Source organism: Ochlerotatus camptorhynchus, unplaced genomic scaffold (assembly GCF_037179485.1).
Source record: "Ochlerotatus camptorhynchus isolate MF236.1 unplaced genomic scaffold, CSIRO-AGI_Acam_v1.1 ptg000361l, whole genome shotgun sequence".
In the NCBI taxonomy this organism is placed as follows: Eukaryota; Metazoa; Arthropoda; class Insecta; order Diptera; family Culicidae; genus Ochlerotatus; species Ochlerotatus camptorhynchus.
This window is the reverse complement of record NW_027040849.1, coordinates 14,744,102-14,888,280: the sequence shown is the minus strand read 5'-3', so window position 1 is coordinate 14,888,280 and position 144,179 is coordinate 14,744,102. Positions and strand designations below refer to the sequence as shown.

Here is a 144,179-nt window from a genome sequence, read left to right as displayed (position 1 = left end):
GTTCTCCAGTACATAATGAAAGCCTGTCGGCATGCAGCTAGCTGCATGTTCTCGATTCAGCCTTCGATTCTAGGAAGAAAGAGGACGAAGCCGCACCGCTACTGATCGGATTCAGTTGCGCGTCGTGCGCCACAGTGGGCCATCTATTTCAAGTGCATCGCCCTCGTTCCAAACAACATACAGCTCGCCAGCTTTATCTGTGTTGAACACCCTAATAGTAGCTCAGCATTACTCAACCATTACGACAAAACTTTCCTTTTCAGGACCACCATACATTTGTTAAATAGCTTTTTCTGGACATTTCTCAAGGTAAAAAGCGGATATCAGTTCCCATAAGTTTCAATCCAACATACCATGTATTTTGGAAATTTTTCAACAAATGAGAATAAGACTATCCATTTACAAAAGGTCACTATAGAAAATTGCACGAATGTGCAACTGTTGCGATGGCGATCGAAATTATCACCGATTGCCTGCAAAAAGCGCATTCCTTAACAAAGATTTAAAAATCGAATTCCCTTCTGCCTCGCCGAACGGTGTTTACTCAATCACCGTGCGTGGTGAATGGTGGTGTCCGATCGTCATTAGCAGCAGCAGTGCTTTCGGTGCGTGGCGTTTTCCAGTACATAATGAAAGGCTGCCCGCAAGCAGCTAGCTATCAAGGCTGCCCACAAGAGCCCTGGATTCACCGAAGAAAGAGGAAGAAGCCGCACCGCTACTGATCGGATTCAGTTGCGCGTCGTGAGCCGCTGTGGGCCATCTATGCCAAGTGCGTCAACCTCGTTCCAAACAACATACAGCTCGTCAGCTTCATCAGTGTTGAACACCCTAATAGTAGCTCAGCATTACTCAATCATCACGACAAAAATGATCCTTTTCTGGACCACCATAAATTTGTTAAAAATCTCCTTCTGCAGTTAACAAATAACATTTTTCATATAAGACCACAGAATTTTGTGGCAATAACGACATGGTGATCGGGGGCTCGCTCTTCCCCCATCGGCCAGTGCACAAAGTCACGTGGGTTTCCCGTGACAGACATGCCGAAAATCAGATCGACCACATCTGCATCAGCCGAAAATGGAGACGGAGCCTTCTTGATGTCCGGAATAAACGCAGCGCCGACATCGCGTCTGACCATCACTTTCTAATCGGCGAAATCTGCCTACGCATGGCGCGGATCCAGCGACGGGAGGAGAGACTCGGGCGGCGGTTCAACACACGCCGACTTGAAGATCGAACGGGAAAAAGGTCTTTTGTTGAAGAACTTGAGACTCGAGCTGCGGACGTTCCAGAAGGTGGCAGCGTAGAAGAACAATGGACGGCCATCAAAAATACCTTTATAGAAACAAGCGAGAACAACTTGGGTGAGCTGCGCACCCAGAGGAAAGAGTGGATCACAGATGAAACCTGGCGGAAGATTAAGGAGCGTAGAGAAGCAAAAGCCACGATAGTACGGGCGAGAACCAGAGGAGCCAAGAACGAAGCCCGTCAACGGTACTCGGCTCTAGAGAAGCGCTCTTGCAGACGGGACAAGCGAGCGTGGGTGAACTCCCTGGCAGACGAAGGGGAGAAAGCCGCAAACACTGGCGATATACGCCTCCTCTACGATATCTCACGACGCCTGAGTGGGGAAAGGATGAACCCGAGAATGCCAGTGAAGGACACGACTGGACAATTTCTTACCGACCCCACTGACCAGCTGAAAAGCTGGTTTGAGCACTTCGAACAACTTCTTCAATTTTCGACGGCCAACCAGCCATCAACATCTCGCCATGATCCGCCTAGGGTGCGGCGCATCACTCGCGTCACCCATCACTGCAGGAGATTGAAGCAGCTATCCGAAGCATGAAATCCAACAAGGCTCCAGGGTTCGATCGCATATCAGAAGAGATGCTCAAAACTGACCCCATGCTATCCGCAAAAATGTTGCATCAACTATTCTGTAATATCTGGGACACCGTGACTTTTCCGGCCGACTGGATGTAGGGCATTTTAGTGAAGGTCCCAAAGAAGGGGGATCTGACTGTGTGCGACAATCGGCGAGGCATCATGTTACTGTGTATTGTTCTCAAAGTTCTTTGCAAAGTTATCCTGAATCGGATACAGGAGAAGATCGACGCGACTCTCCGACGGCAGCAGGCAAAATGAATCTATATTCTCTCGCAAGGACATCACAAACTAATACTTCTTCCTTGTGTGGCACATTTCATTAAGTTCCTAGATTACCAATGCATGAATTTGTATATTGTGTGGCAAGCACAATGATACTCTATTCCCAGGGAAGTCGAGAAAATTTTCAACCCGAAAGATTCCCTCGACCGGACCGGGAATTGAACCAACCGCCTCTGGCTTGGTAACACCGTGCCTTTACTGACTAGGCTATGAGATCCCTGTAGAAAACTCATCGGTAATATTAAAACAATGCAGCGGTTGTACTTAAAAGTTGATTTACTTTTTTTTCCTTCATTTTCCGTCGATCTTGTTTTCCGTACTGAATACCAGTGCTACCGACGCCAGGGAACCAGCTCCCACACAACGGCTTTACTTCTCTTCCGAAGGAAGGCATGATCAGAGATTTTATGCCCCATAAATACCCCACAGGCACCGACTAGGATTGAAGCCCAGGCCTTTTGGGATGAGAGGCAATCACGTTTACCACTAAACCACCGGTGCCGCAGTTCATTCACTGTTGGTATCGATTCCATGTTCACACAAACGGCACCATTTGAAATATTTATAGAGTTTTAAGGATATAGATTTTAAACAACGAAAAGAACTAAGCACAAAAACAAGTGTACCGACCAATCGCGGTCCTACATCTACTTTCCGTTCGTGCCCCTAGGCACAGACTCTAGTACTTTTTTTTTCATTTTCATATATTTCATGTAAGCTTTGGGAACTTATCCAATAAAATTGGGGAAAATTATATTAGAAAGGTTTTGTAAACCTGCTAGATGACTAGAAAAAAAAATTGGGTCATCTTTGGGTTACGATAAACAATTTTTGATGTAAAAAAAACATATTTTTTTTGCTTCGATATAACGTAACTCGATATAACGTAACTTTGCTTTATATTGAGGTACGACTGTAATAAAAATAATAAAAATAATAAAAATAATAATAATAATAATAATAATAAAAATAATAATAATCATACTAATAATAATAATAATAATAATATTAAAAATAATAATAATAATAATAATAATAATAATAATAATAATAATAATAATAATAATAATAATAATAATAATAATAATAATAATAATAATAATAATAATAATAATAATAATAGTAATAATACTAATAATAATAATAATGATAATAATCATAGTGATAATAATAATAATAATGATAATAATAATAAAAATAAAAATAATAATAATAAAAATAATTATAATAATAAAATTAATAATAATAATAATAATTTTTTTTTTGTATTTATTTAAGACATTTTAGATCCATAGATGCATTCATGTCTGTTTCAGTTTAGTGTAATGATGTGTGGATGTGAGTGTTAGTGTTTATGGTTAATTGCACTTAGCTTTGTTTCGTCTCCTTCTGGTTCATCGTTGATCATAACATTGCATCTCTTTTACTTCTTCTTCTCAATGAATTTCACTTTTACTTCTTCTACCTTTTCTTCATCTTCTTTCTGCATCATCTTCGTGTTTGTTCGTAGCCTTCGTCCGTTTCTTGTTATTTTGTTGACGGGTCTCCTTCATCTTGCTGAATTGGCTGCGTCATCTTCTTATATCTTCTTCACTTCTGATCATTTGTTGCTTAATGGTATTCTTCTTCATTCACTTTTGATCTATCTTCTTCTTTCTTCTCACCATACTTCAAATTATTTTCTTTACTTCTTCATCCTTCTTTAATTCCATTGCTTTGATTTCCTCTTCCACGTCTTCACGATTTCTCCAGATTTCCATCGGTGTCGTCTTCTTCATTTTGCTATTCTCCGCTTTATCTTCTTGATCTTCTTCGTATATTTCCACTTAATCTTGCGTTCCGTCTTTACTTCATCATAATTTTTCTTGTGATCTTCTTCTTCTTCTTTTTCTTCTATTCGCTATCCGCTTTGTATTCATGATGACCTTCACTTTCTTTACTTGATCTTCATCCAGTTACATGTTTGCCTTCATCATATTCTTCCTTCCTTCCTTGCTCAGTTAACTGTTTCACCTTCTTGCCTCTACACCGGGTTTCGGCTCCTCCATCTTCTTCACATTCTTCCTTCCTTCCTTGCTTCATTAACTGCTTCACCTTCTTGCCGCTACACTGGGCTTCGACTGCTCCATCTTCTTCACATTTTTCCTTCCTTACTTGCTCCGTTATCTGCTTAACCTTCATTGCCACTACACCGGGTTTCGGCTGTTCCTTCTTCTTTTCTCTACATCCTTCAAATTTTTCGGTACAGTCCAGTTTGCCGTAGAAGGTTCAGCAAATTGGTGGTTTGCTCCTCAGAGTTTCCTAGCGCATCTCGCAAGCTTGTTGTGTCAATGTCGTTCTCTTGTCGTTGTCTCTCGTAGTTTTTACACTGCAGAATCACGTGTCGCACATCTAAAGCCGTTCCACAACAACTGGGCGGGACTTCTTTTTTCAATAAGAACGTATGGGTTAGCCACGTGTGGCCAATTCTTGACTTCTCTAAGTTTGGAATCTCTGGTCGCGAACCATTGGTCGTTCCAACGTTGGCGAATGTTTTGCATCACCATTCTCAGCGCATCATCACCTGGGATTGGTACATCAATGGGAGGTTGTGTTCTCGCCATGTTTGCCAATCGATCAGCTTCGTTGTTTCCGTGGATGCCGGCGTGTCCAGGTATCCAGCAGAAACGGACGGATTTGTTTCGTGATATTTGCTCCACTTCCTGAATCCACGGGTGCTTAGATGTTCCAGCTTCTAAGGCCTGGAGACAACTTGCAGAGTCCGTAAGAATGATTAATTGATTCGAAATATTCGGAATGGAAACAGTCATCTTAATGGCGTACGCCTCTGCAGAAAAAAACGCTGCATTCCTTTGGGAGGCTGTACTTTCCCGCTAAACCATTGTTATGGAATGCGGCACCTACAGTGTTGTCGTGTTTGGATCCATCGGTGTAGACGACGGTTGATCGATGGAAGCGGGTTGACAGTAGTTGTTGCACTACTGGGCGGACTTTCTCTGGAGGATCGTCGGCTCGTACACATTTTTTAACGTCCCACAGGATCGAAGGTTTTCGTGTGTGCCACGGACGATCGGTCTGCCGTACAAGTTGACCGACAGCGGGGAGCGCTGAGTTTGTCAGCTCATTGAGACGATCCGATGCTCGTCGAATGAGAGGGAGGCTGTTGTTGTTTTGATTCTTTGCTAGTATCCAAATTGCAATTCGCGCGATGGATTGTGCTGCTAGCAGTTCGAACGGTAAGGTGCCCGCTTCAGCCATGATCGATTGTATCGGGCTAGTGACGAAGGCTCCGGAAGCAAACCGTACCATTTTATTGTATGCTGGGGCAAGGTTTTGCAGGGTTACCGGTCCTCCTCGGCTAACTACTCCAATTCCATACATCAGTTTCGCGGTCACTAGAGCCGAGGCCACCTGCAGTAGCGATTTTCGTTCGCCACGTGGAAGTTTGGTACCGATCATCCGAAGGATTCGTAACCGAGGTTCACACGCTTTCTTCACCATTTGACAATGAGGTTTGAAGCTCAGAGTTCGGTCAAGGGTTACACCCAGGACTCTCAAACGGTTTGTCTTCGGGATGGATACTCGATCTATTACGATTTTACTCTCAGGATCTCGACGTGCATACCGACTGCAATAAAAGGTGTACGACTTTGTAGCTGATATGCTGAATCCAACGCTTTTCGTCCACTTGTCGACAGCTTTGACGGCGGCCTGCAGTTTACGATGTAAGCCTTCATGTTTAGCCCCTCGTACTATGAGAAGAATGTCATCTGCGTACAAGAGAGTGTCGACTCCTCTTGGTATCACCCGGGAGATCGGCTGCATTGCGACGAGAAACAGCGTCACTGATAGAACGGAACCCTGTGGTACTCCATTTTCCAGCTGGTGTTTACGAGACATATGTCCTCCTACGGACACCTGGAATGTCCTTTCCGAAAGGAAGCTTTGCAGCATGTTCATCATTCGCCCACGTAATCGCCATGATTTTAGTGTCCGCAGAACACCGTGTCGCCAGGTGGTATCGTATGCTTTCGACAGGTCCAAGGAGGCTATCAGGCAGTGTTCATCTTGGGTTGGCAGCGATCTTTCCAACTTGGCAAAATAGGTATCAGTGCCGCGGCCTGTACGAAAGGCGTGCTGACGTTTGTCAAGACGTCCACTCAATTCTATTTCGGTCGTCAATCGCCGATTGAGAATCCGTTCGAACAGCTTCGCCATGCAACTGGTGAGCGATATTGGACGGAAAGCATCAGGTCCGGAGTCGTTGCAGTGTGGTTTTGGAATGGGTACGACGACAGCATTCCGCCAGCTAACGGGAAACACACCCTCGTCTCAGATTCTGTTAAGAAGCTCAAGAAGCGTCATTTTCACGGACAGTGGCAAACGTTGGAGTAACGGATACCCAATTAAATCGGGACCTGTCGAAGCACCTCGCCCTTTGTCGAGGGCCCACAGGAGTTCGTTGAGGGTGATATCGATGCTGTAGATATCATCGGTCGGTGTCGGTGTTTGATCCATGGATTCTCGTTCGGCTTCTGTCTTAATCATCTGGAAAGATGAAGAGTAGCTAGAGGTTGCTGATCTTCCACTATACACAGCAAAAAAAGTTGTTGAATATTACATCGAAACTGCTGCAACCAGGTCAATCCATCGGTTGTGTAATATCACATTGTACGATGTACATCGATTTTGCGAACAAAATTACATCCATTGATGTAATATTGCATCTGCTTTTTGCTATTACATCATTATTTCATACATCAGCTTGAATTACGTTGATCGATATTACATTTTTTTTTGCTGTGTAGCATTTCGCTAATTCCTCCGCTATTTCTTCGGGCTTATCCGTGAGTCCATCTGCTCGCTTGAGCACTACGGTCCGTTGTTGTCGATTGCCTCGCAGAATGTGAGATTTTCGCTACGAATTTATCCCACGAATTCGTTTTGGCTTGGTTGATAGCCTGTCGTGCCGCTGCTCTGGCTTCCTGGAATCTAGCCAATGCTTCGTGTTGGTTTGGATCGGAATGTTGTAGACGTCGCAGGGATCGTAAACATTCACAGCAAAAAAATAATTTTGATATCACATCAAAGTGGATGCACTACAATCATGTCGAAAATTTCATGTAATTTTTATGACCACATAAATAAACAAATGCAGTAAAAGCAGCGTAATGTCAGTTCATGCATTGTATTAATGATAATTTTGTCCTTTTTAGCAAGTAATATTACACCATATTTTCGACATGATTGTAGTGCATCCACTTTGACGTGATATCAAAATAATTTTTTTGCTGTGTTTTCTTCGCCGTCGAATAGCCGCCTTTACTTCGGGGCACCACCATGGTACCGCTTTAGGTCCAACACGACCACTGGTTCGTGGTATGGACTTAGTTGATGCGTCGATGATCATTTCGGTGAAACTGTTGACGTCCCACTCGATACCTGATCGAATACTTTCGGCTGTGATGCTTTCGTATAACGACCAGTCGGCTTGTTCGTAAAGCCATTTTTGTCGCGTCGTTCACGAATACGACCACCCGGGAATGGATACCGTTATCGGAAAGTGGTCGCTGTTGAAAGTGTCCGAAAGGGTTTGCCAAGTAAACCTACGTGCCAGATACTCGGAGCAGAATGTTAGGTCGATTGCCGAAGTGTTAATAATAATAATAATAATAATTATAATAATAATAATAATAATAATAATAATAATAATAATAATAATAATCATAATAATAATAATAATAATAATAATAATAATAATAATAATAATAATAATAATAATAATAATAATAATAATAATAATAATAATAATAATAATAATAATAATAATAATAATAATAATAATAATAATAATAATAATAATAATAATAATAATAATAATAATAATAATAATAATAATAATAATAATAATAATAATAATAATAATTTTTTTTTTTTTTTTTTTGTTTATTAAGGACATTTTACATCTCCGTGATGCATTCATGTCCGTAATAATAATAATAATAATAATAATAATAATAATAATAATAATAATAATAATAATAATAATAATAATAATAATAATAATAATAATAATAATAATAATAATAATAATAATAATAATAATAATAATAATAATAATAATAATAATAATAATAATAATAATAATAATAATAATAATAATAATAATAATAATAATAATAATAATAATAATAATAATAATAATAATAATAATAATAATAATAATAATAATAATAATAATAATAATAATAATAATAATAATAATAATAATAATAATAATAATAATAATAATAATAATAATAATAATAATAATTATAATAATAATAATAATAATAATAATAATAATAATGATAAAACATGAATATAAATAAAACAGCAATATAAAAATAATTTGTAGCAGCTCTACACTGTTGTACAAATTTCAGCAGGTTACATGGCTCTTATGAATTTAAAATGTGGGAGGTCAATGAACAAATCAAGCTTTATCGGTAGTCCACCAAGTTATGAACATCAAAAAACAAATTCTATTCCGAAAACCAGTTCCTAAACGTAATTTTCAATGGTCTTCCATTGGATAAAATTTGTTAACCCTTTCTTTCACATAGTTACTCAATAGATTCAACAAGTTAGTGAATCTGATACACTCATATCATTTTTTTTACAAACTTATGCTACAATATACACCTCCATACCGAATTTTAACATTTCAAAACAGTGAAAAATCTTGTGGAATTGTATCTTCAAATATTATCAATTGCTGCACGTGCACGGCTACAGAACTCAAATAATATTTGCATTCTGCTCACTCAAATTTGCTAAAATACAGAATACTCAAAGACGGAGTAACATTTCGTTATAATTTCCTCAACATTCTGCTCGAATATGATAAAAGTTGAGGAAACATTTACTCAGTCTAAGAGTATACCAGAAGACTGTTTTCATTATTATTATAGTTATTCCTCAGTATTTGATTAACCTGCTTTCTAGCGAATATGAACGGAACTTAAATTTTATATAAATTCTGCAGCCGTGTGTATCACACTTCTTTATATGAAAATAAAGAACACACATTTTAGAAGAAATCTAAGCATGCAGTTTAGTTTTTTTTTGTCCATCATAACATCCCGCATACATGTCTTCGCGGTAGGTCATACCTTTTTTTTCCTTGATTTGTTTTCCGTCGATCTTGTTTTCCGTGCTGAACACCAATGCAACCGACACCAGGGAGCAGCTCCCACACACCTGAATCTTACCTAGCGATCTATCAAACTCATGAACCGGGGACCAACGGCTTTACTTCCCTTCCGAAGGAAGGTGTGATGAGAGATGTTATGCCTTATGTGGGATGTTATGCCTTACTGGGATCGAACCCAGGTCTACTGTGATGAGAGGTACCCGAATAGCACACTTTCATCACAATAAGTTACAGCAACTTGTTTATGACCGAAATAAGTCGTATATAAGTTTCTAAAATTGATTTGTGACAAGTGTGCCACCACTACACCACTGGCGCCGCTAGGTCATACCTGTTTTTAATTAAAATGCATCCTCAAAAGCGATGATCTCTCTGATGTAAGCTCCCTGAACTGTTGAAGGGCTTAACACAATGATAGAGGCATAGTGGCATGGCATCACAGCAGCAAACGTGCAATGTACTTAAACCGCCGTTACCGCTGTGCCACTGCCGCTTTGTCGAATTCCAATGCATACGCAAATAAACCTTTCGATTTTTATGCCACTTGTCATCGTTCGTAAACGAATAGTTTCTCGGCCTGTGAAAAGCGTTTTGGTTTTTAGTTTTACTGAGGACATCGCACCGGAAGCCACACTTGGAGAATATCCGCACTCTAACCAGTCTGACCAGCGCTGAAGAAGCAAATCGGCAAAGTGTTTTTTTTTATACAGGGGGAATCTGCTCCCAGACACCTGAGAAGATAACTCAGGGTGTGGGGATGGGAGAAGTAGCACTCCCGACCCACTAAACCTTACCCTGTGCTCTAGACCCTTGCCCTCCCCGGAACCGCCCGAAAGCATGACGCATCACTGTTGTGTCAGACGTGACACTCGCTACTGCACAGTGAGCAGCTGTGCAGGGCCTTCCTCTTGTTGTTTTGCTGTTAGTTGTTCGCTTGAGTTCTAGAGCAGACGTGATAGCCAGCCAACTGTCCAGGGCCCACACAGGACAGATGTGACCGCTTACCAGCTGCGTGTGCTAAGCACTCTAAGAACCCGGTGTCACTCCTGCCTTTGCACAACGAGGGTTTGTGCAGGGCTTCTCAACCTCCTGAGACGAGCTGGATGGGATTCCAGTGTCCTTACTCTGCGGTAGTTCGTTTAGCCGCAATATCTCCCCTTGGGTTCGATAATTAATGTTTCCAGGGCACACCACGAGGAGGCGAACTACTTCATGCCCCTAGCAGCAACGTGTATCTCAATCTACTGGAACAGGCTCGGTTAAAGAATGATCAGGAATGGCCAGACTAACCTCTGGCCTGCACTGAAGAAGCAAATCAGCAACGTGTATTTCAATCTGCTGGAACAGGGTCGGGGAAGGAACGATCCGGAATGGCACCGCAAGTGGTCTGTATTGGACAATGAGATATGCCGTGTTCCTAGCGTTCGAGGTCGTCGTTGGAAGTGAGTTCCGCTCGGCGGAACTGTTGGTACTGTTGTCCTTTGACTGCTGGTGGAAATTTCGTCAAGTGTAACCACATTCACATCCCGATGCGGATTAAGTTGAAGAGCTCCAAGTCCAAAACGGAGGTCATTGGCAATAATTTGTTCAAAATTTGATGGTTCTTGATAAAAAAAAAAGACTGTAAAGCCTGCCGAAAGCGTTTGCAAATTAACTGCTGGTCTAGCTGCTGGTCTAGCTGCTGGTAATTATCGAGCAAGAGAAGATTTCCCGGTCGGAGAAGCTCAGTTCAGCATTAAACTGAATGATAAAGTGAGTTCCCGGATCACTATACGACACTGTTCCAATGGTCGCCCAAACGAACCTTCTGGCGGTTTCTATCAAGCAAAACAGTTCCGAGCAACCCACATCCTTATGTCGATGCTATTCATTCTGGACTTGGACTACTTTGCAGTGTAAAAGTTTAGTATATTTTGACAAATATAAACCTTTTTATTCCGCTTGCAGCACCCCATTCGTGATCCTGTCGTACCCGTTCGATCTGTGGCGCTACTGGGATATGCTGTAAAAGAAAATGCAATAACTGATGAATCTGGTCCCGAGTCTGCTGCATAAACCAAGTTGACCTCCTATTGCCGGAGGTTGACGCAAATCTACCACTTGATGGCACTGCACCTTAATGAAAAGATCGACTCTCACCGGTATCAGGTCGAGCAGTCGCTATTCATCGTGGCTCCTTCTATTCCCATTGGAGTATGATCGTTTCCTGGAGGTGGACGGCGTCCGGGATGTCTGGCAGCTGGTTGGTTGGTTACCATCGCATCAACCAACCAAAAGTCGACGCTTGTGGGTTGGCAAAGTCATCAAGGCGATGACCGTCGGCAGGTACAACTGTAATCTTTCGAGTGATACTTTAATTCATCCGAGTGATACTACACTAATAAAATTCCACACATTTTTATTAACGAATTTCCATGTGAAATTCCACATGATTTTCATGTGACCACACATAAACAGAATCCACCTAGAAACTTATGAGTCAAATGAATAGTATGCGTGGTTACACATGGCTTTTATGTGTATAAAAGCCGACATGTGTCCGACACACAGATATAATTTGTCGATCACATTGCAAAAATTCATGTGTGGGACACATAAAAACAATCTTTGAAATTTTATCACTGTAGAATTCATCCGGATCGGTTCCGGGAGATTTTGAGATCGGTCAACCGTCGCGCAAGACGTTTTTGTGGTTTCTCTCCACCGTTCCGATCATCGTTTGTTGCAACTTGAAATTATTGGGACATTCTTTTCGATTCCCATATATCTTTTATGATATTTAGCACATGGACTATTGTTTTTACTTAAATAGTTCATGTTATTAAATGCTTAGTAAAAGTTTGTCTTTAATTGATGGGTTGATGATAACATGTTCTTTTTCACTTATTATTAGTTTCTACTACAATTTTTGATATTGGAGAAATGGCTCTAATGTTGGCCTATGGATCTAAGAATGGGCCCATTGCTAAAAATCTGATATTTATCAATTTTATCTAGATGAACGCGTCATTGAGACGGTACTAATCGATATTTTTGGTCGCTATTGAAAATTTAGTCGATTGCTGAATTTATGTGTGAGCCCAAATTAGGGGCATTTAGGCCGACATTACATCCATTTTCCCTACATGTTATGTTTAATGTTAGTCCATATCCATATATTCACTATTTATAAGTACCTTGTAAAATTATTTAACAGATGTTTCTATTTGGCATACATTCCTGATAAATGGAAAAATGCATAAGTTGTTCCAATTTTGAAGCCGGATAAAAATCCAGCTGCCGCTGGGATGTTCTGAGGCATAACATCTCTGAACACGCCTTCATTCGGAAGGGAAGTAAAGCCGTTGGTCCCCGGTTCATGAGTTGATGCACACTTAGAAATTATCGCCGACTTCGGTAATTTTTACCGAAATCTGAACAGCTGAACTTTTCGGTAAAATTTATGCAATTCAATTCAATTGCATTTCCGCATCGAACGTTCGACTGTTTCGGTCTAGTGTTGCTTGCACTCCGTTATCAGTACTAGTTTTTTTCCCTATTGAGGTTTTTTTTTTCAATCCGCTTTCACACTGAGTGGTGTTATAGTATACAAAAGTGTAGTGAGCATCGCGGAATTGCATTTGCCGCACAACCGTTCTAGAAAGGAAGCAGTCATTTCCGGCCGAGTCCGGCAGATGAGCTGTTCATCTTTAGCCAACAAATTTCATCGCATCACGCCACTGCAACATCAAGGTCATCGAGTTCACCAGCCGGCGAGCCAGCCGGTGCTTTGTTGAAAACACTCGAGGGCAACAATAGAACGATCATCATCATCATCCTCACATCAGTAGATCATCGTCATCAGCCACACTCCGTGCGCTTGTGTGGAGAGTTAAGTAACAAACGGTTATCTTCCGTTCTCTGCAACCTGATTAATCTCCATACAGCGTTGATTAACTTTTTTGACACCTTTTTGTTTTTTTCCTGAAAAAGTTTTCATTTTTTTTTCTTTTTTTTTTTCACTTCGGTTTTTTTTTTTGCAATCTGATCAATCTCCTTATAGTGTTGATTAACTTTTCTGACACCTTTTTGTTTTTTCCTGAAAAAGTTTTAATTTTTTTTTTTTACTTTTTTTTTTCACTTACTGTTTTTTGCAGTCTGATTAATCTCCCTATAGCGTTGATTAACTTTCCTGGCATATTTTTTTTTGCTTTGTTGGATTAAGTATTATTTTTACCGTTATATTTTCTGGATAAGTTTATTTTTTCTTATTAATTTTTTTTTATTATTATTATTTTATTTTTTATTTTTTTTTTGTTTTCCTTACGCATATTTTTTTTTTTCTTGTTTATGTCGAAATCTGTTGCGGAGGTACTTAAGACCCCGCAATGGATGAAACAAATGACGGCGGGGGTATTTCGCTAGCAGATATCTCCGATGATAAGTCTGTTGAATCTCCATCATTCGAAAATCTGCTTCTCACTGAAGAGAAAATGGATACCTCAGGGGATTCTACTTCGGACCACAAAACGAGCACTGGAGCTTACCCAAAGGTGATGTCTAAACAACAACCTCCTTCACCCCCTGCCCCCCCTTGTCCACCATCGCCCCCTTGTCCACCATCGCCCCCTCGTCCACCTGTTCCCCCTACTCCAACCGTTCCCTTAAAAATTTCTGCGACCCCCCGCCATAAAGCTTACCCAAGCGGCTCAAAAGGTCCGTGGGTTGTTTTTTTCCGGCCCAAACAAAAACCTTTGAATATTTCTCGGATTTCGAAGGATCTGACAAAACATTTTTCGGCCGTAGCCGATATATTTAAGGTGACGCCAAACAAACTGCGCGTTACCGTTGATGACCTGAAACAGGCAAACCGAATTGTTGCCTATGAGCTTTTTACGATGGAATATCGAGTCTACATCCCCAGTTGCGACGTAGAAATCGAAGGAGTGGTCACCGAAGCGAGTCTAACTTGCGAAGATTTCCTTCATGCCGAATCCTTCGGTATTTTTAAAAACCGTGCCCTTCCGAAAGTGAAGATTCTGGATTGCATCCAAATGCAATCAGTGTCTCTCATTGGCACGAAAAAAACGTACTCTCTGTCAGACTCGTTCCGTGTGACCTTTTCAGGATCGGCGCTACCTGACTACGTCGTAATTGGGAAGGTTCGACTGCCTGTACGCTTGTTTGTACCGCGGGTAATGAACTGCTCAAAATGCAAGCAACTTGGTCACACCGCTGACTTCTGCTCCAACAAACCGATCAATGCGGCGAGCTGCATGCAGATGGTCCTTGCCGGGCTACCCCAAAATGTGTTTACTGCAAGGATACTCTGCATGCTTTGGTTGATTGCCCGAAGTACAAACAGCAGGGAGAAAAACTTAAGCGGTCTTTGCAAGCTCGCTCCAAGAGGTCACTTGCAGAACTCTTAAAAAACACCGCTTCATCTTCCCAAACCACCCCAAAAACCAAAAATACATACTCCATTTTGCCAGATGATGATCAGGGCTCTGAGGTTGGTGAAGGTAGTCCCTTTGTCTTTAAAGGCAACACGAGAAAGCGGTCCAAAACAAACGTCACTCAAAATCCGCGTAAGACCTCTCGTATGGACTCCCAACCTACCTTGACAAATTTAAGAGGTAGCGGAAATGTACCGAAACCCCCACCACCGGGATTTAAATCTTGTAATTTTAACAAGGACTTTCCGCCACTTCCGGGATCATCTAAAACCCCAGATATCCCAGTTTTTCAGCCAGAAAAACAGCTGAATAATCAGCAAGAACATGATGCCATGTTCACGTTTTCTGGAATTGTGGAGAGCATCTTCAATATATTCAACGTCTCTGACTCAACTCGGAACATTATTAATTTAGTGCTTCCATTCGTGAAAACTCTTTTGAAGCAACTAGCTTCTAGGTGGTCCTTCCTTGCATCGATCATATCCTTTGATGGATAATTTTCCGAATGAGGTCGGGGATATGATCTCTGTTCTTCAGTGGAACTGTAGAAGTCTTATACCGAAACTTGACACATTCAAATTTTTAGTTCACAACTCACTTTGTGATGCATTTGCTCTTTGTGAAACATGGCTTTCTTCAGACACCGATCTCCCTTTCCACGATTTTAACATTATTCGCCTTGATCGAGCAGATTCGTATGGAGGGGTGCTTCTCGGGATTAATAAGCTCCATTCCTTTCATATAATCGATCTGCCTTCCGTGACAGGCATTGAAGTTGTCGCATGTCAGGTAAATATTCGAGGTAAAAGCCTCAAAGCCTCTTCCTCCAAGAACTGCGATTTCTCGCCAAGGTCTCTCAGATATCTGCTCAGCTTTATCTGAGCCTCGGTTGATCTTAGGAGATTTTAACTCCCACGGTACAGGCTGGGGGGAACTGTACGATGACAACCGCTCAACCCTGATATACGACCTTTGCGATAACTTCAATATGACAATTCTAAACACTGGGGAAGTAACACGAGTGGCCAAACCTCCAGCAAGAGAAAGTAAATTAGACCTCTCCCTCAGTTCGAGTTCACTATCGTTGGATTGCTCGTGGAAAGTAATTCAAGATCCCTACGGTAGTGACCACTTGCCAATCAAAATTTCTATTACCAATGGTTCATCTTCCACTCGCTCGGTTGACATCGCGTACGACCTCACGAAAAACATCGACTGGCAAAAATTTGCGTCCGCGGTTCTCGGTGGTACTGATTCGGTTGAGATACTCCCTCCGCTGGATGAGTACTCCTTTTTATCGCGACTTATCGTTGACAGCGCTCTTCAAGCACAGACGAAACGCGTTCCGGGTGGTTCCGTTCGCAAACGACCTCTCACTCCGTGGTGGGATAAGGATTGCACCGACGCAAACAGCGAGAAGTCCGCCGCGTTTAAACGCTTCCGCAAACACGGTAAGGTCGGGGACTTCGAGCGGTACACCGACCTCGAGAAAACTTTTAAGAGCTTGATTAAAGCCAAAAAACGCGGTTACTGGCGTCGGTTCGTCGATTGTTTGTCGCGAGAGACTTCCATGAGAACACTCTGGAATGTCGGCAGGAGAATGCGAAACGCGTCATCACCGGTCAACGAAGACAAGGAGTACTCAGACAGTTGGATATTCAGCTTCGCGCGGAAAGTTTGCCCGGATTCGGTGTCGGTTCAAACCAACGTTCGTGATAGTCCGTCGGGTAGTAACGAAATAGATTCTCCGTTTTCGATGGTGGAATTCTCACTTGCTCTCCTCTCATGTAACAACTCAGCTCCAGGAATGGATAGAATCAAGTTCAACTTGCTCAAAAATCTCCCAGACGTCGCGAAGAGACGCTTGTTGAACTTATTCAATCAATTTCTGGAGCACAACATTGTTCCGGATGATTGGAGGCAAGTAAGAGTTATCGCCATTCGAAAACCCGGTAAACCCGCGTCGGATTTTAACTCGTACCGTCCCATCGCGATGCTGTCCTGTATACGGAAATTGTTGGAGAAAATGATTCTTTTTCGTCTAGACAAATGGGTCGAGTCGAATGGTTTACTTTCAGATACGCAATTTGGATTTCGGAGAGGCAAAGGAACGAGCGACTGTCTTGCGTTGCTTTCAACTGAAATTCAACTGGCCTATGCGCAAAAACAGCAAATGGGTTCAGTTTTCTTGGACATTAAGGGGGCTTTTGATTCTGTTTGTATCGATGTCCTTTCGGATAAACTCCACGATAGTGGGCTTTCACCAATTATGAACAACTATTTGAGCAACTTGTTGTCTGAGAAATATATGAGTTTTTCTCATGGAAACTCGACAACTTCACGAATTAGTTACATGGGTCTCCCCCAGGGCTCATGTTTAAGCCCCCTTCTTTATAATTTTTATGTAAAAGACATTGATGGTTGTCTTGATGAAAATTGCTCGCTAAGGCAGCTTGCAGATGACGGCGTTGTGTCCGTTATAGGGCCAAGTGCACCGGACCTGCAAGGACCATTGCAAGATACCTTAGACAATTTGTCTACTTGGGCTATGAAGCTGGGTATCGAATTCTCTCCGGAGAAAACTGAGTTGGTTGTTTTTTCTAGGAAGTATCATCCTGCACAGTTACAGCTTCAACTAAAGGGTAGAACAATCACTCAAAGTATATCTTTCAAGTATTTAGGTGTCTGGTTCGATTCCAAAAGCACATGGGGAAAACATATTGCGTATGTGAAACAAAAATGCCAACAAAGAATCAATTTTCTTCGTACAATTACTGGAACTTGGTCGGGAGCACACCCGGAAGATCTGATCAGGTTGTACCGAACAACCATCCTTTCGGTTTTAGAGTACGGCAGCTTTTGCTTCCAATCCGCAACAAAAACACACATTCTTAAGCTGCAACGGATTCAATACCGTTGCCTTCGTATTGCGCTAGGCTGTATGCACTCGACTCATACGATGAGCCTCGAAGTACTCGCGGGTGTTCTCCCACTAACAGATCGTTTCGCTGAGCTGTCTTTCCGGTTTCTCATCCGTTGTGAAGTATTGAATCCTTTGGTAATAGAACACTTTGAGAAGCTGCTCGACCAAAATCCTCAAACAAGATTCATGAGTTTGTACTATGAGTACATGACGCTGGAGGTTGGTCCTTCTTCATTAATCTCCAATCGTGATTGCTTTCAAGCCTTCCATAGTTCCTCTGTAAATTTTGATCTGACCATGATGCAAGAAATCCATGGAATACCAGATCACCATCGGTCGATGGTTGTTCCCTCAATTTTTGCAATCAAGTACCACCATGTAAGTAACGATAAAAGATTTTTCACAGATGGGTCAACCATAAATGCTTCCACTGGATTTGGTGTATTTAATCAATTTCATAGCGCCTCCTATAAACTGCAGAAACCATGCCCCGTATACGTTGCGGAACTCACAGCTATATTTTACGCAGTAGAGCGAATTGCCTCACTACCTTCTGACCATTATTTCATTTTTACGGATAGTCTTAGCTCATTGGAGGCTATTCGTTCAATGAGGCCGATGAAGCACTCCTCGTATTTCCTGCCTGAAATACGAACTAAACTGAGTGCTTTATCTAACTGCTCCTATACTATCACCCTAGCTTGGGTCCCATCTCATTGCTCAATTCCGGGTAATGAGAAAGCGGACTCATTGGCTAAGGTGGGCGCTATGGAAGGCGATATTTTTGAGCGACAAATCGCCTTCAACGAATTTTTCCCCATTGCTCGCCAGCAAGTCCTCATCAGTTGGCAACAAAAATGGAATGATGGTGAATTGGGAAGATGGTTACATTCTATTCTCCCACAGGTGTCGAACAAACCATGGTTCAAAGGGTTGGACATGAGCCGCGACTTTATACGCGTTATATCAAGGCTTATGTCCAATCACTGCTCGTTAGACTCGCACTTCTATCGAATTGGGCTCTCAGGCAGCAATTTATGTGCGTGTGGCAGTGGTTATCACGATTTCGAGCATGTTGTTTGGTCGTGTACCTTACACCGTGTTGCCAGATCTGAGTTATCCACATCCCTCAGGGCCCGAGGAAAACAACCCGCGATACCCGTTAGAGATGTCTTGGCGAGCCGAGACCTTGACTATTTGAATTTAATTTATGTGTTTTTAAAGCGGATAGATTTGAGGATTTAGAAGTTAGTGTCATCTTGTGTTCTCCCAAGTCGTTAGCTACCCATCGGTGTACCCCCATGTTTGTCTTTTTCATCAGAGTGTCGCCTAGTTCGAGAGCAAGAGCACATTGCTCTCCAAACCTTGTGTTCACAATCCCTACCCTGCCATCCATTTGTTACAATTTGTTACCCTTAACCTCGAGATAGCCGCGAGTAATCGGCCCCCGCTTTACTAACGTTAGTTTTAAGTAATTTTGTTATCTAAACAATGAATATCGGCTCCGCAAAGCAACAGCAAATGAGCCTGGAAAAATAAACGAATTATTAAAAAAAAAAATTCAATTGCTTTTCAGCTACTTTGAAACTAAATTTTTACTAAAATGACAAGATATGATCATTTACGCAAGGTTGGACATGTTTTGATATTATTTTCAAATTCAATAGCCTTTAAAATGAAGGTCAAAGTTTTACCGAACGTTCAGCTGTTCTGATTTCGGTAAAATTTACCGAACACGGAAACAAAATCTTAGTGTGTGGGGCGATAGGCAGGGTCCAGGTGTGGGAGCTGCCTCCCTGGCGTCGGTAGCATTGGTGCTCAGCACGGAAAACAAGATGGACAGAATACAAATCAAGGAAAACAAATCCAGCTGAAGCTTCTAGCTAACCGTCCAAAAAGTTTGCTTTCTTCAATAAGTAAACTTTTTGAAAAGATTACTTTAAATATAATGATGCTTCACATCAATATGAACTCAATTTTTCCAGATGAACAGTTTGAATTTCGCTATGGGCATTCAACTACTCATGAACTCTTAAGATTTACACCAATTTAATTCGTTCAGACAAATCAGAAGGCTGCTCAACTGGAGTTGCTCTTCTAGACATAGACAAAGCATTCGACAGTGTTTGGCATGAAGGTTTGATTGCTAAATTGAAAAAAGTTTAATTTTCCACTCTATATTATGAAGTTAGTTCAAAATTATTTAACTGACAGAACCCTGCAGGTAAATTATCAAAATTCCAAATCTAAACAACTACCTGTTAGAGCTGGAGTTCCTCAGGGTAGCATTCTTGGATCTTTCATGTATAACATTTTCACTTCGGATCTCCTTGATTTGCCTGATTTGTGTTCGCTGATGACACAGGCATTTCCGCTAAAGGAAGAAATCTTCGTGTTATTTGCAACAGACTGCAGAAAAGTTTAGATATGTTCTCTTATTATTTACAAAAATGGAAGATTTCTCCCAACGCTTTAAAAACTCAGCTTATAATATTTCCACATAAGCCTAGAGCTTCCTTTTTGAAACCTAGTAGTAGGCACATAGACACTCTGAACGGAGTTCCACTTTCCTATTCAAACCAAATGAAATATCCTGGATTATTACTAGACCAAAAATTAACTTTTAAATATCACATTGCGGGCATTCAAGCCAAATTAACAAATATATAAAGTGTTTGTATCCTCTTATAAACAGAAAATCCAAACTTTGCCTGGCGAATAAACTTTTAATATTTAAACAAGTTTTAAGACCGGCCATGCTTTAAGCTGGTCTAGTATATGGTCTAGCAAAAAACAGCAAACAGCAAAAAAAAAAAACACTTCAAAGGATTCAGAACGAAGCCCGAATAAAAAATAACCATAAAATTACAATAAAATATCAATAAAATACACTATATTCTATTGTTGACAACTAATCTTATTGTAATTCTATTGTATTGGTCAAATAATCAAATAGTCACCACAATAGGTTTACAACAAATTCTTTGAAATCAAAATTTTGCACAATAAAAAATCAATAAAATTTATTGCAATAAGATCAAAATTGTTTCTATTCAATTTTCTATTGTAAATGTCTCATTAAGGGGAAGCAGACCGCTCCGAAAAAAAAACTACGTTTTGATTTTTCTAAAAATATTGAAAAAAAAAGTATCAAAAATCTAAAAAAATCACATTTTTTCTAATTTTTTAAGGAAAATTCACGTGCAAAAACATGTTTTATAAGTCATTATGGCATAAGGTTGGACTCAAAAAACCACAAAACATCAACTTTTCGGTTTTTCTGAGAGTCCAATTTTTTTTCATGATGGGATAGAAAATTTTTTTTTGCATGTAAAAATCTAAGGAAGAAACTGATTTTCTTGGATTTTTGATGATTTTTCCCAATATTTAAAAAAAAATAAAAACGTACTGAATTTTTTTTTTTATTTTTGGGCCGGTGAGCTTCCCCTGAACAATAGATTATTTTGTACATAACAATAAGCTCTATTGTATTTTTTTATTGTTTTTGACAATAACATTTATTGTTTCTACAATAGGTTTTATTGTATTGTAACAATAGGTTCTATATGGTAAATTTTTATTAGGGAGTCCTGAAGATGATTTTGAAGTTTCCTTCCTGGTACAGCACTACCGAGGTACATAGAATTTCTAATTTTGAGACTTTAGAACAAATTTCCTACAAAATAACTAATAATTTCAAACAAAAATCAATAAATAAAAATTAAAACAATAAAATAATTTTAAGATGTCAATTGTTATACTGACATGCGGGTTTAAAAAATCTGTTTAAAATACTGAATTGCCAAGGCAGGAACAATGTAAAAAGACTTAGATAAATAACAATTAAGGCTGGTAAGTTACTGTTGTAACTGGAGCACCTAGTTTAAAATGAAATGCAATTTATTTTGAATTTGAAACAAATAAAGATTTTAAAAAAATCGCTGCGAAGATGTTTTGCGGTATTCAATATCTTTCAGTAAGTATAACACACAACACCGAATCGGCAAATCGCCAAGAGAAGTAGGAAGTGGTAACAAGTCGAAGACATACTGTGAACATCCAGAGAAAATGTGCAAACTTAAAAAAAAATCTGCGGATTTAATAGAACTTTTAAGAACTTCAAAAGACGATCTTAGAAATTTAGGAAATAAAAGCAAACTTCAGCATAGTCCTGCAAATTTTGAAGAATTTCCGTGAACTTCAGAATTTTTCATAACATTTAGAAAAGTTCACAATGCCACAATCTGACAATCATTGAATGTTTCTGATGTTTGCTGACTTTTTGAAAAAAAGTTTTCAAAACTCATGTGATAAACACAGAGTTTAAGTGAAGCATATTGAACTTTTCTGAAGCTAACAGGTATGTTTTGAAGTCCACATATGTTATTATTCCAAAGACCTCCAATTGATCAAATACCTGCATCATGTTCTCTTGATTATTTGGCAACTCTTCTTTATTTATTTATTTATTTGTCAATCAGTGTAGACCGTTTTAAATAGTGCTGTTGCCTTACATGCTATTTTAAAACATACGTTTTATTTGAAATTGTCAGTAAATGTTGACTGCATATACAAATATCTAAAAAATAAAAATTGTTTTAAACTTTTTGCTTTTAATTGCTTTAAACTTTTAAAACGGATCCTCAAAACGAAAATGCTCCTCCCCGAAAGTGCGCCGCAAGAATAATAAAGTCACTCCCAGAGGATTGCAAAATTCCCAGGGTAATGGGGATGAAAAAATTAAATCGAAGGCTCCTACTGCTCCACTTCCTGGCTGCTATTACCCAACAAAGATAAGAAAAACCAAAACAGCTGCTCCTCAAACTTCTCAAAAGAAATCCAAGTCCGAACGAAGTTTGCTAGCTTTTTCGGACATTGTGGAATTAAATATGTTCAGCATACAAAACCCGCTTTGAAGCTTAGTTTCTGTCTTGCTTTCAACATTAGAATCATATATTAAGCAATTGACTGTTTCATAGCCCCTCCTTGCATCAATCATATCTTTCGATGGATAATTCATGGGACGAAGTCGAAGATATGATCACTGTGCTACAGTGGAACTGCCGTAGTCTAGTGCCTAAACTAGACTCGTTCAAATTTTTACTCCACAATTCTGATTGTGATATATTTGCTCTCTGTGAAACATGGCTTTCTTCCAATAAGAACTCAACTTCCACGATTTTAACATTATTCGCCTGGATAGAGACGATTCTTATGGAGAAGTACTTTTGGGATCAAAAAGTGCTACCCTTTCTACAAAATTTCCCTTCCTGCTCTATCAGGCATCGAAATCATCGCTTGCCAAATAAATGTGAGGAATAAAAATCTTTGCCTAGCTTCAGTATATGTTCCACCAAGAACCTCCATTAGTCGTAGTCACCTCTGGAATCTAGTTTCGATTCTTCCATCCCCAGTATTAATTCTGGGTGATATGAACTCCCATGGTACTGGGTGGGTCAATCTATACGATGACAATAGAGTGGCTATTTGTTTACGATTTATGTGACGATTTCAACTTGACTATTTTGAACACTGGTGAAGTGACACGTGTAGCTAAACCTCCGGCTCGAGAAAGCCGACTCGACCTATCTTTGTGTTCAAGATCACTATCATTGGATTGTCTGTGGAAGGTTAGCAATGGTCCCCATGGTAGGGATCATTTGCCAATCATCATTTCAATTAAGTGTGGCCCTCAATCTGCATAACCATCTCGAGTTCCATTTGATCTTACAAGGCACATCGACTGGCAGAAATATGCAACGAAAGCAGAAATATGCAAATCGGTGTCGAATCAATAGATAAGCTTCCACCATTGGAAGAATATCTGGAAGCACAAAAAATAAAAGTTCCAAGTGCGCCCTTCAAAAGGAGACCAGCCACACCTGGATGGGACAAAGAATGCACAAAATTGTATGTAAAAAAAATGTGATGCTTTCAAAGCTTTTCGTAGACACAAAACCTCCACATACTTCGAAGAATATTCAAAGCTTGAGACAAAGCTGAAACAATTAGTCAAAGCAAAAAAACGCGGATATTGGCGCAATTTCGACGAGGGACTCTCACGAGAAACCTCAATGAATACCTTGTGGAGGGTGGCTCGCAACATGCGTAACCGCTCATCTTCTAATGAGAGTGAAGAATACTCCTACCGATGGATATTCGATTTCGCTAAAATGGTCTGTCCGGACTTAGTTCCAGCACAATACATTCTTCGAGAAGCGAGAGTAAAACTGGTAAAGCGGTACCCAGCCCAAATGCAGCTTAATTTTTTGGGCAGAAACATTACTGAATCATTGTCTTTCAAGTACCTTGGGGTTTGATTTGATTTTCTCTCTATCTCTCAATGTACGGATAATGACGCCGCCAGAGTGCGATTTTTTTTCCTTGATTTGTTTTCCGTCGATCTTGTTTTCCTTGCTGAGCACCAATGCTACCGACGACAGGGAGGCAGCTCCCACACCTGGACCCTACCTATCGACCCATCAACTCATGAACCGGGGACCAACGGCTTTACTTCCCGGCGTGATCAGAGATGTTATGCCTCAGAACATCCCGGCGGCGCCGACTGGGATTGAACCCAGGCCTGCTGGGGTGAGAGATAATCACGCTTACCACTACACCACCGGCACCGCTAGAGCGACTTTTTAATACCCTCAAGGTCTAAGGAAGATAACCCTATATCCTTATCAGATACGTGTTGGATACCCGCGATCTCTTCTATATGCAGTCGATTTATGTTTCTGCAAATGTCTAGTAATTAATAAGAATTTAATTCGTTTGTATTTCTTTATTAGTTTTTGTTTGTCTTGTCCCCCGTCTCGATGAGTCTCATTGTTGCCCACTGGTCACCATAGCCGGTCGAACTCCAGACGAATCTAGAACCACACTACCGTTCATACTTGACTTTATTTTTTTTTTTTTTTTACTTTGAAAGATCTTTATTTCTTGTGTTTGTGTGGTTTACATGTATGAATTTTCAAGTGACACAGATGCGTCTTTTCAACTTTAGTACATTTGAGATTTTTATTATTAATTTCAGTTCCTAGTCCTATCAGGCCTGTTTTAGAGAACGGCCACCTTGGTGGGATTGGTTTGTTTTAAATTGGAAAAAGGAAGCTACTTATAACTACTATTTACAACTACAACTAACCTACAACTACTATTTACACCTAATCTACTAAATAAAATTGCTTATCAAAGCATGTTCTGATATATTACATTTTTGTGCAAATTTAGTCCTAATTTCGTAAATTTTGGAATCTATTTTGGGAATGCCTGCCTCTTCGTGTCAATTTGTTATTCTAGTGTCGAAAGGACGATCAAGAACCATCCTCAGCACTCTATTCTGAGCGACCTGAATTTTGCACATGATTCCCACGCTCTGATGAGATAACAAAACCCTACCCCGAAGCTCCTCCCCTTTTCCTATCCTTTGACAATGTACCCCTCTAATTAAGTGAATTTTGCTACAAACAAAGAAAAATGAATTATCGGCTCTGTAAAGCCAACGCGATTGAGCCTTACAAATAAAAGAACTAGATTAAAAAAATCAGCAATCAACTAAATTTTCAATAACGACCAAGAGACCATTCCTTTAATACCGTCCCTAGATAAAATTGAAAAATATCAGCTTTTTAGCGATCGGCCCAATCTTAGATCAATAGACAACATTTCCCCTATATTTTGATCGAGTTCTGTTAATGTATTAACTGAACGTACTCAATTCCGTATCGAGCCCTGAGCCAAGGTCTCATCACAGGACACTGTGTTTTTTCTCCTCGCGTGTGGGTTTTTCTCACAGTACCTACAGTGTTAAAGTGATTCGCGTTCGACAGTGGAAGCACCGAAACTTAGGCGAGACCAATTTTCGAGTATCTATCATCACCAACGGTTAACCAACATCATCGTCAAAGCCGTAACCAAGCAGCAGCGGATTTTTTTTAAAGTTATCGGACTATCGGGTCTTCGATTTCTATGAAACTTCGTTGGCTGCAAAAATAAATTCTCAATCTTTTTTGAACTGGTGTTTCTTTTCTTTGAACGTTGCCCACTCAAAAAATTGTTTAGCGTTGTTATTTTAAGCACGCTTTCTTATACTAGCACCCCTAGCCATCCTCTTGATGTTACCGCCAATACTATCACAAGGACTATTCCCATGTAAAGTTGGAAAAAGTGCCATTCTGCTTTAATGTTAAAATCCTTGTAATGGCTACACAAATTTTAAAATTAAATTTGTTTTTATACTGGATAAATACGGATAAATATTTTTCTTCAAAATCTGTAAATTTAGCTTTGAAAGTAATTTATAATGAAACGTGTAAACCGATATTGTGTTATGTTTTTTTCATATCTGCTATTACAATGAAATTTAAAACTTTTAAAGAGCAACCTTCATTGTAATAAATAACAAAAGGGTGACTTGCGGCTTGGATCAAACAAGAATAGTTCTCAGCGAAATCCATTTTACACATTATTTCTTTCCCTGCAACCAAAGTTTCTTTTGTCATCCTTATAAACTTAATTTGCTTTTCAACTTTAAATTGGTGAATAATGAACTTTTCAATTTGGTTTTCTAAGAACTCTAAAAGTTCGTTCACATCATCTTCCTTGCTTATAATTTCGCATCTAGGAGAGGTTGTCCAGAAATTATATTTAATTTTATCAATTTTCTGTTGGTCCAAATATTGTCCAACAAAATCAATCATGTTGCTTGAGTTGCACTGATCGCAAAAAGCAATCTCTGTACTGTTTATACATACTAATTTGTTCACCAAATAGTTTTTCAAATCTTCAAATCAAATCAAAGAATTTTTAAAACAAGATGTTTTGTGTAAAGCATCAAACAAAAATTTGCTGTTTTCATGAATCATGCAAACATTCAATGCCGATGATTTTTAGTAAACACACATTGTTTTGTTCGAAGTTTCCAAGACAAGGTAAACGAAGCTTGCTGTTCACTATCACATGAATCTAAAAACTGTTTATATAGTTCACTTAACGGAGCCAGCAACAAGTGTTTTTGATAATTCTGTTGAGCTCCGTTTACAATTTTATAGAAATTGAGTTTCAATCCAGCAAATGATCGACTGATGTCATCTCTAAGATAAAAATTTACTATCTTACCATGCTCATCTGCACTATATGAAGGTCATCCTGCTTTTGATAAAGGCTGCAGTCCTATTAAATTTGACTTTGAATCAGTTTTCATGTGACGAGTGGGTTTTTCAAAATGTGATTGTATTTCGGTAAATGACACCGCCAGAGAGCGAATTTTGAAAACCCTCGAGGCCGAAGAAAGGCAACTCTATATCCCTTTCAGAGACGTATTGGGAACCCGCGATCTCTGCTATATGAGGTGTTTCTGCAAATGTCTAGTATAAGAAATTAATTCCATTGTCTTTTGTCTCTCTTTATAAGCTTTTTTTTTTCATTTATTTATTTATTGTACACCGTCTTCGACTACGTCGTACAGACTGCTCTAATAAACGGGTACCATACACTAACGATATCATAGATGGTACGACCATACCACATAAAGTTGGGATGATATCCCAAATTGGTGGTTACGTGCTTCTTATGGTTAGTGTTTACGGGTGATTACTTAAAACTAAAACTTGTTTAATCTAACCTCTTATTTTACTACTAAACACATATTTGGACAAAGTAAAATCAGAGGTAACTCTAAGACCAGAAGGTCACGAAGAAACGTGCTCAACTTTTTGGCTCTGCTCTGGTACTATCTTCGGTCCCAAGCTAATCGATGCACCCCTCGAAACGCTCGAAACATAGGAAAATCCACGAAACCCTCATTTTATCTGTCGAACTTTCATAGCGAATCAAAACAAACATAGTGTAGTACTAGAATTTCGACTAGAATGGGATACGCTTGGGACCAAAAGGTACCCTAATAAAAAATTACCATAATCGAACATGTTCGGGATGATACCCCGAACACGTCGTTAAGCAATTTAACCATACCATTTTTATTAGGGTAGTCAAGTAGTGAGCCAATTTAAAGTTGTTAGTTTCCACCGGGTGGTAAAAACAAATTCGTTACAAACATCATTAAAGGAACGCAAACAGGAATTAAAACAGTTATTGAATTTAAAGCTAGTTCTGTGGAATGTTCCATGGAATCCGTTCCAGGATTTTAGGACAGTCCACATCGCCTGTAATTAGGTCAAAGATGAACAATCGTTGCAATTTGATACGCCTTGCTGAGAGATATTCCATGGGAGCTGACATAAAGCAAACCTCGTGAAACTTTTCTATCCGTTCAATCGTAAGAATATGCGTGGTGTAAAATGGAGACCACACTGGGGAAGCATATTCTAAGATACAACGAACCAGCGAGCAGAATAGTGTATTGAGGAAATAAACATCAGTGAACCAAGAAGCATGACAAAGAAAGAAACCAAGCACAGTGTAAACTTTGGCATTTACGATGCTTATGTGTTCGCAACGTTAAGCTGGAATCGATCGTAACGCCTAGATCGCAGATTGAGTTTACACGTTCTAGGGAATCTGGTCCCATGCAGAATGGATGAAAAGAAACGCTATTTCTGTGGGTGAAGGATATCACTTTGCATTTTTTTGCTCGTAGACTCGCATGCCGTTGTTGCCGCACCAGACTAGCAATCGATTTATATCTTCTTGTACTGCAACAATTACACGAACAAATTTTTAAGTCATCGGCATAAGACAGTTTAAACAATGAGAGCAGCTCACGCAAGTCATTTACATAGATCATAAAAATAAGAGGACCGAGAACCAGAATTGTCAAAACACCGCACGGTACCGCGTACCGTGCCTCTTCCCGGTGGAGAACCGATACGAAGAAGAACCGTATCGAAGAGCCGTTCTGTTTTGCTTGATGCCGTGCTAATGTTGTTTAGTGCCAAGGTACCGTGCTTTTATCAATTCTCGATGATTTTTCACGAGGTCCCATCTGCATTGATCGACTCTCTCTTTTGATAAGCACGCTTATCCAAACACATTTCGTGCTATTTTTGCAACACAGTTTGATATCCGATTACGCTTAGAACTTTGAACACAGCAGGGAATGTTTTTGAAGTTGAGTTATTACTGAAAGAGAAAGTCGATGAAGGGAATCGATCAATGCAGATAGGACCTTTTGAAATGTTTATATAGAATTAGCGTTGATGAGTGTAATGATTTTGATTGCGGTTTTACGTGAGAATGTGAATTTTTGCTTTTTTTTTTCACACACACGTAAATAAGATACACCGTTGGAGTAAATCCATCAACGCCATGTCACGGATGTCTCCCTCCAACTTATGATCACCAGGCATTGGTGAGAAAGGGGTTATCCACAAGTTATTAAATATACGTCTCACTCTCTCGGAGAGCAGGGGTTTTATACATGTGATAAGCAATGAATTTGATAAAGGAACAATTTTTTTTTTAAACGTTTGTTTGTTGTTTTCATGCTTATTTTAAATTATGTACATAATTGTATTAAGCACTGACTTCAAGGTTGAAATTCAGTTCATCTACATTGATCCTACCATTAAAACTATCAATGAAGGAAATGTAAATGAATAATAGTTTCAAAATCGCCACATTTGTTGTCGTCGATATCCACTCAAACGAGGGTCGCAGAAGTTCGCCACTATGCAGTGAACGTAGCCCAGTGGCAGGCGTAGGCAACATGTTATACAGTGACAGCGGGCCCATCACAGCAAAATAAATGATTTGAGCCCGAGGCATGCTGCCTACTGTCAAACGCTGCTGTTGGTATAAGTACAAACGAAGTGACAGACGACTAACTGTCGAAGAAATCCATTGAAATGATGTGGTTCACTGTAATAGAATTTTCTTGGACGCTTGTGCCATCATACACCAGATGGGGTAGTTTTTTTGTTTTGATTTGAACAAAATTGATTTTGTGTACAATGATTATTTGACAGTGTGCAAAGAGTGTATCATTTTATCATTTTTTTATGCATTTCAGTTTTGAGTAGAGTGAAAAAGATAGAACCAAAACATTCTAATACATCCATGATACAATCCAGTAGTAGTGGTTTTGCCATGTGGTACACTGAAAAATTGAAATAGCAGGTTAGTCACCAAAGTCTGTCACTTCGTTTGTGGTATAAGTCTTGTCACTGGCTTAAGTGAACGTTGATACACAGCAAAAAAATTATTTTGATATCACGTCAAAGTGGATGCACTACAATCATGTCGAAAATATGGTGTAATATTACTTGCTAAAAAGGACAAAATTATCATTAATACAATGCATGAACTGACATTACGCTGCTTTTACTGCATTTGTTTATTTATGTGGTCATAAAAATTACATGAAATTTTCGACATGATTGTAGTGCATCCACTTTGATGTGATATCAAAATTATTTTTTTGCTGTGTAGCCAGTAAATACAAGCAGCCTCCGTTGTAGTAGTCCGTAAGCTTCACGCACTCTAGTCGAAAAACTTGTGATGTATGGATTCTACACCTGCTCCACAGTACTCACATTGTTGTCCGTCAGTCCGTCTCATTTTAAACAATAGATGACGATGAGGCAATTTCTGGTTTACATACACAGCAAAAAAAAAAATGTAATATCGATCAACGTAATTCAAGCTGATGTATGAAATAATGATGTAATAGTAGAAATCAGATACAATATTACATCAACAGATGTAATTTTGTTCGCAAAATCGGTATACATCGTGCAACGTAATATTACACCACCAGCGGAATGACCTCTGTGCAGCTGTTTGGATGTAATATTCAACAACTTTTTTTTTCTGTGAACATATACAGAGTACTCTTTTGAGAAGGCAGCAGATTTCGTATTGAAATAATTTTATTCCAAATAATATTATTCCAAATTCGGATCGAGTTGATATTTTAATTGTCTATCTCCACCTTTGGCATGTCCGTTCGTTCGATGAAGATACGATGGATTAAATACGCGGAAAGGAGCTGGCGGATTTGAAAGAGGAAATCTGCAATATTGCTTAGGATTACTTTTAAACAGGGAAGGTCTCTGATGGAATTTGCTTGGGGGGTAGGGGAATTGCTTTTTGTAGGAGGGAATTGTAATAAGAAAGGGATTCGATCTGATGTATGTGACGGATAATTAGTAGGGCCTTGCATTTCAATGCCGGTAGATGCAGCTTGAGGCCACCATCCTCTCTACTATGTGCTAGTTGCTGCATAGATATAGTGGCGCAATATCTACACAGTATAAAAATCATTTTAATATCACATCAGACTGGATGTACTTCAATCGTGTCGAAAATATGGTGTAATATTACTTGCCAAAAGGACAACATTATCATTAATACAGTGCATGAACTGACATTATGCTGCTTTTACTACATTTGTTTATTTTTGTAGCCATTACATGAGATTTTCGAAATGATTGAAGTGCATCCTCATGGATGGAATATTCAAGTTAATTTTTTGCTGTGCACTAGACTGTTTCAAAATAGGTCAAATCTGGAATTTCAAACGCTACCCTCTGGAATGGTAGTTTTGGGGGTCAGAAACACCCTGTTAAAATTTGAAGTCATTTGGTTCACGGGAACCCCTCGCTCAAACGGCTTGAAGTTTGTATGGGGAAAATCGACAAAATGTATGGGGGAGCGAGCCACTTTCACGTTCACGGCTCAAGGTGGCGCTGTAGTGGGTAGATTTTCTTCGTGTACAAAATGCAGCATCTTTGAAGTATTGGGAACATCTTGGCTCAAGACCGGATGTGAATCCGAGTTACCTCCGAAAAGTTATTAGCGTTTCAAACGAACACCACCTGCTTCACTTCTGGGGAGGGCCTAACGCGCTTGTGCAGTTTTTATTTTTACGAACAGGTATACGAATAGCAATGTTTGCATAGGTATAACTTTTTTGTTTAACCATGAAATTGGTTGAAATTTTCAAAATGTTCGAAATTTTGGTCTACTAAAAATTGGAACCGATTGGCCAAGTGGTTCCGGTTTTATTCCGGTTTTCCGAGAGGCCATCGGGGGGAGAAAAGGTACCAGTCGTCTACAACAAGGTGGTGCTGAAAATCCACAGCAACAGGCATCTATGGGTACTGTTGGTTAATATTTTAACAAAATCAACCCATAACCTGGTTCTAAATACTGAGCGTCCACAAGAAGGCCTTCCGATGACCTGGATCAACCTTAATCTGGATTATTATGTATTTTTGATCAAAGTAGGCCTTGATTATTCTCTGCAACTATATGAAATGTAGTAAATTAATGATTTTAGATATATAAGCGTTTCAATGGCTCCAAGTGGTCACCAGATGATCCGCCGGAAGATCCGAAACATCCGTAAAATTTAGTGCTACATAAATTCGATCAAAGTAGGCCTTGATTTTTCTCTGCAACAATGAGAAATGTTGTAAAATGGTGATTTTTCATATGTTAGCTGTTCAATGGCTCCGAGTTATCACCAGAGGGTCCGATGGTAGATACGGAACATCCGTAAAATTGATTGCTGTGTAAATTTGATCAAAGTAGGCCTTGATTTTCCTCCGCAATTATATGGAATACAGTAAAATGGTGATTTCTGAAATATTAGCTGGTCATTGGCTCCAAATGGTCACCAGATGACCCACCGAAAGATCTGGAACATCCGTAAAATTGGTTGCTAAGTAAATTTCATCAAAGTATGCCTTGATTTTTCATTGCAACTGTATATAATGTAGTTAAATTATGATTTTTTTTATATATTAGCTGTTTACTGGCTCCAAGTGGCTCGCCGAAAGATCCGGAACATCCGTAAAATGTATTGCTGCGTAAATTTGATTATAGTAGGCCTTGATTTTGCTCTGAAACTACGTGAAATGTAGTAAAATGGTGATTTTTGTTATATTAGCGGTTCAATTGTTCCGAGTGGTCACGACATAACCCGCTGGAAAATCTGATAAATTTATTGCTGTGTAAATTTGATCAAAGTAGGCCTTGATTTTACTCTGCAACTATGTGGAGTGTAGTTAAATGGTGATTTTAGATACATTAGTTGTTCAATGGCTCTGAGTAGTCACCAGATGGTCCGTGAGAAGATCCGGAACATCCGTAAAATTGATTTATATGTAAATTTGAACGAAGTAGACCTTGCTTGTTCCCTGCAACTAAATGGAATGTAGTAAAATAGTGATATTTTATATATTCGCTGGTCATTGGCTTCGAGTTATCACCAGGTGGTCCAGAAAATACGGAAAATCCGTAAAATTTATCGCTGCGTAAATTTGATCAAAGCAGGCCTTGATTTTGCTCTGCAACTATGTGAAATGAAGTAAAATGATAATTATAGATACACTAGCTGTTCAATGGCTCTGAGTAGTCACCAGATGGTCCGTCATAAGATCTGAAACATTCGTAAAATTGATTTCTGTGTAAATTTGAACGAAGTAGGCCTTGATTTTTCTCTGCAAATATATGGAATGTGGTAAAATGGTGATTTTTTATATATTAGCTGTTCATTGTAACATCAGTAAAATTAATTGCTTCGTACGAGGACAGCTCCGGCGTAGTCGTTAGCAAGTGTGTAGGTGTGTAAGTCACACAAACATCGTATGTTTTTAAATCGATTGGCAAACAGGTTGACATACATTTTCATCATTAAATAAAATATTTCAGGATAATAAAAAAAAATCAGTATCTCTGAGCCACACATCCAACGAAGCCTTAAGTTATCCCCTTTCATTTCAGGGTAGTGTTCAAATGTAATTTCGGGGGAACAATTTGACACTACCCTTAAACTAAATGGGATAATCTAAGATTTTGTTTGGTTAGTGTTTCAGTGATACCGTAAGTGGAGGTGACATTGGGCCAAAAAATCAAAAAAATTCGTTCCCTATCTAACAACGTTCACATTTTAGCAAGGAAAACAATGTTAAGCATGTGAATCATCATCAATGATATATTTACGTCATGGAAATGGAAATGGTTGATTGAAATTGAAAGCTCATTTTACTAAAATTAATTAAAAAATAGACCAATGTAAAACCTTATGGCGGCTGACATTGGGCCAACACATAAATTTAATTAACATATCTTAACATATCTTAAAATATATAAATTTATCGTAGCTATTAGGAGTACACTTGTTATGATCACAACGTACTTCGTATGTTTGGTTAAAGATCGCTTGTAGCCTTCGTCTATTTTCATAAAAGAGTGTGCAAACATTTAAAACAAATCTACTACTATTTATGAAATTTTACTTTACAGCACAAATTAAATAAAACAACTAGTTAATGTTATCTACACTTTACCTCAGAAGCTCAAGAAACATATACTAGACATCATTTTCTGTATATTGAAGACATTTGCATCAATAAACATTTTTAAATTTTGGCCCAATGTGACTTCCTAGTTTCAATGTCACCCCGTCTTACGGTACTATTTATTTAATCAGTCAGAAGACCAAGGGAGCAAAATGCATGACGATGCTGCAACACTGCATTGACTGTCCCGTTATTGAGAACCATGCTTGTTCACAGCATCGTCACGCGCTTTGCATCCTTAGTACTCTGACTGTTAATTATGTTTCGAACAGAGATACCGTGTCCGAAACAAGTCACAAAATTGAGTTTTACAATCAGGTTGTAATGTGTATTGATCCCACTAAGTATAATTTCCCAAGCAATACACTTCCGTCTCTAAAGGTTGAGGCAACTTGATTGTAACCGGAATAAATCACATAGGAGTTGCCGTTTGCGACAAGTGTGCTGCTAGGGTTACGTTTATTCAGGTAAATACATAAATGAGGGTAAGAGCTTCGCTAGTACATACCAGGAGGAGGGAATAAATTTTCAAACTTATACCTAAGATGATGGATATTTCGTAGTCTGAATCGTGGTTATTGTGTGTGACTTAGCTTCTTTGGCTCATCCTACATAGGGTCGCGGATGGTTTGATGGGTGTAGTCCTTCAAGGAATGAAGACTCCAAGGGTTCCGTGTATGAAGTACCGGCTCGATAAGTTTTAGAGAGTGCCCGCCGACGGAAACTAAACTCATCGGTTAGGGTTCCAATAAACGGTGGCAATCCCCCTGGACCTAACTGGGCCTTAACCTCAAAAACTTACTTACTAATAACTTCTGAACCAGTTAATCAGGATACTGGTTACACACTACACCAGTTTAGCAGGTACCTCGCATTGTGTTGATGCTGCTGCTTCGAACCTTCGTGTTCTCACGACCACAGTACTTGAAAGCATAGTGAACTTACTGTTTACTTTCGCCGTTTTCCGTCCACCGTTTCTCTACCACTACTTGAGCTTCATGGTGTTTCTGCCGGAGCAGTGTATTTCGACGCTACTGCTGCGGATTATTACTCTGGCTGCGGGAAGGATGCTGCCCGTGAGGACAATGCTACTTAACCACTACCACTGCTTAATGGCGAATACTCCCATGTATGATTACTTTGACTCTGTCACTCCAGATTTGTAGTCCGTTCACCGAGAGAAATGCGTGACGACGAAAGAAATGGTCCTGTATAAGTTACCTCAAATAAGGGCCTTTTTCTGACTGGAATGCATCTGGGTGTCTGTCAGATTCACCCATCCCGATGGGAGCTACAAGACAAATTATAATTAGAACATTTTCTCCCAGCAAAATTATTCATATTTCTAATTCGAAAATGTTTGTAGGACTCGTTGTGGAATTGTTCTCCAATTCGGTGGGGTAAGGGATGGTTTAGAACTGTGCTGAAAACAACACTCAATTAGTCAGGTTTCCATTAAGTGTGCTGGTGACATTACCTCTCCAGGCTTTGATTCTGGGGGTGGAGATCATTATCACTTCTCCGATGAGCGGCAGGACAAAATTGGGTGTCCTGGCAGCTAGCTCTTTTGGTTTCTTCGGTATTCATAGAACCGTGGAGGATATCTGTATTGTGCTGTCGCTCCTGACATTTCACAGTCGGCGGGGGGTTTGTTGGGAGTATGTACCAAGAAACTTTTTTCAGGTTATTCTATCAATGATTTAAACCAGCGGCATCACGTTGTGTGGCAAGTACTACCAAGGCGAAAATAGTTTCTGCGCCACCGCTGCCGATGACATGACTGGTTTAAGGTCTACTTGAAACATGCTTTTGCATGAAATAGTCCCTTCAACCACAATATTTGCCCACTTCCCGATAGTATACATAAAATAAAGTCCCCGGAAGAAATAAGCAAAATGAGTTGCTGAGTGAAATACGGCCTCAAAGGTTTTATTGGAGATATAATAGTCAACAAACAAGTAACGATTACAAGAAGCAATTTAATATAGCTGTTGTCGGAGTCGAATTTAAACAATTTTTAACTCCAGGAGCATACCCGAGCAAAAAGGAAAGCAAAAGTAATATATTTATGAAATTATGAGTTTATTTTTCCAGTGTACTCTGAGTTTTTTCAGCAGTAGTGTATACCCGTCCTTTGCATATTTTGTTTAAAATTTAACAAACAAAATTTAAACATCATTTAACAACAAAATACTTGGATACTTTTTCCTTATTTGCGTGGAATGGTCTATGTTTTGCAAAAACACTTCAGCCTATTGCTCTTTATACAATACTAATACCAATATTTTTTTTATAATGCAGGTATAAAATAAACTCATCAAAACTTAATGGTACTTAAGAAGGACTTGTTGCCAAGGCATTTTTCTATCCAAAACCATCTATTGAAGAAGCCATTGAACAACTAATGTATCTAAAATCACCATTTAACTACACTCCACATAGTTGCAGAGTAAAATCAAGGCCTACTTTGATCAAATTTACACAGCAATAAATTTATCAGATTTTCCGGATCTTCCAGCGGGTTATGTCGTGACCACTCGGAACAATTGAACCGCTAATATAACAAAAATCACCATTTTACTACATTTCACGTAGTTGCAGAGCAAAATCAAGGCCTACTTTAATCAAATTTACGCAGCAATACATTTTACGGATGTTCCGGATCTTTCGGCGAGCCACTTGGAGCCAGTAAACAGCTAATATATAAAAAATCATAATTTAACTACATTATATACAGTTGCAATGAAAAATCAAGGCATACTTTGATGAAATTTACTTAGCAACCAATTTTACGGATGTTCCAGATCTTTCGGTGGGTCATCTGGTGACCATTTGGAGCCAATGACCAGCTAATATTTCAGAAATCACCATTTTACTGTATTCCATATAATTGCGGAGGAAAATCAAGGCCTACTTTGATCAAATTTACACAGCAATCAATTTTACGGATGTTCCGTATCTACCATCGGACCCTCTGGTGATAACTCGGAGCCATTGAACAGCTAACATATGAAAAATCACCATTTTACAACATTTCTCATTGTTGCAGAGAAAAATCAAGGCCTACTTTGATTGAATTTATGTAGCACTAAATTTTACGGATGTTTCGGATCTTCCGGCGGATCATCTGGTGACCACTTGGAGCCATTGAAACGCTTATATATCTAAAATCATTAATTTACTACATTTCATATAGTTGCAGAGAATAATCAAGGCCTACTTTGATCAAAAATGCATAATAATCCAGATTAAGGTTGATCCAGGTCATCGGAAGGTCTTCCGGTGGACGCTCAGTATTTAGAACCAGGTTATGGGTTGATTTTGTTAAAATATTAATCAGCACTACCCATAGATGCCTGTTGCTGTGGATTTTCAGCACCACCTTGTTGTAGACGACTGGTACCTTTTCTCCCCCCGATGGCCTCTCGGAAAACCGGAATAAATCCGGAACCACTTGGCCAATCTGTTCCAATTTTTAGTAGACCAAAATTTCGAACATTTTTCTACTCACTGTGAAAATTTCAACCAATTTCATGGTTAAATAAAAAAGTTATACCTATGCAAACATTGCTATTCGTATACCTGTTCGTAAAAATAAAAACTGCACAAGCGCGTTAGGCCCTCCCCAGAAGTGAAGCAGGTGGTGTTCGTTTGAAACGCTAATAACTTTTCGGAGGTAACTCGGATTCACATCCGGTCTTTAGCCAAGATGTTCCCAATACTTCAAAGGTGCTCCCCCATACATTTTGTCGATTTTCCCCATACAAACTTCAAGCCGTTTGAGCGAGGGGTTCCCTTGAACCAAATGACTTCAAATTTTAGCAGGGTGTTTCTGACCCCCAAAACTACCATTCCAGAGGGTAGCGTTTGAAATTCCAGACTTTGACTTTTTTCCATATAACGCTGAAACACTCTACTGTGCACGGAAAAGATAGCTGCGCATGGTAGCCATCAGTTTCGCTACATGTGCTGCAGTTGGAGCTAGGTGAGCAGCGATGTACAATTTTTGACAACAAGAATATGTTTAACAGTGTCACCATTTGGTGCAGTGACAAACTACGTAACGAGTAAAGCCAGTGTTGTCGACTGAAGTTTGTCACGAGGGTGTTCCAATTCAGCGAGACTATTTCCCGCACCGAGGTTGAGAAGACCACACCAAGTATTTTTATGGTGTTCTCCGTACGTAGCCACGGTACAGCCACCGGCTGGTTGATTTGGCCCACGTCAATTGCCGTTGTTTTTGCTTCATTTAAGCGAGCTCCTGTTACATTTCCAAATCGCCTGAACAAATCACGCATTGCGTTGAGCTGATTGACACTGGTGACGATGGAACTGACGTCATCTGTATATGCGACGATCAGATCAGCCCACACACTTGTTATAATCGCCGTAGAACAGGGTGCAGATATACATACAATAAATAGATGCATAGAAAGTGGGTCGCCTTGTCGAACTGATCGCTGGATCAGGAAGGGTGCGGAAAGGTGTGCGCAAAAATTCATAATTACAGGTCTCGTTTTTAAAACTATTTTTATGTTCTGCTTCCCATTTTTCACTAGCAGGAAGTAAAATCCATTCAGAACAATTGCATTTGTCGTAACGGGTGTTTAATAACAAATGAGAATTTTTTCAGTCATATAGCTAGTAAAAAAATTTTTTTTTTCAACTATTTCAGTATTTTTTATTAAAAACATAATGTTTATTCTTCAAAAAAACGTCAACGAATATTGGAGAAGGGGCCCTGGTCAGCCGTACGACGCAACTTAGTCGCGATGCTCCCACTAGAGCGCTGGACGGCACTGAAATCATTCTCATTTTTATTAAACACCCGTTAGTAGTGTTCGATTTTTTAATTCTTTTTTTCCTTGATTTGTTTTCGGTCGATCTTGTTTTCCGTGCTGAGCACCAGTGCTACCGACGCCAGGGAGGCAGCTCCCACACCTGGACCCTACCTATCGACCCATCAACTCATGAACCGGGGACCAACGGCTTTACTTCCCTGTGAAGGAAGGCGTGATCAGAGATGTTATGCCTCAAATCCTTGATGAATTATGAGAGCTAAGACATAAAACAGTTTTCTGAATTATAGGACTTGGGAAATTGGTAACGACACTGCAAACCTATTTTTTGTCAAATTTTGTAAACAGATGTTAAAATAATGTATTATTTTATTATCAGAGACGGTGGGTGGCATTCACTAGCCCGTGCTCCCCCTTGCCCATTCGAAACACTGGTCCTTACGACATATTACGATGGATGCTAGCCTCTTCACAGCAGCATGTAAAAGTATCCTGATCAATGTGAGCGTCTTAGTGGAATACCTGTATAAAGAGAGAGAGAGAAGGATTAGTAACCATTTAATTCCACTACCTTGTTTGCTTATCCTTGACAGATACGCGTATTTCATCTACAATGTGCAGACTTCTTCAGTGTATCAGCATAAGCATAGCATAATTCAAGTTGCACGCAATCGTAGGGGGTACGACTTCTAAACTGATGTTAAGAAGAAGACTCACCTTTATCCGTTACTGCAAGCAAGTAATTTGGGATTAATCACTACCTCTTAGATAAAGGATGTCTTCTTCCAAAAGTTCAGATCTGTCCTGGCCACGTCCTTGCAACTGGTGGGGATGGGGAGGGAATGTTAGTTCAACATTTACTTAAGAGCGATGCAGAGAACTCTACGACCTCTCATGAATGTCACGGATAGGGTGGAATATTGTTAGTAGGTCGGGTAAGCCATAGGATACGCCCAGCCGGCGATGCTAGCAGTTAATTATTTTTCTAACTTGTAGTAATATAGCTGGTAAATAGCTTCCTCCGCTGATGCTGCTCATTTACCTAAACAAGGATAGTATGATATAGTTTATATTCTGGGTTTCTTCGATACTCTGCTTTGCTTGTTGCACTCTCCTGTTGCCGGCTTGCACATGAAAATTCAATTGTTATAAAACATACATAGTTCATTCTTTCCAATATGGAACATGAGGGACACGGCAGTAAAGTATAAATGGTCTGGAATTAATGTGAGGTTACGCAGTGGTTGACTTTAAATATATATTTATATTTTTATTTTATTTTTTTATTGTGAAGGGAAAAACTTGTGGGAGTGAGAATTGCTGACATCTCTTTCTCCCGTAGGCACAAAACCTTCACGTCTTTTCAAATTGTCAAGTGAATAATTCCAACAATTGAAAGTAAAGTAAGATATAGAAATTATATAGAATCAATGAAAGTTAAGATTAAAGAGATTTAAATAAAATTTGTGCCATTCCACTTGTATCGACGACATGTGTTTTTTTAGGGCAATCCAATGGACCTGAAAAATAGCTATCATTACTAAGAATGCCCATGAAATGGCTAACAATCATTAGTTTATGATGCTTCAGACTTCTTCAGTGTATTGTACTAATACTCTACTATTAGTACAAGACACTGAAGAAGTCTGCACATTCTAGACGAAATACGCGTATCTGTCAACGATAAGCAAATAAGGTAGTGGAATCAAATAGAAATTTCTAATCCTTCTCTCTCTTTATATGTGAAAGTAGCTGAGCTGCACACTCTTCCATCTAAATAGCACCGCAGCTGACATGCGAGTGCAATTAAATAAAAGGGATATCGACTTGTTACCACTACCTACTTCTCTCCCTTCCGCTCTCAGGATTCAACGAGCGAGAGTTGTGTGTCCTTCTAACTGAAAAATATTCAATACCGCAAAAAAACTCTCTGCTGGGATATTTTATTTCGGCGCAGATGATGGGTGATAGTCGAAAGCTAAGAATGTATCTCAGCCTTAACAATAATATTCTAGCCAATCTCCGTGCGCATATACACACTTAGAAATAACTACTTTTACACGGTTAGGCGAACCAGCCCCAGGCTGAAAGCCTCCCTAATAAAGATAAATCAATCAATTACTTTTACACGAGACGTAATCCATATTGGACGTAAATCATGGAACGTAAGAAAACATTTGATGTAAAATTAGGTGTTCTCAAACCAAAACATAGGCAACTTGACGAAGAGAACGTTTGATTGAATTGATTTTCTCGTTTCTTTCAACTGATTCTTATGTCAAAAGGGCCGCTTACATGTGTCGATCTTAGGGAACCGAAATTTACACGATTTTTTCGTAGTGTGTACACACTAAGATTTTTTTACAGTACACTGTAATTTTTTACCGAATATGGAACAGCTGAACATTCGGTAATCCATTCGGTAATTTTTTAATTTACAATCCGTTCTGTAAATTTTCTTCGCTTGTGGCCTGTCAAAATTTACTGACCTGGACTGTAAATTGTACTGAAAGATCGGTAAAGTTTACCATAGCGTTCAGTATATTTTTACCGAATCGACTGTACTTTATTTTCAGAATAAATAATAAACATTGTAATTTTTATTGATTGATTAACTGTTTCTTTCTTTCACCAAACCAAAAGATTCATTCCTTTAACCATATATTTTTGAAAAGGCATTTTCATCTTGCGTTCGTACAGAAAATTATAAAAAAATCAGTATAGAACCTGGACGAGGCTATCAACTAAATAGCAAACCGTTCTAAAATGCAGTTTCTGTCGTAGAGGAGGACATTGAGTTGCCTAACGTCCATAACGTCTGAAAGAAATGGGCCCAGAAATGAAAAACTAATTATATTTTCGGCATAAATGGCACAGAATCTAGCAAAAAGTAAAGTACTTACATTTCACAACGTAGAACCGAAGGACACTAAACATCGAAATCGCAGCCAATATTGAGTTTGACAGTACGAAAATCTGTTCAGTAACTTTTACAGAATTCGGTACTTTATTGCTGTTTGATTTTGTAAAAGATTATTTTTACAGAATACTCGTCACAATTTTTACAGTATTGCGAAATCACAGCCTTTTACAGTATCAATCCGCAAATTTTATTTACAGTTTGTATGTAAATGTAAATTACGGTTATTCAGCAGTTCTGATTGCGAAAAATTTAAAAAAAAAACAATATTTTTTACAAAGCATTCGGTAAAAATTACATTTTACCGAACAAATCCAGCAAAAATAATACCGAACAAGTTTTAAGAAATTTGGTGCACACTTAGATTTTTTTACAGTACACTGTAATTTTTTACCGAATATGGAACAGCTGAACATTCGGTAATTTTTTATTTACAATCCGTTTAGTAAATTTTCTTCCCTTGTGAGCTGTCAAAATTTGCTGAACTGGACTGTAAATTTTGCTGAATGATCGGTAAAGTTTGCAATAGCGTTCAGTATAATATTTACCGAAATGTCTGTACTTTATTTTCCTTAACAAATGATAAAAAATGATTTTAATTGATTAATTCATTATTTCTTTCTTTAAATAAACGAAAAGATTAATTTGGCTCATTCACATTTATTTTTGTTTTTGTATTTTCATCGTGAGTCCGCTCAAAAATAATATTCTCTCTCAGTACACCACACACAAACTCGCTTGTTTCCTGTTGAGGAGGACATTAGGTTGCTTAATGTCGAGCCTAACGTCCATGGCACCTGAAAGCCCAGTAATGAAAAGAATTATATTTTCAGCGAATGGATTGTAGTAAAAAAAATAAAGTACTTACGTTTAACAACGGAGCACAGAAGAAAACTCATCTTAGAATTGGCAGCACAAGTTGGGTTTGATATTATGAAGTTTACAAATGTTCAGTAATTTTTACAAAAATCTCGTACAGCAGTTACTGTTTGTTTTTGTAAAATATTGGGTTCACAGTTCATTCGTCACAATTTTTACAGTATTGCGGAATTTCAGCCATTTACAGTTTTAATCAGTAATTTTTAATTATAGTTTATGGTAAATTTCAGTAAATTACGGAAATTCAGCAATTTTGATTGTGGAAAATTGGTAAAACAATATTTTTTACAAAGCTTTCGGTTAAAATTGTATTTAACAGAACCAATCCAGCAAAAAAGTACCGAACTAGATTTAAGAAATTTGGTGTGTGTGTAGGACTGCAACAGGCGAACGTACGAACGAATAGTGTGTCCATAGCAAATTTTAAGAAAACGTCGCAAGTTTCATGGGTGTTTAAAAAAAAACGTAAAACCTACAAAAGCAGACATCTATGAACTACATGGAGGATGTTTTGTCGAATAAATAAATAAACATAACTGAAAAAATTCAACTTAAAAACACTCAAATGTACGTTATGTGACCAGTTTTTGACATAGCATTACGTCTTTTGACAACATATTGGGGGTGCATTTTCAAAAAAACCAAAATCGACCTATTACGAGAAGTGGTCAGGTTTCGACCACTTATAACTCTGTCAATAGCGGATGGATTTTAATTCTAAACAAGCCAATCGATTGGAAATTTTTCTACAAATCTGCTACAATAAACACTTTATCAATTTTCAATTGGTCACTATTGAAAATTACACAAATGTCCAACTGTTGCAATGGTGATCAAAATTATCACTGATTGCCTGAAAAAAGCGCTGTTCCTAACACAGGTTTCAAAATCGAATTCTATCCGGTCTCGCCAAACGGTGCTTATTCAATCACCGTGTGTGGTGATGTCCACTCGGTCGTCATCAGAGCAGCAGCAGCAGTGCTTTCGGCGTGTGGCGTTGCACAATGTTCTCTAATACACAACGAAAGGCTGCCCGGGAGCTGCAGTAGACACATGAGCGTCCATTCACCGAAGAAGGAGGAAGAAGCCGCACCGCTACTGATCGGATTCAGTAGCTTTTCGTGAGTCAGTTTGGGTCATTTCTGCCACGCGCTTTACCCTCATTCCAAACAACATACAGCTCACCAGCCGCATGAACAACCTAATAGCTCAGCATTACTCAACCATCACGACAAAACGGTCCTTTTCAGGACAACCATAAATTTGTTAAAGAGTATTGTCTGGACATTTGTCATCAATCGGATGTCACTTCCTATAAGTTTAAATCTAACATACCATGTATGTTTAAGGCAACATTGGGGGGGCAATTTCAAAAACCAAAGTCGGTCGTGGCATAATAGTGGTCTGATTTTGATATAGAGATGATGGATTTTAATTCGTAATACGCCAATCGATAAGAAATTTTTCTACATTATTTAAATCGCGTCTTGGATACAACCTCTTACTTTTTATTGGTACATTCAACATACTTTTCAATGTTGATGTATCATAACTAACTTTAATCGAGTTCTTCTCCAAAAAGCTTTGATAGACAAGACTTCATTATTGCATTTAGTATGTTTAAATCAGAAAAAAAAACACATTAAGATTGAAAAAATGTAACTAACCAAAGCTGGCTATAAGACAAAACATAGAATGTGGAATAACTTACTTAGCAGTCACTTCCAGCCCTATGTTTCATGAGGATTTTTCATAACTTTGGGAGCCCTATCTATCCTAAACATATATAAAACCCGGAACCAAACACCCTGTATAAGTCCCCAAGGTCCCCTTTTTCTCGCTGTATCTTCGTAATGACTTTGTGTATCGAATTGGCATTTTGACGCAACATTTTAAAAGGTATAATGACGCCGAAAATGCTAAAAAAAAACGATTTTCTGAAACCCACCAACAGGTGTCCCCCCTTTTCGGCAAACTATCGGAATCAAAGATTAGGGCGGGGTATTGGCAGTCAAGTAATCCATGGTCATTATACGCTATTATTAAAGGAGTGTAAATAGGACAGAAGCAATCAACCGTGAAAAGTTGATGGGTCGAACGTCAAAATATTACTTGCAATGGATAGATATCGAGTAACCTAGAAAATTAGGTGTATTTTTCAACCGATTCGTGTATGAATATGGCATTAAATATGGGATCGAATATTGGTGCACAGGTAAAAAGTGAGTGAGGTTACGGGACGCCACTGGATATTTTCATTAGATACACCCACACGGCCAATCATACCAACTCAGCGACTATAATTCCGTAGTATCTGTCTGTCGTGCCAACAGCTCCTGTGGATAGACCTGTCGACAAGTTGTGCACGGCCAATCATACCAACACAGCGACTGAGAATAATTGACTCAGAGAATTTTCTTTCCATACGAAATTTACTCAGATTTGGAAGAAACTGCAGTTACTCATAAGCTATGATTAACTGCAGTTTCTTCAAAATCTGAGTAAATTTCGTATGGAAAGAAAATTCTCTGAGTCAATTATTCTCAGTCGCTGAGTTGGTATGATTGGCCGTGCACAACTTGTCGACAGGTCTATCCACAGGAGCTGTTGGCACGACAGACAGATACTACGGAATTATGTTGCTACTTGATCGGATGCCACGGCTTTGTCATCTCGGCCTCTCTTTGGAGGAAGAGGAGAAAGTATTAGATGAACTATCTTTGGATCTGATCTTAGTAAGTAGACTGTCCCTATCATTCTTCATCTCTTTAATCATTTTATGGTTTGTGTCGTTGTGTTCGAAAACTTAATGTTAATCTATCTTACTGAGCGCCTTCTCAATAATGTGCACATTGCAACGTTTTTCTACACTCCTTCCACCCCTCTCTCTTTTGCGTAGGTAATTTGATATTATACCAGTACTCCAGGTACGAAAACAATCAGATGCCATTTTCAGAAATATAAACGCTAGAATCAAACCGATGCACAATCACTGTCGTCAAACTGGTAGCTTCCTATTTTAAATGTTCACACTTCTGCTCATCTGCAAAACAAAAAGGGGTCAAGTGCTGCCAGCAACATCGTCGCTCTTTTTTCAGACAAATGCACAATAAAATAGTCAGCATGTTTGATGGTTTGAGTACGCATATGAGAAACATCGGGTGAAACAAGCAGCTGTAATTCGTTAGTACTTATGTTGTTCTTGTCTCAAAAAGGCCTATCGAGATAAGTGGAAATTTTGGGATGAACAAGACTTTACCTAAACCGTGTCTATATATTTGTACCTATAATCGCATAAATGTTTCATAAAGAAAAGATATCAAACAAAGATGAGACTGATATGCGATTATGGGCAGTTTAGGTCGACAGATGCGTCGTCCGTATAACTCGTTTTTCTCGTAATTTTAGTGACTATTACTGTGTACTGTGCCGTGTCTTTATTTATGGACAGAGGGACAACACAGCCATTCTGTTAGTGGAAGACAGAGATTTTTTTTTGTATTTTTTCCTTATTTTGAAGGTGTAACACAAGCTGATGTAGGAAAAGCACTAGCGAACCTGAAACTACCCGGTGTTGGAGCCCTGTCACAAAGCACTATATGCCGATTTGAAAGCTTAACACTGTCTCACAACAACATGATTGCACTAAAACCAATACTGCAGGCATGGCTGGAAGAAGCAGAAGCCCAAGCTAAAAATAAACGACGGGATCCTGACGCACCTAGTGTCCTGCCAGCTGGAGAAAAAAAAAGGTAGCTGAAGTTTCAATTCAAATTAATTGCATATTGCCAATAGATTATATTCTTGTTTTCACACAACCCACTATAACTATTTCATTTTTCCCTTGCAAGATCTTCCTTTGTAAAAAATAACATGTATTCCAGATTTTTTGAGCAACACATGATAAATTTAGTACGGGTTTTAAAAGTTTCAATCTATAGTCAACATTTTAACATGTTATTTTAAACAAGTATCCAGTAAAAAGTGTATGATAGGTCTTTTTGTATCATTTCAATAAATTCTATTTAACTATCATACATTGTTTTGTCAAGAACTCATCAATCAAGAACAAATTCAATACCGTTATCTGGGGGAAAATAGATCACATAATCATGGAAATATAATAATAATGTCAACATTCAAAGACATTGACAAACTAATGGTAATAAAATCAGTAGCTATGAGGTCTCTATCGTTCTGCATGATTACTTATTAAGTGTTTATTTTAAGGACAATTTCGAAAGCTAAAATTGGAAAATATCGATATGAGGGGGGGGGGTGTAATTGAACAACCCCTCAAATTACTTTCGAGTAAATTTATAGTATTTGTTCTTATAAAATTTAGGTTCTCTGAAACCGAAACAGCAGAAATTACAAAAATGATTTCATAAATTGCACATTTGCGCCTAAATGTAGACAATTAAAAAAATCTGGGTAAATTTCACAGAAAACCATTGACTTCTCAATATTGAACAACGGTAATTTTTTTTTATTATTCAGTTTCATTGACACTTAGGTTCATGAAAAATACCTCTTTCCAATTAAGGACAACAATCGTTGCAACCCTATGACAGTATGTTTGAATGCTATTCAAAGTCAGGTAAATAAAATTGAAATTTATGCAGTAAAATTTACTCGCTTGTTATAAGAAAATAATCAAAGTGGAGTCCTATGATTAAATGATAACAAGATTTCTCTTGATATCTATCATCGAAAATTGTTTACGTGACAACTAATAATGCAACCAATTTTGCCCTGGTGATTAATCTGCCCCCGAATTACGGTACCAAGATTTTGTTGTTGTTTACACTATTAAATCGATTATAAGTGGGATGGTTTTACAAAAGTAAAAAAGGGTTTGTATATTTTATAATTGATTTATTTGATAAGTACAGTACAGGAGCATTACGGAGCCGTTAGTTCATTGATTTTTTTTAACCAAATAATAACCTAATATTACGTCTAGTAAGTGTTGGATTAATTACTAGCAATTAAAAGCATTGGCGTTACTAAGGAAAAAAAAAACCTAGCGGTGACTAAATTTATTTGTCGAACTTCCCAATTAGGTAATAAACGAACAATTTTGATGTGTAAGGAAAAAAAGTCATTGTAGTATCAATTATAGAGGGGGCTACATTAATCCTAGAGGGAGCTGCAGCCCTCCTAGTCCCCATAGTTACGCCAATGATTAAAAGGGTTACATTCAGGGAAGGAGGGAGTATGTAAATGAGATATCGTTGTCTCACAAAAGAAATGTCAAAAAATGTCAAATGATTGTAACGATTTTTGCCGGAAATTATTAATTATTTTGTTGGACATTTGTGCTAAAGTCTCAACATTCGAAATTCTATGTACTTCGGTAGTACTGAACCAGGGAGGCAACTTCAAAATCATTTTCAGAATTTTGTTCTGAATCCTTTGAAGTGCTTTTTTCCTGGTAGTGCAACAACTAGACCATATTGGCACAGCGTAAAGCATGGCCGGTCTAAAAACTTGTTTAAATATTAGAAGTTTATTCGTCAGGCAAAGTTTGGATTTCCTGTTAATAAGAGGATACAAACATTTTATATATTTGTTACATTTGGCTTGAATGCCCTCAATGTGATCTTTAAAAGATAATTTATGGTCAAGTATTAATCCAAGATATTTCACTTGGTTTGACCAGGAAATTGGAACTCCGTTCATAGTGACTATGTGACTACTACTAGGTTTCAAAAAGGAAGCCCTGGGCTTATGTGGAAATATTATAAGTTGAGTTTTGGAAGCGTTGGGAGAAATCTTCCATTTTTGTAAATAAGAAGAGAAAATATCTAAACTTTTCTGAAGTCTGCTGCAAATAACACGAAGACTTCTTCCTTTAGCGGAAATGCCTGTGTCATCAGCGAACAAAGATTTGTGGCACCCCTGAGGCAAATCAGGGAGGTCCGAAGTGAAAATGTTATACAATATAGGCCCAAGAATGCTACCCTGAGGAACTCTTGCTCTAACAGGTAGTCGATTAGATTTGGAATTTTGATAATTTACCTGCAGAGTTCTGTCAGTTAAATAATTTTGAACTAATTTCATAATGTAAAGTGGAAAATTAAACTTTTTCAATTTAGCAATCAAACCTTCATGCCAAACACTGTCGAATGCTTTTTCTATGTCTAGAAGAGCAACTCCAGTTGAGTGGCCTTCAGATTTGTTCGAACGAATTAAATTGGTAACTCTCAAGAGTTGATGAGTAGTTGAATGCCCATGGCGAAATCCAAACTGCTCATCTGCAAAAATTGAGTTCGTATTGATGTGAAGCATCATTCTATTCAAAATTATTTTTTCAAAAAGTTTACTTATTGAAGAAAGCAAACTTATTGGACGGTAGCTAGAAGCTTCAGCTGGATTTTTATCCGGCTTCAAAATTGGAACAACTTTTGCATTTTTCCATTTATCAGGAAAGTATGCCAAATGGAAACATCTGTTAAATAATTTTACCAGGAAAGACAAGGTACTCTCTGGGAGTTTTTTGATGAGGATGTAGAAAATTCCATCATCACCTGGAGCTTTCATATTTTGAATTTTTTTAGTTATAGACCTTACTTCGTCCAAATCAGTCCCCCAGGAATCATCAAAAATATTTTTCCCGAGAGAAAATATTCCGAAAATCCCGAGCAACCTGATTCTCAATAGGACTAGTAAGACCCAAACTGAAATTATGGGAACTCTCGAATTGCTTAGCAAGTTTCTGAGCTTTTTCCAAATTTGTGATCAAAATTTTACCCCCTTCTTTAAGCGCTGGAATTGGCTTTTGAGGTTTTTTCAAAATTTTTGTGAGTTTCCAAAAGGGTTTGGAACTCGGGTCTAATTTAGAAACATTATTTTCAAAAGTTTTGTTCCTCAGGGCAGAGAATCGCTTTTTGATTTGTTTTTGCAAATCCCGCCAGATAACTTTCATGGCAGGAACGCGTGTTCTTTGAAATTGTCTCCTACGGACATTTTTAAGACGGATCAAGAGCTGAAGATCATCGTCTATTATAATTGAATCGAATTTAACCTCGCATTTTGGTACTGAGGCAGCTCTTGCTTCAACTATAGAAGTAGTCAGAGATTGAAGACCATAATTAATTTCATCTTTGGTTTGCAAAGGAATGTTTGGATCGAAGTTATATTCCATAAATGTTCGATATTGCTCCCAATCAGCCCTATGGTAATTGAAAGTAAAGCTGTTGGGATTAGAAATTATTTCTTGGGATATTTCAAAAGTTACTGGAAGGTGATCAGAACCGAAGTCAGCATGGGTAACCAATTGGCTACAAAGATGACATGAATCAGTTAAGACCAAATCAATAGTTGAGGGATTTCTTGCAGAAGAAAAGCATGTTGGGCTGTTTGGATATTGAATAGTGTAATAACCTGCAGAACAATCATCAAACAGAATATTACCATTGGAATTGCTTTGAGCATTATTCCATGAGCGGTGTTTTGCATTAAAATCACCAATAATGAAGAATTTAGACCTATGACGGGTAAGTTTCTGGAGGTCACCCTTGAGAAAATTCTTTTGCTGGCCTACGCATTGGAATGGCAAATAGGCAGCTATAAACGTAAGTTGTCCAAATTTTGTTTCAACAGAAACTCCCAAAGTTTCAAAAACTTTTGTTTCAAATGAAGAAAGAATTTTATGTTTGATTCGTCTATGAATAATGATGGCAACGCCACCACAGGGTCCATCAAGACGATCATTTCTATAAATCAAGTAATTTGCGTCCTTCTTAACCTTATGGTCAGGTTTAAGGAACGTTTCAGTTATAACGGCAATATGCACGTTATGAACTCTCAAAAAATTAAATAGCTCGTCTTCATTATCTTTAAGAGATCGAGCATTCCAATTTAAAATGTTTAATGCTTTAAAATCCATTACTGAATTTTAAAGTCATGACAATATTATTAGCAAATTTTACTCCAGTTTGAATAGCATCAAACATGGAGTTAGATTTAAGCATATCAGAAATCATGTCAATTAATGAATTCTGTAAAAATTCCATTTTTGGGGCAGTAATGCTTCCTAAGTCAAAATTGTCAAATTTTCCGTTAGAACGTTGGTTAGTATTTTGATTTCTACCCGCTGCAATAGCAGCATAGGTAGCTCCATTAACTCGTTGAACATTGTTAGCAGCGAGGGGAGTAGGTACAGATGAAACATTTGAAGCAGGGGTGATATTTGTACCTACGGGTACGAATGTAGAATTTGTTCCTCGCTGACCGTTGTTAGCAGCAGAGGAATTTGTACCTGGTCGGAAACGTGGAGCGTTTCTTACCTGTTGGTTAGAACGAGATTGTAGGATCGCTTTGCGAGTCTTACATTCCCAAAAATTTGATTTGTGGTTTTCACCACAATTTGAACATTTAAATTTCTTAGGATCTTCCTTCACAGGACAGTCGTCCTTTGCGTGAGAGGAATCACCACAATTCATGCATTTAGCTGGCATGTAGCAGTTTTTAGTTCCGTGACCCCATCCCTGGCACTTACGGCACTGAGTGAGGTTTTGGAAATTTCCTCCAGTCTTCCTGAAGTGTTCCCACTTCACTCGGACATGGAGCATAAGGCTAGCTTTTTCTAAGGCCTTAAGGTTGTTTAGTTCACTAGACTTGAAGTGAACTAAATAAAAATCATTAGAAATCCCGTTGCGTGAATCGCCAGGACGGGATTTCATTTTCATTTTGATTACTTGGAGTGGCACAACTCCAAATAATTTTGCCAGTTCATCTTTGATCTGATCCAGGGATTCACCACTGGGCAGTCCTTTCATGACAACCTTGAACACACGTTCAGTTTTGGTGTCGTAAGTAAAAAATTTGTGCTTCTTCTCAGTAAGATACTTGAGAAGACATTTAAATCCGTCCAAGGTTTCAGCCAATATACGGCATTCACCCCGACGTCCAATTTGTAGTGAAAACTTAACTTTCACGAAATTCAAAAGTTCCATGCGAATAGCATGGAAATCGGTAGTGGTTATCACAATAGGGGGAATCTTTTCCTTCTTGGCATTAAGCCGGGAAAGTTTACTAGAATTTTTCTTGGATGATGGATCATTCTCATCATCCGTGAGCAAATCAAATTGATTACTCAAATTAATTTCTTCAGAAGGGGGGTCAAGAGTTTGCCCCTTTCTTTTGCGTTTAGGCGCCATGGCGGCAGTAAATTTTTTATCCAAATCGACTTCCAAGCAGATTACTATAAGAATCTGAAGGATCGAAGAGGAATTTTCCAAATCGATATCCAAGAAGGATTACCTCGGGTAGGGTCCAAACAAGGATCGAAGAGGAATAAGAGGAGTTGAACAAGGTAGAAATTTTTTACAGGTTGAGCACTGAAAAGTGCGATTATGCGATTATCCAAATCGACTTCCAAGCAGATTACTATAAGAATCTGAAGGATCGAAGAGGAATTTTCCAAATCGATATCCAAGAAGGATTACCTCGGGTAGGGTCCAAACAAGGATCGAAGAGGAATAAGAGGAGTTGAACAAGGTAGAAAATTTTTTACAGGTTGAGCACTGAAAAGTGCTGTTTAAATTTGTTGTAGCTTTAGGTAGTAGTAACACTTCCTTAAGCAAAAAGCAAATAGATCCGCACGGCAAGAGAGCACGATGCGGACTGGCTACAACGTTATTCAGGATTCGCATATGTTTAAGCATAAATTTAGTATTAGATAGAAAATCATTCAAATGAATGCATGGGTGTAGACTACCAGAAAAAAAAACCTGGAAAACTAGGGAACTTAAGGGAATCACTTTTGGACCTGGAAAATCAGGAAATCTCAGGGATTTTAATTCAAATTCAGGGAAATATATCATAATCAGAGCTGGGGGAAAATGCATTACTAATTTATCAACAAGAGACTTTAGTGCGATATTTTATCAGTTACACACTTCGTTTATTTACCGAATCTCGGCAATTTTTGCCGAGATTTGCACAGCCGAGTGCTCGGCAATAAATTCTACTAAGATCTCAGTATATATGATGTTTGTTTGCTGAGGTTCAGCGAGACATATTCCGACCAGTGCTGCGTACTGTCAAAAATGTCAGTTGCGTCGTAGTATGCATGATATCAAGCGCTACCGCTTTGACATTACTATCCATAAGAATGTCACTAGGGAAAAGTTGAAAATCATACTTTTATCTCAATAAGTTTGTTGTCGCATTGTTTTAATATCACTGATGAGTTTGCTAAAAATCGGTTCACGATTAGCTGGCGTATATAAGAAGAAGAAAATGCGGAGGAACTTTGAATATCAGTGGTCCCTTTACGATGTCAATTGCGTCATTTGCGAACTGACATTGAGGTGAATGACATTGATATTCTAACTGTGTGAACTAATAATGATATCAGGTGGCTGATATTTTGCAGCACTGATTCCGAGGCTCAGCAACCAAACGTCAATTGTGCTGAGATCTCGGCAAAATATATTATATATCATACATTGTACAAATAACATAAAGTGTGCAAAGCGAGGTTACTTTCACTCACTGTGCTATGAAAAATGTTTTTTTTAATGAATTATGGAATCATTGGATGCTCTTAAGGTTTTTTCATTGTAGGTATGCTATTAAAAGTTTTTTACACCTTTGACAGCAAAACCCATAAGTGTTGCGCAGAAGCGGTGCACAACTGCTTTAAAAGGGGGAAAAATACTTAAAAAGAAACCTCCACCAATTAATCTATTTTACTACTTGTTGTTAATATTTTGTTGCCCAGTGTATGGTATTAAAAAACGCCGGCTACGAAACCAATACCCGCAATGGAGACACGAACAAACTACGTCCGGCTACATCATGCTATCGGCGAGGAATGATAGATGCACATAATGTATCTGTTAAGTCAACTATGCAGCAAGGCAGTGATGAGCCAACCTCATTAGTAACTGCTGAGCGGCTGACTGTATGACAGATACGAGGACTGACAGGTATGAGATGAGGTCACCACGAAAGGGAAGAAAAAAGACGATTCTAGGTTGAAACGTGAACAGAAGTGATCTTTTGTACAATTAAATTTGATTAAAATAGTTGTGCGCTTATTTACTAAAATTTCTTGCTAACTGAATTTGAGCACCTTAAAGTTTCTTATTACCTAAATGAATTAAAATACATATTCTAACAATTTGTAGCCTAAAACTAGCCTATTAACCCGTACGAGCCCCGTCAGGTCAAGAGCACGTTGTACACGGGAGAAAAGAATACTAAAATCCTGTAATTAACTTTTAATTATCCTAATATAGTATCCTACAATGTGTATTAACCTTATAGTTGAGCTGATAAACAACGAACTGCCTCCAGAATTATATTTCTCTGGCACAATCCGAATCCTCCTCAACAGTATCAATGTTACTCTTTTCGAGAGTCAATATTTAATTTTCGGGAGAATTTTTAGTGTTAACTTAAGCATACAGTGGAAACTTGTGACTTTTCCGTGTATTTTGAAGTTTTGAATATCAAAAGGACCATCCTAATTAAACATATATTCAAGTGGTTTGGAGAGTTGTGACTAGTTCAATAAACTAATTAATTAATGTTCCATATCATGAAAAAACTCTCAAGTCCTAAAAAGTCGATTTTTGATACAATTTTATTTTTTCTTGTTGACACCATATTTCATCGTTTCATATCATTTGGCATGACACAATTTTTTTTCTAAAACTGAAATTTAATGTATGTATTATCAGTTTTAAAAAGCTAAAACTTTGGTGATTTTGCGCCACCCCTAAACTCATATGTATGTGAGTTTTTAAAGGGATTTCCACCGCAGACCACAGCTGACCACAACCGTACACTATTTTGGATCTTCCTAGCGAATGAAAATACTTCAATTTAGAATTCAAAACACTTTAATCCAAGAATAATCGCGCAGCAAGGACCGGTCTCTTTCAATACCAACTGAGTACTGACTATTTAAATGAATTCTTGGAGCAATGTCTTTCTTCTCCATCGTCATTTTAAACGCGGAGCAATCAGTAAATCTTGAACGATACTCCGAGTAGGTAGACCCGAAACTTTTCAAAGCTGAAATAATTGCTAGGACTTCGAGCTCATAGCTTGGGTAGTTCGCCTTCACCGGTAAAGTTTTCTGCTGTAGTAGTAGATTGGGTGGAATTTACCATCTGCCACACTTTTTTGCAATAGAATTGCTCCATATCCGATCTTGCTAGCATCCGTGTGCAACTCCGTCTCCGCCTGCGGATGGTACAACGCCAATGTTGGTCTGCTTGTCAGGGCCTCTTTTAACCGCTCCACAGCTCTTTTTTGCTCTGGACCAAACACGAAAACAGCATCATTTTTCAGCAAATCAGTCAACGGTTTTGCGATAGCAGAATAATTTTGTATGAACTTTCTGAAGTATCCAGTCAATCCCAGAAAGCGCTGAATTTCCTTGAAAGATTTTGCATCGGGGAAATTTTTTACTGCTGCTGTCTTGTTTTCCGTCGGTTTTATCGTCCCTTCTTCAACTTGATAGCCCAGGTATTCTATCTTCCGCATGAGGAACTGACATTTCGACCACTTAATCTTCAATCCATGCTGCTCTGCTACTGCCAATACTGCCGACAACTTTTCCAACGCCTCTTGCTCGTCCTTTGCAGGAATTAGAAGGTCGTCGATGTAGACCACCACCACTTTCTTTTCGATCAAATCCCGAAAAACATCGTTAATGTACCGCTGGAATACGGTCGGAGAGGTACTCAATCCAAAGGGTGTGGCAAGGAACTGGTACTGCCCAAAAGGGGTTACGAAAGACGTGTATTTACGGCTGCTTTCGTCGACCGGAACGTGGAAGAAGCCATTCTCCAGATCCAAAGTAGAGAACACTCTTGCATCATGTAAGTCATCCAAGATATCTTCGATTAACGGTAGAGGGAAATGAGCGCGAACTAGAACCTTATTCAATCGCCGATAATCTACACAAAGCCTTTTAGATCCGTCTTTTTTGTGAGCCAGTACAATGGGGCTACTGAACTCCGATGTACTTGGCTGAATGTTGCAATTGTTCAGCCATTGATCTACTTGCTTCTGAGCGATTTCCTTCTCCAATGGTGCAAGGCGACGGGGAACTTGTTGGATCGGGGACTCCTCTTTCAAAACGATCTTCAACTTGACGTCCGATGTCGCCAACTTGTGAGGGTTTTAGTTGCTCACAAGGTTCATCGTTTGTTGTCTAATTGACGGATCTACAATGTGCGAAAACGAATCATCTGGGGATTCAGGAGCAATCTCGATACAGTGCACGAAGTTGTCCTCTTTAGGGAAAAACCTTGATCCAGCTACCGACACCTTTACATCACCGTACATCAGCAAATTCCTTCCAAGCAGCATTTCCATGCTCAAGTTCTCCGTTGACATCACGCAGAACTTAAGCGGCATTACCGTTTCAGCGATCCGTATTTCTAACACAGCCGTCCCTAAAGTCCAGACGGGACCGCTGAGTGTGTGTAACTCCTGCTTCTCCGTTTCGTTCAGTGACAGGTTCAGCCTTTCAAACACGTCCACGCGAATGAGAGATACTGCAGCACCGCAATCAAAAAACACCCACATAGGCTCAGTACCAACCATCACGGACAAGAATGTCCCTCCATCCACAACGGATTTTGCATTGCACAATTTAACCGATCTCTTGTCTTTCGGGCATTCTCCCGGTTCCTGACATTTGTAGCAAACGGGACGTCTGGCCTCCGCAGTACTACTTCTTTGGCGGTATGCACTATCGCGACCTCCAGCTCTGTTTTGGTTCCGTTCCGGTGTGTGCACGTTTGCAGACGAAGGTTTACTATTTTTGATGTTTTGGTAGATACGTAGCTTCTCCTTAAACTCGTCAACCGTTTTGGCACCATATAACACCGTTTTCTCCGCACTACCGTCCGATATGCCATTCACTGTGTACGAAATAATAGCTTCTGCTTCTAAATCTGCTTTTGCACCGAGCTCTCTCATCACCAAATAATATTCAAACACTGTCTCCGTAGCACTTTTTTTTCGATTTCGAAGCTGTTCATGGATCACCGCACTGTTCTCGCGACAATAGAACTCCTCCACGAGAAAATCTTTCAGCGCGTTCCAGTTCGTAACATGCCGCACCGTATTTAACGACGCTTTTGCTAGTCCTTTTAGTTTTCTTTTCGCCACAACATATTTCCGCAAATCCGACAACCCGATCGACTCGGCCATTTCCTCGAAATCTTGAATCCACTTTAGTACCGGGTAAAAGTCAGTACCGGAAAACTCGTTAAATGCTGATTCAACTTCCGAAACTGTCAAGTTAGCCGTTCCCATCGTATTAACTTCACCACGCGCACTTGCGATTTCGCTGCTCCGAGAAATCCGGCTATTCTCTGACCCATGATCACTATTACCGTCGAAATTGTCTTCGGGTCCACCGTACCGACGACCGCGTAGCCCGTCACCGCGCGTAGGGGCATTGCGATGCGGTGTGCTCGACACATGTGGTGGGTAAGCGCGAAGTTCACCAATAACACTGTGGAGTCTATAGTTCTCTGCCCGCAAATTGTTCATTTCACCCCGCATTTCTTCTAACTGAGTGGTAACGTTCGCCAGCGTCGCGCAAATGCATTATTATTAGGGTTTGCATGTTGTTGGAGCATATAAGGGGGAGAAGAAGGGGGAGGCTGAAAGCTGTTGTGAGAAGTATCAATTTTTGTTAGTACTAGTTAGCATGAAACGAACTCACCGGTGTGTGGATTTCTCTGCGCAGCTTTTCCAGTGGTATTGGTTTCCGTGTAATCCGAAGTCCACAGTTACACAAAAGATGATCAGTCTAGCCCACGGCTAGACTCACTCGTTTATTGTTTGAAAAGCGATAATGATATGAACGTTTCTGACCACACCACCAGTATTTTTTCTTGCTTGTTTGCCACTAGCACTTGTTCCCTTCGACTTTTATAAACCCTTCACTCAACTCGACTCAACCCAGCACAAAATTGCCTTTGATTTGTTAGGCTATTGTAACACTGTATCACTTTGCACTAATTTACTAGGTGATGATTATCACTATGGCTTCAAATAACTATTAGCACTAATCTGGAGTATCAAATGTAGCCTCAATGCTACGTTTATAAACACTTGACGAGACGAAATTAGTCGTGCGTAGTTTTTGGATCACTCCCCAAGCCTGGTAATAAATCAATTTATCTGTTCACACTATGGGTCATGTGTATCGCGGATCCCAGACGAGCCTCAAATTTTGTGAGTTTTTAAAGGGATTTCCACCGCAGACCACAGCTGACCACAACCGTACACTATTTCGGATCTTCCTAGTGAATGAAAATACTTCAATTTAGAAACCAAAACACTTTAATCCAAGAATAATCGCGCAGCAAGGACCGGTCTCTTTCAATACCAACTGAGTACTGACTATTTAAATGAATTCAATGTGAGATTGGTCCAAAGAGAAAAGAGTCTACAAAGAGGGTCAATAGTTTAGCACTAGGGCTGTCCACTACAATTTTGCACCCGACATGTATAGCATTGATTCAAAATTTTGCACAAGGTCTTTTTTGAGGTAAGGTCGGCCTAAGCGCCCATTTTGGGCCTACCAAGCAGAAAACATCAAATAAATCAATTATTTCGGCGTTAATAGGTAAACTATGCGTTTGGTTCGATACTTTACTTCAAATGCTACCGAACGAAGTCAATAAGAACGCGTGATATGAATGTTTGCACCCAATATTCTCAAATACAAATGTAGTGCTCTGACCGAAAAAATCTTTATCTTCATCCGATAGGCCGAAGTGAATGCATTTACGTTTCAATGCGTTAGGCCGAGTTTGATTTCAATTTGTCGATTTGATTTCAGTTTGTCGATTTGATTTCAATTTGTCGACTTTGCTAGGGTACCCACCGATCTAAAATTTAGTGTGAGAACCTACTAAGCTTAACCGTTGACACATACTATCTTCCACTAGCTGGCTCAAACCGTCCAACAAATTTGAAATTCATTAAATAGAGATATGAGGAGATTGAAAGGGAAAAGCAAAGAAGATTCGTTTATCGGACCTTGACTTCAGAAGAAAGCTATTGAAATGTTAAGTCAAATTCTAGTGACACAAACCTAATATTTCTTTTCCAGCGGGTGCTGCTCAACCGACACTTGAGGAAGTTGCCTGCTGCTCCCTGCTGATAAAATTGCTACATGCCAGCTAAATGCATGAATTGTGGTGATTCCTCTCACAATATGGACGACTGTCCTGTGAAGGGAGATTCTAAGAAATTTAAATGATACATATTAAACAATTTGAGAAAACCACAAATCCAATTTTTGAGACACGCAAAGCGATCCTACAATCTCGTTCTAAGCGACAGGTAGGAAAGCTCCACGTTTCCGACCAAGTACAAATTCCTCTGCTGTTAACAACGGTCAGCGAGTAACAAATTCTACATTCGTACCCGTAAATACAAATATCACCCCTGTTTCAAATTCTTCATCTATACCCACTTCCCTCACTGCTAACAATATTTAGCGAGTATATGGAGCTACCTTTGCAGCATTGCAACGGGTAGAAATCAAAATCAAAATCAAAATCATGCCAACGTAATTCTAACGGGAATTTTGAAAATTTTATCTTAGGAAGCATTATTGCTCCTAGAATGGAATTTTTACAGAAATCATTAATTGACATGATTACTGATATGCTTAAAACTAACTTCATGGTTGATGCTATTCAAACTTGAGTAAAATTTGCGAACAATATCGTCATGACTTTGCAATTCAGCAATGGATTTTAAATCATTAAATATTTTAAATTGTCTAGCGGCGCCGGTGGTGTAGTGGTAAGCGTGATTACCTCTCACCCCAGCAGGCCTGGATTCAATCCCAGTTGGTGCCGCCGGGATGTTCTGAGGCATAACATCTCTGATCACGCCTTCCTTCGGAAGAGAAGTAAAGCCGTTGGTCCCCGGTTCATGAGTTGATGGGTCGATAGGTAGGGTCCAGGTGTGGGAGCTGCCTCCTTGGTGTCGGTAGCATTGGTGCTCAGCACGGAAAACAAGATCGACGGAAAACAAATCAAGGAAATAATAAATATTTTAAATTGGAATGCTCGATCTCTTAAAGATAATGATAGTTTACTTTTTGAAAGTTCATAACGGGCATATAGCGCTTATAATTGAAACGTTTCTTAAACCTGACCAAAAGGTTAAAAGGAACGCAAATTATTGTATTTATAGAAATGATCGTCTTGATGGAGCCTGTGGTTTCGTTGCCATCATTGTTCATAGACGAATCAAACATAAAATTCTTTCTTCATTTGAAACCAAAGTTTTTGAAACTTTGGGAGTTTCTGTTGAAACAAAATTTAGAAAACTTACGTTTATAGCTGCCATTCCAATGCCAGCAAAATAATTTTCTCAAGGGTGACCTCCAGAAACTTACCCGTCATAGGTCTAAATTCTTCATTATTGGTGATTTTAATGCAAAACACCGCTCATGGAATAATGCTCAAAGCAATTCCAATGGTAATATTCTGTTTGATGATTGTTCTGCAGGTTATTACACTATTCAATATCCAAACAGCCCAACATGCTTTTCTTCTGCAAGAAATCCCTCAACTATTGATTTGGTCTTAACTGATTCATGTCATCTTTGTAGCCAATTGGTTACCCATGCTGACTTCGGTTCTGATCACCTTCCAGTAACTTTTGAAATATCCCAAGAAATAATTTCTAATCCCAACAGCTTTACTTTCAATTACCATAGGGCTGATTGGGAGCAATATCGAACATTTATGGAATATAACTTCGATCCAAACATTCCTTTGCAAACCAAAGATGAAATTAATTATGGTCTTGAATCTCTGACTACTTCTATAGTTGAAGCAAGAGCTGCCTCAGTACCAAAATGCGAGGTTAAATTCGATTCAATTATAATAGACGATGATCTTCAGCTCTTGATCCGTCTTAAAAATGTCCGTAGGAGACAATTTCAAAGAACACGCGATCCTGCCATGAAAGTTATCTGGCGGGATTTGCAAAAACAAATCAAAAAGCGATTCTCTGCCCTGAGGAACAAAACTTTGGAAAATAATGTTTCTAAATTAGACCCGAGTTCCAAACCCTTTTGGAAACTCACAAAAATTTTGAAAAAACCTCAAAAGCCAATTCCAGCGCTTAAAGAAGGGGGTAAAATTTTGATCACAAATTTGGAAAAAGCTCAGAAACTTGCTAAGCAATTCGAGAGTTCCCATAATTTCAGTTTGGGTCTTACTAGTCCTATTGAGAATCAGGTTGCTCGGGATTTTCGGAATATTTTCTCTCGGGAAAATATTTTTGATGATTCCTGGGGGACTGATTTGGACGAAGTAAGATCTATAACTAAAAATTTTCATAATATGAAAGCTCCAGGTGATGATGGAATTTTCTATATCCTCATCAAAAAACTTGTCTTTCTTGGTAAAATTATTTGAGAGATGGCATACTTTCCTGATAATTGGAAAAATGCAAAAGTTGTTCCAATGTTGAAGCCGGATAAAAATCCAGCTGAAGCTTCTAGCTACTTTTTGAAAAGATTATTTTAAATAGAATGATGCTTCACATCAATACGGAATCAATTTTTGCAGATGAGCAGTTTGGATTTCGCCATGGGAATTCAACTACTCATCAACTCATAAGAGTTACCAATTTAATTTGTTCAGACAAATCTGAAGGCTGCTCAACTGGAGTTGCTCTCCTAGACATAGAAAAAGCATTCGACAGTGTTTGGTATGAAGGTTTGATTGCTAAATTGAAAAAGTTTGTAACGTTAAATACCACCCTAACAACTGACAGCATACGAGCAGTACCATCTCTCCGTCATAGCGAAAACTACGAGCGTAAGAAACGCACGATAAAATTTGGCTCCACGATACGTTCAGTAATTTCCTCTTATTGATAAGAACAATGAAAATGTGGGAAGTCTGAGCGGGTAGAAGCAAGAGGAAAACGGTGATTGTTGCGAGATCACGCCACATTCGACCGCCAAAGGGTTTGATATATCACTTTAGTGGAGCTTGTTGAAGCCTTCGGATGTGTGCGCCACGAAGTAGGAAGAACCAAAAATAAGTAACTTGTGCCCAAGAACGCTAAAATAGTGAAAAAGTCAAAGAAAAGTAAAGTTAAACTACTTGGAGTGGGAGTAAAGACTCCAAAAAAATTACCGTGAGTGTTCAGTCTATTTCACCACTTGTTTTCTTTTAACGCATAAAGCCTTCTGCTCGATAGGGTTAGCTTGTGGAGTGAACTGCCGAAAAACGTTCTACACCCTCGTCAACGTGGGTTTTTGGTTAGTTCTTGGAAAACCTCGAAAACACACGGCATCGGCGTACATTGTTGGGAAAAACTCCTTTCACCATTTCCCAACGTAACACCACCCATTGTTACAACGGTAACAGAGACGACGTCTTTCGCTTATAACGTCTAAAGCCAATCTCCACACCGGACACTGGGTCAAATCGTTCGGTTAAATTCACGTGACGCTGTACCACATGTGTACGACACCCCCTTGCGTCGTTGGACTCAATACCGATGTCACGAACCACGTTATCGACTAGTCGACCCAAAGCAACGCCACCTGTGGACGGCTACCGGAACCAAGCCACCCTTTCAACACGTATCAGAACCGAGAAACTGCGGAATATTCAGGCCAGATCGAAACATTGTACCCCTGTAGAATAAGAAATCTATTACGCTAGGGCAATTCAGGTCCCGGAACGAAAATAGGAGCTAGATATGTTGCACAGAATATATGATGTAGCCCTAAAAATCCAAATGTGTTGACTAGTTCACTCCTCGGCATACGCAATCTCCTTTGAAGTGATCGGGTTTGTCCATTCGTTGTTTTTCCCTGCTTTCTTTTATTGAATAGTGAGCTGTTTTCAACTTGGTCGAGCTTTTCGTAAGAATCCTGTTGGTATTGGTTTTTGTTGGTATTGGAAGTCAAATGAACTGAAGTGTTTGAGACTGAAAAACTTGACCCGCCCTGTAAAAAGAGTCACTGGCCGGATTAGAAATTACGTTCGCAGTCTTCCTTGTTGGGAAGCGGCGCTTAAGCTGCAAATTCGTTCGTTAAAAGTTTAATATTATGAAATTAGTTTAACTGACAGAACTCTGCAGGTAAATTATCAACATTCCCAATCTAAACGACTACCTGTTAAAGCAGGAGTTCCTCTGGGTAGCATTCTTGGGCCTCTATTGTATATTATTTTCACTTGGTACCTCCCTGATTTGCCTCAGGGTTGCCACAAATCTTTGTTTGCTGATGACACAGGCATTTCCGCTAAAGGAAGAAGTCTGCAGAAAAGTTTAGATATTTTCTCGTATTATTAACAAAAATGGAAGATTTCTCCCAACGCTTCCAAAACTCAACTTACACTATCTCGACATAAGCCTAGAGCTTCCTTTTTGAAACCTAATAGTAGTCACATAGTCACTATGAACGGAGCTCCAATTTCCTGGTCAAACTAAGTGAAATATCTTGGATTAGTACTTGACCAAAAATTGACTTTTAAAGATCACATTGAGGGCATTCAAGCCAAATTTAGAGATGAACTAGCCTAAGGCTAAAAATCTCTTAAATAAAGAATTAAAAAAAAAAAAAAAAATTCAAGCCAAATGTAACAAATATATAAAATGTTTGTATCCTCTTATAAACAGGAAATGCAAACTTTGCCTGACGAATAAACTTCTAATATTTAAACAAGTTTTTAGACCGGCCATACTTTACGCTGCCCCAATATGGTCTAGTTGTTGCACTACCAGGAAAAAAACCACTTCAAAGGATTCAGAACAAAATTCTGAAGATGATTTTGATGTTGTCTCCCTGGTACAATACTACCGAGGTTCATAGAATTTCGAATGTTGAGGCTTTAGATCAAATGTCCAACAAAATAATTAATAATTTCAGGCAAAAATCGTTGCAATCCTCAATTGCAACGATTAATTCCCTTTTCACTTAGATAAGATTTAGTGTTAGTTTTTACTTTGACTATATGTTTAGTATTACTTCTACGTGAAGTCAACGATTTACAAGCGAGTTAGGACAACTTTAAGAAGGTACAAATCAGCGGCGCCGGTGGTGCAGTGGTAAGCGTGATTACCTCTCACCCCGGCAGGCCTGGGTTCAATCCCAATCGGCGCCACCGGGATGTTCTGAGCCATAACATCTCTGATCAAGCCTTTCTTCGGAAGGGAAGTAAAGCCCGCTTCATGAGTTGATGGGTCGATATGTAGGGTCATGGTGTGGGAGCTGCCTCCTTGACAAGATCGACGGAAAACAAATCATGGAATAAAAAGGTACAAATCGGTCTTATCATCTCTCTTTACCAAACTCCCCCTTTGGAGAGGGATGGTGAGGGGCACCCGTCACCATCCCTCTCCAAAGGGGTAGTTTGGTAAAGAGGGATGATAAAACCGATTTGTACCTTCCTAAAGTTGTCCTAGCTCGCTTTCTACTCTCTATATGCAATTTTCACACTGCCGTACTCTAAACGGAACTATCAATTCTATACTTCCTCATCTATCGTATAAAAATTACCACTTTAGTCTGTTATTTAAAATTAGCATGTTGAACTATGTTAGTTTTTAGTTTTAAAATTTCAATTGCAGGTTAAAAAAACTGTTTAAAAGTCTGAATTGCCAAGGCAGGAACAATGTAAAAACACTTAGATATATATCATAACAATTAAGGCTGGTAAGTTACTGTAGTAACTGGAGCACCTAGGTTAAAATTAAATGTAATTTATTTTGATTTTGAAACAAATAAAGAGTTAAAAAAAAATCTTCTTTCTATCTACTCAGCGTGCACTCCACAGTATGCCTCGCGTAACTAAAATGGCTCAAAAGCTTTAGTAACCAATAGTTGTAAGGTACGAACTATGGGCCTCCCTTAGCTCAGTCGGTAAAGGCACAGCTACTAAGCAAGACCATGCTGGAGGTGGCTGGGTTCAATTCCCGGTCCGGTCTAGGAATTTTTCGGGTTGGAAAATTTCTCGACTTCCCTGGGCATAGAAGTATGATTGGACTTGCCACACAATTTTACCAATGCAAAAATGGTACAGGCATCGAAAGCTCTCAATTAATAACTGTGGAAGTGCATCTAGAACACTAAGTTGAGAGCACGCAATAAGCTAATATGCGATATGCAATAAGCTTGAAATTCGAAGAAGAAGAACAAGAAGAAGAAGAAGGTACGAACTATTGTTTATTAAAACTTTTGAGCCGTTTCAGTTACGCGAGGTATGATATCAGACTTATTTCACGACAATTTAAATACCTGATTATGTTGATTTTCTTTTTAATTCTTCTACTATACAATTATTCTACTAAAACGCTCATCAATCAATTTGGACAATTTAAATCAAAATGAGTTTTCTGAGCAATCTTTATTATCGATTTGCTCTCATCTAGTTAACTGATTGCTCGGGTACACTACATTGGTTATTGGGTGAAGGGGAAGTTTTAATAAATTCAATGTGTTTGATTAAATTATGGCTATAGATTCAAATAAAATTAGTGTTGCGCTCAAAAAATCTGAGATTTGTTAAAATATTATAGAGTAAGTGTGCCATTTTTTGGTCTTATGTTAAATTTAGCATTTAACATTCTTCTCAAAATTTTCTTCGATACAAGGTTAGAACATATGTTTTGCATTAAACCTACGCAAATGAAAACCATGAAGATTTATTTCAAATTTGATTTAGGCCCTAGATCCAAAAACTATAGCATTAGTGCCAAAACTGTTATACTATTTAAAGATCTTTCAGGAATCAAATAACTTGGTTGTGCCAAAACGGGAAACATATATTCAGAGAAAATAAACTTTGCAACTAACAACCGCAGCATGCTGTCTGAATTAATTCAACGGTTGTCAACAAAACTGACACCATTTTCTCTGAATTGGCAATATTCTTTATATGATTTAAAGTATTGTCACAAAACCACAAACCCTCGATTTTCAACTAGGGGTGAACTTGACTGATAGTATTTTAAGTCTGTTTGTTTGTTTGGTTGATTTTTTTATAGTCGAAACTTTACAATGATAGATGAACTTTATCATTTTATGCTGATTCTGTTCTGTAAAAAGTGAGTTCAATTTTAATTTAGTTATTTTAATTATTGTGTAGATAATTTGTATACGCTCATAAGGTATCTAACGCATGCAAAGTAAACACTACGCTCATCGATCACATAGTAATTAATAGATATATTAATAATTTTCATAGATCATTAACAGGATTCCGGTAAACTGAAAGTCCGCCAACTGATATAAGTTTCAGTTGAAGGACAATTAACCATCAAAGCTGTGCAATATATAATGACATATCGGATGCAGCTGAACGCATCTGAAATATGCATTTGACCACATTATTATTTTGAAATAGCTAAAAAAATTCTCAGCTACCAAACGTGCTGCTTTTCCGGATTGAAATCCACCATTGGATTTGATAAATTGCATCATGGACTCCACCAACAGGGTCGGTGTGCTGAATCTCGAACTCTATGCATGCCCGATCATGCCTGGCATAACTTTTCTCATCGCTGGCGACTTTCTAAAATCCTTCCCAAACTCGGTTGAGCGGCACACGTTGCTATAGTTTCATCGACTACCTTGCGGATGCGTGTTACTCTCGTTTCAACGTGGTCACACAGGTAGAATAACCTTTCTAAATTGGAAATCCTCGAAACAGCTACTGGAATTGGTTAACACAGGCGTGCGAAATACTTTTGAAAATATGTTCGGACTGTGTTTACAGTTTTTTCGATTATAAACGTTGTGGGCTCCAAATTAATTCTCAAGTGATTTTTGGGAAGGCAAAAGCATTTTTCCCGATTTCGATCTGGTGAAAACCAGACATGAGATCTAGGGTGGGAAAATATTTTGCTCTGCCAAGCTGATCGAGTATATCATCGATCCTCGGCAGGAGAAAATTTATCGACCAACAATGTCAATTGTCTAAAATCTACGACTAACCTCTATTTTTTCTCAGAGCTTGTCAATTTTTTGGGAACAAGTAGTATCGGCGAGTTGTAGCTCGATACCGAAGTTTCTTTTATGTCGTTTGAAATCAGACTATGAACTTTACTATCTTCTCTTTGACTTTGTGCATTCCGATAGTTTTAAATATACCTACCTTTGATTTATCTGCTAAATTTATTTTATGCCAATAGAAATTATTACATGTTAATAAATCATCTTTTAAACTAAATATATCGTTATACTCGTTACATAATTGTTCTAAGGAGTGTTGTATGTATGTATGTATGTATGTATGTATGTATGTATGTATGTAAGGTAGCCACCATCCCTTCGAAGATCTTGCCTTGTATGCAGCTCCACTTAATAGCAAGATCAATTTGAGCTACCGATCTGAATTCACAATATCGCTGTATGAAGGGCCGAAAACGGAGGATGGGACCCGTAAGCAGAGGCACTTACGCGAAATCCACGTGGATTTAAGACTCTCTTTCCAACGATACGATCCAACAATTCGAATAACGCAATTCGCAATACTTATTAAGCTTCCTACAGGATGGTTTTTTAAGAAGGGCGCGTCGATCTCCATGAAACTGTTGGAGTAGAATTCACACCATCACAATCGAATCGGTAGGATAAAGAAAATGATAATGTTTATTCCCTCCTAGACTCCGGTTGTCATACCACTCCATCGTCCAGTTCCAGGTCAAATGATACCTTGATGCTCCCTCCCCACCCAGTATTTATTGATATATAGTAAATATATGTAATGGAGAAATGAAATATATCAGAACATTAAAATAGGTAATAATGAAAATACATTTATACGCATACAATATGATGCAGCTCCCAATATAAGGAAGATGTATCCCTTATATGTATGTGTTGTGTTATGTTGTGGGAGAACTTGGGATTAAACCCATGATATTCTGCTCATTAAGCAAAACCGATCCTAGAGGGTTATCGAGCATCTCAAAACCACAACACTCCAACATGATTAAGCCCTCACTTGGTATGTAATGAACAACAGAAATGCGCGATAATTCATATAGTTTCAGCGGCTGATGGTTAATTTTAAATATACTAACGGTACTGCGTATGGCGACTACGACGGCGATTACGACAGTGACTACGACGACGAATACGACGGCGCCTACGACGACGACAACAGCGAATTTTTAACTTACCATTTGTCCGGCACCTCCACTTGAGCGTCATGTCTGCTATCTGTCACTGTTTGCAAAAATATCTAATAGCAATTACCTTTGTTGAAATACTTTCTTCAACGAAAATTTTTTTTCTTGCATTGCAATGGTCACTTGGGAGGAGGTTTGCGTCTAGTGCTTTCCCCAGGTTCCGTTCACGGCCACTAGCTACCGCCCGTCCAGTCTTGGACATATCCAGCGAGGCATCCTTCAGCTTGCTCACAATCTCCGACACTGGCGAGAGACCAGCAGACGAGCACTTTTTTTTAATAATTACTTTATTTGTACAGGCTCAATCGAATAAACTTTACAGAGCGGAGTTATCCTTTCCGTTATACATTATTACTGTCTAATATTTAAAATTAAAGGAACTGGACCGAGTACTCGCGGTTGTCTCGAGGTTAGTGGAGATTTACAATTTTTTGAATGGGAAAAGAGAAGAAGGAGGTTTGAAATGTGGTTTACGATACAAATATTTAATAAATCCTAAAATATGAAATTATTTCTATTCACCTTGAAAACAAACATTGAGAGAAAAAAAAACCCAACACGTACAAAATACAATCTAAACACAAGGTTAATCAAACTTACAATCTATGGTTAATATCCTTAAAGTAAACACAGATGAGTTTCATAAACTCCAGATCGCGTCTAGCCAAAATATCCCGAACTGGAACATTAAGTTGTCTACCACGAGTCCGAAGAAAATAATAAAAATTTGATCTGACTCCACGATACTCCGCACAAGACCAAAGCATGTGATCAGCGTCCTGGTAACCTTGTCCACATTCACAGAGATTGCTGTCTCCCAACCCCACACGGAACAAGTGAGCGTTTAGATAATAGTGATTGGACATGAGACGAGACATCACGCGTATGAAATCTCGACCCAAGTCCAACCCTTTGAACCATGCAAACTTCGACACCTTAGGGATAATTGAATGTAGCCAGCTAACGAGCGACTGCTGACGATAAATAGATAAAAAATCACTATAGGCGATTTGTCGATCATAAATGTCGCCTTCCATAGCGCCCACCTTCGCAAGTGAATCGGCCTTCTTATTGGCCAAAATTGAGCAATGCGAAGGGACCCGCACGAAGGTGATGATGAAAGAGCGCATGGATAAAGCACTAAGCAGCTCTCGTATTTTCAAGAGAAAATACGAGAAGTGCTTTACCGGCCTAATGGAACGGATAGCCTCGACAGAACTGACACTATCCGTAAAAATAAAGTAATGGTCTGCAAGAAGTGAAGCAATAGTTGCCAAAGTGTAGTCAATTGCGCCAGTTCAGCCATACAGAACAAGGAGCTTCAAGTTTTCGAGAGGCGCTATGAAATTCATCAAATACACCAAAACCAGCGGACTCCTCTATTAGAGATCCATCTGTGAAAAACGTTCTTGCAGAAAAACATGTCCGAACTTTACAGAGTATAATAACGGAGCAATCATAGGACGATGATGCTCTGGAATTCCGCGGATTTCCTGCATAATTGCCGAAATCGGAGAAGACTACACGATTGGGGATATTTCTTGAAGGGCTGACATCCTATGTTAAATAAAGGTAGTACAAAGTCATAAAACATGTTTGAGGATTTAGCTCCAGAAGCTTCTCAAGGTTTTCGATCACCAGTGGTTTTATTACTTTGCAACGGGAGAGGAGCCTCAAAGCTGCCGACTGGAAACAAAAACTACCATATTCTAGAACCGATAAAATCGTTGTCCGGTACAACGTCAGAAGATCTTGTGGATGGGCTCCCCACCACGTTCCGGTAATTGATCGAAGGAAATTGATCCTTAGTTGGCATTTTCGTCTCAGATACTCAATGTGGGATCTCCAGGTGCATTTGGAATCGAACCAGACCCCGAGATATTTGAAAGACATAGAATGAGTGATCGGTTTACCCAAAAGTTGAAGCTTAGGTTGTGCTGGGTTATGCTTCCTAGAAAAAATGACCAACTCAGTTTTCTCCGTGGAGAATTCGATACCTAGCTGAATAGCCCAAGTAGACAAATTGTCCAAGGTATCCTGTAAGGGTCCTTGCAGGTCAACCTCTTTTGGCCCTGAGATAGACACTACGCCATAATCTGCAAGTTGTCTCAACGTGCAATTGTCACTAAGACAGTCATCAATTTCTCTAACGTAGAAATTGTACAAAAGGGGGCTTAAACATGAGCCTTGGGGGAGACGCATGTAGCTAAATCAAAAAGCTGTAGAGTTTTCATGAGAAAAGATCATATGTTTTTCTGACAGCAAATTGTACAAAAAAATTATTCATTAATGGAGACAATCCACAAGCGTGGAGTTTCTCTGAAAGAACTTCAACGGATACTGAATCAAAAGCCTCCTTGATATCCAACAACACAGAAGCCATTTGCTCTTTCTTAGCAAAAGCTAACTGAAATTCCAAGGAAAGCAACGCGAGACAGTCGTTCGTTCCCTTACCCCTACGGAAAGCTATTTGAGTATCTGAAAGAAGATGGTTCGTCTCAACCCATTTGTCGATGCGAAAAAGGATCATTTTCTCCATCAATCTCCGAATGCACGGCAGCATCGCGATGGGCCGATACGAATTGTGATCCGACGCGGGTTTATCAGGCTTTTTAATGGCTATCACCCTCACTCGTCTCCAATCGTCGGGAACAATATTGAGCTCCAAGAACTGATTGTACAAGTTCAACATGCGCCTCTTAGCGACGTCTGGGAGGTTTTTCAGCAAGTTGAACTTGATTCTATCAGATCCCGGGGCAGAATTGCCACACAAAAGGAGAGCGAGTGAAAGTTCTACCATTACTCATCTGACTGATTTCGTCTACCAAATTCGCAGTTTCGCGAGGAATCAACTGCAACGGCACGGAATCCGGACACACTTTTCACGTGAATTTAAGAATCTATCAATCCGAGTATTCCTCGCTTTCGTTGTAAGTAGACCGGTTACGCATTCTTTGGCCTCGATAAGGCTCTTGAGTTCGCGTTCAAGAGATGTGTATGCATTTCGACGCGTGTTCCACGTTTCCAAAAAAGTTTAAACGCGTCGGACTTTTTCGGTAAACCTCCGTGCATTGTTGATCCTACCAGAGCGATGGTGCTTTCTTACGAATTGACGATCGTGGGACCGGTCGTGTTTGAGCTTGATGTGCGCTGTCGACAATGAGATTAGAGAGAAAGTTATAATCCTCCAACGGCGATACTGAATCGTCTATCGCGGATTGGAACTTAGTCCAATCGATGTTACGGGTTAGATCATACGTGATGTTAACGGATTCTGACGAGTTGAACGAAATTTTGATCGGCAGATGATCACTACCGTGCGGATCCTGAATTACATGCCAAGTGCAATCCAACGATAGTGAATTGGAGCAAAAGCTGAGTTCTAATCTGCTACCATTCGAGGATGGACCAGCCAAACGTGTTACTTCTCCATTGTTAAGTATTGTCATGTTGAAGTTGTCGCAGAGATCATAAATCAAATAGAACGGTTATCATCGTACAGCTTGTACCGTGGGAGTTCGCCCATGATCAACCATGGAGTGGGAAGTACGAAGAGACTCTAGGAGCAATATATACAGAAGCAATACAAAGGCTCTTACCTTTAATGGTAGCCTGACATGCGACAACTTCAATACCGGGGAATTCGGACTTTTTGATCCCAAAAATATCCCTCCTCCACGTGAATCCTCATGATCCAATTGAATAATGTTAAAATCATAAAAAAGGGAGATCAATTTCTGAAGAGAGCCATGTTTCACAGAGGGCAAATGCATCGCAATTATTGTTATGGACTAAATACTTGAACGAATCTAATTTCGGAATAAGGCTTTGACAATTTCACTGTAGAACAGTGATCAAATCCCCGACCTCGTTTGGAAATTATCCATCGAAGGAGATGATAGCTACAAGAAGGGGCCATTTTGAAGTCAATTGCTTCAAGAAGGATTTCACAGTGGGAAGCAATGTGAGGACAATGCTTTTCAGAGAATCAGAAATGTTGAGGTATTTGAGAATACCGTTCCCAATGTCATCAAATGAGAACAACCCAGATGAAGAAGGGGTTTCTGCTCTTAAAATTGCGGCATCAGGGGTTTTGGATGTCCCCGGAAGAGGTGGAAAATCCTGAGTATAGTCAGTTCTGCGGAATCCAGGAGGAGAAAAGTCTCCTTTTTTCCACCACTCCTTGGTTGGGCAAGCTGATTTGGGGTTCTTGATTGTCAACTTTCTGCGAACGGATGTGTTTTCGTTTCCGTGCAGAAAAACGGAAAGAAGTTCCCTCCTCAGCCAAGTCAGAGTTAGTCTCATCATCTGACAAAAGAGAAAAGGGATTTTTGTCATTGGTCGATGGCGTGGCTGTCTTAAGCATTTCTGCAAAAGACCGCCTGGAACGTTTCTTGAGGGAGCGTTTCATTTTGTCCTTGAGCTGTTTGTAGCCGGGCACGACGAGAGAGCATGAGGAGGAGTTCCGTTGCAGTACACGCATTTTGGTGCAGTAACTGCGCAGGCGCCATCCTCATGCTTCTCCCCGCATGTTGAGCAGCGTGCTTTGTTGCCACAGTGGGAGGCCGTATGTCCCAACCGCTTACAATTCTGGCAGTTCATGACCCGAGGTATATAGCCACACAGGAAGACGAAGTTTTCCCAGATCGATGTATTGAGGAAGGGCAGATCCAGAAAAGGTCACCCGAAACGAGTCTGTGGGGGTTAAACTCTTTTTACCCTCGCTGAGCGATACTGATTTCATTCTATGAACGGCCAGTATCTTTACCGGAGGAAACAAGGGGTTCTTGAATCGGCCAACCGGTTGCTTCTCCAGTATCTCGGGGTTCAGGCTCGCCTCAGTGACCACGCCTTGGATCTCCACATCAGAGGCTGGAATGTACACCCTATATCTCAGTGTGAAAAACTGAGAAACAGCAATTTCATTGGCCTGTTTCAGGTTAGCGACGACCACACGAAGTTTGTTGCGCTTTGTCAGATCATCGGATATTTGAACAACATTCAAGGGTTTGTTTTTGGGCTGAAAATAGACAACCCATGGGCCAGTCGAGTCATTCGGGTAGGCCCGCAATCTGGTGTTTTTCTCAGCTTGCCCATTGACAGACTGAGACGACGAACCAGGGATTACATCATCAGTTTTTCTGAGATGAATGGTCATCCATGACGTCTTCGGACAAAACATCCATTTTGTTCTACTAGTGGGAGCGCAAAACGCTCTCCCACTGAACTGATGTTTGAACTCGCACAGGCACAATGCACAGAAAACACTACAAACACAGAAATACAAAATGAATATTTATCTAATGGGGGAGGAAAAGAAACAAAAAAAAAACCAAAACTTATCTAATAATCCTATACTACTACCACCGAGCATTATATGGGGAGGCGTTTACACAGATGGCTGGAAGGGACGCGCAGCGTGGATGACCTTCGTTGTGGTGCACTTGATCGAGGCTCGGTACTCAGCGCACACAGGCGCACGATGATTGATGAACGATGTAGATGTAGAAACGGGTGCTCACACTCGACGATGATGATACGTGAGCAGTTATGCGTGACCACGCAACGATGATGCCCAAATTTGTTTGCGAATTACCAAAAGCGCGGATTAATCTTTCCGAAAATGACACTTTCTACTAAAAAAAACTCACTTTTCGATCAATTTACTGGGAACTATGCCAGGAGTCACTTAGTGAGAAAAAAACTGATAATTTATAACAAGCGAATACCGAGAAAACTTCCAAAACAACGGAGCGCGAAACAAGTCGACCGTACTTCTTGCTAGGACGCAGTGAGATGCGACTGACACATTATCAGCACTTTACCCTTTCGATCGAAAACATTTAATTTTTTTTTTTTTCAAAAATAGTTGTGAGCGAACCAATATCATCAGCGCGTAAATAAACTGAAATAAAAATATCATTCGCGATGCCACAAATTTCTGGTCCGGGAGAAAAAATCAAGCAACGCAGATAGCGCAAAATCTTCTGATGCTTGCAAATATGATGAATCATGTTTTCTTCTCGATTCTAAAACTTCCCGGAAAGCGAGAAAACCACCAATCACACACGAATAACCGTCCGGGAGGCAGAGTGCCAGCGCTAATCTGGTAAATGCAGCCAAAAACTATGAGAACGAACGCACGCACAAAACAGAGAGCAAACTTTAAACACAACCGTATCCGAAGGGGTTGGAAACTGCACTGACATAATTTTTGTAAGAAGTGATTAGCAAATATTGGTATGTTATTTAAATTTAATTCAGAAAGAAGGTTTTTAAGCCTATCAGCATTAGTATTATCACAAACGAAGTGACAGACGGAGCGGCTCGAAAATTTTGGTGACTAACCTGCTATTGCAATTTTTCAGTGTACCACATGGCTACCCCACTACTAGTGGATTGTACCACATGGCAACACTACTACTGGATTGAACTAGCATTTTCACCGAATGTACTAGAATGTTTTGGTTCTATCTCTTTCACTCTACTCAAAACTGGAATGCATAAAAAAATGGCAAAATGATATACACTCTTTGCACACTGTCAAAGAATCATTGTACACAAAATCAACTTCGTGCAAAACCAAAACAAAAATACTATCCCATCTGGTGGATGATGGCACAAGCTTCTAAGAAAATTCTATTACAGCGAACCACATTATTTTAATTGATTTCTTCGCCAGTAAGTCGTCTGTCACTTCGTTTGTGGTATTATTATTGAATTTTGTTTCATAATAATCAATAAGCTTTGAAAATTATAATACTGATTTATTAATTTATACAGGGAATTCATTTGCATTAATAATTTAAGCATAAGGTGCATTACTATTTGTAATTGTGTTAGCACAAAAAACACTTGGTACTATTTCAGATAAGTTGATTACTACATCTTCATTTGTATTAAGATTATTTATTGATCTGAATACTTCCGATCTGGTTGGAATCCATGTGAATCCGATCAGATTATTATGAATTCGACAAAATCCATGTATTATTAATAATTTCACATCGATAGGTTGTTAAAAAATCTCTTTCCAGTATAGGTTTTGATCTAATATCCGTCCTACTAAGCACAACTCGTGCTTTACATCTCTTTTTTAACGGGTTTGATCAAAAAATGGAATATTTTTGTCAAAGATGACTTCTAAATGTATTCACCTTTCCATACGTACCGTTGGTTTTGATAAAGAATCACAAATTGTTGAGATATTGTTTAAAATCTAATACTGCTTCTTGATTCTAAATTCGTCCTACGAGTTTCAATTCCGTCCTATCGCATTGAAACGCCATTGGATTTTCTTCGTCCTACGTGTGAATGTAGAAAAAGGAGATTCGCTAGGAGCACTTCTTTTGTTTTGAGATCAATGAGCGTAAATATTCACAGCAAAAAAATAATGTTGATATCACATCAAATTGGATGCACTTTAATCGTGTCAAAAACATGGTGTAATATTACTTGCAAAAAATGACAAAATTATCATTAATACAGTGCAAGAACTGATATCACGCTGCTTTTACTGCATTTGTTTATTTTTGTGACCATAAAAATTACATTAGATTTTCGACATGATTGAAGTGCATCCTTTTAGATTTAATATTAAAATTTATGAAATGGGCGATTACGACGAAGTAGCGCTCTACCCTACCATCTTTTGGTATCGGAAAGTCGTCATCAATCAGGTAGAATTAGGGTTACCATATGGTATCCTAAAGGAGGACATGTCCTCCTTTTTCGATAATTTTTCTACGTCCTCCTTTTGCCCAAAAATGTCTTCCTTTTTAATCCTTGCATTTTTCCAGTAACATATTAATAACATTGTTTTCAAAAAGCGTTGTTTGCAGAGCTTATTTGTTTAATTATGTCGCAACTTTATCTTATCTAGCAAATGCCATTCGATGGTGGGACTAGGAGTATACTACAGCTGTCAACTCCCCACATTTAGGCTGCGATCAAGGTTGCTGTCCATTTCGTGAATTTAACCTAAATTTGACGTATGGAATTTTTTTTAAATAAACCTGCATATTTCAGACAAACAAAATCGGACGATCAACAACAGATGGATTTTCGAACATTATATATTATTTTCGAAGAGTCAGGGAAAATTCATCAATTTTTCTGTATTTTTACTTAAATTTGACATTTTGAAAATAAATTATAATGTTCGATAAACTCTCTGGTAAATTTAACAGGTTGCTTAGATGTTCCATGTTGGTTTCAATCAGCGATTACATGTATCCTGATTTTTGTACATGATAAAGGCTATGATGGTTTTAAGGCTGTAAAGCTGCAGTTTTCATTTCATGAATTAAATTGATATCTACCATGAACCATCTCAATTGAACCTTAGCAAATCATGAATTTTGTGATAGCGCACATATTATTAAAACGTTTGATAAAAACTCATTGTCCTCCTTTAATGTTAAGAAAAGGAATCATTGTCCTCCTTAATCTCCAAACCTCAAATGAAATGTCCTCCTTTTCAAGTTTTTGATATGGTAAGCCTAGGTAGAATAGGCTGGTAGAACAGCTGTGTTTTGTATGTAAACAAAACAATTTACAGTTCCTTGGCTTCTCAATTCTCCGGAAGTTTTTCCGCGTAACACACAAGTGTTATTTGGATTCACCGGAATCGAGTGTTTAAGGGCATTTGATTTTATTAGTGAAACGTCCGCTCCTGAATCTACAAGGATCAAGCATGCTCTGTTTGATACACTGATTGGTACATTAATAGTTTGAGGCAGCTAGGTACATTGATTGTGAATTATGCCCTACTATTCCTAAAAAAGGATGATTCGGCGCGGTATTTGTAAATGCAGTTCCTGGTAGTTGTTGTTGTTGGAGAGTTATATTCCAATTTGGTTTGGCTTGGTTTTGCACATACTGTGAATGGTTGTGTAATACAGTTTGCACCACAGGTAAGACTGTTTGAGAGTCAGTCAAATAAACTCTACTTATTTGTCGCCCTTGGCGTGGATGACCACGATAGTTACCGTTATTCGAAAATATTCAGTTGATGTTGCGCGGTAGTATATAGTATATTACCACTAAAGCGCTGATTACGTGGGTGGAAGCCACGGGATGGAACATTATTATTACTGTTGTTTCCTCCTCTTCTCCAGTTACCTCTATTCTGATTTTTAAAATTGATATTTTCTGTTGTTATAGCTTATGCTGAATACGCGTTCATGTTATCGGTGTTGTCAGTACTACCTATCAGATATCAATTTCAACAGCTTGAAGTACAATTTTGGCATTCTCGCTGGGTACAACATTTATCAGCGTATCTATACGTGCCTTTGTAGCCATTTTTTTGCTGTTGCTTGAGAAAAGTTTTCTTTCACGTATGTCTTTGTCTGGAATTTCGTCTTGATTTTTTATTAAGTTCCTATTTATGTGTATTATTTAAATTAGACTGAGTGTATCAGTAGTTATATTTATGTCAATTGATTTTCTAAGATTATGCTCTAACCTAACCAGATTTCCTAGATCTTGAATGGTCTCCTTAATCGTCATGATTGATCTGTTGAATTCAGATAGTCGACCGGGAACCGGGTTGGTATTCCAAAACCGCAAATCCCATGATGATGAACTGCCAGGACACCTGTAACCTGGACATCTAGGCGTCCACTGGGGGAATTGTTGACTTCTTCGATGAATGATGACACTGTCTTGTAAGGCAGACTTGAATCTTTCACGCGCTGTTAAAATACATTTTCTGCTTCTCGTGAGTGTGTAGTTAATGTTCGCAAAAACACATCGATAATTTTTCATACGATTTAAAGGTCTTTTTTTTACGCGTAGATTCCCCGCTTTGTCCAACTTGAAACACTTTGAAAACTTTGCTACCTGCTAACGGAATTCCACATTATCTCTGTATGATTGTATGATTGTCCAACTTGAAACACTTTGAAAACTTTGCTACCTGCTAACGGAATTCCACATTATCTTTGTATGATTGTTCGTATTCGGCGTTTACTCTACGGAGGTCCGCACATTATTTAGAGCTACTTCTCTGTTCATACGTGTTTGAGACTTCATGCGCTCATACTTGGAGATTAATCGGTATATCACTTAAACCGCACTGATAATCTCTACCGCAAGTAGCACGTATGAGTTCTAATGAAGATGCCGTCTTCCCGAAATGTTCTTGAGCTTTTGTAATGCTCGCATTAATAATACTCACGCTCTGATCATGAGTGATTGGCTTTTCTTCGCTATTGGGTTTTGATTCGTCTGAACCCATTTTGCACTTCAAATGTTTCAACAGTTTTGTTCAGCTTTACATTTTGTAGACTGCCCGCTACAACTTTCAGTTCAGGTTCAAGTGCCGTTTCACGATCACAATCGGACTTGTTCTCAGATCACTATAACATTGGTTTGTTCAAAAGATACCAAGATTTCACGATCACTAGGCTGTCACGGTCAGCCATGAGGCGGGATCGGAGTTCGGATTTAGTAAGACGTCAGTCATACTCTCGATGTGAACCTAGAATGATTTTATTGAAATGAAATATGAAGAAGGCAAGTTCGGTGAGTAAAGCGAAGCGTTGGTGACAATGTTTGTAAAATAGTGTTTCTTGTTGACGCTCATGTGATAAAGTCTCAAAATAAAGAAAGCGGAAAAGGTTTACCAGCTGACTGTGAGGTCACAGTTTTGGATGCATACAGTGTGTCATAAAAACAGCGGCACTGGTGGTGTAGTGGTAAGCGTGATTACCGTTCACCCCAGCAGGGAAGTAAAGCTGTTGATCCCCGGTCCATGAGTTGATGGGTCGGTAGGTAGGTTCCAGGTGTGATATCGTAATAACCACTGCCACACGCACATACATTGCTGCCTGAGAGCCCAAATCGATAGAAGTGCGAGTTTAACGAACAGTGATTGGACATAAGCTTTAACACATCATTCGTCGTTCTGCTAGCGAATGAGCAATATCAGGGTCTGTTGTCTTGTCACACGACATAGCTTTAAGGTGATTCCCTGTAGCGCCCTTTTTCGTGTTACACTTCGCAATTGCACATGTAAAAATATTAAGGTTTCTGTGAATGCACGTAGCTGAAACTACTACTTGTTGTTTGCAGCGGAGAAGCAAGTAATGTCTGAAATTTACAGATGTATAAACCTTGTAGATCTTGAGTTGTGTGCTCTTGAAATCGCGAGGTGTATTGGAAAAATTGACTCTACAAGGAAACACCTTAAAAGTGTTTTTTCACCGCGAAACGTTTTTTTTTTATCCGAAAACAGTTTTTGTGCCTCATGTGACTCGCGCATTTCTGAAGGATGCAGCTGATCCTGGCGAAGTCTACGGTCGGACTGTCCACCTTAAAACCCGTTTCGATCGAAATACCAAAATACCACGGCAAGAGCCGTGCAATATACCATACGCAAAACACACGAACGGTATGTATGACTGGCATGAATAATCAGCAGAAAGAAGTGAGCCAGCACACGGACGGTGTATACCAACCTGATCTATACAAGGTGTGGAATTGCAGGCCTGAATGTATTGGTGTACTTCGTTTATCACACGGCTTTCATTCCGCTTCGCATGATTCGTTTATTTCGTTCACCCTTGTAGTGACGTCATAACGTTTGTTTCGATCGGTGCTTGCATAGGAAATTTAATATGGATTTTAGAATTTATGTATGCTACCAAAATTTATGAATGGTCTGCCACTAAATGTTAAGATAATTTATTGATTATGGAATTATCACACTGTATACCATGAAAAAGCAGCCTGTTTGTGAGGTTTTGCCTGTTTTCAAGTAAGAAGTTTTCTAAAAAAATCAAATCGCCAGCTGATATTTCCCGACGACTTTACAAAAGAATACAAGCAAGCAAAATCATCATGCAAAAATAGATAGGGTTTGTTTTCCTTCATATTTCGCAAAATTACTTTCGAGTGTTATGACGTCGTCACCAGCGTCTCCCACAAAGTTTACATTTTTCCCTCACATACGTCAGAGCTAGATCTCCACACCTTGTATAGACCAGGTTGGCCTGTGAATCGTCTCTCTCTCTCTCCACCAGTGGAATTGTTGCACATAGGGTGTTCCGTCAAAAAAAAAAGGTCAAAGTTTCATTACTTCTTGACAAAAGTTTTCGATTTCGTATAGATGGTGCAAAGCCCCCCAATGATAAAGTTAGAAAACGTCATTACCAGGAGTCCTCTGTCTCACCTTGGGTTGTCTACTTTTGGCAGAAAGAAAAAGTCCTAAACTTCTTGAGGAACGTTGACGCGTCGTTTCCCGAGGACCGAATTTCATCAGGTCAATCGGAACAAACTGCGTGTAACTGCGCCTACATATAATATCGCAACTGATATTGCTGATGCCGAGGGTTATAACGAAGAGTATTACGTCTACATCCAATATCGAAATGAGGAGTTAGACGGCGTGGTCTCTGCAGTGAGCCTGACGTGTGATAACGTCATGGAAGGTATGGGACGCCTTCATTCAAAATGCTGGTACATGTGAACATTCTGGGTTGCAGGATATTGTATTCAGCGACCACGGTAGCTGGTAAAAATACTTATTCCCTATCAGGATCGCTAAAGGTGTCATTCGCTGGACCGATTCTTTCAAAATATATAGAGAATAATATTTTTCTTCCCGGTGCGACTTTTTGTACCAAGGGTATACAATTGTACCAACTGCAAAAAGTTGGGACACACAGCTGCTTTTTGTGACAACAAGCACCGTTGTGGCAAATGTAGCCACGACCACTTGAAGGGTGCTTGCCAAAAGGAAGCAACAAAATGTGCTTGCTGTGGCAACCTCTTCATGCTTTGCAGGACTGCCCCACGTACAAGAAGGGTACCAACAATGTGCAGCGTTTCATAAAAGAACGCTCCAAGCTGACGTTGTAGAAATAATTAAGTTGCAAAATGGAACTTCTGCTTCGTTGGCATCAGCCGCACAACATGGAAAAAACTTATGAGATTTTGTCTTCCGATGAACTGGACTCTGATATAGCAGGCCAGAGTGCGCCGTAAAAAATAAATCCACTCTCAAAAGCTTGCAAAAATCTGGAGGTAGCGGGGATTTATTGAAACAGCCGAAAAAATCGGTAATTGCTGCTCCATCTGATCCTTGCTGCAGCTATTATACCCCGCCGCTACCTAATAAAGGTAATCGTAAAAGGTTACCAAAAATAAACACCACGTCTACTCGCAATTCAAAGAAAACTCTCCCGTCCAAGCGAGGAAAGATTAAATTTAAGGACAATGTGGATAATATTTCGAATGCCCTCGGCTTTCCCGACGAATCGCCACTTCGAGGGCTTATTGACCTGCTTGTTCCTATAGTCGCAGACTACTTCAAGCAATTGACTGTATCATGGCCCCTCATTGGTGCATTCATATCTTTCGATGGATAATTCGTCGAGTGAGGATCAAGATATGATCACTTTATTACAAAGGAACTGTAGTTCAATACCTAAATAAGACTCGTTCAAGCGGTGCCGGTGGTGTAGTGGTAGGCGTGATTACCTCTCACCCCAGCAGGCCTGGGTTCAATCCCAGTTGGCGCCGCCGGGATGTTCTGAGGCATAACATCTCTGATCACGCCTTCCTTCGGAAGGGAAGTAAAGCCGTTGGTCCCCGGTTCATGAGTTGATGGGTCGATAGGTAGGGTCCAGGTGTGGGAGCTGCCTCCTTGGCGTCGGTAGCATTGGTGCTACGGACAACAAGATCGACGGAAAACAAACCAAAGAAAAAAAAAGACTCGTTCAAGTATTTGATTCACAATTCTTATTGTGATGTATTTGCACTTTTTGAAACTTGGCTTTCTTCTGAAGATGACTTAAACTTCCACGATTTTAACAATATCCGCCTGGAACGTGATGATTATTATGGTTGCGTTCTTTTGGGGAGCAAAAAGTGCTACTCCTTCTATAAAATCTCAATCCCAATAATTTCAGGCATTGAAATTGTCGCTTGCCAAATAAATGTGAATAACAAAGATCTTCGCCTAGCTTCTGTATATGTCCCTCCAAGGACTTCCATAAACCGCCGTCAGCTTTGGAGTTCAGATAATATCCTTCCGACTGAGCTAAGGGAGTTCTAATACTGGGCGATATGAATTCACACGGTACTGGCTGGGGCGAATCATGCGATGACAATAGAGCGGGTATTTTCTATGATTTGTGACACTGGTGAAGCAACATGTATAGCAAAACCTCCTGCTCGAAAGAGCCGTCTTGACATATCTTTGTGCTCTAGCTCTAGTGATCACTTACCAATTATTATTTCAATCAAAAGTGGTCGTCTAAAAACAGATCAGTCAATTCAAGTTCCTTTTTACCTCACGAGGAACATTGATTGGCAAACATGTTATCGGCGGTAACTTTTGGTATTAATTCTACCGATCCTCTACCACCATTGGATGAGTATCGTTTCTTTACCGAACCTAAGCGCATTAGAAGCTCAGAAACGACGTGTTCCAAGGGCATCTTTCAAAAGAAGACCCGCCATCCCTGCATGGGATGACGAATGCACAAATTTGTATCTTGAGAAATCCGATGCCTTTAAAGATTAGCGTAGATATGAAAGATCTGAGCTTTTCGAAAAGTACCCAAGTATCCAAAAGTTCTGATAAAGCGCTATTTATGGCTTAAGCAGCTTGGTTGAAGGTGGTCTATAGAATTCTAAGCAGTCTCATGTTTAAGTCGTTATAAGAACTTGAAAGTTCCAATACCATAATTGAAGAGCATTCTAAGCAGCCTCTGGCGGAACTTGAACGGAACTTTTAGAAAATAAATTAAAAAAGGTTTTTGTCCTCTACACCAATTCTATATATTTAAGTTCGCACTTTTATGAAAGTTATTTCTAAAGGCAGGTATTAATGTGTATTGATTTTATCAGCATTAGTAGTAGTAATGGAGCTGAGATGTTGGAAGAATTAAAACCCAGTCCTTCTGCGCACGAACCGCTCCGTCATCTGAGATATAATAAAGAGAGCTGTTGTCCCGCCTACCGTTAGAGTTTTCAGTGCCAACTGACTGACTTGAATACCAAACACCTTGATGAATTTTAAATTGGTGTTTGCTCGCATGGTATTCCATCACACTTGTGGCGCAGTGGTTAGCAATCGTAGATCGCATGCCGAATACACGGGTTCAAATCCAGGAAATTGCTCTTAATTTTTTTTTTATATTTTGATAGAATGTTGCATAAATATAAGAATTATGATTTATTCGAGCCACTGATCATTTCAAATTTACGTAAATTAATAAAGACTTGTGCGGATTGCTTCATGTGGCTTGAAAGTTCTGTCGGAAATTTATTTGAACTTTATGGAGCTTGAAAGTTCTGTCAGAACTTTATTCGAACTTTATGGAACTTGAAAGTTCTGTCGGAAATTTATTTGAACATTATGGAACTTGAATGTTCTGTCAGAACTTTATTTGAACTTTATGGAACATGGAAGTGATTTTAATCGTTGAATGCGGAACTTTTGGTTACTTGGGTTAAGATACTTAATAAAAAAAACTTACTAAAAGCAATGAAACGAAATTACTGGTGTACTTTTATCGAGGGACTTTCTAGAGAAACCTCGATGACAACGCTTTGGAAAAAGGCTCGCTATATAGGAAACCGCTTCCAATGAGAGTGAAGAATATTCCTTTCAATGGATATTTGACTTCGCTAAAAAGGTTTGTCCAGACTCTGTACCAGCACAACCAACTTTACGGGATACAACCCGAAGGAACGGTTCTCTGGATGAACCATTCACAATGCTGGAATTTTCAATGGCACCTCTTTCATCGAATAACTCTGCTCCGAGAAGCAATATGATCAAATTCGACCTTTTAAAAAACCTCCCCGATATCGCTTAAAGACGATTACTTAACCTATATAATTTATTTACGGAATTCAATGTAGTTCCACCAGCATGGAGAAAGGTTAAAGTAATAACTATTCAAAAGCCTGGGAAACCAGCGTCTGATCACTATTCTTACCATCCGATCTCTATGTCATCATGTATGAGGAAATTATTAGAAAAAAGGATCCTATCAAACAACCTACTTTCAAATACGCAGTTTGGTTTCCGAAAGAGTAAAGGAACAAACAATTGTCTAGCGATTATTTCATCTGATATTAACTGGCGTTTGCGCACAGGAGCAATTGACTTCAGTCTTTTTGGATATTAAGGGCGCATTTGATTCTGTTTCCATAGACATACTGTCAGACAATTTGTACAGTAGTGGATTACCCGGTATTTTAAATAATTTCTTGTATAATCTGTTGTCAGAAAAAAAAAACAAATGACCTTCAATCTAGGTCAACTGACAACTTCTAGAATTAGCTACATGGGCTTACCCCAAGGTTAATGTTTAAGACCTTTACTTTATAATTTATATGTCAAAGACAGCTTGCAGACGATGCCGTGGTTTTACTGAGAGGTCCACGTGCGGAAATCTTGCAAAGGCCATTGCAAAATTTCCTAAATAATCTGTCTTTCTGGGCAAGAAATTAGGGATCGAGTTTTCACCGCAAAAAAACTGAATTGGTAGTGTTTACAAGGAAGCGGTTTCCAGCGCAACTACGTCTAAATCTTTTATCCAATCTTTAACTTTCAAATACCTTGGAGTCTTGTTTGATTCAAAACGCACTTGGGGTACCCACACTAAGTATTTGAAACAAAAATGTCAACAAAGGATCAACTTTCAACGATAAATTTCCAGGGTATAGTGGGGTGCTCACCCGGAAGACCCAATTAAACTGTTTAAAACGACTTTTCTCTCAGTTCTTGAGAATGACTCTCAGTCCTCTCAGCAAGAAAAAGCCACCTAATTAAATTGAAACGCATTCAATATCGTTGTTTACGTATTGTCCTTGGCTGTATGCATTCAACCCACAATATGATCCTAGAGGTTCTAGCGGGAGTAAAATCCCTGCTCTCATTCAGAATATTGATTAAATGTAGTGTCGGAAACTTCAGAAACCTTGTTCCGTTTATGTTGCTGAGCTAGCAGCAATTAACTTCGCATTGGGTATGATTTCCGACATGCCCATAGACCATTACTTCACCTTCTCGGATAGTCTCAGTTCGATTAAGGCTATTCGGTCGATGAAACAGAGTAGGTACTCATCTTATCTCCTTTCAAAGGTAAGGGAGCAGATGAGTTTGCTGGTCGAAAGATATACACTGAAGTATTTTTTACGCGGTTTTTTTACACGGTTTTTTTTACACGGTTTTTTCGCGATTTACACGGTATTTTTTAACGATTTCTCGACAACGATACAACCTATCGACTTGATTACAATCACATTATCCGTTTAAAGCTATAGGTAATCGAATTGCATACTTTACAAAAATCACAATTTATTGTGTAAATACAGAAATTTTTAAAATATGTAAGATTTATGATAGAAGAATTTCACATGATGTTAAATTTTTCCCATTAGTACGCCAGAGTTCTCTTTTAAGTTGACAAAACGATTGGACAAGTAATTCTCTTGTCTCTCTATTCCAAATATTTGTTCGAGAGCGCGATTCAAAGGTCTGGATGTGAGTCGGGGCTTCATTCGCGTGATGTCAAGGCTTATGTCCAACCACTACTCGTTAGACGCACATCTCTACAGAATAAACCTCGTTGACAGCAATATATGTAGGTGCAGAACCGGTTATGATAACATCGATCACGCAGTTTGATATTGTCCGGCTAATGACGCCTCCAGAGCACTACTGTTGAATACCCTAGTGGCCCGAGGTAGACAACCCTTCCGTGAAGTAAGAGATGTATTGGGAACCCGTGATCTTCCCAACAATCAGGTGATCTACGAATTCCTTTGTTTGTCTGATGTTAGACACAATGTCCAACCATTGTGTCCCAGTCTTATTATCCTCCTGTTTCTGTGCTACTTGCCCCTGCCCAGCAAGGATTTGGTCAGCCGTCCGAGAGTAGTATCTGAAAGAGGCTTCAGAAACCAGTCCTACCTAGCTCCTTCCAATCAAAATTGTTACCCATTATCCTCGAGCCAGCCACGAGTACTTGGTAACCTAGAACTACTGCTGTTTAAAATGTAAATTCAAACATGACTGATTTTTGACTCCGCAAAGTGTCACACACGACTGAGCCTAGTAAATAAACGAACTAGTTAAAAAAAAAACCTTGACATAACGCGTATAATGTGGGAGAATAGAATGTAACCATCTTCCCCAATCACCATCATTCCATTTTTGTTGCCAACTGATGAGGAGTTGCTGACGAGCAATGAAGAAAAATTCGTTGAAGGCAATTTGTCGCTCAAAAATATCGCCTTCCATAGCGCCGACCTTAGCGGAATGCGACAAACAGCTTTGAAATTGCTATAACAAATCTAAAAATGTTGTAACCTGCATACTCGCCACTCTTTGTGAATAATTTAAAGTTGTAAATTTTTAGCGTTATTTTATGTGGTTTTTCATGTTGTCATGGATGCAGCAATATAAATGTGTCGAGCTTGGTTGCAGGAGCGATGGCGGTTAGTTTTGTTTTGTGACATTGTGAAGTATTATGAACAATTCGAGCCACGGTGGAGTGAGCATGTGTTTTTCGTTCGAAGACGATTTTCCGAAGTTTTGGGTCCTGAAATAGCTAATATCCTATTGGCAAGAATTCTCAATCACATCACCAGTCCGCAGGAATTATTGTGCACCGTGAGTGAAATCAACCTGATCGCCATTGTGGGAAGCTGAACACCAAGGAGCTATTTACTTCCCCAGCTAACCACAAAGAATCCGGTAAACATCTGCCGTCCTGACTGCGGTAGATCAGCCAATAGATTCAGTCTCGCCTGCGCACTTATTTGTCACGCAGGACGAAGCAGGCAGTACCATCCAGAGTCTAATTTTTTTTTACATTCATGTACTTCAAATAAACAGGACTTAGGGGTTTTGATCTAATTTCCGTCCTACTAAGCACAACCCGCGCTTTATCTATCTTTTTTGAACGGATTTAAACAAAAAATAGAATATTTATGTCAAAGATGACTACTAAAATTATTTAACTTTCCATACGAACCGTTGGATTTGATAAGGAGCCACAAATTGTTGAAATATTGTTCAAAATCTAGAACTGCTTCTTGATTCTTAATTCGTCAATTCGAGTTTCAATTCCGTCTTACGCATTGAAACATCATTAGATTTTCTTCGTCCTGCGGATAAACGTAGAAAAAGGGGATTCGCTGGAGCGCTTCTTTTGTTTTGAGAAAAATGAGCGTAAATATTCATACAATGCGCTCTAATAGGATTTATGTTGTAGCTAATGAACTAATGCATCGGTTCAAACCTATTATTGATTTGTGCACGGTGAATTCATCGATATTATTGATCTTTTCTGATTGATAGAACGGAAATAGGCGATTACGACGAAAAAGCGCTCTACCCTACATACCGTGTAAAAAAACGTTTATAAAAAAACTAATTTGATTTTTTTATTTTTCACATCCTTAAATATTTGTTTACGTTCAGATGTTGATGCCAGTCCTAACCTTAGGACCATACACACATTTAAAAAAAATCTGTATTCACACAAAAAATTGTGTTTTTTTAAAGTACAGTAATGATTTGATTCTGTCAGACTTTTTCTCCATCTTTTCTAATTTTCTACGAAACCATGTACTGACGCAATTGCCACCTTCCGCCTAGACGAAACCTTGTTGAAACTTACTTTAGAAAATCTGCCCAAAATTTCGAGAGACTAATGGGGGATCCAGTCTCTTCTATTGATCGTATTATATTTAAAAAAAATATGGCAACTGGTGGGTTTATAAGTTATTTGGTTAAAAATTTCTGTGCATTCGATATTTTTAAATGTCATTATGAAAATATCGATATTGGCGATTTAGTTAAATTAAAACAAAGATATCTAAATATCGGATAGCGATTAATTGTGCTGATATCTGTCACCCAGCAGGCCTGAGTTCAATCCCAGTCGGCGCCACCGGGATGTTCTGAGGCATAACATCTCTGAACACGCCTGGAGGGTAGTAAAGCCGTGTGTTGATGGGTCGATAGGTAGGGTTCAGGTGTGGGAGCTGCCTTCCTGGCGTCGGTAGCATTGGTGTTCAGCACGGAAAACAAGATCGACGGAAAACAAATCAAGAACAACAAAACTGTCAACCGACGCAGCTGTGTTTTTCGGTACGGATCCCTAGATATAATGATGGATATTGCGTTACATCTGAAATATCGGAACGCCCTTACTCCGGAAAAAGCACTAGTTATTCATGGAAATCATTGGAAATCATACCATATCATACCATGGTGAGCCCCGCGTAGTGGTTAACACCCATACCTCTCACGCCAAAGTCACGAGTTCAAATTTCACCCCCAGACAAGACACGAATGACCCAAGAGTGTTAAAGCGACTATAATAAAAAAAAATACCTTGGCTGTCGGCACATGTTGTCTTAAATACTCCAACCAACGTTTAAGCTGGTCAGTAGAGATGTTAGCAGCTGACCAAGCCGTGTCTTTCAGAAGCATGTTTGGATCATTCCTGCAAAGGAGAAAATATCAGTTACTTTTCTATACCCTTATTTTACCTGAGATCCCCTCACTTGTCTCCTCTGTGAGTTAACACTGAACATACCTTCTCTAGAATTAAATACAGTTGACAGGTTTGGTTTTTAGTTCCTCTGATTCTTGCTGTATAGTTTCATTTGCTGCTTTTCGTTCCTTCATGTTCATTCAAGTTATACAGTTACTCGCTGAATGCGAAGCTTTCACAGATCACTCGATACAATTAAGGCATTCTTGTATATTCTTCTACGTCCAGATAGACGACCGCTAAGGGATCTTCTTACCATACATTGTGGAATCGTCACCTATTCGATCATTCCACCGAGACCATAGCGTCCCTACTCAATAATGGACTCATAATCCATATTATCAAAGTCAATCTTTGCAATTAATGTCGATGTTATCTCGCACTTTAAAGTCACCACCTACGCTTGATATCATCCTTAGAAAACTTAATCATAAGTGTATTCAACTGTTTATAAAACTTCTTGTCTTGTAGTTCGACAGTATAGGCTGGTACATAAATTGAATAATGGAAAAGTTATTCTGGCTTCGATTATCCTCTCATTAATAGGTTCCCATTTGATGAGCGCAGCATGGGCCTGAACGCTAAGTTCGAATCCGATTCCATGGTGCCGGGAAGCGTTTTCACCTAGTATACCAGGATGTCACCTTGTATACCAGTACCTGTCCCGATGGCAGTTTGTGTTCTCCCATGTTTGGTGAACAGACTTCGCTCAGTCCCAGGATTTCGAGCTTCACACTTCGCGCTACACTAGCGAGTCGTGTCTGCTTACCCTTCTGGGCAAGGGTGAGTACATTCCTTGTTCCAATTACAGTAATGACCCGATTTTGTCAGCCCACGCATCAGACTTTTATCTTTCAATAATTTCCCATAACCGTAATTCCAAATATTTCTCATTCATCATGGATGCTTAAGGTATACTTGTATGCAATAAGATCACTGAAAAGGGTTTCGTAGAACATTAGCAAAGATTTTAAAAAAGAGGGGCTGACAAAATCGGGCCATTACTGTATAGTCAATTGTTTTGCCCTTAAAACCGAAACTATTACTATAGGCTTTTGGTTATTAGCATTTCTTATTCATCCGCTGGATGCTAGATGCAGTTCTGTAAACAGTCAATTAAGACATGGCATACTAACCCACGAAATGAATGAATTTTTAATTTTCTCCCATAAACCTCACTGTATAAATAATGAAATCTAAATCATTTGGTTAGTTCCTAAGTTTGCCATCAAAGGGATTTTTAAAGTCTATAATCGCTTTTGATGCTGTCAAACTAAATTGTTTTCAAGTAAAAAAATATTGCCATTATTCAAGTGCTGCTCGGTTAACATGCCTTTTTTCGATGAAAATTTCTCCACTAAATGTTTAGTTTTCGATGTTTTTTTTTTTAATATTTAAAAATATCGAATATGTAATTACATTATGTAGCCTGGTGAGGGTAGAGATAGCCGCCACGTCAAATGATTAGGAAAAATTTCCCGTGCTTGTTGCAAGCAAATATGGCTCTAGGTGCTTACTTTTTACCACTAGAGTCACTCAAAATGGCCGAAAATTAAGCTGCACTTGAACTTGAAATGACAGTCAGGCCAATTTTGATTGGTCATGTAACGTACTTATTTTAGTACTTAAGAATTACATTGCAAAAAGAGCAATAAGTAGGCTAGTTGGATACTTGGGTGGGTCGTTTAAAATACTATGGGAAGTATTGAAGAACATTTGACTACTATTTCTCAAGCAAGCAGGACTGTTGGTGGTAACTCTATCAGGAATCTTCGTGCTACAAAACATTTGAAATATGATTCTGTGAGATTGGTGCTTATATTCAAACCATCTTAGTTTTCTATTTTTTGACGTAGGACTACGTCTTTCGGGAAGATGGGGGTACACTTTATGAAAACCTAAAAATGAAATTATGCAAGATTTTGAACGTTAATAACTTAGCTGCCCTGGACCAATTTCAATCATTTTATCATCAATCGATCAGAAACATTTCTATGCTTCGATAACAATGATTTCGACTGTTGATTCAAATTGAAACTATTGAAAAAGTTGTAAATGTCAAGCATTGTCCAAAAGCTTCGAAATAACTAAGAAATCCACCAATTACGTACATACATATGGGTCATTCCGCGCCAAGTGTACACAGCACATGTTGATGTCCGATTTGGACCAAATTTGTAGGGAATGTTCATATAAGTTCAAATTTTAAAAATCCAAAGTTTTATGCTGATCGGAGCACCCCTCTGTCAAGGGGCGCATTTTCCATTTTTCGTGATTCTTTGGAAAACACTATTTTCTTGTGTTCATATCTCCCGAACAAATAAAGCTACAAATTGCATTACGTTTCGTTTTAATAAGGAAATTAGACAAGAAATCTAAATCTGTAACTTTTGTTTCTGTACAGTGTTGCCAATATTTTTTTTATTTTTGTTTGAAAACTTTTAATGCAGTTTTCTCATAATACGTGTCGTTTAATTTTCATTTTAAGGACACCATCGTGTTCTTCATCCTTTTGCGTAGTTCCTGAGATATTGCATTTTGAATGAATAAAAGTCATAAATTATGAGGGTAATTTTTTTTTAATTTTTTTTTTCCATTTTCTCTTAATAAGTGGATTCATTCTCATGACTTATTGTGTGAAATAATGTTTAAAGAAAAAAAAATCGATTACATTACCAAGAACAGTGTTGCCAAATTTAAATATTATTTAGCAACTAAAAACTTTAAACGTGATTTTTTTAAGTTGATGCATCTAAATATTTGGATTGATTGCACCATCGTGTCCCACAGCATATTTATATAAGATAGACTATCTAAAACAAAGTTCAACGTAATGTAACATTTTCGGAAAACAGATTAAAGAAAAGTGTTTTATTTTTTATTTTTCTGATGCATTTTCTAAAGCAATGGAATTAATATCCAAACCTATTATTTTAAAAGTTTTCAGAAGGTAAATGCACAACGGACCTAAATCTATATTTTTTGGTACAAGAACGCCAAAATAACTATTTATTAAAATATGAAATTTTTGATTTTTTTTTTTATATATTAGGCGTCTATGTTTTAAGCATCTCTGGCGCATCTGTCTAGTTCATTAGAAGTTTGCAGATACCGAGTGGAAAATGGTGTGTTCTATTCAGGGGGTAAGCCACTTTGCCACCTTGTGTTAAACACATCAAAAACACTCTTCGACACTCTTCGACACACTCAAACACCCTTCAACCACCATGAGAACCAATTTTTCAATCTTTTCTGGCAGTACTGCCATTCATTTGATGCCCTTTTTTGTCTTAGTTGATTTTTTTTCCACAAAAAAAAACTGATCGGGACACCGAAGTAGCCCTCACCCCCGCAATAAGGAAAGAAGATTCAACATCAAGCTCAACATTGAAAAACAGACAATTTCAACCTCTAACAAGCTACAATATCTGTAACTGTATATGAATGAAGCGGATAATAATTATCACATCAATTATTGATCGATAGCTGAAGACAGATATTTCTTTCTAATGTGATTGATGCCCTTTCGTCGTGGATTTCATATACACAATACCAAATCAGAGAGATCCATCCTACTGGCTGCCGCTTACAAATAGGTTCGTTTTTTTTTTGCGAAATTTAGATCCAGAGATTGCTTAGAAAGGGGCGTGCTCGGTTTGGTTAGGGAACATGCATAAATGACGTAGCATTTGAGGGGGGAGGTGGGGGTTTCAGAATTTGTTACCGGCCATGTATTGGATATAGCCAAATACACTACGAGGGGGGGGGGGGAGAGGGGTCTAAAATTGATCAAAAATATGCTACGTCATTTATGGATGCTCCCTTATCTGAGTTTGATTGCGACTGGAATTCGGTTGGGATGGATTCGAGAGGACTTTACTGGTTTGAGCCAGGATGTCAAGCATCATGACATAAGAATGCGACGGTTGAGGGAGTACTTTTTGTGATCGGAGTGGAACTCCAGACATACATACACAGCACATTCTTTTAGATAGGTGTTGCGGATGACGATCAGGGATGCGAATTTGAATTCCTGTAAGTTTTTTACATAGACGTGTGCATTATTTCTGGAATTCCGTGCTTTCACTGTGCATGATTAAATTGGTAAATTTTTGGAGAGCAAAAAAGAATTCTGATTATAAACAAAAGTGGATGTAATGCTAGCCAGTAAGCATTAATTTTCAATAAACGTTTTGACAGCTAGGTCGACATGCAGAAACACCTGACACCCTAAAACACACAAGAAACACAATTACCCCCCGTAACGTAGGTAGATCACCTTTTCATGGTACGTTACGGGATGTAAGATCTACCACCGATTCCTAGTCCTGATTACTTCAAATTAGGGGAACAGGATTTTTCAGTTATCAAAGGAACACATCTTAGTCCTTGTTACTTTTCATGCCTTGCTGATAGTGACAAGACTTGGCTTTGTCCACCGAGGATGATCTTGAAACAAGGAAAAAATGAGTTAGTTAGTCTTCATCTATGTGATTCCTAATCTTCTATTCGTTGTTCCCTAATTTGAAGTGCTTAAGACTAGGGTTCTGATGCATGGTCAATATCGGTGTCATTCCTTAATTTTGTTGCTAAGGAATCCAATTTTGACTGACAAAGGGGCGTGCCTTTGTAGGGTGTTTCAACACTCCGAAGGGTATAAATAGCGGGACCTTTCAATTAGAGTCGGATCCTTGAGATAAATGCAAGAATGACAACTGTACAAAAAATCGAATACTTCATCATTTCTCAATAGTTATGGAGTAATGCGACATGCACTAAACTAAGGACACAGGAAATACTACAATAGATCAAATTACTGGGCGCAGTGGTGTTAGGTCCCGAACAATGGAACATAATTACAAGCTTCATTCTGGTGTTACGGAACTGAAAAGTGTTTGTGATGGCCATGCTAAGCAATATGGAGGCCTGTATGCGACAATGCAACGACAGTGCTGCAACCCATTGAATCTGCATACAGTTATTCGTCGCAAGAGTTTGAAACCGATTTCAGCACGGTTTCATGACGAGTACAATAAGAACTTTGCCAAAAATTATCGAAGGTCGGAAAGTATGCGTGCAATGTCATCTGGCGGTTTAAAAAAACATGCCATCTGGCGGTTTTAAAATTACCAGCCATCTGCAGGTAAAATTCATCTTGAGTTATTCATTTCAATGCCAGCCGTACGAAAGCACGTCTATATTGTAGCGAAACAAACCGAGTTTTTCAAATTCACTCGTTATAGCTTACGTGAAGGTGAAGTCGTTGTAGTGGCAGATTTATCTGAAAACTATTCTTTTGTTTTTTTTTAAGTGTACAGGGAATTCATTATAATAATTTGCTGGCAATCGTTCACTGATGCCTTCACTGTACACCAGAATAAAGTTGTACCATTGAACTGCGTCATAATGTCCGATACTCTAGAGCACAGCACAACAACATTTCATGCTTTCCAGCGCCATTTCATAGAGTATCTCAAATCCTAGGTATCACAGTTGTCCAAAATCTCGTACTTCTCCGATGGTGCGGTACCCTGGTTTTCCACGAAAGCAAATTAGGGGTGCCCACTGAGTGGCACTACTTTGTTACGGCACATGGCAAAGGACCAAGCGACGGATTGGGATAAACTTTGAAGAGATTGGCAACGCGAGCTAGTTTACAAGAAGCCACTATTCACATGCCAAAGGAGCTCTATGACTGGGCAATGAAGAATTGCAATACAAACGTTAGATTTGTGTCATCTAAGATCTGTTCCGAAGAAAAACAAAAACTGTTCCACCGTTTTGCATCAGCTGCATCTATTCCCGGTATTTGTTCAATACATGCAGCAGCTCCTTCTGGTATTGATACCGTTATTATGGAAACTGTTTCTGGTGCCACAACTGGTTCAACTTTTAGAGTTGTGGCAACGAAACGTGCAAAGCAAGTGGATTCGAATAATAATGGGAAGAAATCATCACGAAGTACTAGCCTTGAGAAGAAAAATAAGTAAATTGTAATTTGTGTTTTACATTCTTATAATAAAATGTAAGAAACAAATCGATCAGTGTTTGATACAATATTTTATGTGTTGGAATGTCTTAATTTATAATGCAATTCGTTTAGATTATTACTAGTGTAAAGTTTACAGCCACTAAATAACATTTAAATTTGTCAACACTGCATAAAAACTATTATTGGTTTTATCATACCTATTTTGTTTCCATCAAGTATTATTTAACAAATGCAAAATGCAATATCTCAGGAACTACGCAAATTACTTTTTGTCGTTAAGTGTTTCTTGTGTAAAAAAGGATGAAGAACACGATGGTTTCCTTAAAATGAAAATTAAACGAGACGTATTATGAGAAAACTGCATTTAAAGTTTTCAAACAAAAATAAAAAATATTTGGCAACACTGTACAGAAACAAATGATACAGATTTAGATTTCTTGTCTAATTTCCTTATTAAAACAATACCCAATGCAGTTTGTAGCTTTATTTGTTCCGGAGATATGAACAAAAGAAAGTAGTGGTTTCTAAAAAAATAATGAAAAATGAAAAATGTGCCCCTTGATTGAGGGGTGCTACGATTAGCATACAACTTTGGAATTTTAGAATTCAAACTTAAATGAACATTCCCTCCAAATTTGGTCCAAATCGGAAGAGGTCAATTTCACTTTTGCAATTTGTTGTGACCACCTGGCGCGGAATGACCCATATGCTGCTTCCTCAACACAGTCATGAGAGAATCGTTCCTAGATGAAACATTCGCCTCCGATCTTCGGGCGTGTACGAATAGGGAGGATGCAATAAATCATATCGTCCGGCCATTTTTTACAGAGATGGCGCTGTTCCGCTGGTAGGAAGTGATAAAAATCCCCATATAGAATTTAAGAGAAGTTGGAATAATTCGCTTTCGGTGCATATTCAGGTCAAAAAAAGTGAACGACAAGCTAAATAAATTAGTCAGGGACTTTTTCGTTAAGTTTTTTTTTTCCCGAAAATTATTGTTAAACAAGCTACAATTAAATAAAAATGATTTTCCCCATACAGTTTTACCTGCTTTACTACAAGTCCCAGAGAGCCAAAAAATTCAAATTTGAGAGAGAAAATTCTCTCTCATGAGCTCAATCTCTCAACATGCCATGTATTTTGACACTCGATTGGTGAGTTTCATTTCATAGATTGCAAAATAGAGTACCTGTCACTACAAACATGTCTGGTTCCTGTATATATGTATTTAGTTTAACATTTGAATTTTTTTACAAATTCTGCTCAAAAAATACTTTCTGCCCCACCCCATGCATAAAAATCGGCGGGAAATTCTGTAAGGGGTGAGCTATTTTGTGTGCAGAATGTGTAAATATTAATCAAAATGCATATATAGAGGTACCAGACATGTTTTGCACTGCAGTGTCCTCTGTGAACAATTAACGTAAAACAGATTATGAGTAGTTTTGATAGAAGTCACCGCAAACAACAGCAGTGACATATAATGGAACATGAATGCAGAAGCTCGACAAAATGATTAATTGCGGAACATTATGCACACTCATCGCCAATTCAGAACCACACGCCCCCAACGACCACACAAAATGCTCACCGTTTTTATTTCCTTGGATTTGTTTTCCGTCGATCTTATTTTCCGTGCTGAGCACCAATGCTACCCACACCTGGACCCTACCTATCGACCCATCAACTCATGAACCGAGAACCAACGGGTTTACTTCCCCGTGATCAGAGATGTTATGCCTCAGAACTTCCCGGCAGCGCCGACTGGGATTGAATCCAGGTCTGCTGGGGTGAGAGGTAATGAACTCATCGGCGCCACTGCTGTCCAGAGTTGTAATCTTGTAACCAAACTAGGAAGCATGGGATACTCTATATAAAATCTATTCTAACTCTTCTCTGAAATGAACTTGGTGGCCCTGAAAAGGGCCGTTTTGTTACATTGGTGATAAGTTTTAACCTTCGAAACCGTACAGAGTGTGGTTTGCATGAATTTGCTATGTAGCCTGTCAACATTATTATCATCATGCAGTGGCGACATCTGCGTAGATCTTTTACGGAAATTTCTCAATATCGACAAAGCTACATCGCCATGACTGTGTATAGCCAATGGGAATCGAGAAAATATGGTACCGGCAGAGCTGGTTGTCTATGTTTTTTTTTTTTTTTTTTTTAATTCTTTATTTTAGAGATTTTTAGCCTGAGGCTAGTTCATCTCTTTAGGTTGTCTATGTAATAAGTAGAGAACTACGCTTTTGGCTTAGTTTCGATTCACCTGTTCAACGACAAACATCAAGCATCAATGACTGGTCGTGGCAAGGGAGGCAAAAGTCTTGAAAAAGGAGGCGCCAAGCGTCATCGGAAGGTTCTGCGTGATAACATGAAGGGTATTACCAAGCCTGCCATCCGTCGTCTGGCTCGACGTGGTGGTGTCAAGCGTATTTTCGGTGTGATCTACGAGGAAACCCGAGGTGTGCTGGAGGTGTTCCTAGTAAATATGATCCGTGATGCCGTCAGCTACACTGAACACGCCACCAAGTTCATTTCAAAAATAGTTAGAATAGAATTTATATAGAGTAACCCATGATTCACCCATTCAATTTGTCACTAAATACTACATGATACAAAAATCAAATAAATTGTTAGGGAAATAAATTATGGTCTATTTGTAGTCTTATCGGCGGGTTAAATTTATTCCGCTTCGCTTTCATAAACTGAGATACCCTCATTGTATGCATTCTCCTGCTGCGCGACATCTTCGAAAACGTCCAAAGCGTTAAATGACTAGGTTCATACAAAGAGAGTACAGACTTACAGTACAGAGAGTACGTAGTTCTACGTCAACAATGCGGTCGTATCTTGTACACCACCCTCCAACTTTTTTTGTTTCAAAATGTAGCAAATCAAAATAACTCTTGTTTGCATCCACTAGGCCACTAAATTCATTTTTGACTTAAGACCTCTGTAATAAAGACGAGAAAAAAAAATATATATACAACTTTTTGACACGAGAGGCAAATAAATGCAATATATACAATGGTTATCATAAATTATGAATAAATTTAGTAAAATTTCTAATATAATTAATTTTGAATGAAAATACAAACTCAAATTATGAACATATTCACCCCAAGGGGCCTGGGTTCAATCCCAGTCAGCGTAAGCATAAAATTTCTTATCACGCCTTCCTTCGGAAAGGAGTAACAGCATCAATTCAATTATTTTTTAGCTGGTTCAGCTTTTATTAGACTTCAATGCTGATTGACCCTCTTCGTTACATACGCTTGTTATTGTATAGTTTATACAACCTCTGTACAACGGAATTAGTCAGCTACATTTTATGTTTTAAATAAGCTCTATCTCATATTCATAAAACCCTGTTTTACAACTATTAACTGAGTATGAACTTGACAGTCGCTAATTCCACATCAGCAGGGTTGTTAATAGACAACTCGATAACATCTTTTCTTTAAAGTTTGCTATGAAAATTTCCCATTGCAGACGTTAACGAAAAGACGTTATCGAGTTATCGATTAACAACCCTGCACATCAGCTACCAGATAATTACTATACAGCTTTTTAGAGAGATTCGAGTAAAATATTGTTTACATCCTGGTCACACACATGGTAAATTTTTGATTTGATTGCAACTCCGATATTTATTTATTATTTTATAACTAACCTTTATCTACGATATTTATCATGAATATACTAGCAAACGACTACCTGGCTAGAACCTGAACCCAAACTCATGACGATCTCATTTGAAAACATTGATTTATTTATTTATTTATTTATTTATTTATTTATGACTAAACATCAACAGGCGATATTGACCCCAATGATGTAACCTAAACTAAAAATGAAAAGTACTAAAACTTAACATCAATTCGTACATAGATAGTTATCTCGTAAAAAAGGAATATAACACCGAGAAAAAATGTCACAAAATCTTGATTTCATTTAAAGTCCATTAAATTGTATTTTGTCCCGTACTAATAATCCGGTAATACAAAACAAATTTCCAGGTCCAGGTTTTAGAAAAAAAAAAAATATTTTCATGATCATAAAATATTTTCTATGTTTCAGGAGTATTTAAATTGTTCAGTAAACTTACATTCTAGGGGGAATTGGCTCTAATGTTGACCTATGGATCTAAGATTGGACCCATCGCTGCTATGTTATGGATCTAAGATTGGGCAATCTGTTATTTATCAATTTTATCTAGATGAACGTGGCATTGGGACGGTACTAATGGATATACTAATGGACGGTACTATTGAAAATTTAGTCGATGGCTGAATGTATGTATGGGCCCAAATTAAAGGCATTTAGGCTGACATTACACCCATTTCCCCTATATGTTTGCGCAATTTTATCAATTTGTTTGTCTTATGGTCCAAACCTCTCTAATGTATCCCAAAATCCCTAATATTTCAGATTCGAGATTTTAAGTCCTAGACGCCATCTGGGGGATAACTTTCCTTGTTCCATAATAATGAGATTTTTTCTTAGACTGCGATCTTGAAAAGTTGTCTAGATCAGAGTTATGAATCTTTTTCTATGTATGAGGTGGTACAGAAGATGGAATGGAGACGACCAGTCCGATATAGCTGCTACAAAGAAGAGAACGTTCCTGGCTGTACTTCATTGTGTGTTTACAATACGGCGACACATCCATGCAGCTCGTTTTATTATAGGTTTTCCGCTGTGCTGATTTGGAAAGTTTGTGGTTACGCCTTGTGCTGATTGTTTGTTTGATAGATGTTTACCACACCTCCAACCTAAGAATGGCAAATTGATGAGTCATTCTGTTATTTTTTTATAATACTTTTATAATTCTTTTCTTATGTACTACGGTTTGTATATTCGTTACGTCGTTCCTTATGGTACAGTTAGGGTCATCTATATCCGTAACTGTAAATGGTCCTTTATAAAAATGTTCCAGTTTTTTTTTATTATCATTCGTTATATAAACTTGTTCTCCTATTTCTTTGTGCATTCTATTTATTTTGCTCATCCTTTTTTGTTGTCTAACTATTTTGTTTTGAATTAGATTTTCTCTAGTTATTTTATTCGAATTATGTAACTTAAATTTTAATTCATTATAATATTAATCAATATACTAGATCAACTATTGTGTTTTCAATTATGTTTTGTGGTAAATTAACTTTATGGCCGAAAATCAATTCAAATAGCGTTAATCCATGTTCTATGTGTGGCGTTGTATTAAAGCATAACTCAAAATATTTCACCTAGTCATAGTCCGATTGGTCAGTCATAGTCCGATTGGTGAGCGTTAACAAAGTATTGCAAATACTCATTGAGACATCTGTGATTCCGTTGGTCCAATGGTCTGCGGATGATAAGCCGTACTAAATGTTTATTTTTTTATTTCAAGTACTTTTTAAATTTGTTCCAAAACCCGATTATTGTATTCAGTTCCTTGATCTGTCCGTATTTTAGAATAAATTTTTCTACAAGTGCTTCAGCAATTGTTCGCCTCCTTGGTGGCTATCGGTATCAGGACTATATATTTGCTTAGGTTGCATTGAAGGGTTAGAATTATATCTATTCCATTGTTATTTCTAGTAAAAGGTCCAGCTGCATCTGCAGATAAGACTTGGTAGGCCTCTTTAATGTGCCGGAATATCTTATTAAATTTACATTTTTCTCAATTCCTGACAAAGATTGCGATGTCATTCTGCATATTTTTTCCATTTGTAATATTCTCTAATTTTCAAATACAAACGGTGTTGTCCAACTTGACCACCTACCGGAGTAGTATGATGCTGTTGTAATATTTGATTTTTTATATATCTTTATTAAGTAGACTTACAGCCCTGAGCGGGTTCGTCTCCGTAATATTCGATTAACATCTTCCTGCTTTGTTAAAATTGTGGGAGGTTTGAATTTACAGTGTATCTCAAAATTGATCGAACATCCTAGAGGAAAATTTTTTGTAACATGGTGAATAGATATTCTTTTAAATCATAGCTGGTGGTTGAACAGATTGCATTTTCTGGGGGTTCAGCTTCAAGTTATAACAGGGCGTATGAATAAAAAGAGTTGACTTTAATTTCCCATGCTTTTCTTACGGGAAAAGTAAATTAAACGCTTTTATGCATACGACCTAATGTCTTAGTCGTTCAATAGTTTGGCTCAATAATGTCCTCATCCAACAATTTTTGCACTTGATTTTGAATTTGTTGCTGCTCCTGGTGTGCGCAGGCTACGTGGTTCCAGCGCGCTCCGTGGGTAGCCGATTGTAATACGGATACACGGTTAACAATAAATGTTTTGCAGGTACTGGGTGCAGCCTTGAGCCATTGGAGGGTGACTGGGGAGTCGCAGACGCAGTCGCGATTTGCAGTGCCTTGGATACCTTGACGAAGAGTTTTGCAGCTAAGTCGGCAGCACAAAGTTCCAAACGGGTAAAGCTAACGCGTTTCAGTGGTGCCACACCGGATTTCGATGCTAGGAGATGTACAGCGACTTTACCCTAGGAATCAATGGATCGAGCGTATATGCGAGCCTATATACAGCCTCGGATGCACCAGAGAAGGCGTGCATCTGGATGGTAGCATTCGGAAGCAAAATATAGCGTGATACACGGAACTTGGAAAGCTTTGGAACCTCGTCGTCCCAGCCAGATGATTTAGAATTTCAGAGAGAACTGAGTCCCGATTTGGTCAGCAGCTAGTCCTTGCAGTACTTCCAGTTTGCTCGACGTCCACTTCCTCAAGCAGAATCCACTCTTCGCCATTAATTCTCCAAATTCGGTACTGAACTGGATAGGCTCTTGACACGGACTGAGCCCCTCCGATGAAATCGTTCACGTAGAATCCCTTCCTGAGTGCTGGTCCTTCCAGCGGATAAGCATCATCTTTATCGTCGGCCGACTGCAGCAGCGTGCGCGTAGCGAGGAACGCAGACGGAGCCATGCCATATGTTGCAGTCAGTAGTCGGTAAGTTTGCACTGGATCGGATTTGCTGAATGGGAACAGTATTTCTTGGAATGATGTATCGTCTTCGTGATTCAGGACCTGGTGGTACATATTCTCGACGTGATCCACAACCGCTACAGGGAAGGTTCGAAACCGAAAGCTGATGTCAATAATATCGTCCTGTATTACAGGGCTCACTACTAATGGCTCAGTGAGAGCCCCGTAGATGTCTTGGCGGAAGCATCAAAGATGACACGTCCCTTCGTCGTCGTGCTGGCCTCTTTCAGCACTAAGTGTTGGGGCAGGAAACATTCCGTCGACCTGCTTGCTTCTTCCTCGGGAACCAAAAGCATATGCCCTAACTCCAATTACTTTCGCATGAATTTGCAGTACTCTTCTTTCAGGTAGGCATCTCGGTCAAGCCTGCGTTCAAGGAGTTCTAAGCGTCGTAGAACGGTGGCCTCCAATTCTCTAGCTTGTTGAAGTTGGATTTACGTGGTAGTCACACTATATATCGTCCTTCGGTGTTTCTGGTAACCGTGAAGGTGTAGATTTCCTCCTCACATTTCTTCTCCTCCAATGACAAAGCAGATGGCAGCTCTTCAATTTCCCAAAAGCGTTCCAAGCTCTCCTTAAGGGACATTGACGAGACGTTCGTAAATGAGCAGTTGCATCGTGGGCATTTTTAACAGCGTGGGCGGCCCCAGAGACGATCCAACCAAAGACACTATCGACAAGCAACGGAATAAAATCGGACAGTTGGATTCTAGCGGTGGTCTTGAAGCAAGATAAAAAAAGGCTCGTTGCGATTTTCAAATCAATTGCGGAGCTCTTGTTGCAGTTTTAATAGGCGTAGAACAGGTCCTGGGGTTGATTCCAGTCTTCAACGGAGACGTCACGGGACGGAAGGTTTCGGATGACTGTTGTGGGGCGAAAATTACCAACTCCCGACAGCTACACGTATTTGTGGTAAAATGCTTCGAGCTGCATGTATTTATTCTAATTAGTATTGTTTCTCTAATCATATTTCTTACAATTTACAATTTTGGTGAATCCTTAAGAAAAGGCAGAATCTTATCGCGACCAACGCTATTATTTTTTTAGATAATTTAGGTCTCTGTATATGGTGAAGATTCCAGAATATAAGGTTAGATATTTGTAGTCCCTATTTTTCGGTATTTTAAAACCTCTACTCACATTATCTGGCGTAATTCATACGTTCTTTGTATAATCTTCTTAGTTCAGCGCAGTACAGTAGCTTTTAATCTAGAATTGGTCAGGTTCAGTATGATCATCTATTTAATTTAACAACGAGTTCACGTTTACCTTATTGCATGAATAGATTTAGGAATATAGAGTAAGTTTCACTGCAACAGGTAGCTTTAGAACACCGCACTTTTCAACCGTACTATCGAGATTCAATTTATGTTCATCTAGGCCTAAGTGTATTGTTGAAGTTAAACTAATTTTAAAGTTAATTAGCTAGTTTTAAGTTCACCTGCTGATTTATTTATCTTTTGTTGCTTTATGTACAACTACTTCCCTGTCTTTCCGTCCGTTGACGACACTGACATTAGATCGATCAAATCTCTTCGTGACATCCCCCCACCCGTAAAGCCTGGTGATGCTCCTGGTCCCTTGGCACTCCTTGGTCAGGTTTACTACTCTCCAAGACGAGAACCGCCAACTTCACAGCCGGTCGCCCTAGTACTCCAGATGCTGTCCGGATTACAGCCACTTTCACCGATCGAACTAGACGCTCCCACGCTCCACCCATATGTGGAGCCGCTGATGGAATGAATCTCCATTGAGTATTCGCATTCGTGAACGTAGTAGCTAGAGCGTTGTTCATTGCCTGTACTTCTTCCCTTTGTAGCTCTCTGCTAGCGCCTTGAAAACATGTTGCGTTGTCCGAGTAGAACTCAGCAGGGGAACCCCGACATGCGATGAAACGGCGCACTGCCATAATGCACGATTCCGTTGATGGTTCAATTCTAGACGAGGGATTGAAAGAACCTTGAGAGGTGCAACCTTCGTCTTTCCTCTAATGAAGGCCACCTGTATGCTAGATTGAGATGAAAGCCGATAGTACGCTACGCAAGCGTAGGCCGTATCACTGTCGTCGACGACTACATAGATCTCTAGCTGGTCAAAATTGTCCGGAAACGGCGTTTGAAAGGTATCCCGCTGGGGAAAATAACCAATCTACTGTCGCCAGCGATCGTCCAGTTCCTCGTTCACCACTTCATCCAAATCGATTCATGTTTCCCAGATGTTCTGCATCAACACCTTTCCATGCACTAGGAAGTACGATACAAAGCCCATTGGATCAAATAAACTCATGACGACTTTCAGTACTTCGCGTTTTGTTGGGATGTGGGCTTCGTTGAGGATTGGCTGCAAGTCATTGCTCATTGCAAAGGTATAGGTGAAGACGTCTTCTTTGGGAATCCACCTCATTCCGAGCACGGATTCGATTGTTTCTGCCCGTATACGAGAGAGATCCTTCGAGGCTTCTGCATCCGCTTCTCCGATTCCCCTCAGCACTTCTTCTTCATTGAATAGGAAATTTCGTATTTTGAATCCACCTTTTGAATGGACAAGCTTCACTTCGTTTACCACTTCGATCGCTTCGTGGATCGACCTGAAGCTGTCCAAGTAGTCGTCCATGTAGTGATGGTCCTTGATGGCGGAACTTGCACGGGGATACTGCTGAGCGAATTCTTCAGCGTTCAAGTTCTTCACGAACTGTGCTGAAGCTGGAGAACAAGTGGACCCAAACATAGTAACGTCGATGACGTAGATTTGCAATGGTTGACCAGGACTGTTGCGGAATACAAACATCTGCGCTTTGCGATCCTAAGATTGTCCCTGATATCTCCCGATGTAGCAACCGAAAACATGCGAAAACCACTCAAGACCTTAGGCAGAGAAGTGAGGAGGTCCGGGCCTTTCAAAAGGTGTGAGTTGAACGAAGTCCCATCGACTTTCGCAGCAGCATCCCAAATGAGCCAGGAACCAAGTTTTTCGCGAGTCTATTTCAAGAATTTCTGTCACACTGGCCTTGTGGATGTATCCTTTACACTCGAATTCCGTAATCTGCTCCTGAACTCGCTGCATCAATGATGGTTCTTTCTGCAGCTTCTTTTTCAAGGACTTGATTCGACGGATTGCCATGGGATAGGTATCCGGGAACTCTCGTGCGTCGACTTTCTACAGTAAGCCCGTTTCAAATCCGCATGATGTACGCCGTGTGGTCTCGTCGAGCAATCTTCTTGCTCTCCTGTCATCCTTCGATTCTAGTTTTTTCTGAGGTATGGAGACTCCACAGTTTTCCATCGTGAAGAAATTGCTGAAATAGACTCGCGAAAAACTTGGTTCCTTCCGCTAGGTGACTACTTGCTTTATGTTACGTACAACTACTTCCCTGTCTCTCCGTCCGTTGACGGCACTGACGTTAGATCGATAAAACCGTGATCGTTTGACTGATCGGCCACAGTTGAGCTTCGACGGGGGGTCTCGTCGTGACAATGACATTGTTCAGAACCAACAAGTTGACATCCAGGATGAATTCTCCTTTCCGCGAACGAACTTGCGTACGGACAGAGTTGCGGGCGTGTTGTGGTTTCTCTTCTACTCCATGGATCAAAACATTCACCTTGTTTCGCTTCCGCTGCAGTATTTCAGCCAAGTTCTCGGAGATGATGTTCGTTTGTGAAGCGCAATCCAAAAGAGCTCTGGCAAAATGCATTTCACCATAACAATCGACAATTTCCAGTGAGCATGAAAACGTTTCTACCGCAACTTTGCATCGGGATGCTGAACACTTGTTCTTGGGATTCCACCAATGTCGATGCAAACAGCAGTGGAACTGCCTCGGAAGTGGCTGCGTTGGTTTGAACGGATGCCCTAGAAGAACTACCAGAAGATGAAGCGTTGACATTTGCGCTGGGTTGATTGGAAATAGCTACATGGATGTTAGTGGTGGCGTTTCTGGTATAACTTACAGCTGTACTTCGGCGAACAATTTCGAGCGAGGTAGCCGTTGCGGAAGCAATTGAGGCAGAGACGCTTGGCATTAAAAAGGTTGAAATTTCCGGAAATCTGAAGCTTCCCGAATGTGTAGCACTTTACGTTGACGTTGATCGCAGGCATAGCACCTTTTTTTAAATGTAGGTTGAAATTGGGTTTCGATTGAGACAGACGAATAGTGTTGGTTGACAAAAATCAATTCCAAGACGTGCATACGACTTTGCAGCAACTCAATCAGTCGCTCGTAGGTAACTGCATCCAGAGTAGAAGCGTGATCCTCCCACGGCTTCAGGGTGTCATCGTGCAGTCACGTACAGAGGATGTGCTCCAATATGTACTCCATGAATTTACTGGCTCACCTAACTGACCTAGAATTTGTCGCTCGAAGTCATCAACGATGGCATGCAAGACTTACCCTGACTCTCTCTTAATCTTTGGGTACTCCAACAACGCTTGAAGATGACGTTTCCTCAGGAGGTACTTGTTGGCATATCGGTTGACAAGAGCTTCCCATGTGGGCGAATAATTAGCAGCACTGATTCCAATTGACTCGATTAACTGAGCTGCTTCCCCCTTGATAAAAGCCCTTAGGTAGTGAAATTTGTGGATGTCCACCACATCTGGATTCACATGGATAAGAGCCAGAAAAGTGTGGTGAAACGCAAGCAAGCCTTTGTAGTCCCCAGAAAATTTGGGCAATGAATTAGTAGGCAGTTTCAGACCCTTGAGAGTGTTAGCCCTAGTAGTAGTATATTAAGGGAGATTGTCGTGCAAATTAATTGGAGGAGCAAGATTAGAGGATTTTATTTTGAAGGACAGAGTTTCAAAATTGGAACGAAGCTGTAAGTTTCCACCATGCCTTCGTTGGTATCCCCCATGTCCTTCAGCTCCGTCTGCACGTCCTCTAGCCCCTGTAGGAGAAAGCTAGTCTCGTTCCTCCTGGTACTGCAAGAATCTCGAGCTAGTCTCGTTCCTCCTGGTACTGCAGAATATTTTTTCCGCTCGTCCTAGAGACGCAAGCAGAGTGGTTCGTCGGGATGTCAGCATATGTTTCCGACGATCTTCCTCCATCGTGTTGGGCGGTGACAGGAGGCAACGATCTGGGAACGAAAAAGACCAGGAATCACTGGGGAAGAACAATAAATCACTTGGAAATGTGTTCACCTGACCAAGGCGGATAAAAGCCCTGTATTAGTGTAAACGCAGGAACAAAACAGTGAAAATGGCACCGAATCGGTAGGAATCTTATCTCGGTTGCCCATGGCGTGGTCGCAGAAAAGCTACAGGAAATGATAGGGATTGCTCTAAAAACGTATTCCGTTCTTCGATTCCATACACTTCAGTTACACACACTTCAGTTCCAAAGTAGATTCGTTTCACAACCATCTCCGAGTTGGCACAATGCTTCAACGCAGCTTTGGATGGATGACCGAATGGAACAGCAAAAAGGTGACAATCTCACAAACTTCTGCCTGATCTCAACAGGCCTTGTATTAATTGATTGCTGCAGCAGCTCGTCAATAGAATCTTCACGGATGGCGGATGGCGTCACTCGATGGCAATCTCACAATAGGACGGGCTTTGTTCCTATTTATTCACAATGCACTTCTATGGAAGACGCTTGGCTTGTTCAGCTGGCTGATGTGGCGTCTATCACAAGCTGGTATTTTCCACGACGTAGGATGGAGGATGGCAAATTGAGCTGGCTTTTTAGTCCTATGGAAGAATGTCGACCTTTTTGTCCTCACAATCTTAGTCACAGCACCAAAAATATGTTGGACCAGCAGTTCGGGAAGATGCCGGAATGGTCGTGATCTTAGCCCCACGTTTGACTGGGCAGCAGCTAAACCCATCATCAAGTCATCCAACCGACCAAAATAATTTTGAAGCACTAATTCGCTTTTTATCACATAATGTACCGAACAGTTTGAAGGACCGACGACTAATATTTATTTTTTTCTAATGGATGCATCTTAAATCATTACAGCTGATATTTCTTACATGTATAGGTATGTGTGAACAGTGCACGAAATCTAATGGAAAGTTCACATTTATCCTGTCATAATCATCTCTTGAGATGGATTCTACAGTTTTAGTTACTACCGTTACACAACAAGAGGTATTACAGGTATTCCGCTAAGACGCATTCATCAGGAACCAGCTATCAGTTTAATGTGGTAACTCCATTCTCCAGATTTGTGTAAACAAAGTTGTTCGCGCAAGCGACATTTACCGCCTTTACCCTGAACTGTGGAATAGTTAATACTCTTACCAACAGATGTCATCTTTCAATTATGTATGTTACTGTCATTTTGTCCAGATTGCAATTTAATTGATATCATGTCCTCTATACAATAAACACACACAGTATTGTCTGCCTCCGCCATGGCAGGACGGCCCAAATCATCATCGTATTTTAATCTTTATAACACAACGTAGAAAATCGGGTCCTACCGTGCGCGATCATATGGTGCCGTGACCAGGATAGCGCGAACCGTGCTGAAAGTGATGTGATAGTCGAATTGAAACGATCCCAATGTATCACACATTTCTTGCGATCAACTCCAGTGCTACGAAAAATTCCACTACGCTCCCGGCTACGATGGTGTGGCTGTTCAAGTAGCCATCTAGCAGAGCATTCCGCTCCGGTCTAGCTGATCTTTTGATACTGCTGCAAACGGCTCAGTATTTGGCTAGAAGAGGATGCTCATTCTCAACGGACAAGCGTGGACGTCGAATATTCATTAGACTGTGGGTTTACAACATCGTGCCTTTTCTACTCCGATCAACAATATGGAAACCGTGTCATCATTGTTCGTTCTACTCAGCTTTGGGATACATGCAATGCCGACAGTCTACAGCAGTTTCAGCAACAGTAGTTTAAGCAACAGAAAATTAAAACCGTTGGTTTTGGCGGGCCGGTATGTTCGCGCAAGCGACATTTACCGCCTTTACCCTGAACTGTGGAATAGTTAATACTCTTACCAACAGATGTCATCTTTCAATTATGTATGTTACTGTCATTTTGTCCAGATTGCAATTTAATTGATATCATGTCCTCTATACAATAAACACACACAGTATTGTCTGCCTCCGCCATGGCAGGACGGCCCAAATCATCATCGTATTTTAATCTTTATAACACAACGTAGAAAATCGGGTCCTACCGTGCGCGATCAAAAGTTTTAACAGAAGCTGTGATAACATGTTGTGCAATTATTCAGTATCTTAACCTAACTAAATAATATTACTATGAAGGAGCTTCTTCAGTAATCCATTATGTTATTGGTTTGATTCACTGTTGTCTAATATAGGATTTTTACAACGTTTATTAAGCAATTACTAAGCATACTATTTAAACATGTACGCATAGTGGATAGAAAATTGACTATAACTACATTTAATCCGTACATTATCAACCAATTTTCATTGATCAATTGCTGAAGGATTAAAAATGTAGAGGAAATGGATGTTATGTTGGCCTAAAACCCCTAATTTGGGCCCATACATAAATTCAGCAATCGACTAAATTTTCAATAGATACCAAAAATATCCATTAGTACCGTCCCGATGACGCGTTAATCTAGATAAAATTGATAAATATCAGATTTTTAGCGATGGGCCCAACCTTAGAGCCATATGCCAACAAAAGAGCCATTTCCCCTCCATAAGATATTCAGTATTCTGTATTAGACAAATTTTGATTGAACTTGTTTTAAATATTGTTGGCATTGGACATATGATTTCAGGTCAATTCTTAATTATTCTTCTAATATTATTTAGTTCCAAAATGAAATATTACTAGCGTAAAATTCAATTTACTTAAGTAATTTTTACAGGAAAATGTTCTTATCCAGTTATCTAATGGAATACATTCATCAACCGTGTCAAATTTAATGGAAAAATATTGATGTTAAATAATTGGATCATATATAGACGCTTGGTTCTGGATTATTGTCCATTGTGATAACGCCTAAAAGTATGCAGTGGTTATTTTACCTCCCATAACCGGTTATATCAAATAAACAATTTACCTGATACCGTGGGTACAATATACCTTAAAGCGACGTCGAATCATCTATCAGAACGACTGATGGATTATTCTTGCTGAAAAATTGCATTCCAAGATACATTTAGCCATATTTTACTAAATACAAAGTGTGCAATAATACAATTCAAAATCAAATGGTACGGGCAACAATTAGGCGCAACACCTCAAAAAGATTTATTATAAGGAAAGTTTTAACGAATATAAACTTAAAATGTGCTCTGGAAATGAATCATGCACCGCAAATCAAGATTTGCAGAGAAACTACTATTTAGAAAGTTTTCGTCCTCGTTAAATATCATAGAGCGTGGGAATTGGAAAATACACTAAGTTTTTTCAGCGGGATCATTAATCAATAATTTTTCAGGAATAATTTAATTTAATTTACGAGAATGAAATATTCTAAAAAGTTGTGGAACTCATCATTTTCATAAACCTAGCTCAAAACACCAACTTGATAATTTGTCATTTTCGTTGAAATATGAAGCATGTTTCATGGAATCCCCTTAAAAATTGTTTTTCACTGTAACTTTTTTATTTGATTTTTTTTATGACACACTATGTTTGAGCGAACTTTTTCAATTACTAAAATACACAACTTTCTAGAATACTGCAAGATGCTATCTAGTAAGCTTCAACATATACAAACGTTTGTTCAATAAAAACGTACAATTTTCCACAGAGCATATCTTGGATCATTGGACCAAACATTTTCAAAAAAAAACTGATATGTGGCATGATTTTACATGTGTCAATAAACATTTTCATGTAATATATTGGAGAGGAAGTACATGAGGGTAAATGGAAAATAGAGATTTTCAGTGAAAAAACACATATAAATAGGTTTTTTTTTTCAAAGTAAATTCATGTATATATCGCATCATTTGAACGGAAATGCTTGATTTGCATTTAATGAAGTAGCTAGAACGCCAGGACTAAGAATTTGTTATAAAACAATTCAACGGGCACATACCTATTTGAATACATATTGAAATACTGATGCTGATCGATCTTAATATTATTTATATAGTTGTGATTTAAAGTAGTTATAAATTACTTTTTAAGCAAGTTGCGCCGGTGATGTAGTGGTAAGCGTGATGACCTCTCACCCCAGCAATCCTGAGTTCAATCCCAGTCAGTGCTACCGGGATGTTCTGAAGCATAACATCTCTGATCACGCCTTCCTTCGGAAGGGTAGTAAAGCCCGGTTCATGAGTTGATGGGTCGATAAGTAGGGTCCAGGTGTAAGAGCTGCCTCCCTGGCGTCGGTAGCATTGGAAAAAAAGATCGACGGAAAAAAAAATCAAGAAAAAAAACTCTTTAAGCAGTTTTTGAACGCTTTCTGGATACTGGCTCACTTTTAATGTGGTGATTCTATTTTTAAGGGGTTAAGACACTGTAACGGGTTCAAAAAATGGATTTTGTTGCTGTCTTATATGATACTTTAGGGTCTAAAGAATACGGAACAATTGGTTTTATACCCGAGAATACTTTCTTTCGCATTATTTTGGGGCGACTACCTGCGCGTTCCCGGTATGAAATTTTTCTTTAATCGCGGTTTTCTCGAAACCATGTTTTTCAAGGTGGGGTGGAAACGAAAGTCATATTTCTAATTGATTAACCAACTTGATTTTTTTTTGTAGTTTGTTCTACATACTTTTTTCTAGAGAAAAGACACTGAGTTTTTATCTTTATCTTTAAATTTTTTTTTTTTTGCAATTAACGATTATATTTGATATTTTTGCCTTAAAATCCGACCACTTTTTTCAAACGCGCGCCATTTTGTCAAAATGTCAATATTTTTACAATCGAAAAGGTAGGGGAAATGGTTCTATGGATCTAAGATTGGGCCCATCGCTAAAAATCTATCCCTTACTTCACTAGTTTAAACATTCTAGTTTATGAAAATTTTATCCATTTTGTTCTAGGACTACCTACAGCTGTAAATCGTTTCCATCCGCAAACCGCTTCATGCCAGGGGTGCCATCACTTAGACGACTACAGCGCCGCCTCGCTGCACATTTCAAAAACCAAAATTTGGGAAAATGTTATTTAAAATATTTTCAATAAAATGCTGAAAACCAGTGTTTCTGTTCGCCAAAAAAAAATCGCGCAATTGACCATTTTTTTTCGGCACTAGTCTAACCCCTTAAGTGAGATTACATGATCTGAAGTCAACATCAGCGTTTTTAAAGACATCCTCGATGTTTGCTAGTTTGCTGTATTTCCTAGCGTGATTTTCCCGGAATCTTCTTATGCTTTTATTTCGAGTTTCTTGCGCTTCTTCGCTGCACATGCCAATGGGCAGAATTATTTGTCGCATGATAGTCGCTCCGTGTAATAACATATTGTGAACTGTAGGAGAAAGTGGATACCAGCCATACAGTTTCACGTACAAACCGTATGTTGCGCCGGCATATTTTTCATATTCATTTATGTTACGGCTCCTTTACTGTTGATAACGCACAACATGGTATGGAATCATTCCAGAAGATGCTCGTTGATACCTGTAATCCTTGCCGGTTACCAATATCATTAAATTTGTTTTCTAATTACTATTAGTTTTGTTAGTTTGATATAGAAATTGCATTAATTTTACCAATAATTTTAATTACAAAAAAAATCAAATATAATTAATTGATCAATTAGGCCAGAAGAAATCCCAAGTTTTTCTTTTGGGTATGGGTACTTGATTTGCTTATTATTTTGGGGCGACTACCTGCGCGTTCCCGGTATGAAATTTTTCTTTAATCGTGGTTTTCTCGAAACCATGTTTTTCAAGGTGGGGTGGAAACGAAAGTCATATTTCTAATTGATTAATCAACTTGATTTTTTTTTTGTAGTTTGTTCTACATACTTTTTTCTAGAGAAAAGTCACTGAGTTTTTATCTTTATCTTTATTTTTATTTTTTTGCAATTAACGATTATATTTGATATTTTTGCCTTAAAATCCGACCACTTTTTTCAAACGCGCGCCATTTTGTCAAAATGTCAATATTTTTACAATCGAACAGGTAGGGGAAATGGTTCTATGGATCTAAGATTGGGCCCATCGCTAAAAATCTATCCCCTACTTCACTAGTTTAAACATTCTAGTTTATGAAACTTTTATCCATTTTGTTCTAGGACTACCTACAGCTGCAAATTGTTTCCATCCATACAAAAACATCAAATATAATTAATTGATCAATTAGGCCAGAAGAAATCCCAAGTTTTTCTTTTGGGTATGGGTACTTGATTTGCTAGATTGTATTATGTTGTAGAATATCATATAAATTGTTACTAGACCAGTACGGCATGCCAGGACCTTGAAATCGGATCAGCCGGTTTCAGTTGTTGAAAACGGATTTCATCGAACATCATTCCTAATCTTGTTTGGCAACTCACTAGGTAAGCCGCCTTCAATTTGATCGATCCTTCTTGTTCGCTGGCACATCTTCGTCTTGTTCTAGTCGGGTTGCTACCAAGAACCATTTTCATTGGGTCGTTATCCGACATTGTTACGATGTACCCAGCTCACCTTAATCACCCGATTTTTGAATTTTATTTGAAATTTCTTAACTTACAAACCTGCTGCAATGCTATTTAATGATTCATTTCTTTTCTACAGTGATACAACAATTTCCGAGCTAAATCCAATTTTTTCAAAATTGGTTAATTTTTTTTAGAAGTGAGACCAAATCAGAAACGATTCAGGAAATTCCTAATTGAGGTTACACTTTTCAAAGCAGATTCAAAATTGAGACTGAAATTTTTTTGAAATGAGTTCAAGCTTCCGAATAGGTCATCAATATTTTTCTAACTGAGTCTGAACCTTTCTGTTATGTTATTCAATCCTTTTTTAAAGTTGTCAAAGCTTTCCTGAAGTGATCCAACATATCCCGAACCCAAACTTTAAAGAATTGGTTTCGTATTTTCTGGACTGAGGCCACATTAGCTGATTTAATCCCTTTCCTAAATGAATCCAAGGTTTCCTGCATTGATTCAACTTTTTTCAAACTGAGTCCAAACTTGTCAGAACGGATTTGATATTTTCCTAAATGAGCCCCAGATTTTTGTTTACTGCTTTGGCATTTGGTAAGGACGTAATCTTTTAAGGTCATCTAGCTTTCCCAAAAGTGTAGAAAGTTGTACGAATTGAACCGACCCTTTTTTTAGTTTAATTTTTCCAAACGGAGTCCATCCTTTTATGAAGTGTTTCAATACCTTCCTTAGGGAGTCCAAACTTTTCTGTTGAGTAATTTTTTTTTTCCCTTTGGTTTGTTTTTTCTGTCGATCTTGTTTTTCGTGCTGAGCTTCAATGCTACCGACGTGCCAGGAAGGCAGCTCCCACACCTGGACCCTACCTATCGACCCATCAACTCATGAACCGGGGACCAACTGCTTTACTTCCCATCCGAAGGAAGGCGTGATCAGAGATGTTATGCCTCAGAACATCCCGGCGGCGCCGACTGGGATTGAACCCAGGCCTGCTGGAGTGAGAGGTAATCACGCTTACCAATATACCACCGGCGCCGTTAGAAATCATTTTTAGTCCCTATATTTAAATCTGGCAAACGGTCAGTCATTAAAAACTATAGAGGTATTGCAATTATGTCATGCATTCCTAAAATGTTTGAAGCAATTGTTAACCAGAAAATATTTTACCAGGTTAAGCATCGCATTTCAAATAATCGACATGGTTTTTTTAAAGGTCGGTCAACGTCTACTAATCTGTTGGAATTTGTAAACTTTTCTATTGAAGCAATGAATAGAGGTAATACCGTTGAAACTTTATACACTAACTTTAGTAAGGCCTTTGACATAGTAGACATTCCCTTACTTCTTTTTAAATTAAAAAGTTTAGGTATGACAAGTACACTTTTAAAATGGATTGGATCATAGTTGACAGAAAGAATTCAGATGGTCCACTTTAAAGGAAAAATCTCCTCGCCAGTTAATGTTACCTCGGGAGTTCCACAGGGATCTCATTTAGGTCCTTTGTTATTTATTATGTTTGTGGTTGACGTGAAGTTTTTGTTGAATCGATTAAATGTGCTCATATATGCTGACGATATGAAACTGTACATGGAAATCTTTACAATTCTGATATGCTACATTTTAAAATGAAATTGATAGTTGAAGATGCTAATTTCAAACAACATGTAGTGGTAATTTTTATACGATAGATGGAGTAGATGAAAGCATAGAGTTGATAGTTCCGTTAGAGTACGGCAGTGTGAAGATTGCATATAGATATTAGAATAGCGAGCTAGAACAACTTTTAAGGAAGGTACAAATCGGTTTTTTCATCTCTCTTTACCAAACTCCCCCTTTGGAGAGGAATGGTGAGGGGTGTCCCCTCCCGCCATCACTGGCAAAAAGAGATGAAAACCGACCCGTTCAAGTACCAACTGTGTGTTTGAAACAGTTCTACCGATTTTTACCGCACTTCAATTGTTATTTGAAGGAAGGCATCCAGTCGTAGGTTTGGAAATTGCAACTATTGTTTACCCCTACCACGATATGTGCTCCTGTCATCGTCGACTTGACGATCTCGAGGGGACACGGGTGGGGTAGGTGCTGCTACTGTACCTTTCGACCATTGACAGTAATTGATGGTATGCACCCGTGTCCCCTCGAGATCGTCAAGTCGACGATGACAGGAGCACATATCGTGGTAGGGGTAAACAATAGTTGCAATTTCCAAACCTACGACTGGATGCCTTCCTTCAAATAACAACTGAAGTGCGGTAAAAAATCGGTAGAACTGTTTCAAATACACAGTTGGTACTTGAGCGGGTCGGTTTTCATCTCTTTTTGCCAGTGATGGCGGGAGGGGACACCCCTCACCATCCCTCTCCAAAGGGGGAGTTTGGTAAAGAGAGATGAAAAAACCGATTTGTATCTTCCTTAAAAGTTGTTCTAGCTCGCTATTCTAATATCTATATGCAATCTTCACACTGCCGTACTCTAACTGAACTATCAACTCTATGCTTTCATCTACTCCATCTATCGTATAAAAATTACCACTACAGTCTGTTGTTTGAAATTAGCATCTTCAACTATGTAAATCGTTGACTTCACGTAGAAGTAATACTAAAACATATAGTCAAAGTATGAAATTGATGTTTTCTACAATTGGTGCGTTAAAAGTCTGCCGGGATCCAGGTAAGGTGTAATAAAATTAGGGACTAGGTAAGGTGCGATAAAATTAGGGACTTAGGAGTAGTTCTTGACTCGAAGTTGACATTTGTAGATGATGTGAATACCACAATTCACAAAGCAAATAATATGTTGGGATTCATAAAAAGATTTAGTTATCATTTTAAAGACCCATATACCATCAAAACACTATATAGCTTACGTGAAATCAATTCTCGAATATTGCAGTGTGGTTTGGGCTCCATACCATGAAACTTATATAAATCGTATAGAATCAGTTCAAAACAATTTTTGTTATTTGCTCTTAGGATACTAGGTTAGACCTCTTTTCCCATTCCGTCTTATGAGTCCTGTTGCATGTTGATAAACATTGAAACACTTAAGAAACGAAGAGAAATTTCCATGATTTCCTTTGTTAATGATATTATCTCATAAATTCAGAAAAATATTAGCAAGCTTAATTTTTTACGTACCATCACGCATGTTAAGAACTCGAAATGTATTTCAACTGTCAACTGTTGAAAAGACGCATCTGTGTCACTTGATAATCCATACATGTAAACCAAACAAATACAAGAAATAAAGATCATTTAAATGTCAAAAAATGTCAACTGTCACCTTACAGAACGAATTATGGTAAAAATGGACCAATCAATAGAATGATGAGAGTGTATAATAATTATTGTGAGCGTATAGATCTAACGATGTCTAATCATAGAGTAAGGAGAACACTAACTGCTAGGATTTCATCTCGTTAAGTTTAAAACAATTTTTATTTCTTAGATATTTGTATATGCAGTCTGCATTTATTGACAATTTCACATAAAACATATGTTTTAAAATAGCATGTAAGGCAACAGCACTATTGTAAAACGGTCTACACTGATTGACGACAAATAAATAAATAAATAAAGTTACTTCTAAGTATTTAACTTCCGAAGAATATTTCAATTCTGTCCCTTCCAAAGAAAGTTTTGAACATAAGACTTTTCGTCTTTTTGTAAAGGATACAATCGTTGTTTTTGAAGGATTTATTTTCAATCCTTTATTTTTGCACCACAGTGTAGTTACATTTAATGCCATCTGCATTCTGCTTGAAAAGATTTCATCAAATTTTCCGCGGACTATTATCACTATATCATCCGCAAACCCAATAATTTCAAACCCTAGCGATTCAAGACTAATAAGAAGCTCATCTATTACTAGCGACCATAGAAGAGGAGAGAGAACGCCTCCTTGAGGACAGCCTTTAGCAGCTGTTACCTTTATGGTTGACTCTCCAAGATTTGATGATATTTCACGATTCGATAACATTTCTACTATCCAATATATTACGCTTTCATTAAACCCACGTTTTTTCATGGCAATTTCCATTGATTTAAAAGATGTATTATCAAATGCTCCTTCAATATCAAGAAAGGCAGCCATTAATACATCCTTCGCTTCGAAGAATTTTTCGATTTTTGAGACAAGAGTGTGTAATGCTGTAATTGTTGATTTGCCTGGTTGATAAGCAAATTTGGCTTTACTCATTGGTATATTTGGAAGAATTTCAGATTTGATATGTTCATCTATTATCTTTTCCATTAATTTAAGGAAAATTGACGACAAACTGATAGGTGAGAATGATTTGGGAGAAGACTTGTCTTTTTTGATAAGCCTTTTGCTGGGGGCGGCCCCGGCGTAGTGGGTAACATCCATACCTCTCACGCCAAAGTCACGAGTTCAAATCTCACCCCGGACAAGTCACGAATGACCCAAGAGTGTTAAAGTGACTATAATAATAATAATAATAATAATAATAATAATAATAATAATAATAATAATAATAATAATAATAATAATAATAATAATAATAATAACAATAATAAAAATTGCCATTGGTATAAATAGTACTCGAACTTGTCGCCACGTTGTAGGAATATATCTAAGCAAAAAGCTTGCTCTAAGTAAACTTACTAAGGCCGGAATCCATAATGTTTTACACTTTTGAATTAAAATTGGATAAATTTCATCCAAACCTGGAGATTTTAATGGTTCAAAAGAGTCTAGTAAAAATTACACTAGCTAGATGTTTTGCCTCTTGATTGGACTGTCGTGATCCATTGACCTCTAGCGAAATTTACAACAGATAAAGTGGAAGTAGCAGGCAAATACCCTGGGAAATGAGATTGCATTATTATTTTCAAGGTTTCTTTAGTAGTTAAGGTAAAAGAACCGTCCTCTTTTTTAAGGGCTCCTAAGCCGTTTGCATGATCCTTAAAAATGACTTTTTGAAGTCTTGCGGTAACAGGAGTACTTTCAATGTTTTCACACATATATCTTCAATCTTTACGTTTGGATCTTCTAATGTCTTAGTTATAGTCAGTCAAGGCCTCTTTATAGTGAGACAAATTTCCTATTATTTTAGCTCGGTTAAATAGTTTACGAGCCTTTTTCCTTAGCTTTTCTAATCTGTCATTCCACCAGGATACATTTCTATTGGTAGAGCATTCCTTTATAGAACAACTTGCATAATAAGCTTGTTTAATTTGTGTTACTAAGCATTCAGATGCCTTTTCCAACTTATCATTGGTGCTTATATTATCCATAGAAACATCCCATTGTACGGAGGGATTGGAGTTGTATAGCTCCCAATTTGTTTTCCTAGTATTACGATAGGTTTTCTTGATTATATCATTTGCTTTATATTCAAATAGAATTTATCTATGATCAGATAATGACATTTCATCTGATACATGCCAGTTTATTACCCGATCTGAGCGAGCAGAGCTACATAACGTTAAATCCAAAACTTCCTCTATTATTGCATTAATAAATGTTGGAGAATTACCCCTATTACATATATCGATATTCTGTTGAGTAAAGAATTCAAAACGAAACTTACCCCTTTTGTTGATTCCAGTACTGCTCCAAATGGTATGATGGGCATTTGCATCACATCCGATGGCCTTTGCCTTGTTTTGGCCTTTGCAGTATGGAACGAAGGCTGCAATTTCTGTAGCAGGTACGTCATCAACGTCACCAGGAAAATACGCCGATGCAACGCAAAGCGTTGTTTTCCCCGCGTAGTTGGCAACTCTATAGTAACTGCAACAATGTCTCTGTTGATGAATCCTGTAATTGGTGTCATTTTTATATTGTTATTTATAAGAATAGCAGCTCTTGGTAAGAGTTGTGTAATGTCATAAATTAGCTTAAACGATCGTGAAGGCATTCCAAAAATCCTGCTTTTGTGTGTCCATGGCTCCTGGAGGAAATTAATATCCATTTTGCTTTGATCAAATGTTTTGCTGAATATAGCTGAAGCTCCTTTTGCGTGGTGAAGGTTTTCTTGTATGAATTGTATGCTTTGTTTCGTCATCAGTTCAATTAGTGTTTCCTTTTGTTGGGCATTTTCTGCTCAATTTACATGGTATTGTGATTACCCGTCAGTTTGTATTGTTTTGTGTGGACTTGTATATCTAGATATTCAATTCAATTTCCTTTGCTTTTTTATGGAGTGGACTTATCTGAGTGACAGCAATCCATCTCAACTTCATTAGAAGCTTCGCTAGTCTGTCTGGTCTACCGGATTATAATTTTGCTAGCTTCTTTATTGCATTGATCAGTATTGTCATCACCCTTATCCACAATTTCAGAGTCCTCGTGGATCTCAGGAATTTTAGACATCTCTATAGGACAGTTTGTTGTTATCTTTGTTTGTGGACCCGTTTGATCCCGAATTTCCTGTTGAGCTTGATTATTGATACGAAGACCCTACTCTAGCTTTATTCAACCTGTCTTGTACCGAGGAAGATCCTTTGGGTGGATTTCCTCTCTCATCCTGGCGCGCAATCCTTTTCGGTGGATTGCTGTCGCTACCATTTGACGCATTGGGATCTGCATTACTACGCCGCATTGCTGGCTCAACAAACGGCGTTCTAAATGGCTTCTCAGCCAACATAAGGGCATCCTCAGGTTTGTGACCTTGACCTAAGAGATATTTAAACCTCTTCTTTGCAGCTCCATTCAGCCGCTTGATGGGTTTCATTTCTGGCGGGGCGTTCCTCTGATCTACTCCCTTAACACCATCCTTCTGTTTACGCGCAGAAAAAAATATTTTAAACGTAATAATATTTGACGTTAGATTAATAAGAATTTCATTTTGTTTTGGCTGCAAAAAGAAATCATTATTATTTCAACAATCCAGTATCTTTGTTTCTAAAAACCCATGGATTGTTAAATCAAACAGAAAATCTTTCCGAATTAAAAAGATCTTTCATGGTTTTTACGTGAGCTGTCAAATTTGGCAGCTAGGTCAACAAAAAAATATGTTTGTTTTTAAAAGAGCTTTCTTGTTGATTCAATCTCGGATCCAATCATATTTATTTTATTAAGCCTGATAATATACGCAGTAGAAATAAAAATATGTTTATTGATTCAATAATAATTTTTATGATTTGTTTTCTTTTTGTAGCAAACAGTAAAACCTTTCTGAGGCCCCTCCCCTTGGCTAGTTTTTGCACCTTGCTGTTGGTTGGCGGGCTTAATTTCATGCTTTATAGTGGAGTGTTGGAGACGGTAGGTTTATGGTCGGCGTTGCTGGCTCATGCCGCGATAGAATGGCGTCATGGACAGGCAATAAGGATTACTAAGCTTACCCTCTCTGATAAAGCCGCGTCGTAGTACGCTTACGTATTGGCACTAACGTTGGGTGTGATACTGGCGGGTTTTGCCGCAAATCACTCTTATTTTATTTATTTTTACGCAGATAGATTTATTTGGGTTTGCAAGGGAATTATACTATTGAAATATTTCAGAAAGTGCCCAACGGCGCTCCTTCTATTTGCGTGACAAGCTTACATTGTTGTTTTCATTGAAGTATTACTCAGGAAACAATGTTAAACATAATTTTTGTACATGGTATTGTAACTAATCTAATATGTGCTTCATTTTGATTTGGGATAAGTGTTTGAACTATGGCTCGGGATTTCCACTGTGGCGTGCTTCTATTGTGACATACCCATACGTATTTTTGTGGTGCGACATAGAGGAAGCGTGTGAGCATAGTTGGAGCATATACTCTATATAATTTAAAAATCAGCAAGAAAACTAACTTCAAAATGAAGCATTTTAGTCACAAGAAGGTGTTACCTGGGTCGAACTAAGATATAATAAATAGGTATAGGCTTAAATCAAAAGTATTTGAAACACGTTTAATTTTAGATTACAAGCACGAGTGCAGGTACTTAATAAAGCATGGGTTATGATTAATTAGGTGAATTAGAACTTTAATAATTTATTAAATTAGACTAATGAGATATCATAATCATTAAAAAAAAACTTTAATAAGAAACTTCAGAAAGTCTAATGACATTAAGTAGATTAACAAAAGAATTAGGATGAGGGGGATCCGCTTAGGGAGGCAACTAACCTTTAAAGTTGGAGAATAAATCTTCTTATTTAGTCTTGAACTTTAAAAAGAAAACGCAGGCAGACCAATAGCATAAAGCAGATTAACAAGGATAGCAACGGCGCCGGTGGTGTAGTGGTAAGCGTGATTACCTCTCACCCCAGCAGGCCTGGGTTCAATCCCAGTCGGCGCCGCCGGGATGTTCTGAGGCATAACATCTCTGATCACGCCTTCCTTCGGATGGGAAGTAAAGCCGTTGGTCCCCGGTTCATGAGTTGATGGGTCGATATGTAGGGTCCAGGTGTGGGAGCTGCCTTCCTGGCACGTCGGTAGCATTGGTGCTCAGCACGGAAAACAAGATCGACGGAAAAAAACAAACCAAAGGAAAAAAAAAAAACAAGGATAGGAATAGTTTAGGAAATAAGTAAAAGTAGAGGTATGTGACAATTAATAGCTTTTAAAGTTTTGGAGGTATTGTATTCCCCTGAGTTTGTTGTGCTCGATTACTCAATACGCGAAATCTCTTATATATGTGGTTAAAGCATTTGAGTTAACTTATTTCTTAGTGTTCAAGTACTTACATTTTTAAACAGCAGTCAATGTTAATCTATGAACTAAACCATACGTAAAATCGATCTTTCCTTAAGCCTGGTACGCAGCTGAAAAGTAATGACGTTTTTATGTGCTACCGGATAGGACACGGAATGCAAAAGAAATTACTTTTCCTCAGCATTTCTTGACCCAGTACGCAGTTCAAAAGAAATCGGTAAAGGAAAGATCGATTACATTAGTATCGTGATCGACATGAAGGTGGCGCATTCTGAATGCAATTTCACTTTCCTTGCGGAATAATGGTCTGATCAATTATTCCGTTAGGTAATGTTGGCGTTTATTGCAAAACTGATGTTTTGGATGCATTTAAACAACATAAACACTAATAAGTGTTGATTTTACAATTTGACGACATCTCCCTATAATCTCAAAATTTAGCAGCCTATAGCTGTCAAATTTTCTTTTGGGAAAAAATCCTCAAAAATTACTTTTCCGTTTTCTTTTCAGCTGCGTACCAGGCTTTATGTGGTATTTATGCATGTTCAACTTTTCGCGGCTGTCGGAATCAACGCGCCTACGTCTACGGAGCTTACGCAGAAGTGATTCGCAATGCGGTAGAGCTCACCACAAGTTTTTTTGAGCTTCTGTAGTATAGAATTTGTTCGGTACGGTCGCGAAATCTTGAAATGATTGATACGTGCGGTAAAATAACTAAATTGAAACAATGCTCAACAGTAAACTTAGTAGAATATTTAGGGAGGAAACCTAAATTAATCAACTTGCCAACATAGGCTATCACATTTATTTTGGTGGCACTCTTTAAATGATAATAAGTCTTTTTTTCTCGCGTTGGTTGTTTTGCACGAAGCTCGAAATTCACGCGGTTTTCGTAACACAGCATTTTTTCTATAACTAGCTTGAAACAATACATACGGAATCTAGTGTTCAAGCGGCCAACATAGGCTAGTCCTTCTGCTGTATTGTCAAAGATAGAAGCAAATTTTATTCAAATGGGTCAAGTCTTGAAAATTAAGCTGTCACGCAGCTCCAGCTTAATACCCAATAAAAAAAAAAAAAAAAAAAAAAAACCTTTCAGAGGCATAAAATCTTTCCAGTTCATGAGTTGATGGGTCGATAGGTAGGGTCCAGGTGTGGAAGCTGCCTTCCTGACGTCGGGAGCATTGGTACTCAGTACGGAAAATAAGATCGACGGAAAAAAGGAAAAAATATTCGTGATAATATATATGATTCGTGAGCGTTCACTCAGAGTGAGCGCTCACGAGTCGTAAAATCTCTGATTGTGACGCACTGAAAGCAATATTGACAGATTTTATGTGTCAAACATGTACTTTACTCCCTTGTCTTGTTACTAACAAGTACAACATAGCATTATTGCATCTAATGATTGCATAATTCCGAATAATATTTTTTTTATAGCAAGTGAGTGTACATCAAAATGATACAAAAATCAATTATTTTTTTAGGGGTATAAATTATGTTCTATTTGTAGTCTTATCGGCGGGTTAAATTTATTCCGGATCACTTTCATAAACTGTGTAATGTAATTGTAATTTACAAGTACTAATAAGCATTATACTATATCATGATTTCATAATACCGAAAAACATTTTTTTTTATAGCAAGTGAGTGGAAGTAACCCTGGTTTTAACCTCCAAAACCGTACAAAGTGCGTCTTGTCGGCATCACGGATTTTTCCAGGAACACCTTCAGCACCCCTCGGGTTTCTTCGTAGATCAGACCGGAAATACGCTTGACACCACCACGTCAAGCCAGACGAAGGATGGCAGGCTTGGTAATACCCTGGATGTTATCACGCAGAACCTTCCGATGACGCTTGGCGCCTTTTTTCCAAGATCTTTGTCTCCCTTGCCACGACCAGTCATTGTTGCTTGATGTTTGTCGTTGAACGGGTGAATCGACACTAAGCCAAAAGCGTAGTTAGCAACCTGTTATATAGACAACCAGCTCTGCCGGTACCATATTTTCTCGCTTCCCATTGGCTTCATACAGTCATGATGATGCAGCTTTGTCGATATTGGGAAATTCTGCGTGATAACATCCAGGGCCTGCCATCCGTCGTCTGGCTCGACGTGGTGGTGTCAAGCGTATCTCCGGTCTGATCCACGAGGAAACCCGAGGTGTGCTGAAAGTTTTCCTAGAAATTATGATCCGTGATGCCATCACCTGTACTGAACACGCCAAGCGCAAAACCGTCACGGCCATGGATGTCGTCTACGCTCTGAAGCGACAGGGACGCACCTTGTATGGTTTCGGAGGTTAAAACTAATTACCAACGTAACATTGGTGGCCCTGAAAAGTTAGAAGTCATTTCAGAAAAGAGTTAGAATAGAATTTATATAGAGTATCCCCTGCTTCCAAGTTTGGTTACAGGATTACAACTCTGGAGAGCAGCGGTGGCGGTGGTGTAGTGGTAAGCGTAATTACCTCTCACTCAGATAAGCGTAATTACCTGGGTTCAATCCTAGTCGACGGGGGAAGAAAAGCCGTTGGTCCCCAGTTCATGAGTTGATGGGTCGATAGGTAGGGTTCAGGTGTGGGCAGCATTGGTGCTCAGCACGGAAAACAAGATCGACGGAAAACAAATCCAAGGAAAAAAAACGGAGAGCATTTCGTGTGGTCGTTGGGGGCGTGTGGTTCTGAATTGGCAGCAAAATGTTCCGCAATTGCATCCTCCCTATTCGTACACGCCCGAAGATCGGAGGCGAATGTCACTTCGACATGTTTAATATAGGAACCATTCTCTGATGACTGTGTTGGGGAAGCAGCATATGCATGTACGTTATTGGTGGATTTGTTAGTTATTTCGAAACTTTTAGGCAATGCTTGAAATTTACCACTTTTTCAATAGTTTCAATTTGAAAATCAACAGTCCAAAGCATTGTTATCGATGCGTAGAAACATTTCTGATCCATTGGTGATATTTTTTTTAAATTGGTCCTGGGGCAGCTAAGTTATTAACGTTCAACATCTTTCATAATTTAATTTGCCGGTTTTCATAAAGTGCACCCCCATCTTCCCGAAAGACGTAGTCCTAGGTCAAAAATACTATAAATCAAGTATACTTTTGATATAAATAAAAATTAAAAAAATACAATAACCAATTAAAAAATATAACTTAATACAATTAAAGCTAAACATACTTCATATGAAATAGATCAAGCAACTGCTCGTAACCCACCTAATAATGAATAATTAAAATTAGAAGATAAACCAGCCACTATAACAGTATAATCACCTCATATTGTAATACATAAAAAAAACCCTTAATTAATATAATTTAATTAAATATGGGATACATATTCAAATTCGTTTATTTGATCCGTTTCTTTGCACGGATGTTTTTTCTTGTAACTAGCGTAAGTGTGCCTGCGATTGCCTCCCGGGAGGCCGGTTCACCGTGTTCGGATGTCACGCCTCCATCGTGTAGTTCTATCGAGAGTCTCGTCACCGTGTGCGAGTTTGAACACGGGTCTAGTTGGCAAATTAGCCGGGCAAAGTGCTGATAATGTGTCCGTCGCGAGTTTTGGTGGTGATTCGGTGGTCGACGTTACCGTGAATCAGCGAGTTTACGGCTTACAAAAGTGATCGTCTGCTGGTCAGTGTAATGCCGCGGATACACTTGTATGGCAAACTTTAAACATGAGCATTATTTATATATTAAATCATGAACACATCCCTGGTTTGGTTCTGATTTCGGCGTTGGTCGCGAGTTGATTCGGCCGGTGAGGAGCTGGCGTCGCGAGTGATTGGTGATGGAAAGTGGATGCAGTCCTTTTTTCTGAATCCCTCTAGAGTGTATTTCGTGGTTGATTGGGTTTGCTCTACTGTGTGAGAACCAAAAGGCGAGAGTGCTGTTTTTAACACCAGTTGAAGAAGTAGCGGCAGCATATCTATTGGAGCTCTTCGAAATAATCGTGATGTCATGGATCCCTTTGCAACATATCGGGTGAGATCTTTCCTTTATTTTTCTCGTAATCCCATTTTATTGTTAGTCATGGTAGTTATACATCACACTTAACACTTTACATTTACATCCTTACATTATTTGTAATTAGAGATAAAAATATGTATTTGCTTAATATAACCTTGAAATTTCCAGTGTTACATCCACTTGATATTGTGAGCTGAAGAAACCTAGAGCTGCATCTTAGTATAAGTAAAATAATTATTGTTTTCATTGCAGAATATCAACTATTTTATATATATAAATGTATATTCATTATTTCATATTTAATGTTTTGATATATTTCATTTCTCCACTACATATATTTTCATTATATAAATAAATACTAGTTTGGGAGGGAGCATCAGGGTATCATTTGACCTGGGACTGGACGATGGAGTGGTATGACAACTGGAGTCTAGGAGGGAATAAACACTATCATTTTCTTTATCCTACCGATTCGATTGTGGTGGTGTGAATTCTACTTCAGCAGTTTCAGTGAGATTGACGCGCCCTTCTTTACAAACCATTCTGTAGGAAGCTTAATAAGTAAATATACAATATTGCGAATTGTGTTATTCGATTTTTTGGATCGTATCGTTGGAAGGAGATTCTTAAATTCCCGTGGATTTCGTGTAAGTGTCTCTGCTTACGGGTCCGCACCTCCGTTTTTGGCCATTCATACAGCGATATTGTGAATTCAGATCGGTAGCTCAAATTGATCTTGCTATTAAGTGGAGCTGCATACAAGACAAGATATTTGAAGGGATGGTGACTACCTTACATACATATGGGATACATATTCAAATTAAAAAAAAAAAAAAAACTAAGAAAAAATAAGAGAAAAATAATACAAAATATAATTTGATAATCTAGAATATGTGTGTTCCTTAGTAACAATTTTACAGCATCTCTAAAAGGTTGTCATAATCCTATAAACCCTGCTTTATTTGGTCCTTTCCGAATTTGGATATAACCTAAAACTTTACGTTCTAATAAAGTTAAAAAGCAACTCCGACTACTACAAAATTACTAATAATAAAGTATCAATTCATGATTATAAATAATCTATTAAAAACAATGCTATTTATAATAAATTAGATTATATAAACAAATTCTAAATTTATTGCACTAATCTGCAAAATAGTTTATTAAATATTAATATTAATCATAATTTTAAAATCTATATTTTTATAAATACTAGGTCCTTTCGTACTTCAATATACGAGATACCCAAAATTGACCTCTGCTCGCTTTCTACTCTCTATATACAATTTTGACACTGCCGTACTCCAACGGAACTATCAACACTATATTTTCATCTCCTCATCTATCGTATAAAAATGAACACTTTAAGCTTGATATTTGTCGTTAAGCATCTCCAAGTATACTTAACCTGTCCAAATTTGGTCCATCGATTATATTCAATCACTACCTAGAAGCAAATCAAGTAACGCACACTTGTTGGTCCACTTAGTTCGTTTTTTTTAATGGACAGTGTTTGTTGTTGTTGTTGTTGTTGTTGTTGTTGTTGTTGTTGTTGTTGTTGTTGTTGTTGTTGTTGTTGTTGTTGTTGTTGTTGTTGTTGTTGTTGTTGTTGTTGTTGTTGTTGTTGTTGTTGTTGTTGTTGTTGTTGTTGTTGTTGTTGTTGTTGTTGTTGTTGTTGTTGTTGTTGTTGTTGTTGTTGTTGTTGTTGTTGTTGTTGTTGTTGTTGTTGTTGTTGTTGAAATTTATTTTCCGTAAGAATTTCAAAGGTTTGGATCCTTCAACTCTATAACAATATAATATTTCAGTAACATTGTTGACACTCTTGCCGATGTTGCTCATACTTCCTGCAGTTAACCAGGAGGTGACGAACGTTAAATTGTTCACCGAATGTCTGGCACATGTTGCTTTGTTTGTTGAAGAGGTGCTGATGTGTTAAGCGTGTGTGACCGATTCTCAAACGAGTGAGAGCCCGCTGCTCCGTGGAGGAGGATCGATCCGTCCAAGCAAGTGTAGATGGTTTACAAATTCGAAGAAAATTACTGCCGTTATTCCATTGGATCTCCCATTGATGTCGAACTTGTTGTTTACAGCGTCTGACAACGTCTTCACCGGGAACTGCAATATCCAAAAGATCTCCATATCTTCCTTGTTTGGCTAAATCGTCTGCTGTGGTGTTTTCTAATATTCCAACGTAGCCCGGGATCCAACAGAAGTCGATGTTTTAGCTTTCTGCTTCGATTTCGATTCCACGGGTGTCGTGATTGTCCTTTCTCTAATGCTTGTACGCTGGCAGAATCTGTGAAGATTACGGTGGCTTTGTTTGTTTTGACAAAATTAGTTGTAGCGTGGAGGATGGCCATGGCCTCTGCTGAAAAAAATGAAGCAAATCGCGGGTAGCTGGAAGTGAGTTTTTTGTGCTTCAGAGAATATCCCAAAACCGACAGAGCCATCCGTGAACAAACGTCTATGGAATAGATATTTATGTTGGCACAGATCGAGATATACTTTTTATGCTATCACAGGTGGTTCCCCTACTTTATATCGCTTTTTAAGGGTCCAATCTACTCGAGGTATCCGTGTATTCCAAAACCTTCAACCGACTCTCTTTAAGGGAGCTATTTCAGGCAAAACCTCACCAGTAAGTTTTTTATAGGCAAGACTTGTTCTTCGCACTGAAGGAAAGCTGCCATCAGAATTTTCATTTGACCATGACCATGACCATCGTATCCGAATAAAACACCACCTATCTCTAACAGACGGACATACTCCAAAGACATTTTTTGGAATCAAAACGGTTTTAAGAACCTTGAAAAGAGTTGTCCTTGCTCCACCGTCCCTGCAATTTTCGACAGTCTTGATGAAATTGATCGTTGTTTGGCATTTATCGCGAACTTCAGAGGAGTGTTTTTTTGAAGTTGAAGTTTTTTAAAGATGAATGCCGAGTAGCCTTGCCGACTGTACGATTGGTAGTGGTATGTTGTGGATTTTTACTTCGAGGGTTTCCAGGTGTTTGCGCTTTCTGCAGATATGCATGAGACTCGATTTTTCCGCTGAAATAGTAAGGCCTACGTGTATGCTCCATTTCAGAATCCTGGCTGCTTTTTTTAGATTTTTTCCTGACTTTTTCTGATCAAGGTCAGTTACTATAAGAATTACGTCGTTGGCGTAGACTAGGATTTCGATTCCTGCGAATTCCTGAAAATACGGTCAGATAGAAAATTTTGAATTTGATCATTCGTCCGATTCCGTTCGTTCGTTTAGTTGAAACGAGTTGGTTGTTTGTGACACTTTTTCGAAGAAATCTGCTAGATTCTAAGCGATAAGAGTGGGCTCCTCGATGGTATCAACTTTAAGCACACATCTTGATGATGTTTAACCACAGAAAGCATTTACTCTACGCCACATTTATCTGCTAGGATGGTGGGGGTTGAATGAAGCTACAAAGGAATCCCATGATGATTTCTTTGCGTTCATCACGGTTCTCCTTGATTCGTTTCGTGCCTTTTGAAATTCAGACAGGGCTCGTTCGATAAGTGGATCTTCGTCGTTTAACCGTTTTAGTCTGCACAGTGCTTTCCTACGTTTACCGATGGCTTCTTTAACTTCATTACTACGCCATGGGACAGCTTTGGATCCAATCCTATCAGATGATTTTGGGATGCTGAGCGAAGCTGCTTTGACTAAATTCTTCGACAGAAAATGAGCTGTTACGTGGGACAAATTCGATGATAGAATTTTCAAACTCTTCCCGAGCAAAGTAGAATAACAACCCGATATCATCTAGATAACAAGTCTTGTTATCCCAGATATCATTTTGTTTTCAGTTGTTATCTCATAACTTATTTAGTTATCAGCCTTGATCAGTTTTGTTATCAGTTGTTATCATGAAAAATTCACCATATATTTATTAACGATGCAAGGTTAGTTAAAAACTTTAAATAATCATATTTTAGTTATCAGCGTTAGGCTTTGATATCAAAATGATAACATGATTTGAAATTTATGGAATCCCTCCCCTTGGCTAGTTTTTGCACCTTGCTGTTGGTGGGCGGGTTTAATTTCATGCTTTATAGTGGAGTGTTGGAGACGGTAGGTTTATGGTCGGCGTTGCTGGCTCATGCCGCGATAGAATGGCGTCATGGGCAGGCAATGGGGATTACTAAGCTTCCCCTCTCTGATAAATTTCTCGGCCACCGTTGAACACGTCCTTTGCATCTGTCCTGAATTCCAGGACCTCAGGGAAGCCTATGGGATCACCTCCAGCATCCGGAACCTACTCGGAGAGGATTCACCCGCTGCAGACGCCCTGCTAGTTTTCCTCAGGGAAGCTAACCTATACCATGGGATCTAGGAAAACCATGGCTGTTATATTCGTTTGTATACTCGTTCATTTGTTTATATGTTTAATTTCTTTCGACTGTCGGGACGGCACCGCACGAGATGAGCCTTTGGACCTCGTCACGGTGTCGTCTCGTTCAGATTTGTGTCATTCATTTTGAACTTGTTGTCGTCTTCGTGAAGATCCAGGAGAGCTGTCACCTTACAGCCTCAGCAGCCGGAGGGGCATCACATGGGATGAGTCTTTTGGCCCTCATGAAGGTGTTCCCCCCAGGCATTGTCAGTAGAAATTCAGTTTAAGCCTACCATGTCCAACTACTCCGTAGGAGGTTCTCCTTCTGAGACCTCACCAACTGACTAGAGATGAACTAGCCTAAGGCTAAAAATCTCTTTAATAAAGAATTAAAAAAACAAAACTCTCTGATAAACCACTGCATGAGAGAACCAAAGATCTAGTCTAGCAGTGATAGTATCACACTTGTTACTCCTTTAAGTGAGAGCCGCGTCGTAGTACGCTTACGTATAGGCACTGACGTTGGGTGTGATACTGGCGGGTTTTGCCGCAAATCACTCTTATTTTATTTATTTTTACGCAGATAGATTTATTTGGGTTTGCAAGGGAATTATACTATTGAAATATTTCAGAAAGTGCCCAACGGTGCTCCTTCTATTTGCGTGACAAGCTTTCATTGTTGTTTTCATTGAAGTATTACTCAGGAAACAATGTTAAACATCATTTTTGTACATGGTATTGTAACTAATCTAATATGTGCTTCATTTTGATTTGGGATAAGTGTTTGAACTATGGCTCGAGATTTCCACTGTGGCGTGCTTCTATTGTGACATACCCATACGTATTTTTGTGGTGCGACATAGAGGAAGCGTGTGAGCATAGTTGGAGCATATAATTTAAAAATCAGCTAGGAAACTAACTTCAAAATGAAGCATTTTAGTCACATGAAGGTGTTACCTGGGTCGAACTAAGATATAATAAATAGGTATAGGCTTAAATCAAAAGTACTTGAAACACGTTTAATTTTAGATTACAAGCACAAGTGCAGGCATTTAATAAAGCATGGGTTATGATTGATTAGGTGTATTAGAGCTTTAATAATTTATTAAATTAGACTAATGAGATATCATAATCATTAAAAAAAACTTTAATAAAAAACTTCAGAAAGTCTAATGACATTAAGTAGATTAACAAAATAATTAGGATGCGGGAGGTCCGCTTAGGGAGGCAACTAACCTTCAAAGTTGTAGAATAAATCTTCTTATTTAGTCTTGAACTTTAAAAGGAAAACGCACCAGCATTAAGCAGATTAGCAAGGAGAGGAATAGTTTAGGAAATAAGTAAAAGTAGAGGTATGTGACAATTAATAACTTTAAAATTTTTGGAGGTATTGTATTCCCCTGAGTTTGTTGTACTCGATTACTATATTATTCTCTCAATACGCGAAATCTCTTATATATGCGGTTAAAGCATTTGAGTTAACTTATTTCTTAGTGTTCAAGTACTTACATTTTTAAACAGCAATCAATGTTGATCTATGAACTAAACCATACGTAAAATCGATCTTTCCTTATGTGGTATTGATGCATGTTTAACTTTTCGCAGCTGTCGGAATCAACGCGCCTACGTCTACGGAGCTTACGCAGAAGTGTCTCAATAAAATCCGATAATCGGTTTAATTTAGATGAGTAAATATGTAGAGCTTTGAGTGTGTTGGTTTATTTCCTTTGAATTCCGTTATAATGGCTTATCTTTTGACAGATACGCGTATTTCGTCTACTACTTGCAGACTTCGTCAATGCCAAATACTCAACACCACTACTACACCACACTAGCACTTGGCACTGATGAAGTCTGCAAGTAGTAGACGAAATACGCGTATCTGTCAAAAGATAAGCAATTATAACGGAATTAAAAGGAAATAAACCAACACACTCAAACCTCTTCATAAAGGGATTCCGTTAAGAGGTTCGACAAATTTAAAAGAGTAAATATGTGTTTGCAATTTTTATCGAATACATCTGTTATAATAATAATAATTTTTATATGTAAGATGCAAGAAGAGGAGGTAAAGTTTGTGTATGGAACATAAAACTTGTAAATTTTGCTTTGAGAGGGCCAATGAGTTATTTTAGCTGTAACGAGTAATCGTGATGAGTGAGTAAGCTTCATTATAGTTAATCACTAATTGTGACCCGTTGAAATCAAAATTTGCAGGTTTTATTTGTCATACACAATGTTTACCTCCTCTTCTTGCATCTAACATATAAAAATTATAATTATAATATCTCATAATTTAATAATTTCGAAAAGTAGCATTTTAGCTGTAATGAGCATGAGCAGATCAATCAATTTCCATTTTAACCTATATTAATATCCGTGATATTTCGCAATTTTTCGAGCAACTTAATACACTTAACACTAAACACGTTAAAGCACTTATAATGAAAAGTATTCATTTTAACTACCGCTTCGTCTTCTGAATTACAGAACTTAAGCAGGTTACTTTCACAGATACACAGCGAATTATTTTCTTATGTAGATTTGGCTTATATATGGACGTAGGTAATTCAAAACCCAGCCGCTTGGTACCATGAATTGCTTAGCAATAGGTAGCATGTTGGCATTTTAGCAACAAGTTTATACCTATGAGGTGCATGAAAAAAGGTCGCATTGTTTTATTTTTATATTTTAGAAGATATTAATATTTTGATGAGCCACCAAGAGCATTTTTATTGCAATTTTTTTTGATATTTTTGAAAAAAAATATTGTCGGAACTGGAGAACCGCGAAAGACATTTAAAAATGGCCAAAAGCTACCAACATTTCATAAAAATATCTACTTTCAAACCGCTACATCTCGAAAACGCTTTTTAAATGTAAATTTGATTATATAAAGTCGAAACAGTAATTGGACCAAGTTTTAGATGTTTTTCCAAAAACTTGAGTTTTTTTTTTAAACAGAACTTTTTTGTCCATCATTTCTCCATTTTAACCTATAGTGCATAGATGTCTTTTTTTGTCCCCTAAAACATATAAAAAAAATCCATTTTTGAGAATTTTTTTTTTAAGATTTGATTTGAATTAATTTTTTTTAGAGTGCATATTTTTTTCAAATAGTCTCATCCATTATCTGCAACATTGCGTAAGACACCAAACCGATCGGGCAAACAGTTTTCGAGTAAAAAAAATCTGAAGATAAGCTTGATATTTTTCTATAAACCCTTTTAAAAAATAAGGCTGGATTCTAATTGGCAATATGAAGATGCAAAATGGCATAGACGGTCATAAGGAACGTTTCTGCAATTTTTCAACCAAATAAAAAAAAATACAAAAATTAACCGCTTTGCGAATTCGTAGGGAATTGCTCTATATTTGATTGCGGGATGCCTTGATTTCTCTCTGTAACAAAATGAAATGTAGCAAACTACTGACTTTTTATTCTTCAAAAACTTTCATGATTCCTGGTCAAATTTTGAGAGATTATCTGAGAAATTTGGTTTTACACAGCTAAAAAATTTGGGTTCATTTACGTTTCTATGATGCACATAAATGGAGCGTCATATATCCTACAAGTTTAAAATATAGATCGTGTAAATTTATAAGACGTGTGATGCCATATTATATATCAGCAATTCCATAGAAAAAAGTTATAGTGGGTCTCAGAATTTCATGAAAATTGGTATAGTTCTTCCTTATCAAAAAATATTAGACTCGTATTTTTTATTGCGCCATTAGGGTGACCATTTCCGTGTTAGGGTGGTCCAAAAAATCATTTTTTTTCAAAAATGTCTTTTTTCAAAAATTTATAACTTCTGACCGATTTTTACGATTCACCCTTCAAATGAAAGATGTTTTAATGTAGTTTTAAGAAAAATTATGAAACACTCAGAGATATTTGATTTTGTAGGAAAAAAATATGTTACAAATGCTTTTTCTTGATTTTCACTGCGAGGGTCTTCAACAACTTCTTATTTTAGTATTTTTAATTGAAAGATCATTTAATTTTACATACCGTTTCACAAAATTAGCGATGTCGCAGAAGCAGTTTTGGAGATACAATTTTTTTTAAATAAAAAATTATTGTTCCGCAATATATGCACCACACGTGCATGGAAACGATGAAGACGCAAGGTAGTTCACAATGCGTCTCCATCGAGTCACAGCAGCTGTGACTAATGAAATCTATGAGTAACTTACAAGCTGGGTGCAACATTCAGTTCAGCCTGGAGGCTGTCCATAAGCCACGTAGACCAATTTTTAAACATTGCAGATCCTACCTCCCCCCTCGTATACTTTACTAAAATTTTAAAATATTTTTACCGAGCGTATACTGTGGCTGGACTCCCCTCCCCCATTGAAGTCTTCGTGGCTTTAAAACAGGCCCCAGTTTGACATTATTAATTTTGGTATCAAAATTCTGGGAGAAGTACTTAAATGCTACAAATAATGACGAGGTCGAAGAAAAATAAGTAAAACATGAAGCATTTATTTTCTTTAATTACAATTTCACACATTTTTCTACCGTTGAAAATGAATACCGTTTGACAATAATATACTTTTCGTTTTGAGGCTTAAAACTATGGAATGACTGTGTCCCCGAAATTTGGTTCACATGTATATAACGGTTTTTCAATTTTCTTTCCATTTTATTGTAATCGGATTCCGAAAAAAACTGATAGTGTATTTTTGAATCTGGCTTAGAAATAGCCCATGAGTAAAGTTCTTGGGCCGTTGTTATATGGTGGCCTTGCAAACTCGCTTTCGCAGCGTTTCGTTTTAATACGCCTCCCAAAGCATCACAAGGGCCCTTTCCATGACAAGTTGCGAAAAAATTCCACTCGGCAGCAATGCCAAAATCTTTTTGCATGTTGCATAAATTAAAAGCGGTCATCTTATTTTTATATTGGCTTCCTGATCCATCTGAGAAAAAGTAAATCTGTTGTAAGCCTGGTAATTTACATTTTAGGAACTCTAGACAATGTGCAAGAAATAAACGAACTGCGACATGATTTATGTTTAGTGAAATCAGCAATTGCAATAAAACTAGTAAATTTCAAATCGTTAGATTCTTCTTTGGTAGTTTCACTATCGGATGTATAGCGAACGGTTGCTAAGTTTCCCCAGATTTCTCCTCAATGTACAGCGTGGTGATTGGTTGCGTTTGGCAACCGGCAAAAGCAGCTATAAATAAGGCAGCAGTCTAGTGCTGAGGCTCATTCTACGAACGGACGGCGTGTCTACCGGACAAGCGATAATTACAGCAGCAGCTCTCTCTTCGGCAGCAGTGATTGACTTCGGTCAGCAGCAAATCGGAAGAACATCAAGGGGTTGAGAGTTCCCCTGGCTTTCTCTGCATTTCGCACGGCGCTCAACCAGAAACTATGGAGCTTCCCCAGGCAAACAACTTTGTACGGGCTCCTGAAAATCACGACATCTTCGTCTTTAAAATAAATAGCACAAGGGTGAATAGTACATTGGGCGTTCGCCCAATGAAAGCCTTGAACTGCATCCTGCACAACGAATGAATAATTCTCCGAAAAATTACAGATAATGATGCATTCTGTAGCTTTCAAATTGCTTTTGACGTGTTTCATGTAATTTGCCTGTTGCTCAGCTATAAAGTTATGCGGCAATAAATTGAATAATTTTTCTAAAAAAGTATCAATAAATTCCTATGTGTCCATTTCAACTAAGTCCATAATGCATCTCTCTACTTGACGCCATTGTTTGAATTGTATTGATTCAACATGTCCGTTACTAAGAATAGTCATTAGTTCTGTGGCCAAAATTTGCGTTCCTGAACAATTTTTGCAACACTGCAGCCAGCATTGTTCACTTGGATTTTGACAAATTATTTTTTTAAACAAATCGTGATAGGAATCAACACCATCTGGCAGTGATTGTCTGCTTTGTAGTGTTTTAAAAATAAGTTTAACGTTATGATGATATATACAAACGCATACGGTATGCGTGCCACTTGTCCCTGCCAAAATGCAGTGTTTCGGACGGTTACTGGCGAACATGGAAAATTCTATTTTAATATCAGGATATGTATTTTTAAAGATGGAGTACGCCTCCTGCAAGTTACACAAAACTAATCTTTGTACATAGATTTCGCCTTCATCATTTTTAGATATTAAATAATCTCTTTTCCCCGGACAAACACGACTTATATCGTCACTATTGTAAAAATCACGAACAAGCATTATCGTTGGTTCTCCTAATGAAGCTCTGCTTAACCTCTTTACAGGCACCGACATTATTCCTTTCTCTTGCTGCAGTGCTTTTGCTTGGTTGGCCATATGTTGGGAAACATTGAACTCCTTCATAATTCTATATGTAGACCAACTTTTGGGAAGTGTGGTTAAAATCCTGTATCGCTCATTGCTGTCTCTTGTTTCTTTATATTTATCCTTAAGTTGTATAAGGAATTCATTTTCGTCCGACAAAGGTGCGTTGTAGGTAGTAACGATCGATTCAGAACAGGTTGTTTCCACTGATTCTGAAAATAAATATAAAAAATGATTGATTATTAGAAAAAAAAAACATACAAATGATTTATTTTTTATTATTTACCTTGGCAGGGAAAATGAACCATTCTGGACGGTCCCGCAACGGAAATTGATTCAATGCTGGTTGCTTCGATGGACTCTGCAAAATGATTGCAAAAAAGAAGAGTTTAAGTTAGTAGTTAGAAGAAAAGAATTGAAATTTAAAGAAGAATCACATGAATTTTCAAGTAACGTACCTGCAGCAGCGATTCTGGATGGTCCTGCAACGGCATATAGTTTGTGGTAGCATCGTTGACAAATGAAGGAGCTACTCTCATCTATTTTAATCTTTTTTTCCACTGCATAATCGTACAATTTATTGGTGATTTTTCTGGCACATGAACTCAACATCCAAACATCACACATTGAACACTTACGTTTAATTTTTAGATATTCTTCAATTCAACTGTTCTAGTAGGAAACTTTGATTTCTAACTGATCATTTCTTTCATAACATTCGTTGTTTTATGTGAAGCATTATATCGTACCTACGAGTGAGTGATATACCTACGAGTCTAAGCTGTAGCTCATAGGTATATCACCTGTTCGTAAACAATGACGTCACTTCAAACAGCTGTTTCAGGTAAATAGATGAATATGGCGAACAAATACAAACACCACCAAACATTTCCAAATGTCACTATCACCGCGAAGCCTATTGGGCTGGAGCTTATGTAAAAGTCATTGCCTACGAACGAGTGATATACCTATGAGGTACAGCTTGGACTCTTAGGTACTGATGCAACATGCAAAAATTTTTTGGCATTGCTGCCGTGTGGCATTTTTTCGCAACTTGTCATGGAAAAGGCCCTATGGGAGGAGTATTGAAACGAAATGCTTTAAAATTTGAGTATACGAAGAGAAAGGTAGGATCTGCAATGTTTAAAACTTGGTCTACGTGGTTTATGAACGGCCCGCAGCTTGAACTGAATGTTGCACCCAGCTTGTAAGTTACTCATAGATTTCATTAGTCACAGCTGCTGTGGCTCGATGGAGACGCATTGTGAACTACCTTGCGTCTTCATCGTTTCCATGCACGTGTGGTGCATATATTGTGGAACAATAATTTTTATTTAAAAAAAAATGTATCTCCAAAACTGCTTCTCCGACATAGCTGATATGCTATGTACAATTAAATGATCTTTCAATTAAAAATACTAAAATAAGAAGTTGTTGAAGACCCTCGCAGTGAAAATCAAGAAAAAGCATTTGTAACATATTTTTTTCCTACAAAATAAAATATCTCTGAGTGTTTCATAACTTTTCTTAAAATTACATTAAAACATCTTTCATTTGAAGGGTCGATCGTAAAAATCGGTCAAGAGGTTCAGAAGTTATAAATTTTTGAAAAAATACATTTTTGAAAAAACATGATTTTTTGAACCACCCTAACACGGAAATGGTCACCCTAATGGCGCAATAAAAAAATACGAGTCTAATATTTTTTGATAAGGAAGAACTATACCAATTTTCATGAAATTCTGAGACCCACTATAACTTTTTTCTATGGAATTGCTGTATATATATATACAGCATGAACCGGGGACCAACGGCTTTAGGTTCGCGGACTGGTATTAAACTCAGTCCTTTTGGGTTGAGAGGCAATCACGCTTACCACTACACCACCGGCCCCGCTAAATGATATATTCATCAAGGGTTTTTTTTTTTTTCTTTATTTGAGAGATTTTTAGCCATAGGCTAGTTCATCTCTTGACATTCATCAAGGGTAAGTTTAGATTAAGATCATAACTTTTTTTACGCTGATCAAAAGACGGCCTAACTTTATCCTTTGAGAAAAGTGGCGCCGGTGGTGTAGTGGTAAGCGTGATTGCCTCTCATCACAAAAGGCCTAGGTTCAAACCTAGCCGACGCCGCCGGGATTTTCTGAAGCATAACATTTCTGATCACGCCTTCCTTCGGAAGAGAAGTAAAGCCGTTGGTCCCCGGTCCATGCGTAGATGGTTCGATAGGTAGAGTCCAGGTCCAGGCTGCCTTCCTGGCGTCGCACAGTGGCATAAATCTGAATAAAGACGGTCAAAAATATTTTCTATCCTTTTTCGACGTTCGACTAGGTGTCTTGGAAAAAGTTGCTCAACATGATATCCCGCATCTTTTGAAATACACAGCTGAATAATATTGAAGCTAGTATTATACATCCAAATTCTAACTTTTTCCAGTTACGAGATAATGGTTCCATGTCTTGAACAAAGTTGCAGAACAGTTGATTTTATGAACATTTGCTAAAGACACCAAATTTCTACATCTTAACCCTGTAGAGCTACAATTGATTTTCTTTTAAGACTACCTTAATATTGGTTTTTTGAGTAAATCTGTGCTTTTTCAAATTTGATCAATTTATCATGTTTTAAGAAATTGTTGGCATCATTAAAATACACAACTTTGCTGAATACACCAATGCTTTTTATCGACATCAATGTGATATACAGCCCATCAAGCGTTTTTGTGACGTCATATTCAACGGCTCGAAAAGAGGGTGGGCGGGCCCTGGCGGGGTATAAAACTGGTTGTATTTTGAAGATTAGCTTATAAAATAGTACTTCTGAAAATTTTAGCGTTGGATGCCGAGGGGTACCTAGGCAAATCTCGATTCGAAAATGTCAATATTATATACATACAGCCCATCGGACGGTTTTGTGACGTCATATTGAACGGCCCGAAAAGATGGTAGGTGGCCCCTGGCAGGGATTAAAACCGATTGTATGTGGAAGAGTAGCTTATAAAATAGTACTCCTGAAAAGTTCAGCGCTGGGTTTCCAGGGGTATCAGTCAAATCTCGAGTCGAAATAGTCAATGTTATATATATATATAGCCCATCAAGCGTTTTTGTGATGCCATATTCAATGGCCCGAAAATAGGGTAGGCGAGCCCTGATGGAGTCTCAAACCGATTGTATTTGGAAGATCACCTTATAAAATAGCACTCCTGAAAATTTGAGCGTTGGGTGTGGTGTCGCGACACCATTGCTCTGCAATTTTGTTCAAGACATGAAACCATTATCTCGTAACTGGAAAAAGTTAGAATTTGGATGTGTAATACTAGCCTAAATATTATTCAGGTGTATATTTCAAAAGATGCGGGATATCATTTGAGCAACTTCTTGCAACACAACTAGTCTCTAAAACGTCGAAAAAGGGTAGGAAATATTTTTGACCGTCTTTATTCAGATTTGTGCCACTGTGCGTCGGTAACATTTGGCACCCAGAATGGAAGATCGACGGAAAGCAAAACAAGGAAAAAAAAATCCCCTGAGAAAAGCCAAGTTCAAAAATACAAACGTCACGTTTAAATTAGTATTTTAAAGTATTGTGAGGAGCTGATTGCCGATAAGTTTTACCCTTACCCAAGTTTTAGATAGAGCTGCCCTGGACTTGCCTAGACTTTTCGTTCGTTCATGGCATTCCCTAAATTTATATGAATTTCTCTGAACTTCTCTTACGTTCCGAAAATTTTCCTGATGTTCATATTTCTCTGAAGACCCCACAGTTTTCTAGAAATATTTGGTACATTTCTGAAAGTCTTGGAATGTTCCATAATTCCTCGGCACTTCGTGAAATTCCCGGTACTTCTTATAGTTTCTCAAAATTTTCCAGAAGCACATTGTGCTGTCCTGAATTTATCGAATTTTACACTTTTAGATCTTAGTACTATACCAACCGGTGGAAAGGAAACTAACGATTTCAAATTGGCTCAGTACTTGACTAGCCTATTGGTCCCAAGTACATCTATAAGCGTACTCCATACTAGTCAAAATTCTAGCACCACACTATGTTTGTTTTGATTCGCTATGAAAGTTTGACTGATAAAATGTTTCGTGGATTTTCCTATATTTCGAGGGGTGCATCGATTAGCTTGGGACCGAAAATAGTACCAGAGCGGAGCCAACAAGTTGAGCACGTTTCTAACTACAGATCTTTAAACTTCCCCGAAAGTCTGAATTTGAGATCTCAGAGCTTCCATGGAGATCTCTAGGGCAAGCTTTCTTGAAAGTTTCCACAGTTCTCCTAAAGTTCTGCAGACTTATCTTCAGATGATTTTTTAAAATTTGTGGAGTTGTTTGGATATCCTTGAAGTCATATGCCCACCATTTTACAGAAGTTCCTTTACTATCCCGCAGATCGTTCATGAAACTTTGCCGTAACCCTCGGTATTTTATTTTATTTCTCGAAACTGCTTCCTAAAATTTTTGTGAACCCTCTTGAATTTCTTTTATTTCGTGAAGTTCTCTCTACTCTTCTGATGATGTTTTTTTGGAATTTCCCTGGAATGAATAAAACTGTCCTAAAGATCTCTAAACTTCCCAACTGAATCTCAGTTGGAGTTGGCGAGAAGTTTTCGATATTTTTCTTAAGTTTTGTTCTATTATTTTTGAAACTTCTTCGATCCCAACAGTTGCATGAATGTAATGGAACTGTGAACCTGGAGTTCTCGGATCTTCCCAAAAAATTCGCGCAAGCTTCCTGATAATCATGGTCTGAGTCCTCATAACTGATTGAACCTACTTAACTCCCTCAACTTAAGTTTGGAAACTTCTGTAAAGTTCCTGCAGCTTTTCTGATGTTATTGAGACTGTCCTGATGCTTTATTGATTTTTTTTTAAATTTAAGTATACTAAAGGAGAATACTTATATCTTTTAAATCTTTGGTTTTAATTAGTTAGGTAGGTTCCGATTCAACACATTGTAGTTTCATTTTTATACCTGTGATCTTGGCTTTTATACCTAGGGGATGAGTACTTAAGGGGGTTGAATTTTGAATAGTTCTTTAGTGGGAATGACACTGATGAAGACTGCACATTGTAGTCGAAATACGTATCTGTCATGGCTACCAAAATTAATTAAGTGGAATTAAATGGAAGATAACCTTTTTTGCTGTTTTATTTAAGTAAAATGCACGTTTAAATAACATTAAAAGATAAAAGCAAAAGAAAACTATTTTGGAAAATGTTGAATCTAGGAAGTATGAAGAAAACTTCTTTAAACCTCATACGTGGGATGTTTTATGCATCACTTATAATGCATTTATACAACAATTCCTTTTCAAAAAGATGCTTTATGTGTTACTTGGGTAAAGTTCTTGAAACATTCCTGAAGTTTTGAAAATGGCTCAAATAAGCTCCTCCTTCGCTGTTTTTTTCTGGACTTCCCTAAAATTCAAAGCGGTTGGTCACTGTGCGAGTGTGTGTGTGTGTGTGTGTGTGTATTCAATCTAACCCCCACTGGCCGGCAGTGGTATTATGGAAGAAATTTGCTTACAACAATCCTTGATGTTATAATTTGAAGCAAGTTTAATCCGGGAGTTAGAAAGCGATAGCTCTACTGTAGATTCAGCAACCCATTTCAGAATGCCTGGTAATTCACGTCCATTCCGAGGTTACTTTCACATACAATAAGCCCCGCATGTAAACACTACCGTTATCATATGAATAATGGTACTGTTAACACACTTCCAGATTTCAAAATGTGATGTTTCGAAATCTGGCGCGTATTTAGTAATATATGGAAATATGCATTTATGATTGATTATAAATCAGATGGATCTCACCAAATTCTGCCTCCATAAAAGGACCGGTTTGTTTACTCGCGATAATCTAAAAAATCTTCCGCGTTGTTTTTACAACCCAACACGACATTTTGAATCACATTCGAAATTTTTCATTTGCACCGAATTTTTGCTTGACACCTCATTCGCGTGCATCCTCCTGAAGGCAGAACGCCAGCACCAAGAAAAAAAAATACCCGGTAAAACTCTTCTTGGGAGGGAGGCAAAGCACCAGAATCGAAAAACGAAAAAAACGAAATGAAGAACCAACCGACGCGACACCACAGCCACACAGCTACTCGAAACAAATTCTTGTCCCAGATTTTTCACGTTAATTACAATATCACTAAAAAAAACTTCTTAAGACGTGATAGATCTTAATTTACACTTATCCACACGCGAAAACTAATATTTGTTTGATTTGGTACAATTAAAAAAATATGCGAAAAACAGATGAAATCTGCGCCAACGAAAACAAAACCAACCGTTCGCGGGCAGAGCCTACTGCGTTTTCAGCGGTTGGTCACTGTGCGAGTGGGCCAAAACACAACAAGTGGTATTTTTTGACACCCATGGTGTGAAATTTTCACAATTTATAAAGTTTCTGACAACACTGGACTATATCCGTGCCTAAGCAGTGCGTAAGTGTCAACATTAAATTGATTAATTGATGTTGATATAAACATTTTTTAGAATCGCAACCGTGAAGTAACGCATTGCATTTCTAGCGCAGATCCTATTGCCCAGGCTCAGGAAGTAGTGGCCAGTGCCACAGATAGCGACAAGGTGGCAAATACACCTGAGCAAAATTGAAAAATTGTGCAGCTGCCACTACAGTATCGGTCGTTTCCGACGCCCAGGAAACGAAAGGGGATTCGACGAACAATGCCATAGAATGCCTGGAGCAGAAATAGTCAAACACTTGCAAAATGCTTCTGATTGACCGAGCTTTTCCTGGTTGTTCTTCCGAACTTCCTTAGGAATCTTGTTCTCATAGTCGGCTGCTTCCATGAAACTCTCCAACGTGTCCTTGGTGGCATCGTCGCTGCACATGACGTACGCTTCCGTCTCCACCTTGTTCGACCAGTTGTAAACGCTTTGGGACGACCGCAGATGAAGTGGACCACGCTAATACTCGCTACCTGATCCACGTTGGTACACGGAAACCGCTAGTACAGCTAAATAGATGCAGAGCGATAGAAGGTTCAGATCAAGTTAGAAGCAAGTGTGAATCGTCTACCGGGTAGAGACCTTAACTTCCCGAAGAATGACGGTGTGCCCACGTCTCTGCTGTCAGCCGCTGCTTTGCCGGAAAAACTCAGTGGAGCGCGAACACGGATCTCTATGGTAGTGACCACTACCCCATCAAAGTTCAACTTTCGACCACCATCTTCCCGATGACAACACGGAGGCCCCGATGGCGCTATGGTGAAGCCTATCAGTCCTTGTTACTACAGCGTAATCCGAACAGCATTGAAGACTTTTCAGAAGTGGTATACGAAGCAGCAACAGCAACCATCCCAAAGACCAGTAGCGTTCCGGAGCGAAAAGCGCTACGCTGGTGGAATGAAGATACGAGGAAAGCCGTTAAAGCCCGGCGTAAAGCACTTCGCCGTGTAAAGCGCCTTCCTATCGGACATACCGACCGCGAAGACGCTCTTCGTCACTACTGATTGAGTCGTACAATCAATGCCGGCAAGAAATCCGTGTCGCCAAACGAACCAGCTGGATAGACTTTCTGTAAGGAATGAATTCGTCACAGTCTTCGGCCGACTTATGGAGGCAAGTCAACGCCCTCAGTGGGAAACGGCGCATGACACCGCTCCACGTACAGATTAACGGTGAAGCTGTTTCTGACCCTGCAATTGTAGCGGACGAACTCGGCTCGTACTTTGCCGATATCGCAGCCATCGAGAAGTACGAAGACGAATTCAAGCGGAAAGCTAAGCTTTCGACGTCATCCATTGCAAGTTTTTTTTTTCCTGTTTCTTCTGACGCTGGAAACTCGGACATCAACCAGGCATTCTCCTGGCAGGAATTGCAGCATGCCCTCCGCTGCAGCAACGGAAAGTCGGCGGGTCCCGACGAAATCGGGTACCCTCTACTCAAGAGGTTACCAACGCCAGGCCAGCTACGGATGCTGGAGCTTTTCAACAAGCTCTGGCTCACCAACTCGTATCCAGCGTCGTGGAAAGATAGCTTAGTCATTCCCATCCCAAAAGCCAATGAAACAACCCGTGAAGCTAGCAAGTTCCGGCCAATAGCCTTGACATGCTGTAGGGCCAAGGTCTTGGAGCGAATGGTCAACAGGAGGCTAAAGCA

At 38.7% G+C, this 144,179-nt stretch overlaps 1 protein-coding gene and 1 long non-coding RNA gene across 2 annotated transcripts; one reads left to right on the top strand and one right to left on the bottom strand.

Moving 5' to 3' along the window:
* The first annotated feature begins 96,604 nt into the window (after positions 1 to 96,604).
* On the top strand, positions 96,605 to 123,722 carry LOC135709613 (histone H4-like). Its single transcript, XM_065231997.1, has 2 exons — positions 96,605 to 96,806; positions 123,505 to 123,722. The coding sequence occupies exons 1-2, from the start codon at positions 96,605 to 96,607 to the stop codon at positions 123,720 to 123,722; spliced, it is 420 nt and encodes a 139-aa protein (XP_065088069.1).
* A 12,468-nt stretch (positions 123,723 to 136,190) lies between these two features.
* LOC135709709 (uncharacterized) lies at positions 136,191 to 136,529 on the bottom strand. Its single transcript, XR_010518358.1, has 3 exons — positions 136,496 to 136,529; positions 136,324 to 136,398; positions 136,191 to 136,249 (listed from the first exon to the last, which is right to left on the bottom strand). It is a non-coding gene; the product is annotated as an uncharacterized LOC135709709 (long non-coding RNA).
* Positions 136,530 to 144,179: the final 7,650 nt, after the last annotated feature.

Coding starts and splice junctions, on each gene's coding strand:
- LOC135709613 (XM_065231997.1), top strand. CDS start 96,605: ATGACTGGTCGTGGCAAGGGAGGCAAAAGTCTTGAAAAAGGAGGCGCC. Junction 96,807..123,504: donor GTTCCTAGTAAATATGATCC/GTGATGCCGTCA, acceptor GATAACATCCAG/GGCCTGCCATCCGTCGTCTG.